At 27.2% G+C, this 121,896-nt stretch overlaps 20 protein-coding genes across 20 annotated transcripts; 7 read left to right on the top strand and 13 right to left on the bottom strand.

Annotated features, from left to right (window-relative positions):
* Positions 1-4,401: 4,401 nt before the first annotated feature.
* On the bottom strand, positions 4,402-5,929 carry OCT59_009792 (uncharacterized protein; the record flags this gene model as incomplete). Its single annotated transcript, XM_066132607.1, has 2 exons — positions 5,646-5,929; positions 4,402-5,581 (listed from the first exon to the last, which is right to left on the bottom strand). The coding sequence occupies exons 1-2, from the start codon at positions 5,897-5,899 to the stop codon at positions 4,402-4,404; spliced, it is 1,434 nt and encodes a 477-aa protein (XP_066000234.1). The 5' UTR covers positions 5,900-5,929.
* Positions 5,930-8,138: 2,209 nt separating this feature from the next.
* Positions 8,139-8,390, top strand: OCT59_009791 (uncharacterized protein; the record flags this gene model as incomplete). Its single annotated transcript, XM_066132606.1, has 1 exon — positions 8,139-8,390. The coding sequence occupies one exon, from the start codon at positions 8,139-8,141 to the stop codon at positions 8,388-8,390; it is 252 nt and encodes an 83-aa protein (XP_066000233.1).
* Positions 8,391-9,420: 1,030 nt separating this feature from the next.
* OCT59_009790 (uncharacterized protein) lies at positions 9,421-10,936 on the bottom strand (the record flags this gene model as incomplete). Its single annotated transcript, XM_066132605.1, has 4 exons — positions 9,421-9,761; positions 9,842-10,302; positions 10,480-10,611; positions 10,683-10,936. The coding sequence occupies 4 exons, from the start codon at positions 10,934-10,936 to the stop codon at positions 9,421-9,423; spliced, it is 1,188 nt and encodes a 395-aa protein (XP_066000232.1).
* A 2,945-nt stretch (positions 10,937-13,881) lies between these two features.
* On the bottom strand, positions 13,882-14,790 carry OCT59_009789 (uncharacterized protein; the record flags this gene model as incomplete). Its single annotated transcript, XM_066132604.1, has 4 exons — positions 13,882-14,119; positions 14,191-14,301; positions 14,411-14,487; positions 14,560-14,790. The coding sequence occupies 4 exons, from the start codon at positions 14,788-14,790 to the stop codon at positions 13,882-13,884; spliced, it is 657 nt and encodes a 218-aa protein (XP_066000231.1).
* Positions 14,791-18,170: 3,380 nt separating this feature from the next.
* On the bottom strand, positions 18,171-20,798 carry OCT59_009788 (uncharacterized protein; the record flags this gene model as incomplete). The annotated part of the gene is made up of 6 exons (XM_066132603.1): positions 20,194-20,798; positions 19,804-20,117; positions 19,555-19,735; positions 19,403-19,468; positions 18,385-19,338; positions 18,171-18,292 (listed from the first exon to the last, which is right to left on the bottom strand). The coding sequence occupies exons 1-6, from the start codon at positions 20,732-20,734 to the stop codon at positions 18,171-18,173; spliced, it is 2,178 nt and encodes a 725-aa protein (XP_066000230.1). The 5' UTR covers positions 20,735-20,798.
* An 8,672-nt stretch (positions 20,799-29,470) lies between these two features.
* OCT59_009787 (uncharacterized protein) lies at positions 29,471-31,075 on the top strand (the record flags this gene model as incomplete). The annotated part of the gene is made up of 1 exon (XM_066132602.1): positions 29,471-31,075. The coding sequence occupies one exon, from the start codon at positions 29,471-29,473 to the stop codon at positions 31,073-31,075; it is 1,605 nt and encodes a 534-aa protein (XP_066000229.1).
* Positions 31,076-34,389: 3,314 nt separating this feature from the next.
* Positions 34,390-37,228, bottom strand: OCT59_009786 (uncharacterized protein; the record flags this gene model as incomplete). Its single annotated transcript, XM_025327897.1, has 8 exons — positions 34,390-34,526; positions 34,601-35,503; positions 35,590-35,655; positions 35,730-35,910; positions 35,974-36,335; positions 36,418-36,483; positions 36,548-36,658; positions 36,736-37,228. The coding sequence occupies 8 exons, from the start codon at positions 37,226-37,228 to the stop codon at positions 34,390-34,392; spliced, it is 2,319 nt and encodes a 772-aa protein (XP_025169018.1).
* A 683-nt stretch (positions 37,229-37,911) lies between these two features.
* On the bottom strand, positions 37,912-39,281 carry OCT59_009785 (uncharacterized protein; the record flags this gene model as incomplete). The annotated part of the gene is made up of 6 exons (XM_066132600.1): positions 37,912-38,014; positions 38,193-38,509; positions 38,575-38,688; positions 38,783-38,874; positions 38,956-38,984; positions 39,052-39,281. 6 exons carry the CDS (start codon positions 39,279-39,281, stop codon positions 37,912-37,914), a joined length of 885 nt encoding a protein of 294 aa, XP_066000228.1.
* Positions 39,282-40,375: 1,094 nt separating this feature from the next.
* OCT59_009784 (uncharacterized protein) lies at positions 40,376-41,338 on the bottom strand (the record flags this gene model as incomplete). Its single annotated transcript, XM_025327895.1, has 4 exons — positions 40,376-40,491; positions 40,554-40,990; positions 41,071-41,207; positions 41,273-41,338. The coding sequence occupies 4 exons, from the start codon at positions 41,336-41,338 to the stop codon at positions 40,376-40,378; spliced, it is 756 nt and encodes a 251-aa protein (XP_025169016.1).
* Positions 41,339-43,065: 1,727 nt separating this feature from the next.
* On the top strand, positions 43,066-44,706 carry OCT59_009783 (uncharacterized protein; the record flags this gene model as incomplete). Its single annotated transcript, XM_025327894.1, has 1 exon — positions 43,066-44,706. The coding sequence occupies one exon, from the start codon at positions 43,066-43,068 to the stop codon at positions 44,704-44,706; it is 1,641 nt and encodes a 546-aa protein (XP_025169015.1).
* Positions 44,707-48,064: 3,358 nt separating this feature from the next.
* On the bottom strand, positions 48,065-50,918 carry OCT59_009782 (uncharacterized protein). The gene is made up of 6 exons (XM_025321385.2): positions 50,295-50,918; positions 49,898-50,220; positions 49,645-49,822; positions 49,498-49,560; positions 48,437-49,426; positions 48,065-48,366 (listed from the first exon to the last, which is right to left on the bottom strand). The coding sequence occupies exons 1-6, from the start codon at positions 50,860-50,862 to the stop codon at positions 48,248-48,250; spliced, it is 2,241 nt and encodes a 746-aa protein (XP_025169014.2). The 5' UTR covers positions 50,863-50,918; the 3' UTR covers positions 48,065-48,247.
* A 1,190-nt stretch (positions 50,919-52,108) lies between these two features.
* On the bottom strand, positions 52,109-53,034 carry OCT59_009781 (uncharacterized protein; the record flags this gene model as incomplete). The annotated part of the gene is made up of 8 exons (XM_066132599.1): positions 52,109-52,119; positions 52,195-52,275; positions 52,346-52,381; positions 52,456-52,509; positions 52,577-52,645; positions 52,717-52,758; positions 52,846-52,857; positions 52,938-53,034. 8 exons carry the CDS (start codon positions 53,032-53,034, stop codon positions 52,109-52,111), a joined length of 402 nt encoding a protein of 133 aa, XP_066000227.1.
* An 11,963-nt stretch (positions 53,035-64,997) lies between these two features.
* OCT59_009780 (uncharacterized protein) lies at positions 64,998-66,973 on the top strand (the record flags this gene model as incomplete). Its single annotated transcript, XM_066132598.1, has 8 exons — positions 64,998-65,516; positions 65,575-65,670; positions 65,747-65,842; positions 65,910-65,994; positions 66,053-66,151; positions 66,221-66,589; positions 66,667-66,730; positions 66,796-66,973. The coding sequence occupies 8 exons, from the start codon at positions 64,998-65,000 to the stop codon at positions 66,971-66,973; spliced, it is 1,506 nt and encodes a 501-aa protein (XP_066000226.1).
* A 2,505-nt stretch (positions 66,974-69,478) lies between these two features.
* Positions 69,479-70,015, bottom strand: OCT59_009779 (uncharacterized protein; the record flags this gene model as incomplete). The annotated part of the gene is made up of 1 exon (XM_025329763.1): positions 69,479-70,015. The coding sequence occupies one exon, from the start codon at positions 70,013-70,015 to the stop codon at positions 69,479-69,481; it is 537 nt and encodes a 178-aa protein (XP_025164295.1).
* Positions 70,016-86,454: 16,439 nt separating this feature from the next.
* On the bottom strand, positions 86,455-88,027 carry OCT59_009778 (uncharacterized protein; the record flags this gene model as incomplete). The annotated part of the gene is made up of 2 exons (XM_066132597.1): positions 86,455-87,872; positions 87,973-88,027. 2 exons carry the CDS (start codon positions 88,025-88,027, stop codon positions 86,455-86,457), a joined length of 1,473 nt encoding a protein of 490 aa, XP_066000225.1.
* A 5,461-nt stretch (positions 88,028-93,488) lies between these two features.
* On the bottom strand, positions 93,489-95,962 carry OCT59_009777 (uncharacterized protein; the record flags this gene model as incomplete). Its single annotated transcript, XM_066132595.1, has 6 exons — positions 93,489-93,610; positions 93,686-94,630; positions 94,701-94,766; positions 94,843-94,939; positions 95,096-95,424; positions 95,500-95,962. The coding sequence occupies 6 exons, from the start codon at positions 95,960-95,962 to the stop codon at positions 93,489-93,491; spliced, it is 2,022 nt and encodes a 673-aa protein (XP_066000224.1).
* Positions 95,963-100,692: 4,730 nt separating this feature from the next.
* On the bottom strand, positions 100,693-103,143 carry OCT59_009776 (uncharacterized protein; the record flags this gene model as incomplete). Its single annotated transcript, XM_066132594.1, has 9 exons — positions 100,693-100,816; positions 100,910-100,942; positions 101,022-101,058; positions 101,396-101,423; positions 101,566-102,230; positions 102,304-102,363; positions 102,435-102,525; positions 102,609-102,942; positions 103,031-103,143. 9 exons carry the CDS (start codon positions 103,141-103,143, stop codon positions 100,693-100,695), a joined length of 1,485 nt encoding a protein of 494 aa, XP_066000223.1.
* A 4,058-nt stretch (positions 103,144-107,201) lies between these two features.
* OCT59_009775 (uncharacterized protein) lies at positions 107,202-109,267 on the top strand (the record flags this gene model as incomplete). Its single annotated transcript, XM_025330724.2, has 5 exons — positions 107,202-107,417; positions 107,491-107,812; positions 107,901-108,148; positions 108,220-108,249; positions 108,398-109,267. 5 exons carry the CDS (start codon positions 107,202-107,204, stop codon positions 109,265-109,267), a joined length of 1,686 nt encoding a protein of 561 aa, XP_025170153.2.
* Positions 109,268-111,617: 2,350 nt separating this feature from the next.
* Positions 111,618-112,675, top strand: OCT59_009774 (uncharacterized protein; the record flags this gene model as incomplete). The annotated part of the gene is made up of 9 exons (XM_066132593.1): positions 111,618-111,714; positions 111,793-111,804; positions 111,888-111,929; positions 112,006-112,038; positions 112,125-112,178; positions 112,271-112,315; positions 112,385-112,444; positions 112,512-112,580; positions 112,665-112,675. 9 exons carry the CDS (start codon positions 111,618-111,620, stop codon positions 112,673-112,675), a joined length of 423 nt encoding a protein of 140 aa, XP_066000222.1.
* A 7,783-nt stretch (positions 112,676-120,458) lies between these two features.
* On the top strand, positions 120,459-121,293 carry OCT59_009773 (uncharacterized protein; the record flags this gene model as incomplete). Its single annotated transcript, XM_066132592.1, has 4 exons — positions 120,459-120,612; positions 120,677-120,727; positions 120,804-120,863; positions 121,115-121,293. 4 exons carry the CDS (start codon positions 120,459-120,461, stop codon positions 121,291-121,293), a joined length of 444 nt encoding a protein of 147 aa, XP_066000221.1.
* Positions 121,294-121,896: the final 603 nt, after the last annotated feature.

Raw genomic sequence — 121,896 nt, 5'->3', positions numbered from 1 at the left:
AGTTATATCATGAAGAGACTGAAGTGGTACAAATTTTATTAATTTTTGAGTTTCTCTTTATTAAACCAACTTTTGTTATTTTTTTATTATAGGTTATGTATTTTTTTATTTTTGGAAAATAGAGAAATATTGACCAAACGACCAGAGACGTTTTAACAAAAGTTGAAATATTTTAGAAAAACGATAAAGAAAGTCCAAGCCTTTTTTTTTTGATAAAAAGAGTGTTTTTATTTAACTTTTATGAAGTAAATAAGATGTTATATGACCTTAAAGTTTTTGATGAAGAAAAATTTTCAACCTGCTGCGGGTGGCGAAGTAAAGATGATAGTCACATGGTGACCATAAATGAGAAAGTGATTAAATAGATAGTGGAACAGAAGTAGCAGATGTTGTGCACTTCACCTTGCAGATCATTAGATCAAGGATGATAAGAACGGAAAAATAATTAAAATAATTTAATATTCCAAAAAAAAATTTTTTATTATCAAGTTAAAGATTTTTATTTGTACTAGCTACGGGACTTTTTCTGGAAGGATGGTAATACTTATAGCTTCTAAAAATTATAAAACAAAACCACCGGGATTACTATATTAGTATGTGGCGTATGCAGTGCTTAATTATTAGTCTTCTACGTCTACGTAATTGAGAAGTGTGGCATTAGGATAGTTTCTTGATGATTTTTATTAAAGAGAGAAATTAAAAAAAAAAGATTTTAACATATCAAATTAGTAATTTATATAATGACGACTTCTTTTCTTCTTTCTTTTGTATGTAACGTTGATTTGCATGCATATCACAAATGTAGGTAGTACAAGTTGCTTTATGTAACATTCATTTTGGTTACACATTACTATTTTAATTTGTATAACTTCGAAGTTAAAACGCCGGTTTCAACCTTTTCTTTTTTTTTTTATTTAAAAAATTAATAAACATATTTGATAAAAGGATTTAAAGCCTTATAAAATATTTCATTATGTCATATACTAAAAATAAATTAATTAATAATGCACTTAATAGATCATATGCATTAACAGATTACAATATTCATAATGATATACACAAAAGACATGAATTTAAAAAACAAACAATTCTTGATGATGAATCACTTACGGAAAATGAAAAATCTGAAGCAATAAGAATATTAACTAAAACTTATGATCTTGCCAAACTTCTTTTTAATGAAGGAACAAAAAGAATTTGTGAAAATTGTAACCAAGAATGTTTAGCCATAACATTTTGTGAATATTGTGTTCGAAATTATTTAAAAGCAAAATTTTCAAATTGGACATCTGGAAATGTTATTATTGATAATTTAATACAAGAATGTCAAATGAAGACAATTGACCCAGGACTAATACCAGAATGGATTCCATATAATAATCTACAAAATATTTAATATCTAACAAAAGGTGGATTTTCAGAAATTTATACGGCAGGCTGGATTAATGGGCATTTTATTGAATGGGATTTTGAAGAGCAACAATTAAAAAGATATGGAGATTGTTATGTAGTTCTTAAAAAATTAGAAAATGTTGAAAATGCAAATCAAAATTGGATTGAAGAGGTTTGTAATCAAAATATTAAAAAGTTAACAAATAAATATTTTGTTTAAAATTTTTAATGGTTTATTTTATAGGCTAAATCACATTTAAATATAAGCAATAAATGGAGTGATATTGTCCAATGTTTTGGATTAACACAAAATCCATCAAAATGAAATTATATGCTTGTAATGAATGAGATGGATATAGATTTAAGAAAATATTTACAACAATATCATAATCAACTTACACGGAAAGGAAGAATTCAAATTATTACTGATATAACACTTGCACTTCAAAGAATTCATTATGAAAATGCAATTCATAGAGATTTGCATTCTGGAAATATATTATATAATCTTGGTAATACATTCCGTATTAGTGACCTTGGATTTTGTGGACCTGCAGATAAACCATTAAAAAGTATATATGGAAATCTACCTTATATTGCACCTGAGGTTATTATTGGAAGAGAACAGACTTTCAAATCTGATATTTATAGTATTGCAATGCTTATGTGGGAAATTTCATCTGGACAACCACCTTTTATTGATTGTGAACATGATTATGATCTTGCTATGAATATTGTTAATGGTATAAGACCAAAAATTGTACCAGGAACTCCTTTAGAATATAAAAATTTAATGAAACAATGTTGGGATGCTGATCCATCAAAAAGATTTGATATTGATACACTTGATAATAAAATGAGAGAAATTAATTTATTTTATCAAAGTAAATCAAATGAATCATTAATTCAACCAGAAGAAAATAATAATTTTGAAATGGAAAATTATACGAACAGTAGCAAAATATTTACAAGTAAACTTCATCAATTTGATAATCTTCCTGAACCAAGAAATGCAACAGAAGGTATTTATTGCTTTTTGTTAATTGTTTAAAGAGTATATTAATATATTTAATTAATAATGTTTATTTTTTTTTTAATTTAAACAATAATAGAAGAACAAGAAGGTATAAATTAAACAAATTCTTATATAATTTTTAATTTATAAAATTAATGATAACACGGTTAATTTTTTTATAGCATTTCATAGTAATAACTCATATGATTTTCATATTCCTAATAATAGTAAGGGCAATTATATTTATGTTAAATATTATATAATTAAGCGTTATTTATTGACTTATTTTGCTTTTTTAGTTGATGAATTTAACAAATTAAGTAGTAAGAAAAATAGTATTTCAAAAATAAGTAGCATATTTAATGGTAATTATATAATATATCTTTATTTTGAAATGAATGAATAACTTATATTTAAGATTATTTAGTTAGCAGCAAAAAGTTATCCAATATATTTAAAAGAAGCTCAAAAAATGGCAAGTAGTAAAATAATTTATAGTATATTAATTATATTATAATTTTATTAATAAATGATTTAATTTATTTAGATATTCAAAATAATTATAAGATTGAAGCAATGCAACAGCAAACAATGAATCGTCATATTAAAGATAATGGTGCGAAAAAACTCATATTTTTATAATACTTTATAATGTTTTTTCATTGATTTTTTAATTTTAATACATTATATATTTGGTAGATGAAGATGAAGCACATAACAATCCAAATCTTCATTCAGAAGAACAAGATGAATTGGAGCTTCCTGACAGTAAGAATTTATTTTTAAATGTTAAATTTTATTGACAAATTACAAAATTTGACAATATTTTTATCATAGCTATTTAGGTATACACATTATATAAAATAAATAACATTATTACGTCTGATTTTTTTTTATCATAATTACTTAATCACTATCGTTAAAGAAATCTAAACTATAATTATTCAAAGATAAAGTCCATCCTCCCGAATGTAAATAATTCAAAGTAGCCAAAATCATCCAAAGAGGTACTGGTGAAGGATTCCATATGGAATAATTTTGAGATCTATGTAGTACGAGGGATATAACTTGATGAGTTATTTTTTTAGGTTTCTTGGTTGTAATTTGTATAATTTGTTTATTATTATTTTTTTTTTATATTATTATATTATGAAGTATCAATTATGTAGTATAAACGTATTTTTATAAAATAAATTAAACATATTTTTAATATTTAAACATTTTACGCACGTACGCATGGCAATAAAAATTAGAAAATGGTGAAAAAAAGTTTGAAAGTTTGAAAAAAGTTTATTATTATTATAAAACATGTTGTAATACATATTAATTATCACACACTACTAATCATGCAGGTATGGCATCACGTACGTGAAACCACCTAAAATGCGCATTTTGCCCATCAACCTATAAACTTTATACAAGTTATATAAAAAAGAATTTGAGAAGGAATTTAATGTGTCAGTCTAGATGAGTCATTTTATCATAAATTTACATGAGAAAAAACATGAGAGTTACGTCATTCTAAATAACTTTTCATAAGATGAATATTTATGATATTCAGATCTCAAATGCATTGAAACTATAATATTTAAATATTATGTGACTTTTAGACAATTTTTTTTTACGTGTTATGGACTTTATTATGATTTCAGTTTATATTACAAAAATCAAAGTATTAGTTGAAAAATTAGCAAAAAGCATTTTACATGATCGGCAATTTATATCATGATCTCATAGTATACTCGAATCATGGTATAACGAATCGAAACTCATGACAGATTCGAATCACAAAATTCTATGGTCGAATATTCTAATTTACTTGATTTAAATGAACATTTGAATATCCTAATTTTAAACAGAATTTCTATTTAATAACTGAGAGTTGTTACGTAAATATAACAATAATTTATTTATTTCTTTGTTACAATATATGTATAAATACAGAATTTATTATATTTTTGTCTTAAATAAAATTCATCCTTTAAATACTACATTTATTTCTTTATTATTTGAAAAACTTCATAATCTTCTATAGTAAATTTACCTTCACTATTAGCTCTTATATTTTTTTCATAATGCCTTTTATAATACTCAGTGCAATTATAATCTTCCGATACACTTGAAGCACATATATTAATATCAAGACCAAAATATGGACCAGCTATAGATTCAAAAAATAACGCATATTCAGAATTTATTATTTTACTCAAAATTGCATCTTCAAAATTATTCTTATTTTTAAAAGAAAAAATAAAACTATCTTCGGCTTTACCCCAAGCCCAACCATAAGATTCCCATATTGATGGATTATACCCACCAATAATTTCTTCTGTTCCTTTTATTTTAATAAATGTAACGGTATTAGGTTTTTTATCACATAATTCATGAAACTTTTTAGGGGTAAATCCATCTCGGCTTCCTCTTAATAATAATTCAAATTTATATGGTAAATATTTTTCATTAAAATTGTTATTATTAATAACTATTTTATCTATCCATCTTGAAATAGTTGAAACAATACCAGAATTAACAATTAGTGAACAAATAACTTCAACGTTTTCATTAATTATTCTAGGAAGTTGAATGTTATGAGATGATACACTATCAGGATCTAAATAAAAGTTTAATAAATCTTCATAAAGTTGTTGATTTAGGAGTTTTTGATATGGACGAACTTTTTGTGAAAATTCTTTTGATGATAAACAAAATAATCTAACCAAAGGTAAAGAACTTTGTAGAGTACTTTTCATTGCTTTAAAATCATCATCAGACCAAGTTTTAGGATCTGGAATGAGAGTTGGATTTTTTGCAAGTCCCCATTTTAATACATATTCCCATACTTCAATCTCTTTCATTTGTAAATCATCTCTCTTAATAAGTGAAGTCAAAGATTTCTCAGAAAGTGAAGTAAAATTTAGCGATTTAAGTACTTTTTCGGGAGACCGAACCATTAAATTTGTACAAAATTCTTGAAGTTTTAATAAATTATTAGAATTGGAGCTAATTTGTTGAGCAAATTCAAAATGTTGTTCTAACCATTCGGATTTATTTTCAATTAAATATCCTTGTAAATAATCAACTAGTTCTTGAAGATTAAGCTTATCTGCAGTAGCCAAAACTTCAAGGTCTGATGTGTCTTTTTTATCCAATGAAAGAATACCACCATAAATATACCTATTATAAAAATAAAGTTATAATTTGATTATTAAAATTATGCATATCATAATATTTAACTTACTCTAATATAATTTGAAAGGTTTCCGGTGATGTATTTGATAATTTAATATGGACTAAACCGTTATCATTGTTCTTTTTGTTAGACTTTAATATTCGTCGTAAATATGGAGAACGGTAACACAAAATATTCATATGAGCACGAAATATTTTTACGTTAGGATCTTCACCAACTTCAATAGTGATATCATAGTATTCATCATCTTTTAATAATTCAATGTAATTTTGACTTAATTTCGAAAAAAATTGAGTAACCATTTTTCTTTTTTCTTTTTTTTTTAAAAAAAAAATATATAAAAAATAAAAATAAAAATAAAAATAAATAAAGTTTTATTTTATAACGTTTCAGGTAGTAGTACAATATACAATAGTAGTACAATTGTCTTCCGAAATAGGTATTTATTTTTTTTTATGAAAAAAATTCCCGCAGTATTTGAAGATCACAAATAAAGTGATAAAAAAAAAGTTTAGAATTTAATGATTTGTATCTTTCCATTAATTTAAACTTTTCCATATTAAAGTTAAAATCTGGAATGTTTGACCCTTTAACCGTTATATTTCTAGTTTTACAAGTAAAATTTCATATCTTTAGTTTTTACCTTTAACGAATTTTGCATGCAACATTTTGATAGGTGTAATGTTTATAAAAATGGTTCAAAAATAGTTATTAAAAATAATAATGCAGTTTTTTGATTTCTGATTCTTAACTATTCGATATAGAATAGCTAAATATTCACGAGTTGGCTTTTCTTGCTTCTCTTATTTTTTAGTTAATGCAATTATTCAATATCTTTCCAAATAATATAGTAGAATTTTCTAGAAAATCTGGAGATATGAATTTTTAATTAGGAAAATAAAAAGTTTTATTCAAAAGATTTATGGTAACATTAATCATGATTGTGGTGGAAAACCACGAACCTGAAAACATTAAAAGACAAATAATCAATCACGTTATATATATGAGATTTCTAGATATCTCGTTGCCGTTGCTTTTTTCTGCATTATGCAAACTTTATCTTCTATTTTAACTATTTTTATTAGGATCAAGATAAATATTTTTATTCCGTAGTAACTAAAAGAATTTTACATTTCGCTTTACACTAAAAGTAATGTGGATCATAATTTAATATTGTGATTTCATTCTACTAAAAATTAATGATATCATCGTTTTAATATTTCAATATATCAGTAAATAATAAAAAAAAAAATAAATAATGAAAGGATTTTATTGAAATCCTCGGAATTTTTTTGTTTTAATCTTTGAACTCAACTTTTTTTTGAGTGAAGAAAGAATAATTTTAATCTTTTAAGACAAAGATAAGTTATCATTTGATTATGTTTAATTTACGATTAACTTTTTTTTATTTTTCAATTTCTAAATATTTTCTTATTCAGTTAATTTTTGGTTGCGCCTAATTATAAATATTCCACTTAAATTAATAATTATTATAATGATTATAGAAAATAACAATAATTGATTGTCTTGAACTTGACGCATAACCTGTTTAATTTACTACAACATGGATAGTTTATTAAAAGTTAAAAGTTAATATTTGCATATTGAAAATAAGCCTTTAATCATCTTATTATAAATCAAAAATTTGTTTACTCATAATTCTAAATTCAATATAACAAAGCTTTTTACTTAAAATATAAATAATTTTCTTAGGCTAAAATTTGTTGTCTCAATTCTTTAAGTATGTTTAAAATTATTAATCAGATAAGTCATAATATTACTGTATTATGAATTATAATATTATACCAAATCTTTGTCTTTATTAAGGTAAAATCGAAGGATAGTTTAAAGTATAATTATATATTTATTTCATTATGATTTTATATAAATTCAGAACTATAATATTTTGTTATTAGATTTATCTTAAATACAATATATGTTTTGCGTCATATTTACTACATGATGATTACGGTTGTACAACAAACATTCTTGGCGTTTTTTCCCAATTAAAATTCATTTTTTCCTCTTGTTCTGACAAGTTTAATTGACCAAATTTTTCAAAGAAAAGTTCAACATTAAAATAATTAATAATGCCACCTCAAAATAAATTTGGACGATGTGAAAAATGTGACGAACAATATATAAGTAAAAATCATTCAAAATATAAATGGTGTAAACCATGTCAAGTGAATAATTTAAAATTATTTTATCAAATTGGACCAGTGAAAATGAAAAAATTGATGATATTATAATTGATAAAATAATTGAATGGATATATATATTAGTTATTTGATAGGGGTGTAAGAATATCACCGAACTGGTTCGCAGTTCGGTGATATTCTAACCCCATCAAATAACTGTGTTCGCAGTTCGATGATATTCTAACCCCTATCTAAAAACTGTGTTATTCTGCAGCCGCCAATGATCATCTTATAAATACGATAAACTATTGATTAAACAACGTCAAAAATATCAATAATAATTATGCAATAGTAGTTTATTTATAGCTTAATAAAAAGATTTCAGCATGATGAAAAAAGCATGATCCTATTTGGCTGTAGAATAACTTATGATAAATTTAATAATATTGAAGAAATAGGTGAAGGTTATTTCGTTAAATATTTAGCAATATGGAATGAAGGTCCATTATATTATGATTATAATAAATATGAATATCTAAGATTACAAAATAAAGAAGTTGCTTTGCTTGAGACACGAAATATTACTGATGAATCCTTAAAAAATGACCAAAATTTGACCAGAATTATAACCGGTTATGTACATGTCATGTGATTTATAATTTCGGTTGTAATTCTGGCCAAATTTTATAATTCCGGTCTAAATTATATTTTTTTTCATCGTTTTTTTGAAAATCACAAGGGAGAGGTATTTGATATAGAGGCCTTTATCGTTATAAAATATTAAAGAAAACAAGTTTTTTGTGCATGTTTAAAAAAATCTTACATTAAAATATTGCGTGCTAAATTCGTTAAAATCTCCTAACATCAGAAATTTAACGGCGACAAGAGTTTTTAAGAGAAATGTTCAGATTTTAACTTAGTAGGAAATGTAACCAAATTTTGATTTTTTTTATTTCTTACATTAGAAATACTATTTCTGCAGCTACCCTCGGATTACGTTAAAAAAAAAGTCATGATATTTCCGTTTTTTAGAATAAGGATTCTCGATTAACTTTATTGGAACAAGTATTGATTCTTCAATATTCAGAAAAAAATATATTTTCTTCGAAATTTAGGTAAAAAATAGCAAGTACTACACTATTCGTGATGTAATTTAACTTTTAATTATGATTCCTATTGTGAAGGTTTCATTGAGTGCTCTGTAAGAAATGTTTAATACATATCAGATATTGTTTTCCGTAAATGTAACATATTCACGATGTTAAGTTAAACAATGTTAAACAATGATGATATTCTTTATTTAATATTAAAGAAATAATACATTATTATAAAAAGACACTTTTTCATTTTATTAGTTAATAGAACTTTGTGTGAAATTATTGTTTCAACATGATTATATAAAAATCCTTTTTGATGAGTTAAGAAATAAATCATAGAAACTTGATTTTTCAACAAACTTGTATAAAAAGACCTTTATTTAATTATTTATAGTAGACATTTAGTATTATCTTAGTACGCTTTAAATATAAAATATTATACATTAATTTAACAAAAATAAACTAGTATAAGTTTGTTATGTTAAAAATAATTATTTATTTCTTTGTTAAAATGTTATAAATGACGTATAAATATTTTTATTATATTTTTTGCCTTAAATAAAATTCATTAATTAAACACTATATTTATTTCTTTGTTATTTTAAACACTTCATAATCTTCTATAGTAAATTTACCTTCACTATCTCTTATATTTTTTTCATAATGCCCCTTAAAATACTCTGTGAAATTATAATCTGCCAATACATTTGAAGCACATATATTAATATCACCACCAAAATGTGGACCAGCTGTAGGACCAAAACATAACGCAAATTTAGAATATATTATTTTACTCAAAATTGCATCTTTAAAATTATTCTTATTTTTAAAAGAAAAAATAAAACGTTCTTCGGCTTTACCCCAAACCCAATTAGCACAAGATTCCCAAATTGATGGATTATACCCACCAATAATTTCTTCTGTTCCTTTTATTTTAATAAATATAACAGTATTAGGTTTATTATCACATAATTCATGAAATTTTTTAGGGTAAATCCATTTCGACTTCCTCTTAATAATAATTCAAATTTATATGGTAAATATGATTCATTAAAATTGTTATTATTAATAGCAATTTTATCTATCCATCTTGAAATAGTTGAAATAATACCAGAATTAACAATTTGTGAACAAATAACTTCTTCGATGTTTTTATTAATTTTAATTTTTCTAGGAAGTTGAATGTTATGAGATGATACACTATCAGGATCTAAATAAAATAATAACATATCTTCATAAAGTTGTTGATTTAGAAGTTTTTGATATGGACGAACTTTTTGTGAAAATTCTTTTGGCGATAAACAATAAAATCTAACGAAAGGTAAACAATGTTGTAGAGTATTTTTCATTGTTTTAAAATCATCATCAGACCAAGTTTTAAGATCTGGAATGAGAGTTGGATTTTGTGCAAGTCCCCATTTTAATACATATTCCCATACTTCAATTTCTTTCATTTGTAAATCATCACTTTTAATAATCGAAATTAAAGATTTTTCAGGAAATGAAGTGAAATTTAATGATTTAAGAACTTTCTCGGGAGACTGAACCATTAAATTTGTACAAAATTCTTGAAGTCTCAATAAATTATTAGATTGTGAACTAATTTGTTGAGTAAATCCAAAATGTTGTTCCAACCATTCAGACCTATTTTCAATTAAATATCCTTGTAAATAATCAACCAGTTCTTGAAGACTAAGCTTATCTGCAGTAGCCAATACTTTAAGAAAGTCTGAAGTATCTTTTTCATCCAACGAAAGAATACCGCCATAAATATACCTATCACAAAAATAAATGTTATATTAATTTGAACATTCAAGGTCATGTCATATTATAATATATAAACTTACTCTAATATAATTTGAAAGATTTCCGGTGATGTATTTGGTAATTTGATATGAGATAAAATATTATCATTATTCTTTTTGTTTGAAGCTAAAGCTTGTCGCAAATATGGTGAACGATAGCATAAAATATTCATATGAGCACGAAATATTTTTACGTTAGGATCTTCGCCAACTTCAATGGTGACATCATAATATTCATCATCTTTTAATAATTCAATATAATTTTGACTTAATTTCGAAAAAAATTGCGCGATCATTTTTTTTAAAAAAAAAAAAAAAAATTTTCAGGCATGGTTTAAACTTAAATATTGATGTACGGTAGTACACAATTCATTACGTTCATTGCGTCACCTTGGCTTTACTAACGTTACTTCGGCACTTGATTGTAGATCACTATCTTGTGCAACGGAAAGTTTTAGAATATTGCGTAATATTTGTGAACTCCCAAAGTATATCAATCTGGATAATATGGTATCTAGTCAAAATATTCAATCAACTCAAGATACTGCAACCACCTCTTTTACCTCCACTTCTGATGTCTTTGAGCCCGGCTAACTGAAAAAATATCGCAAGTACTGGTGGAAAACCTCGAAAGCCAGGTGGGATGAGGCAACGTAAGTCATTTTATTATTTGTTTCAACAATTTGACTATCTTTATAAGCTAATTGTTGACTGTTGTTTATTGTCAAGTTTACCATATGAGCTTGCCACTAATTTTACAGAATTCGACATGAAGAAGTTGAATCAAGAATTCTCGAATTGTATTGGATGGATTGATACACCCGCTGAAAAAATTATTCTGCAATACTTCGACAATAACTGTCAAGGAATTAATAATAAAAATTATAAAAGACACAAAACATTAGTAAAACATTTGACTACTTAAATTAATGGTAACTGTCAATTATACAGAAAAAAATTTGAAAAGTTAGATGCCAACATACAATTCATAAAAAATAATATGTATTTCTTCCAGGGAACATTAACGGAAGAAGAACTCATCCGATTTTATCTAATAACTAAAAAGATTTTTATGTAACTATGTAAAGAATTGGGAATCTATCTAATTAAAAAAATTTTGTCATATTTAGATTACACTGTATAAATAATTTGAATTGTGTAACATTGATTTATCATATCATAATTAATTGACTACAATAACCAATCTTTAAACTAATACATTTCCGGTTAATTAAAAATTTAACTAGATTTTTTTTTATTCTGATGGATTAATACTAACAAAAAAAAAGTAATAATTTTTCTTCTTTTAGTTACCACGACTAACCATTTCTATAATAATAATTTTTATTTTTAGTCATTCTTTTTTTTTTAATTTTTGGAATTTTTTTTTTAACCCAAAAAATATTTTTTATTCTTTTTTTTGGTTTGGGTCAAGACTATAATCAGATTAGACTTTATATAGTTCAGTAGTTATATATTCACCTTAAATCTTTTTTTTTTAAAAAAAAATTTTTTTTTATTTGCTTCCATTTACTTATTTAATATTAAATAATTACAATAATCATGTATTTTTCCTAAAAAAAGATTTTTTAGAAAAAATGCAAAAATGCATCACATGGTTTCAGCTTTCTCAATAATTATGTATAATATCCGTATAAGATTAGATAACTTTTTAATGCAAAAAAAAATTTATTCGTGGCTTATGAGTTATGAAATGAAAAAAACTAATACTTTAAAACAAGGAGTATGATTAAAAATTTCTTCTAAAAAAGACTTACATCATTTATTCGTCTTCTCAATTGTTAATATTTCCTAATATAGAGATCAAAGATTTTATTTAATAATTTTATTAATCTGCTTATATATACTGACACAATTGCAATATGGATTAATAAAGTTAGTTCAATTATATAACAATTACAGTATTAATCCATTTATACATTAAATTTTATTAATATAATCTAATAAAGTTAGTTTTTTTTTTTTGCAAGAAACCAGCTGATCGGCGAAAGATAATCAAAAAAGTTAATATTTTTAGACTTTTTAGGATCTTTTCGACATAATGGTGTAGTTAGCCGAAAAACGGAGCCAAATTCCTGATTGCCGATCATCTGGAGCCAGTCCAGATCACGGCTAATTATTTGCCGGCTAACTACACCATAATTTGGATAAAATAATTTTAAAAAATTTTCATGAATGGCATTTTATTCGTTTCAGCTTCGGTCTGCAAGTACATAGATAAGCTCCTTTGGCTTCATTTCGGCTTTGAGAGGTAAAGCTTTTTTTAAAATTAACTTTGTAGAAACATTTTACTAACGTTTCTTTCATTATTTTTTTTTTTTTGTAGAAATTACCAGCCAGAACGAACTGGACTTTAAGGTGTGAACGAGCTGAAACTTTTTTTTATCTTTTTTTTTAATTTAAGAAACGTTTTAACGTTTCTTTTCATTATTTTTTTTTGTAAAGCGCCGGCCCGAATGAACCAGACTTTAAAGTAAGAAAGAGTTGGAATATTTTTTAATTTAAGAAATGTTTTAACATTTCTTTTCATTATTTTTTTTTGTAGGCGCTGGCTTGAACATGAAACTGGACTTTGGAAAGGGAGAAGGTTTTAAATTTAAGAAACAAACTAATGTTTCTTTTTCATTGCTTTTTGGTTCGAAATTTTTTTAAAAATTTGTTTATTTTGTTTTTTTTTTAATTTAATTTTTTTTTTGTAGGTGTCAGTTTTTTCGGCTTCGGGGCTTGGATCTGATAAGTTTCGATTCAAAATTTTGAAACATTTTTTTAATTTATTTTTTTTAATCTCTTTTTTTTTGTAGGTATTGGTTCTTTCAGTTTAGGACTTGGATATGTCATTCGAAACTTATCTGTAATAATATTTTTAATTTGTTTTTTTTCTATTAAAAAATTTTATATTTTTTTTGTAGGCATCCGGTTAATCATTTTTGCTGCACAAGCATGTGACTCTATCCAATCAAAATAAAGATAATCAAAGGTGGTTTCGTAAAATTTGAAAAGTGACGCTACAAGGTAGATTATGTATTTGCATTCACCAATATCCTGAGGCATTGTTGAATGAACGTCAAAGATATGGGAACTATTTATTTGTAAATAAGATTCAAAATGTTAGTACTTTCAGGAAACACTAATAGCACAAATATTAAAAGTACTTACAAATTGAGAAGAACCTTCTCACAGTATGACTTGAACAACACATTTTCAATATCTGACACATGTTCTAAAACTGCCTGCCTGAAATTATTCCCAGTTTTCTGTAAGTTATATCGATAAAAATTCCGAGAACAATGTTTTCCTTAAGAGTAGTGATTATATATCGTTCCAGGGCAGGCGTCCATACGGAAGGATTGTTATCACGTGAAGTGGACAACTCCCTAGCTAGTTCCTTGCCAATTTCCTTCATCAACTCCTCTGTTGTCATTCCAAATGCGCATATTATTGAGATTTCTTGGGAGTAACTTTACCAGAAAAAAATATACACTATTAGAACATTTCCCTGATATAGAGTAAGTAGAAAATCGGAACTTACTGTTGAAATTCTTCATTTCCCAATGGTCTCTTATTAGGTGTTGAAAGCAAATTCGTTAAATCCCGATGGACTTGGGTTGGAGTCCTTGGTGGTGCAAAGATCCATATGACTCTGGATAAGATTCCGTCCTCGTATCAATAGCTATTGAAGTCTACAGACAATAATAAAATGTGAATATCTAATTCAACAGATTTGGTGCATATACAGTATGTTAACTAACCTTAGCAGCATCATTGAATTCAAGAAAATTTTTCTTGGAATCAAAAATACTGCAACACGTTTGTATAGTTGCAGTACCTGCGCAGGACTGTTAAATCTATAAATATTGTGTTTGTATTATTCAATAATATAATAGCAACAGTACTGTACCTTTAACCATATGAGATAACTTTTACAATAAGATTTAATCGAAAGAAGAATACCAAAGTTCTGATTGATTTGATCTAAGCTCTCAGTGAAAAGTGAGAGAGCATGATCAAAATCAATCATCTCATTCTCAAGATTCTCATGAATATATTTAATGTAATTTTGAATACACCAGGTGGACGCGCTCTGTTTCATAAAGTATTCATGAACACTTGGTGTACCAGGTTTTACCATCTTGGCTGGTTCTGTTGTGTTCTGGTCGAGGTCCTTCTTGAACAACATGACGGGTCCAGCATTTAGCTGGATGGTATCTAATTAGACTTTATACCATGTATATTTTGTCTTTAAATATTATGATTTCCCGATTTCCAAAAAATAAATAAATAAATAAATAAATGTACCTGGTTTTACGAGATATATAAAGTGTGTGGTTGAAAAAAGACGCGGTTCACGTTCTACGATGAAATTCTCTTGTGATTGTGACAAAATTCTTAATAAAATTTTAACGTGAGAATTCAGAAGTGTTTTATTTTTATTTTACTGAAATAAAATCAGTATTTATATTGACAGGCTGGTGCATGATGTAATCAATGTTTATTTGATTATCTGATTATCTGAGGCACGTCAGCTGCAATCTGAGAAATCACGTGGACTTTTTTATGAATTTTGATAACAAATAAAATTATATAACTAAATTTATTGTTAAAATTTTATTTTTATTAAATAATAGATATTATTCAATAGTAATACAACTCTAATAAAATTTAATACATAGTAAATTAAAACAATACTAAAATTATTTGTAAATTTTGAACGTGTATTATTATGTAAAATTTTCCAATCGAAGCTAATTATTAGCATTTAAAAGTTAACTATTAGTAAATGTTGCCTAATAATAATGCGATTCTAATAATGTTCACTATGCTCCTCGAAGAGGTGGTTATCACCTAAAAAGAATTAATATCATTATAAAAATGTAGATACTTCCCGAATTCTGAATAATGTGACTATGTTCAAAGTCATTGAGAACGAAAAAATAACAAAATAAGTCAGAAAGATAAAAGAAAATGTAAAAATAAAGAATTTATAAGAAAAATAGTAAAAAGGTAATAAAAGATTAAAAATGCAAAAAAAAATGAAGAAAATAATTTTATAACTCACAAAAAAAGAATATTTGTAGAAAAATCAGTAACGTTAAATCATATGATGGGATATACAGTACTAGAAAAACGGTAACTATTAAAGTCCGTCATGTTTATTTACTCTAGATCCTTTTTTATTACAACATTAAACAAAAAAAATTGATTACAAATTATCAGTGTTACAAAAAAAAAGGAATATGATTGAAAAGATTTTTAACATATTGTTTAAATTTGAATGTTAAAAATTTCTTCAACGTGCTAATCCTAAAAATGTATGTTATTATGGAAAAACTTTGCAAAATCAAATAGTCTTAATCAAATATTATTTCAATAAATAAGATATTATTTTGTTGATTGTGTGGCATTAATAAATTACTTGATTATATACTTCCTGTTAAATAATTCCCTACACGTTCTTTCCCTCAAGACCAATAGCCGAAACAAATTAACCTTAAATAAAGTTTAAGCAAGTCAAGTAATTATTGTTAAAGAAAACTCAATTTAGCAAAAATATGTGGAAAACTAGAAAGTAATAATGGAGTGTTTTATAAAAATAAGGTAGGAAATAAAATTAAATGAAGGGGGAGAGTGTGAAACTAGACTATATTTAACAATAAAAATACGTGTGAAAGTGAAATCAATAAAATTTTTTAACTAAATGAGATAAGGAATAATATTACTGATTCAATTTTTTCACAAAATAAGGTAAGGAATGACATAAAATTTAGTTAAATATATTTAAAAATGGTTCTAATTGAATTTTTAAAGAATGGAATATGGAATCATTTCAAATTATATGGTTTATAATATATACAGGTGAAGAACATAATGGCGGCTAACTGAATTATTTATTTGTTGATGCTAATGAACTATATTTAATTTGTAGATATTAAATGATGAACATATTGTCTACATGGATATTACGATGGTTTTGCTTTAGTTTTTAGAAGCAAAGGTGGAAGGATGTACGTGCAAAGCATACTATGTATACCACTACTTTCCTTGTAGGCAGTGCAAGCAATCCACATATTATAATAGTAATATTAGCTATTATTGCTGTTATTAATTTAATCATAGTATACAAAATTTATTCGTTAGACGCGTAAAAAGTAATAAATTTCAATAGTTAACGCTGACAAAAAAAAAATATTTTTAATTTGAATTTTTTTAAATGGATCATAATATTCTATACTTGCTGATTCGCCGTAGCACGACTAGCGCGTCCACCAGTAGCTTTATTAAAGTCTGTTTATTGGGTTTATTGGGTCAATTCCATATGACAGATTAGCTCATAAAAGTCAAATGTAAATTCCATGTGATTTTTAAAAAATTTGCCCGCGAAATACTGTATATGAGAAAAATAACTATTCATATTAATCCACAACTTTACAACAAATAAGAATATTTTGCATACTAATTAATATATATAAAAATTTTACCTATCTTTACAAAGTAAAATTGTTCAATTTATGAAAGATAAATATAAACTCTAAACTGAGTTAATTAACCATTTAAAAGTATATATTATAAAATATAGGCTTAATTAAATCTATAATGACAATGAAGTAAATAAGACCCGACCTTTCAAATTTATACATAACTTTTTTATTTAACTATTAAAGTATATGAAATACAACATTTATTTTATCCTACTAACAAATATTTTGTTATTTTATTAACGAAAACTTCTTGCCATTGTAAACTTACTGTAATAAAGTTTTTGATCAGTGAAAATCCAGATAGCGAGAACGTTTGGGTAAAATTTTAAATTAAATTATTGTGTGATCTTATCTTTTTTTTTACAGTAGTACTGTATCAACTTATCATTTTATCGATCACTTACAATTAATTAACCATTTTTAAAAAGACAAAAATTTTCTTTTTTTAAAAAAAAAATAGTAATCGTTTAATGCTAAAGAAAAAAAGGGGGAAATAAAATTATATCATTAGTATTGGTAATCAAGAAAAAAAAGAGGATCGAAAAAAAACACAACCACCTACCGAAGTCTGTCGATATAGTAATATTTATGAAGTTTAAAATTATACGCGAATAATTAAATCAATTAATCAAAAGTCTCATACACACAAATCTCTGAAAATTTTCTTTTCCATTTAATCGAAAAGATACTAGTCCAAACTTGTTAAGTTAAATCATTTAAAAGGTTCAATCCAAATACCCAAATATTTGTACTTTGAAAATAATATTTACAGATTTTCCAACGCAAAATTTTTTTTTCATCGTATCACTAGAATAGATATGCAGAAAAGTGAATGTACAAGTTTTCGCCACCCTTTGTATATAACCATTCCGAAGTAATAAATTGTTCAATTTTTACGTGTGCTAACTGCAATATATTAAAGTATAGTTTTTTTTTTAAAATCAGAGTCGTTTCAAAGTTTTTTATTTAATATATATATAAACATTACAAAATTATACATGACATTTGAAATTTAAAAAACAAATTATTGAATCTATTGATAATAAAATGTAGTTACAAATTTTTGACCATTAAGTTCATTCCTTGCAAATGCAGTAATTTCATTTTGACCGAAAATAAGTCCAAAATCAATGCTTCTATTATCAAGATGAGTATCTAATAATGATTGTTAAAAAATTAAATAAGAAAAAACTTACAAATAATTAACCAATATTACCAATATTGTAAATAAGGTTTTTAAAACTTACCTGGAAGATCAGCGTTTAATACTCCAAGTAATTTCATTCCTGGTTCATCAATGTACATTGCAGAATCTTCATTTGTATAATAAACTTCAAATTTTATGTGTGCCTGGCCTGATTCGGGTTTAAAATTAAAAGAAAAGACCTGATCTGATGTAACTTCAGTGCCTCGTTTGACCAAAGAAATAAATTTAGAAATTTTTCCGTCAGAAGTTTTTCTATTAGGAGGGTCAGTATTTTTCCAATCCGAATTAAATTGAATTCCATAAGTATAATCAAGAACTCTTGAGGAGCTACTATTAGTATTATCTTCTAATTTATCCAAATTTGAACTTATAGATAACCCATAAATTACCGCTCCATGTGCAATTACAGTTGTAGGATTATAAGGGACTGAAATAGTATTCACTTTATGATGAAATTCTTGTTTAATTCTTTCTTGCAAATATTCGTTTTCACTGAATCCTCCAACTAAAAATATTCCTGAACAAGTTTCTTGACTATTTGAAATTTGTATATGTATCAAACGAATAATTCTATCAATCATAAGATCAACCAGTTTTTTTATATCATTATACTCAACAACATTAATAACCCAATCATTTTCTTCCATGATTTTTCTTATTTCTTTACTGACATATTGCTTCAAATATGGATAATCATTAACATTTAAGACATCATGATATTCTATGTTATCATCTGAGAAATATATTATCCTATGGCAGAAACTATTAACCAGTCCTTGAAATTCGTCATATTTAACCTCCATTAATAGGTCAATACCACGATTTCCAAGTTTTTCACGTAAAAATTTTATAAATTCCTCATTGATAAATGTACTTACACAGAAATCTCTGATGTATTCGGTAACTTTACCTAATTGCAATGGATTATTTCCAACCAATTTACAAGTAGACAAATCCACAGTACAACCACCATTGTCAACAATCATGAATGAGTCTGAAAAAAAACAAAGTTAAACCCCAATTAAAATAACTTTTAAACTGGTTAAACAATAACATACTTCTTGTAGTCAACAAATCATGCTCCTCTAATTCATTTTTCATACAATAAAGTGCTGCGGCTTCAGCTATAAATAAATATAAGATAAATAGAATTTCTTCACATTTAACGTGAAATATTGAAAAAGATGTTTAGCCTAAATTTTTTACTTACATTCTGTAATAAATTGCAACTTTTTCGAGCATTTATTTCTTATAAGGTTTGCATCATATACGCACTCTCTCATAATATCTTTGTCTTTTTCTGAAAATCCCATGGGAACAGTAAGAACTAATAATACATTTTCAAAGAAATCAATTCCTAACCAGTGATTTTGGACTTCTTTTTTAATATCCTTAAAATTTCAATCATGCAAGTAAATATGTGGTATGAATTTTAATAATAAAGAATTTTTTCTTGTACCTCACTAATTTTCCTAAAGAAATCTGTAATAGCCTTTTTATATTCAACTGGAAGTTTTGGTTTCAAATTATCTGGTGAATCGCCTAGGTATAATTTGAAAAATTCAATATAATAATCATAATTGTAGTCAAGAACTGTAGGGACTTGCATTTTTAGGTAATCTCTATTATTTGACCATGAATCATATGAATATATATATTCTTCATTAGAAACATGGCAACAAGCAAATCCAGAGTAAGTTGTTCCAAAATCTAACCCAACCACAGCTTGAATATTAGAGTTAAGTTCAAATTTTTCTGTATTTTCTTTTAAACCTGAAAAACGCATAAAATCAATTATGGTATTTAATTCCATATTTAATTGGCAATTAATAAAAAGTTGACAACATACTTTCGGAAAATCCATCACTATTATTATATATGAACGATTCCTTAGAGCTTTTTTGTTCATTATTCATACTTTCGGAAAAATTATCCCTATTATTATATAAGAACGATTTCTTAGAACTTTTTTGTTTATTATTTTCTTTATTTTGGTCAACAGAAGGAAAAGTTGTCGAATCGTTAGAATCATAATTTTGTTGTTCATTATTTTCTTCAACTTTAATATCATTCTCCTTAGTTTCATCCAATTCTGATAATCCCAGTTCATTTTGGAAATCTTGAGAAATCATTTCAAGTTCTTGTAATTGTAATAACTCTTCATTTCTTTGTTTTTCTAAATTTTGAACATGCTGTTGAAGTTTTTCAAATTCTTCATCTCTCTCTTGAAGTTTTTCAATTTGCTTATCCTTTTCTTGGAGTTTCTCTTTTAAAACTTGAATTTCTTGTTTAAGATTTTTATTTTCTTCCACTAAATTAGCACATTCATCTTTTGCTTTTTTAAAATCTGTCTTAAGTTTTAAAATTGTACCAGCAATTCCTGATGCCATTGATGTCGTTGTCCTCAAATTTTTTTTCTTTTCTTTTTTTTTGCGTATAGGGCGTAATGGCGCAACGCTCGACTGTGTACAGCTGATCAGTGATACATATACAATTATTGCATACGTTACACACGGCTTATTTTTTGCCGAAAACTCGGCTGACAATTTATAAAATTAAATGTATGTACGGCCAGATAATATTTTACGCATGTGATTTTCATGATTTTCACCACAAAAATTTCAGAAATTTTTGACAAAATAAAAAAATTTTTTTTTTTATAATAAACAAAAAATATATAACTTACAAAATTCCAAATTTCATACTTATTTTGAGTTATATAAAACGTAATAAATCTCATTATAACGACAATTAGAAAAAATTTATTAATGGCCCGTTATAACGAGCGGTACATTAATCATATTCATCATAGATTTTTATTCAATTTGATTAATTATTTTTCTTTTTTCCTTTTTTTTTTTTGAAAAAATGCAAAAAAAATATCATAATATGATTTCGCAAAACAAATTTAAAAATTTATATACCTCTGAATAATTTTATTATAATTGGTATAGACCAACGATGAACACCGATGAATAATAACTCATATCTTTTATTATTTCACATCTGTTACAAATATTCCAGAGTAAATTTATCTTGATTATTTCTTGCACAAGTGAATAACGAGTAATTCCGATCTCATTCTGATCATCAAAACACGCATGGAGACTTTTACCTTAAACAATCAATGTACCTTTTCTTTTAATGATGCAGAAATATTACAGATTCTACATACTAAGGTTATTCTATCAACATTAGTAATTGTATTTTCTAATGATGCTTCGTATTCAAAAAAAAAGTAATGCTAAATTTGTCAATAAATATTAAAGAAATATTTTATCCTATATTGTAAGAAAAACAAAAATTTAACTGTTTATCGTATTTAATAATTTTAGATTTAACGACTAAGTTCTAGAATACTCTCGCACTTAGATCTTGGACGTTCAACTTAACTAGGAAACTTAACAGTAGAGCATCGTCCATTTAGAGTTTCTTGAATTAATTTTCTTATTTGAGCTAAATAAATTTCAATAGTTTTTGTATAATATAATAATTGAGGCGGTAACTAAGGTAATTATTTCTTTCTTAAATTTGATATATATAACTTAAATAATTCAACTAGGCGTGGACGTTGTTCTTCTGTATCATCTGATACTTCACCAGATTCTTCCTCTGAAACTTAATTCTCCAAATGGTGATTTTTTTATGCCCTTCATCATATTGAAGTGCTATAGATGCTTTTGAGACACCTTCTTGTCCTGGCCTAATTACTGTATCATCAAAGAGTTGAATTTCATAAGAATTTTATTTTAGTTAATAATTGATTACGCCAATTAATATTTCCAGTTTTAAATTTGTAACGTCTGAGATGACGTTAAACTATTGGTTAATATGTTCTACAGGGCAGTTGATCGTGAGAATTTGATTTGATAGTATAATGTCATTTGTTTTTAATTGCTGGTAATTTTTCTATCAAAATTTGACTTTCTTTTCCATTTTACTTTGTTTTCTTGAAAATTTTGTTTCCATTGTTCTTGATTTCCTCATAAAATGTCAAAAAGTTGGGTTTACAATCTATTATTAAGAAACTATATTTACCATTTTCTATTAAGACTTTTTAAACCTTTAATATGAGATATTTTTTCTTATAACTTTTCTTATATTTTGTTCTATTATTAAAGATATTATTCAATTTCAGTAAATATTAATATGTTATTGTACGGGCGTGCTTAATAATGATCTGATGTGACGCTTCGCGTCACATACCCACCCGTACAATAACATACAATCATACAAAGTTTATTACTTGTAATTTCTAGTAACTTAATATCAAAATTTTCATTATTTATTGAAATTAATTTATTGACATAATTGTTATAATTCATGTGTTGACAAGTATATCGTTCAAGGAAGAAACATCATTAGATATTTTGTTATAGGGATTAAGAGTACAAAGCTTTAATAATAAAAGAGTGAAAGAAGTATTACACAAACTTGGATGTAACAATCATAATTTGTTCATGATACAGCTGATACAGCCATAATAAGATTTTTAATACTGTGCATATTTAGTAATTTTTTATTTTCTTTCATAAAATACTATATTAACATAATGAATATTCTTTATTTTCAATTTTATACTCAATATTTAAACGATATTTTATTTTTATTCTTTTTTATATTCTTGAGCATAAATATTAACTTAATTTACTTATTAATTAGGATTTAATTCAGAAATGCAACGGAAGATTGTTTCTGAACTTTTATTTCAAATTTGATTTAATTTTGCAAACTCTTGTTGCTTTTCATCAATAAAATAATATAAACTATAATAAAAAAAAATTTAAAGTTATAAACAGTTATGCAATAATCTATTTAATTTAAAATTTTGGAAAATGACTCGTGAATCGTGATACGTGCCTGTACTGACGTACATTTGCCACCAGTCATTGAACATTGTTTTCTTTAATCATATAATAAATTAATACAAAATAACTAAACTTATCCCGAGTTCTATGCTTGGTTCCTAAATATAAAATATACTAATGATAATATCAATAAAATAGAAGAATAAAATAACAAAATACTTCCTTCGTCCAAAAATTCATTTCTCATTATACTTTCTTAATTTATAATTCTGAACTTTGATAATTTCCCATACTTAATATTATTCTCGTATTTCAACTTTCATAATTCATTAATAAAACTTCAAAATCCTAATTATCATATCAAATTGTTATAATTCTCCCTACTTATCATTGTATTTCATAAATAAAATAATATAAAACGATAAAATAATTATTAAAAATTCACAATTTTTCAACTTACTAACATTTATTGATTATTTCCCATAAGTTATTAAAATATTACGCCTTTTCTAATTCCAAAAGTTACTCTTTTTATGTATTTTCAAATTCCCATGTAGTTCCATATCCAATATTACTCTTTTTGGACATTACGTATGCTTATTAATTTGATTACGAATTTTCTCATTTCTTTGTAAATTTTGTCTTGTAAATTTTTCACAAAGTTCAAATTTTCCCAAAATTAACTTCTTATTGTAATTTCTTATCATCATTATGTCACAGCCAACAAGTCACCAAATAATGTTACCCTTTTTATAAATTGTCACAAAATAAATTGCTTAGTAATGTAAAAAATCTTAATGTCATACTAATAAGAGTTTGTTTAGCAGGATTGAAAATAGTTTGTTTATTGATATTAGTAAATTTTGAAATTTTCATTTGACCTATACTGTATATATATTGTTTGGGTCTTTTTACAGTACTAATTCAATAATAGTGATAATTAGTTTTACTAATATTATACATTATTTTTTTTTCAAATCTTATTGGAATTTGGTTGTTTTGATTATTATTGTTTAGAATAATAAAAAATTTGAGTTTTTCAAAAAATTAATTAAATTAAAAATCAATTATCATTAAAAAAGAAGATAAGTCCAGTATCTATTGATTCAATTCAGTATACTTATATATGGATTTCCAATTGATTTTAAGAAGAAAAAATTTAATTGCTTTCTTTTATAAAAAAAAAAGTATTAGCATTAGTAATCAAAAATCAGAAATTCATAACCTCTATTATTATTTCTTATCCCACAATTTTTGACAAAAAAAAAAAATATAAATATAAATACCAGTTGATCGTAAGCATGAAAGAATTTATCTCTAATTGGATCACCATATACAAACTATAATTGGCTGATGATCACATGATTTTAGTTCAAAATGAATCATTTGCATAATTTTATTAGCAGCAGAAGTTAAACATAATTATTATAATAATATATAATGTTTTTATTTGAACTTTGAAAGTTATGACAAAAAAAATGGTATAATATTTTACATTATATACTATGACTTAATGTTAAAACTTAATCTATAAAAACAACCTTCACAAACTAAAAGATCTTTGAGATCTCCTCTCACAAAACAATAAAATAACAATAGGAGAAGGTCTTGAAAATTTGTATAGCAAAACAGGTTATTCTTTCCTAAACATAAAACTATTAACTTTCTATCCCATTATATATTGGTTTTATATGCTCTATAGCCAAATAGCTTCAAATACTGGATTCTACTGGATCCTACAATGAAAATGAAAGTAAAACATGCTAATGAAAGAATATGTAAAGTTTTGTCAATACTTACTTAGTAAAAAACTTATGTTACCATATAACTGATCATTTTTAATATATATTGTACTGTAAATTTAATATAAATAATTGTGTAACAATAAGGGTCAAATAGAATTTCGCTCATGCTTTGATTGTATGGGTGAATAACCCCACTCACCCCAAAAATAAATTTTTGAAAATAATTTTATAATTAAGCAATTATGATTTTACTGATTAGTAATGATTTTACTGATTAGTGACAAAATAATTAGTATAAATTAGTATAATGTAGACAAAATTTGCTGATCACTAATTAAATTTACAGAAATTAACCATTAGGAAACATGATCTTATATTTGTAAAAAGAAGGTGGCTGAAATACACAGTGAAATTTGATAAACTGGATTTGTCAGTTCCATCAAAAATATCTGGTTTATCAGGATATCCGGCATATTGAAAAAATTTTGATATATTGAAAATCATTATACTGAATTTTTTTAAAAATTCATGCTAATAAAACTAATATGCACTATATTTTAATTTTTCATCCTAGTTTAAATCACAGAAGCCATGAAAATGAATATAAAATGTTTTAATATATAACTTTGGCCGGAATTAAGATTTTTATAATTCCGGCCAAAATTAAGATTTATCGCATCACATTACTTAAATTTTATTGGTTAATTATCACGTGATCCAGTTTATCAATTATTTTTACTATAGCTAGTTAGAAAATTGATCCATTATAGTAAACTCTGATATATCAAACTATTTTAATATATGTGATTTAGTTCTAGCAAAAAAGTCCGGTTTAGACCCAAATCCAATTTATCAAAGATCTGGTTTATTAAATTTTACTGTGTATAACACTATAATCACACATTTTAATTGGAGTGCTTTTTTTTTTTATCACTTTATATTTATTTCAAAACTTTTTAATAGTCAATTATAAATTAAATTTTTTTTGTTTTGAAGTGCTATAATTTATATTTATTTAAAAATAATACAATAAAAATAATAAAATAAGCAAACTAACTAATTTTATATAAAAATGGATGATAATCATTTCATTAGTACTTAATAGGTACTTAATAATTACCTAAAATAAAATGATTAACCAATTATTGCGATTTTGTAATAATTGATTTACATTCCAGTTTGGCAATGATGCAATGCTTGTACTTGTGATTGATGCTTTTGCAACGTAATGTATTTTGCATAAATATTATTACTATATTTACTCATACTAATAAAGGTATTTAAAAGGCATTTAATAATAATAATAATAATAATAAAGATATTTATCTTTTCAATTAGGGAGAGTTTTGATATAGCAATGGACCAATATGTTGGTAAAGGTAAAGCATGTAACATGAATAATAATATAAATTAAAATTATTCAAAATTATTAAAACAAACTTGCAATATAATAAAACTAGCTTTGTGTGATACCAAAGAACCTGAAAGTAAATATAACATACAAAACAAAATTGAAATATTAAAATTTTTATATATAAATAATCAAATATAATTAAACTAAATTTCAAATATAACAAAACTAGTTTCCAGTAATATTGAAGAATTTGAAGAAAGTGGCACTGAAGAATTTGAAATTAGTAGTATTGAGACATTTGAAGAAAGTAACACCACGAAATCTAAAGGTGTATTAAGCTGAAATATTAAATTTTTATTTATAAATAATTCAAATACTATCTAGATTAACTATAATGAATTACTCATTATTTTTATTGTATTCCATATAATTAAATAATTTATTCAATAATTTGTAGTTGGTAAGTTATCAGTTATTTAAATCTTTAGTTCTTTACTTTATTTATTTTATATAACATTCAAATAACTAAATTCTTTATTTATATAACTATTTAATAATTGATTATATTACAGATAGTAAGTTATAATATATATATTATATTTATTTGTTTAATATATTTTACATAATTTAACTAATTATATTCTTACTTTAAATAACTAGATTGTAAGTAATATATATAATTTACAGTAAATACTTTTATATTATCTTTATATCTACTAATTAATAATTAATAATACTATAGGGTGTAAGTTATATGATATCTATATTTATATTATTTATATAATTTAAACTAATTAATTTCTTTATTTAAAAAAATATTTTATAGATGGTAAGTTATTTAATTAATTCTATTATTACTTATTGTTATAATATTTACATATAATTTAAACTAGTATTTTCTATTTTTAAACATTTTATTTTTTTTTAAATAATTGATTATTATTAACTTTTTTGTTGCTTTAATTAGTTTGACTCTCAATTAATCGACTTGGAAGTTTCTAATTCAATACGATTAAGAGGTACATTAAACATAATTTACCACCTATTTTTATACATTTAAAATATACAAAAATCATCTGAAAAATATTTTCTGAAATCTAAAGTTGGGCCAATACGTTAAACGAAGATTTTTGCCAAATAAATCATAAAAAAGTTATTATATTTGTTTTACATAATAAATCTTGGCCAAGTTTTTATGGGAATTATCAATACTGACCATAATTATTTTTGCAATAAATTCTAATTCACTAATTGATTTTGCATATTTCTGTAAATTAATCTAAAAACACTATTACTTAAACAAGTATTGCAACTACTAAGAATTTAATATCTGAAAAGTATCTTTCAAAATCAGGAATAAGTTGTATTTTGATTCCAAATTGTTGAGATGTTAATTTTGTATTTTTATTAATAAAAAGATTGTACAGTATATCTCACTTTTAATTTTAAAATCTTTATTAATAGGATAAATTATCAATTTTATTTAAATTAGTATATAATTTGACCGACACTGATTGCAAAGAATCAGAGTTCTTAATTGTTGAAAATACAATATGCCTAAATATACCCATAACAAAAATGTCTAATTTTGTAATTTCAGCTCTCATTTGAAATTTGCAATTTTAAAAGATTATCCTCATGATTTTTTTAATTAGAGATAGTCAGAAAGCCAAGAATTTGTTTGGTACTTTTAAAAGTTTGAAATTATAATAAAACTGTACCAATAATTGCATTTCGACTCCAGATCATGAGTACTAATATAAAGTTGCTCCGCCGATCCATCTCTAGCGAATTAACTTTTTATGGTTCTTTAAGAAAATTCCAAGCAAGATTTTTCTATAATGTTGGAACAACAATTATGCACAAAATTCTATTAGCATAAAGTACCTTTTTATTATAATTTATTTTTTTAATTTTAAATAAAGAATAACTTGATAAAATAAGAAAAAAAGCGCAAAATGTTAAATATAAGGTGCAAGTTACTAAAGTTTACTACAAATTTGAAGTACAAGGCGTTCAACATTGTGACGTTTCATCATGTTAGCCAAAATTATACTAATTATCATTTACCCAAAGTACGTAATTTATTTGTCATTAATGAAAGTATATAACGTAATAAATTAAAATAAGTATTAGTTAGTTTTAAAGTTTCAATGTTTTTCACACAAATAAGAATTTGATTATTAAATCTCTAAGATAATCTATATTTACGTAGTTAATTTAAAAAATTAATCTAATAATCAGAAGTAAAACCCCTCCCATCTTTAAAATCCAATTCCAAAGTCATCGGATGTCTACCTTTTCAATTATCAAAAAATAACTTGAAAGATTTCGGTTTAGATAAATTCCAAATTCTAAACTTAAATAAACTAGTTTTATAATTAATTTTACGGGCTTTGTAATTAATAAAATAAAAGTAAAAAAAAAAACAGTATACAATAACTTTCCTGACCAAAAAAAATATTTTACAAACTTGCATCATGAGTATATATATATGGTATTGGCAGGAACTGTACAAAATTAACAAAGAATGTAAGCGTTAAAAAGATTCAAATAAATCTAAATAAAGGTTTAAAAACTAAATAAAAACCATATATGTGTATAACTTGATTGTAGTAAAAATTGTTTAAAAATTTTTCATCCAATATTTGAATTAATAGGAAATTTGCTATCAGAATCTTGCGTTTCTACATTAAAAAGTCAAAGACGTGAAACTCTAACGACTTCAAACTTCGCAAGTGGCTTGACTATCTTTAAATTTTGTACGTCATACCACGTGATGAGACGACAATTGTAACGAAGGACTATATAAGATCACTTTTTATTAGAAAGTGAGTATTTCTTAATAAAATAAAAATTAAAAAAAAAATTTATTCAAGTTTAATGATCGTAAATATCCATAAAGTATTCAATAGTCAAGAATTATTCAAAATTATTATTTTATTTTTTGGTTTTTTTCCAATATTATATTTATTGAATTATCTTAAAAGGAGTATGTCAAATTCTTGATAGAAACTGAGACGGATTTGCGTAATCACATGTCAGCCGAACAGTGATGCACGTTTCGGCCATACTGCGCCTTATGTACCTTATTAGAAGTTACGTAATATAATATAATGTAACGTAACACATATTTATTCCATATAAAAAAAAATTTTTTTAAAAAATTAGGTTTATTATTTACCCTTATATCCATTATCTACAACTAAATTAAAAATTATGGCGTCAAGTCAACCATCTTTAAAACGAAGAAGTAGAAAACAAGATCAAGAATTTATTAGAAACCAAAGTAAAAATGAATATTCTTTAAATACAGTTAGTGATAATAACTGGCAATTATTTATGTGGTTCGCTTCCTTGGAAACAGTTGAGAATTATATTTGTTTATTTATTCTTGTTTGGGATACTATTCCAGTACGAAATAGTGCACAATATTCAAAACAATTAAAGGAAGAAACTGATAATTTAATTCAAATTATCAAGGAGTTAAATTTTTCAAAAGAAAACGATAAGAATTATTCCAAAATGTTAGATGATTACAAAGATTTTCGTTTTATAAGTGATCAAAATTTTAGACAAAATTTAGTTCATAATGTTTGGACGGAATTGGAGAACCATGGATTAAAGAATAATTCTTATGCTGTTTCGGACCAATTAAGCCGTTGTTCATTATTCCAAAAAAAAGAGTTAAGAGCGATGATTTTATCTAGGATAAAATCCTTTCAATCATTTTCAAGAAAAATAAAAGAAGCAATAGAATTACAACAAGCACCCCTTAATAATAAGATGAAAGATGAAAATCAAGAAATAATTTTAAGTGAAAATAAAAGTTTGGAAAATCAAATAGTCGGTTTAGTCGATAATAATTTACAAATTGGTAATTCAACAATTCTTGAAGATGAGTTACAAGGTACTCGAGATACTCAAGAACTCATGAAAAGAGAAAATGAGAATTTAAAAGTTCAAGTAAAAGAATTAATAAAAGAAAATTCGAAACAACAGGCAGCCCTTGATAATGTATCTTGGGATGATGATGAGTCACATAATTCAAAAAAATTAATTCAAGACATTACAGATTTACAAGATATGCTCAAAAATTTCACAATGGTTCAAGGAAGTGATTATAAGATAATTAACGGTGAGGCAAATGCTCTTTTTAAGTCTTTTAAATGCGAAGTAAATTGTCCTAGTTTGCGAGCAAGCCTTGTTTTAGGGTTTTTACTTCAAAGGACTGTAATTGTCAAAATTATAGTAGAAGCTGAAAAATATTTAAATGGCATGTTTGAAGGAAGTCGAGATGCGGCTCTTGAGAGAGATATTACAAATGCCACCGAAACCTTAATTAATCAGATAATATTATTTGAAAAGAATCGGAAGGGAGAAGATGATATCACTAAGATTACACCAACAAAAATTCGTCAGCAGGTTTATTCAGCTCTTAGTTGTCGTGGCTTTCCAAGTGATCACTCTTTAATCACAACCACAGCAAGTAAATTGTTGCATAAGATGAATAGAGTTAGACAAATTGTAGATGAAGAAATTAAAAGTGAAATGGATGATTTGGCTATTCAAATAACTCATAAAGTTATTAATATTTTTTATTTTAGTTTTAAAACACAAGCTTCTGTACCAACCTATAAATTTTTCGAAGCTGGTCAAGCCTTGGAACCGCATCTCATGCAAGGAGCTTTTGGAAATGATGAATCTGAAAAATCGGAAGTGGAAGTTTGCGGATTTCCTTGCATCGGCATATTTACTGGTGATAAATTGAGTGATAAAATTTTTATAAAAGCGCAAATTATTCCAAGATCGAAGCGTTTATAATTATCGTCATCATAGGAAGTAAAATTTTCGATAACCATAATTGCAATTAAAGGGGGTTATGGAATGAACCTGAAACAGAAGTAGTAATATTTATAGATTTTCTAAGCAAGTTTCACATATATAATTATTTTGAGAAATCGCTTATCATTAGTAAATACTGTATTTTATTATTTTGTAAATATTATATTTATTTATAAATTATTGATTTTTTTCTTTATATATATGAAATAAAAAAAAATTAGCGAAATGTAAAGTAGATTGTTGATCTTCAAATATATAAATAGATGTAAAATATCATCGTCTTTTTCATCATGTAAATCAATTAATAACTTAAGAAATGCTAAAATGTACCAAATTTAGATCCGAAGTTGAATATTGTAGTGATGAATGTCGCATAAAAGCTTAAGTACAAAATTTTACAACACCTTGTATACAATGTAACGATTTTCTAGACTTAAGTTGAGTCAATATTGTCGTTGGGTAAGACGTAGAAATGCAGCAAAGTATATAAAGTGCAAGGTATTTAAAAATATGTATATTTTTTTTCTCATTAAATATCGAATTTGATTCAGCATAATTAATATTTTGAACGATTTTAGAAAGATTTCGTTACAATGCTAAATGAATTCTTTATGGTGGTCTAAACAATGTCAGGAATCACACAAAATTGGATGAATTATGTTTAAAGTTGTACAAAAAAGATGGCTTATTCTAGAAAATATTTTGTGAAGATTGCGAAGAATGGGTAAATGAAAATGGTATGATTTTTTTTTGAATTGTCCCTTTTATGATCACTTGGTCAATTAATTATTCATTAATTAAAAACTGTATATATCATAATCAGTTTAAAAGTATTTCTAATCAATATATATCTTCTTGGAAATGCAAAAATAAACATACTGTATATAAAATATTTTCTGAAAAACAAATTATATCACACTATAATAATTATCGAGATTATATTGAGAATCAAGTCCAAATACTTTTTTAAAATAATTCATACATTGTATATATGTGTATTATATATATGTGTACATTATACATTTAAATTTAATTTATAGTACCTTAGTGATATAAAATTTAAGGTGTGAACACTAATTCTTATACTACTGCTTTAGATCTCATGAATTTCAGATTTCTTTCATAACTAAAACGTTTGTCAAACCAATTATAAATACTATTCTAATCGAAAACTTATTTATATAAAAATTATCTTATGTCCGAATATGAAATAAAAATTATTTATATACAGTAGTAAAATTTAAAATCAAAAGTATCCATATGTTCTTGTCTATTGGCAATAATTTCATATTGACCAAAGGTTAGTCCGAAATTAATACTTCTACTATATATCTAAGAAAATTCATCGGGATATATCAATTATCGGTATATAAACTATGAGGTTAGACTGTAAGCATTAATTATTTTCATCATTAATTTATTCTAATTTGATTAATCATTTTTTTTTTTTTGAAAAAAATGAAAAGTATGTTCCCAAATAAATTTTAAAATACATAACAAATTTATAAATCTATACACTTCTTTTTTTATCGTTGATATATACCAACGATTTCGAGAATGAACACAGATGAAGAATAACCCATATCTTTTTTACTAATCTACATCTGACCATCAGAACACGTAAAAAAAAGTATAGAGAATTGTGCACAAATAATCGATGTACCATTTCTTTCAATTATGCAGAAATACTGCACACTAATAAAAAATGTGGGATTGTCGCCTTATAAAATTCTGGAATTAATAGTCCTAAAAAGTGACGTATATAAATTTTGTGATGGGCGGTTTTAATTAAACGCCATCAACGTTAGTAATTGTATTTTTCTAATGATGCGTCGTAAATAGTTAATTAATTTATATATTTTTTTTTTGACAAAACATATATTACTGTAGGATAAAATATGTCTCTTAATTTTTTTTGATAAGGTTCTAGAATATTCTCATGCTTAGAATTTGAACGTTCGACTTACAATTGTTTGAAGGTTGTGTAAAATGTGATTCATTAAAAACTCGCCAAGGAATCATTATATACAATTTGGTAGTGAAATTACCTACTCATCATAAATTCAAAAATAAAATTAATTATCCGAAAATAAATGAAAAAAGAATTATTATTTTGGTTTTGACTTAAAGTTCAGAACTAATTACTGATTAAAATGAGTTTATATTGATATTTGTTAATTTCTTTTAATACATGAGAATTCAATAATGGGTCGATATGTTAAATTTATAAAAAACGAAATTTCTTGGCAATAGAACCTAACCATTGGTAACTGGTAAGCTATAATCTTTTAAAATCCAAACCATCATCATTAAGTAGTTCTTTCGTTAAAATCTTAGCAAATAAATAGAACAATAATTTAGAATATTAAATCATATGAACGTAAAATATTCTTATATTCATTATTATTTTACCAACTTCAATGATAAATAAATATTATCAGTATTCTTTGTTTAGTAATCCAGTGAGTTTTGACAAAACATTTAGTAAATTTTAATATTACACGTTTTTGGATTCTTTTTTTTTAAAAAAAATCTATTGATCTTGATTTTTATTATTTAATATTTTGTATTTATGTATAAATATGTTATTATTTTTAATTTTTTTTTCTTTCTATTTGTAACTAATTATAGACTAATAATAATAAAAAAATTATTAAACATATTAAATATTTATTGCTATTATACCCAAATCTTTCAAAAACAAAATCTTATTTACGCCAGTTCATGTACAGCGACATAGATTAGTTGGTAAAGGTAAGTGATGAAAAGTAAGAAGAGAAGAAAAAGGTAAGGGTAAGTAAATGAAGAGTAAAAGATAAAAAAAAAGGGTCTTTATCTATTATAAAATTACTTTGTATATATAATGTAATGAGTAAACCATTATAATATTTAATTAATGGTTAAAGTTCAAGGGTTACAAGTTCTATATTCACTTAATAAAATGGATTAGTTATACTGTTTGTTATAGGTAATCACGAGTTGTGGGCTATTGAAATTTTATAATTAATAATTGATTTTTTTTCAAAAATCAAAAAATAAGATTATAATGTGCAAAATTTAATTTTAGACATTTTTAATATTTCTGACATTTCTAAATATGGTATGAAACATTTGATAAAGATTTGCAACAAAAATATGCATGTTGAAATTGTTGAATGGTTGCAAAAGGAAAATGCAGATGCTTTATTATTATAAAATCATAATTATTTAGGATTAACTTTTTTTTAAACTAATTTCATTTTTCATATAAAAGTAGTATATTTTTAATCAGTACTATATATTTTCTTGTAAAATCAAAAATCATCATCTATTGGATAGTAAAATTTAGTTACAAATTTTTGTCCATTAAGTTTATTTCTCGCAAATACAGTTATTTCTTTTGAATTGAAGGTTAATCCAAAATCAATGCTTCTATCATCAAGATGCACATCTAATGAAAAATATATATATTAATCGTATTAGTTATTTATGACATTCCCAAAAATTATAATAAAAATAATTTACCTGGAAGGTCGACATTTAATACTCCAAGTAGTTTCTCTGATTCATCAATTTGAGATTTGTCTTTGTCTGTATAATGAACACTAAATTTTACATGAGATTGACCTGGTTCAGGTTTATAGTTAGAAGAATAAGTCTGACCAAATGTAATTTCAGTGTCTTTGTTAACCAAAGAAATTTTACTATTTAGTTCGACATCTTTTGTCCAATTCGAGATAACATGAATTACATAAGTATATTTAAGTACTTTTGTAAAACTATTACTAATATTATTTTCATTATTTTTTAATTTACGTAATCCATAAATTACTGCTCCATCTGCGATTGCACACATAGGTTGATCAGGAATTGAAATAATTTGTACCATATTATGAAATTCTTTTTTAATCCTATTTTGTAAATAAATATTTCTACTGAATCCTCCAACTAAGAACATTGCTGAGCAAGTTTTTTGATTGTTTGAAAGTTGTATATGTATCAAACGGATAATTCTATTAATTATATTATCAAACATTTTTTTCAGGTCATTGTATTTAATGGTAATGTACCAGCTATTTTTTTCCATGATTTCTCTTGTTTCTTTAGTGACATATTGTAAAAGACATGGCGCAAACGAATAGATATTTAGCCTACTATCTATCATATTTTCTCCAGTAAAAGATTCTTTCGTCATATTCCAGCATGATTTAATCAAATTACGAAATTCATTATTTTTAGCTTCTATTAATAGATTTATGGCACGAGTTCCAAGTTTTTCACGTAAAAATTTAACAAATTCTTCATCAATAAATTTACTTCCACAGAAATCTCTAATACGTCCAGTCAATTGAAGCTGATTATCTTTAATCAAATTGAAAGTAGATAAATCTACAGTAAAACCACCGCAGTCAACAATCATGAATGAACCTAAAAATTTATGTATAAAAATATATATGTGTTGAAGTAATTTTTTTTTTAAAAAAAAAATTGTTTAAGTGATCAAACCTACTTACTTTCTGCAGTTAACAAATTACTTTCCTGTAATTCATTTTTCATACAATAAATTGCCGCAGCCTCAGCTGTAAATATAAATACACAAAAAGTAAATAATTTAATTTCATTATTAAAGAGAAATTCTGAATTTTATACCTACATTCTGTAACAAATTGTAGATTTTGTGAGATTTCATTTTGAATAAGATTTGCATCAAATAAACATTTCTTCATAATTTCTTTGTCTTTTTCTGTATACTCATCAGGAATAGTAACAACTAATAGTGCATTTTCAGGTAATTTGGTTCCCACCCAGCGGTATGCAACTTCTTGTTTGATATACTGAATAAATTTTCATTCATGTAAGTAAATAATTTTAATAAAAAGATTTACATTTAGACTCACCATTCCTAATTCCCTTAAGTAATCTGAAATAATCTTTTCATAATTAAATGGAAGTTTTGGTTTTAAATTATCTGGTGAGTCGCCTAGGTATGATTTGAAGAGTTCAACAACTCTGTTTCGTCCGTTGTTGAAATATGGTAATCTAACCCATTTAAGACTTTCATCATAACAAAAAGCTGTATTGATCTTCATTTTCTGGTTTAATCCAGAATATGAAAAATATTCTGACCATGAATCATAATAACACATATTTTCTTCATTAGAAACACTACAAGAAGAGAATCCAGAAGAAATTGTTCCAAAGTCTAATCCAACTACAACTTGAATATTAGTATTATTGTAAAGTTCAGATTTTGCATAATCTGAAAAATATATAAAAAATTAATCATATTATTAAATTTAGCCAAATTGTTAAACTTCAAAATTCTTACTGTATACACATACCTTTATTTGAAGAACTTAAGTATTCAGAGGAATTTTCAATATCTTCAATACTTTCTTTTACATCACCTAAAGTTAATAATATAATTAAATTTAACCAAATTATTAAACTTCAAAATTCTTAATTACGTACCTTCATTTGAAGTTCTTGAAAAGTTTTCAAAGTAATTTTCGGTATCTTCAGTATCTTCAATACTTTCAATATTTGGAAAGACATCAATGTAAGATTCAGATTCTGAAGGATCTAAAAATAATATATTCAAATTATTAATTATTTAATTATTTATCAAATAATATAATTTCAAAAATTTCATTACTTACTTTCATTTAATAAATTTTCAGATAATATTTCAGTATCTTCAAAATTATCACTAATTAATGGACTATCGAAGTTATGATTCTCAAAATGATCAAAAAAATTTACAATATCTTCGTAATTTTCTTTATTTTGTACCATTTTATTTTGTTGTTCTAAATTTTGAACTTTTTGTTGAATTTTTTCAATTTGATCTTTTACTTCTCTTACTTCTAAAATTTGAACACGTTCTTGAAGTCTTTCAATTTGATCTTTTACTTCTCTTACTTCTAAAATTAGAACACGTTCTTGAAGTCTTACAATTTGGTCTTTTAAATTTAAGTGAAGATTTTGATTAAGTTGAAGATCTTGTTTTTTAAAATTGTCAAGATTCTCATTATATTTGGATAGGTTATCATTTAATTTGGATAAGTTATCATTTAATTTGGGTAAATTATCATTAAATTTTCTAATAATTTCGAGTTTGTTAAATTCGTCAAGAACAATATTATCAGCCATATTTTTTATAATATGATAAAATTTTTTGAAAAAGATTTTTGAAAGTAAAATAAAATTTTTGAAAGTAAAGTAATCTCTATACAATGTCAGTATATCTTTTTATAATTTTTAATCTATACATGTCATAATGATGTATCTTATCTTTGCTTATATATATCATTATTATCAGGTAATAATTCAGTATGTGACACCTTTCATATGTGATGACTCATGTTAAGTTATGATTATCTCAAATATATCGCATCCATGATTAGTTTAATAATAACACATGATGTATGCATGAAATTCATCAATTCCCGTTGTATTACCCTGATTCATTTTAAAAATTAATATAGTTCACTTTATTTTTTTTTAAATTAACATTTATGGTTACACCACGTGCCCCAAGAGGAACGCTTAAAGCGAGGCCTTAGGCACGTAGTGACCATACTCCCAGCCCGACGACACAGTAGTGTGTACCATCATCAAGTAATATCATGAATTATACATGTTTTGTTGTACTTTGAATATATTTAACTGTCCAAATTTCTTCCACTTTACTTTCAGGTAGTAAGCAATAGCACACATTAGTGTAAATTTTTTACATATCTATATTTTAGTAATGAGGAGAAGAGTGTATATATTATAAGAGTCACATATACGTATTAAAAGAAGAGATAGAAATTATAAAAAACATTACTGTTCTACATATTATCAAATATTTCTTGTTGAATATCATGTAAATCGATAACATCATTATTCGTAATGGGGTATGGTGGAAGTGGTGGATTTTGACGAGGACAGCCTCTGTACATACAACGTGGTGAAATATTCAAAGTACACATTCCCGGACTAGAGCATCCGTTATATGGTTGATTTCCTCCATCAATAGTTCCAAATTAAACCTAAAAAATGAATACATAAAATGATATAATAATTGAACCAAACAGGAATCATCATCTGTCATAAATATATTAATTCTTACTGTTTGAACTGGTAGGTAATCTCCACGTGCATTTTGAGGGCTTCTTCTATGACAGAATTTATAGCACTGTCAGAATACACAGGATAATTATTAGGCGAATGAAATAAATGAAATGACATCAAAAAATAATACTGAACTGTTAAACAGCGTAAAGGAATTCCATTTTGATCCCTTCTTGAATTCCAATTCCACAGTTTTAATATAATGACATCTTCTACACGGTTTGGAGCCAACCAGAATTGAGTGGTCTTACGGATTATGCTTGGGAGACTTTGTGTATTAGCGATTTCAACAATGACAGTTGGCCAAGGATTACCCTATAAACCATTATAAATTAGGATTGATCTTTGTATATTCAATAAAATAATTCAAGAAACAATACCTGAGCATCACACGAGTTTGCAGCCGGTTTAGGAAGTTGTTTTGGTGTATATGAAGCATCCGATTGTTTACTAAATAAATCCCCTGGATCTACATCCTGGAGTAGAAGAACAAGCTGAATACAACAGAGTTAGATTTAATATAAAAATATATCTTCACAAACGAAACACTGAATTACAGTACATACTTGTTGATCCAGTATTACTAACTTGGTTTTGACGTGGTACATTTGATAAAGCATTTAAAAATTGTCTAGTAAATTCACCATGAGCAACCTCGTGATCACGATTTGGCAACTCGACTATGACCACAGTTCCATCTCGATATTCCCAGAATTTTGATGCATTCGCGCGTTCACATTTTTTTTTGAACTTTTCTTAACTTACATCCTCCACAAGGATAAGAGGGAGTCTAATAAAATGGAACAAATTCTAGCATGAACAGTAAGAATCGCACTTATGTAGTGTTATGACATTACCTAGTATTTTCGCCAATAATTTTGTAATTTCCATCGATCCACCATTTTTTCTCTCTTTCATCAGCTTTGTCGATAATGACTTCTTCCACATTAGCTTCGATGATTTCAATGCACTCCCGAAGTGCAAACTCATCCGCATCTTGATAATCTTGATCAGATAAAGAAGTCACTGAGCTTCTACGAGAACTTTGAGAAGAAACAGTAATAGTCTCGAATTCTGTTGTAAACATTTTTAGAGAATCAAAGGTATAGTAGATAGTTAACTAGCTATTATTGCTGATCTAAACGTGTTTTTATATATAATTAGTTCCTTTATTTGTTTTAACTGAAAAAAATGAGACAAGAGAAAGAAGGGAACTCGTGGTCATATAAATACTGGCCTATTATGACGAAATGTGGTGTGATCATCTGAAATATGAATGATCTGTACGACATATGAGTGAACGGATATTACTAGCTTCACCGAATGTAAACAATACAAACTTTCAGTGGGACTTCACTATAATTTATTTTTTAAACTGCATGTCTCGATTGTCTTATATACTGACGGCCATTTTATTTTAGCCATGATTGGACAAATGAAACAGTGTAGAAATACAATCAATTATTTTGCTTAATTTTTGTATAACTCCGAATAAAATTATGGTCAAAAAAATAATAGTAAATCGCAAAAGCATTTATTATTTGAGTTCTCAATAAGATCCAATTCTCGATGATTTGGAATGACTATGTTGGGATTCTTGTAACACCACATATCTTAAAACAATCAAATTCTTTTCGCAAAGTTCTTTTTTGATCTAATCACACACCTTACGTTAAGGAAAAGTTGGCCAGATTTAACGAACATTAATAACGGCATAACGGCTAGAGTTAATAGTTAATACCTATTTTAAAGGGGCGTCCTTAACGTACAGTGGGGATGTACAATTTTAACGTACAAACTGGCCTGAATTTAGGAGTTATGCACTTGCACGTGATAGCGTTAACGTTAATTCCGGCCAAAAAATTATATAAATACATTTTTATTCTAAGATAAATATGAAATATAATATTAATAATTAAAAAAAAAAGAACAAATAGTGTAGTACATCAATTGCTTTTGAAATTCTTCTTGTGAAAATACTTTATATGTTGCTCATGCTTAAATTTTATTGGTTTGATTAATGTTGATCATCGCGTGATAATAACATGAAAACTGAAAACCAGATTTCCTGTGATGACGTATGAAATCAGGGGTCACACTAAATTGAAAACAGCGATAAAACAAACCGTAAAACTACAATTATGGCTAAAGGGGTGAAAATATAATGAAAAGCACCAAGAATCAAAAAAGTATGCCCTTCTTTTTCTTTTTTTTTCCTTTGTTAGTTTTGGTTTTCTTATGGGTTTCCTCAATTTTCAGGGGTTTTTGATCTTCTTTAACTCCACGAATAATGCCATCTGGAAGAGAAAAGAAAGTTACGTAAAATCATGGTAAACACAACCAAGACTTGTATACATACAATACTCGACTTCAAAAATAGTCCCAGCTTCATCAACATTCCACGCCAATTCGCCAGTCCATGGCTTCGTTACTGCCTCATCTAAAGTATCTCCAAGTGGCCACAATACGCCAGTCATTGTATCTAATATAAAAAGACGACCATAGCAATTTAGGAAAATTATTCCATGCTCACGCACTCCAATGAGTATAATATGATTGAAACCATACTCTTGAACTTCATTAACATAATCTTCAAGATTTGATCCCGGTTTAATACAATTAAGATTTGATACTTCGCAAGGCCCATGGTTAATATAAGATGCAAAAAGATTATGTTCATATTCATTTGCAATCACTTCAATTACCATTGGTGAACTGTTGCAGCTCCTACAAGATTCATTTAGTCCGCCACCTTCTGCTGGCATTTTATGCATGGGTTCCAGACTTCCGCCTTTTCTAACGTGAAAGTGAGGGTATACAAATCGACATGATCCCCATTTAGCCCTGTAGTGCTTCCCAATGCACTAATTCTGCACAATTCCCCCAGGGCCATGTGCAAGCTTCTGATTCTTGTTGCATTAGGACAGTATTCACTCGTTTCATTATTTTCATATTTTTCACCCTCGATTCTACAACCATATCTTTCGTTTCCTTCAACATGGTTGATAGAGCACTGTATAAATTAGGTTGGTTAAAAAACGAATTTTTTTTCTCTCCCTAACTGTCTATATAAATTACCTCAACGGTTTTAGGAAATCCTTCACAAGTTGTCTTATCTATTTTTTGGGAGGGTTGTTCAGCCATGTAGAAAAACTTATTATTGGTGCAAAAACATGTAGTGGCACAACACTAGCAAATCGGTTGTTGGTGCTATTTACTTTCTTTTCCTAGAAATCATAAAAAATGTTGTTAAATGTTGTAAAATATTCTGTTAGTTTTTTACATTAAGAGGAGAGAAATATTTTGTTAATTAAGACGAGTTATTATACAGAAAAAAAATTTATAATTACAATCAAATAATTCGAATCAATTAACTTATCATGCAGTAAAAAAATTTGATGACATTAGTACGCTTTTTATAGGCAAGGCTTCTGAGCACAGAGTAAAAAAAATTTAATGGTTTCACTTGTTAAGTTCCGTAGCAGCCCGTTATAATGACATCTTGATAATCGAAATAAAAACTTGATAAATCACGAATTTTTCGTCTTTATAAAGTTCATGTGAATTTTACTCAAGATTATAAATAATTAATATATAATGACTGCGACACAAAATTCTGATCCGGTGTCTTTTATAACTAAAATAGTTCATGTGAAACTGAAACATCTAAAATGCACAGAAAATTTCTTTGACGACCAAATTAAACATTTATTTTGTTAAAAAATCCTATCCCCGATGTGGGAAAACTTTATTAATATGTTTTTCGAATAAGAAAATGAAAAACGGATGAGATATTACTACTAGGGATGTAAAATTACCGTATTTTATAAAATTTATTGTTATATTACGGTAATTTTCTATAAGTTACGTTACATTAGGCGACATAAAGTTAAAAAATTGGTTCTCATATCCCGGCCGGGTCACCAGAGCGGGAATCTTTAAATTATTATTTTTTTTTCGTTAACCAATCAAATTGGTCTAAACTATATCACATGATAAATTAAATTTGTACGCATATCTGATAAATCGTAACACTATCTGCAATGTAAATGCCTAACATTTAACGAATAATAAAAAAAAAAGAATTTAAAAAAAACTACAATTAAACATGAGAAATAAACTTGTAATTAACTTGATATGTAAAATCTATCTATGACTTTTATTGAATTAACTATATTAATATAAATGTACATATGAAATCTTCCGTATTACATGATCGGATGAAAAAAAAATTTATTCTAAAAAAAAATAAAAAGCCGTGCGGCCGGGTTAAATTAAAGCAAATTTTGATATGAGAACCAATTTTTTAACTTTATATCGCCTTATGTTATTGTAACATAAAATTTTTTTTTTATCAAAATCTGAAGAAACAATAAATCCCAATAAAAAAATGATATAAATATAAATACTGTAATTCTGAATGAACAAAAATGCGACAAAGATTGCAGGAATATGTTAAAACTTGTATGATAAGATCATAAAAAAAGTTGCAGTAGGTTGAATCCGAAACTGTAAAACATGATAATAAGCTACTTTTTATTTGTTAATGTTTGTTATAAATTATAAACTTGGCCAAGATTAAGGTAATACTGACTGAATTGGTAAACATATCAATACATATCAATGTAATGTTACATTCAGTCCGTGAAACTTACAGTGTAAGTTACGTAACGTAACGTAACGTAACTATTAGCATCCCTATATATGACTCATGGATTCGTAAAGTTACGCTCTAAAGTTCACATATATAGTGACATATGTAAGTTTGTGCGACAAACGGAATTTCCCGCTCCGAAAATTCATATAATAAATTTGATGTAACTTTTAGTAATTTCTGCATCCCTTTTCTTTCTTCTCCCTTTTCATTTAACATGGCATGTTCAAAATTTTTTTCAGGAGATTTGCCAGAATTATTAAACGAAGTCATACAATATTTTCATTATGATTATAAAACATTACATTCATGCATATTAGTTAATAGATTATGGTGTCGTCTAGCAATTCCATTATTATGGGAAGATCCATTTTCAATTAAATTACCTAAAAATCATCATTTTATTGAAATTTATTTGCATAATTTAAGTGATGATGATAAAACAAGATTAAATGAATATGTAATCCATAATAACTTATTTCCTAATACAAATACTTTTTTTAATTATCCTAAATTTATTCAACGTTTAAATACACATAATGTTTATTATTCTATTAAAAAGTGGGCATCTACAATTGAAGAGGAACATTCCAGCTATTCACCTTCACAAATACCAAATTTTACAAAACTTATTTTTAAGTCATTATTTCTTATATTCATTAAAAATGAAGTAAATTTGCATAGTTTTAAAGTTATGGTTGATTATGAAGAATTTGAATATTTTGATGCGGCTGTTGAATTAATTTTACAAAATCCGAATTTCGTTCATAATATTAAAAATTTAACACTTGAATTTGATGAAATAACTGATAATGTAAGAAAATTTTTAGGATTTCTCAGCTCTAATTGTAATTCGATTTCATCATTTTATTTTATATTTTCATTTAAATATCATGAATATCCAAAAATTGAAGAAAATTTATCACAAATGATTAAGTTTCAAGAAAATCTTAAAAAGATTTTATTTCATCATAGTATTCCCCCTTTATATCTATTATTATCATTAAAAAATTCTAATTGTTCAAACACATTAAATACAATTATATTTCGTAATACTAACTTTAAAAATATAAATTTTTTAAGTGAAGTATTTAATCAATTGAATGTTTTAGAATCAATTCATATTATTTATTGTTTATCTTTAGATTCTAAATTTATTCAACAAATTAATAATATTACAAAACCATTTAAATTAAAATCTTTATTTTTGTGTCAAATGGATGAATTATTATTAGAATCGTTAATACAAAAATCTGGAAATTATTTAGAAAATTTTGGAATTAACAACTGTGAAATCCGACAATTAATACAATCACTTAAATTATATTGTAACAATATTAAATTATTATATTTTTCTATGGGACCAAATAATCAGAATATTAATTTAATATTGGATTTAATTAAAAATATGAGACAAAAACTTAATTATCTTATGATTGATTCCTTTGATTTCACTAATATTAATAAAAATATTGAAATTAGTTCAATTATATTAAAAAATTTAGGACAAATTCTTCCTTTTAAATTAGAATATTTGAATTTATGTCTTACAATTAATGAAAGTGATTTAGAAATATTCTTAAAAAATTCCCAAAATACTTTTATCAAAAAATTGTTAATTAAAGTAAAGTATGACAAGAATTATGGAAGTCAAGATATTTTACCCTATATAAAAGAATATATAATGAAAAAGAAAAGAGTTAAATATTTAGCTATTTTAGAATCTTTTCAATTTCGTGGTGAAGATTTGTTTATTTTGAAAGATAAAGCAAAGGAATTTCAATTACATGATATTCAAGTTCTGAATTATCATGATTTGGTTATTAATATTTATGATTTTATAAATAAAACTTATTAGTTATTGAGATTAATTCAAATATTGAAATTTTACTCTTAAGAATTTAAAATTCGTTTCCTTTATTAAAATATAACAACTTGAAATTTTTTAATATTAAGAAATAAGCATAATTGTCCGAAGCGTATGCGTAGGACACTCTCCAAACCATACATGTGTTGTTGTCTGTCCGCACACGTGTATGACCAATAAAATCTTAGGGTCAGGTGTAACCTTAAATTTGTTTGCGTATATAACACTTTTTATTTATGTCCCCTGATTTAAAATTTCTTAAAAATTTTTATGCCCCACAGTCCCTGATTTAAAATTTCTTAATATTTCTTAAAAGTTTTTTACGCCATTCAAAAAATAAATAAATTTTTTAATTTCTTATAATTTTTACATGCTTTTTGTGGTTTTTAATTTGTATTTTTTTTTAAAAAAATAAAATTATAATAAAAATAAATAAAAAATAAAAAAATAAAACAATTGATTTCATAAATAACACTAAATTATTGATATCGTTGTGTTGTTGATTTCTTACATTTTATAGTTTATAGTTTAAATTTATGAGCATGTGATTTATGGCGCTTTGGATGCATCAACGGTTACCGTTTCCTAGTAATATTTAAAAAATTTATTTATAATTAGAAAATATATAATCAAAAGAGTCTTTTAATAAGATTAAGTTTTCAACTACCTAGTGTAACCACGAAAAACGTCCCGAAATGGCTGGATTAAATGTGACGCACATTTGATTTTTCCTACTAAAAAATTTCTTCCCTAGCTTATTTTAATAACGAAACATTAGTATAAGCATCTAATTTAATATACTGTACCATATTTGTCATTTCGAGAATATTATAATCAACTAAAAGTTTCTTGGCTCTTCCTTTCGAAACTATTCAAAAAATATTATTTAGTTTTTTGATTAAAATGGGTTTTTTTGACATTCAAAACCCTAATTCAATTTATAAACTTCCTTTGGGCATATATAAAATATATTATACAACAAGATCAATTTTTTTTAAAACATTTACAGTAAGGTTTAAGTTACAAAAGGTGAACGTCATGAAATAAATTTAATGACCTGGCTGAAATTTTCAGATGGGACATCCGAATTGACCTGTTCACCGTATTTTCTCTTTTAGTCAACATCTAATTTCCTATTTTATTTTTAATTTTTTTTTTCGGAAAATCAACATCTTAGAAATGTTTCAATTATTATGATCGATGTGGCAATCATTTTATTATCATCATTTTTTGTACAGTGATTTTCTTAAAAAAAATCTTAATCTTAAAATATTGTAAAACTTGTTACAAGCAACTAATTTTGAAAAGAATGTTAATGTAAAAAATAAAAATAGTACACCCTTAAATCATCATTATATTACTTTAATAAAATCCCATTTTCTTTTTTTTTTTAATTTGTTTTATCAAATAAATTTTTAGCGACATAATGATCTTAATCATAATTTAAATGATGACCTATTTATATTACGAAATCTAATAGTCACGAAATTAGCCAGTATTATGGACCGACATCAAGAATTAGTGAAAAAAATTCCTATTTATAACCTGTATGAGCATGTGATTCTGTGAACATGTGATTTTGTTACATAGTAGCTCCTTTTTCGCTATATATGGCGCAATCTTAATATTGATCCATTCGCAACTTTCGCGTATTGTAATTAAACGTCTACATTACTGAGAATATAAAATTGTATTTTTTTAAAAAATAAAAAAATTTGGTTTGTTTCTTTAGATGAATATTATTAAAAATATAAAAATGGCTATTATGATAATCTCACATTATTATGGAGCTAAATGTATTAAAAAACTAAAAATTTGCAGAAAATATGAATCCTCTATCTATGGTAAAAAAATTTGCCAACTTGGTATCTAGGAAATTGAATAATGAAACTCTTAAAGATATATTATCCGAATTATACTTACATCACCAAATGTGCAATAATATCATTTTATCTAATAAAATTTCAATTGAATTATTTGAAACAATTTTAATTAATACTATCAGAAAGCACTTTCTCTTCAAGAAAAAACAAAAATTTGTTGATAATATTTGAATTGTTCACTAAATTAGTTGATGCTGAAAATTTTTTAAAAAGTGATTAATATGGAAGAGTCATATAAATAACACTTATTACTGTATTTTACAATAATTATCATTGTAAATTATTTTGTTTATTTTTTTAAATGCAAATTAAATAAAATTTATTATTTAAATTATTATTTCATAATACCTTAATAAAATAATAATTTTAATTTGATTAATTGTTCTATTTTACTTATAATTAACATTTACAAAATTCATTGGTGGTAACATAGGAATAAAGATTAGGAAAGTTAATTTAGGCTGAATTATTTTTACCTATAATGTTGATGTTGGAGTTGCCTAGGATTATATGTTTAACCAACGAATGAAATAACCGAGTTCAACTATCTAGAGGTTGGAACCGGTTAAGCTTAACCGGTTAATTAACCGGTTAAAACGGTTAACCGGTTAAAACATTTGTTAACCGGTTAAAAAACAATTCTTAACCGGTTAAATTAACCGGTTAAAATGCTAAAAATATTTGTAATTCTGGCCATAATTCACAGTGCCGGCCAGAATTATAAATCACGGGACTTCGGATAAAAGTTTAGCCACCAGTTAAAAGGGCGTCCTTAACGTACAGTAGGGGTGTACAATATTAACGTACAAACTGGCCCGAGTTTAGGAGTTATGCACTTGCACGTGATAGAGTTAACGTTAACTCCGGCCAGTTCGTACATTAATATCGTACACCCACTGTACATTAAGGAATCCCCCAGTTAAAATACCAACGGACCAGGTGGTGGAATTTTTTGTGTTATATAAAATTCATAATGCGGGCCGAAATTCATAGTGCCGGCCAGACAATTTTGGTCTGAATTTCGTCTTTCAGCTAGAGTTTCGTTTCGATAGTTAGAGTTTTGGTCTGGCCTAATTTTGGCCGGGATTAAAAATATATTTGATACTAATCCTGGCCGAATTTTAATGCTGACTAGGATTGAGTTTTAACCGGTTAAAGGTTTGGTTAACCGGTTATTAACCGGTTAAGACTTTTTGGACCGGTTCCAACCTCTACAACTATCATAGCTACATTTAGTCACGGTCAAAATCACGTGAATTACATGTCTTAATGATTACGCTGGGGAAATAAAATTATTAATAAAATTATTGCATCAGATGTAGATTAATACTTTGACATACGTCACTTGTCACATAAAATTGAGTTATAATTAACCATTAAAAATTACCAGTCTTAATAAAATTTTATTATCAAAATGCATAATTCAAAATATCAAATTAACACTCCATTAAATGGTAAAATTAGTTACCAGTCTTACTAAAATTTTATTATCAACCAAATTTATCATAAAAAATGCATAATACAAAATAACAAGTAAAAATTACAAGATTTTTAAGTAAATTTTACAATAAACAATTTCACATTATAGTCAAGTACGTAAGTATTAAATTTTCATAATATGTGTAATATTGTTAAATTCTTTTGATCTATTAATAATTAAATTTAATTTCAAATCTTTGTCCATTGAGTTTATTACTTGTAAATGCAGTAATCTTATTTGGACCAAAAGATAATCCAAAGTTAATGCTTCTGTTGTCAAGATTTGCATCTAATAATAAAGATTTAATTGTATTAATTATCCATTTCCATTAAAAAAAATTATGGTTTCTAAAACTTACCAGGAAGATCAGCGTTTAATACTCCAAGTAATTCCATTCCTGGTTCATCAAAATATATTACAGATTCTTCGTTTACACAATAAACTTCAAATTTTGCATGTGTTTGACCTGATTCAGGTTTAAAATTAAAAGTGAAGGTCTGATCTGGTGAAACCTTAGTGCCTCGTTCGACCAAAGAAATAAATTTAGAAATTTTTCCATCAGAAGTCTTCCTACTATCTTCCTTCCAATTTGAGGCAAATTTAAAACCATAAGTATGTTTAAGAATAGTTGAAGTAATATTTTTATTTCCTAATTTATTTGAATTTATAAGTGATAGTCCATAATCCATCGCTCCACGTGAAATTGCAGTTGATGGATGTTCAGTAGTTGAAATAATTTTCACGGTATGACGGAATTCTTGTTTAATTCTTCTTTGCAAATATTTATTCTCACTGAAACCTCCAACTAAAAATATTGCTGAGCAAGTTTCTTTATTATTTGAAAGTTGGATGTGTATTAAACGAATAATTCTATCAATAACAGTATCAAACATTTTTTTTATGTCATTATATTTAATATCAATCAACCAGTTAATTTCTTCCATAATTTCTCTTGTTTTTTTACTGGCATTCTGCAGTAAAGATGGAAAACTTTCCTCAACATCTAGCGTATAATAAAATTCCTTATTATCTGCCGCAAAAGTCTTCTTTATATGTTGACAGATATTATAAATAATGAGCGGTCCTGATTGACAGAGAAAATCTGTTCTTGATAATATTAATAGTGGATCAATCCCATATTTTTCATGTAAAAATGTAATTAATTCTTTATCAATCAATATACTTCCACAGAAATCTCTAACGCGAGTGGTAATTTCGCTTAATTGTAATGGATTATTCTCAACCAACTTTTGAGTAATTTCGCTTAATTGTAATGGATTGTTTTCAACAAACTCGTGAGTAGTTATATCAATAGTACTTTCGCCGCAGTCGACGATAATAAATGGCTCTATAATATTTAAATGACAATTAATTAAATAATTCTTTTAAAGTAGTTTAAATAAATAATTACAATCTTACCTCCTGTAGATAAGTTATATTTCTGTAATTCATTTTTTATACAATAAATTGCTGCAGCCTCAGCTGTAATAAAAAGATAAAAAAATAAATAAAAAAAAATGAATTTGAATAATTATTAATTTTCTTTTTTTTTTTCTTGAAACTTACATTCTGTAATAAATTGTATCTTTTCCGAAGATTTATTTCTAACGAGTTTTGCATCATGTACACGTTCTCTCATAATAGCTTCGTCTTTTTCTAAATACTCCATAGAAACAGTAAGAACCAATAATACATTTTCAAAGTATTTAATATTTGGATAACTTGCAATTGTATTTTTTATATCCTTAGAGATTTCAATTAAATAAGTAAATAATTTAATTAATATTAACGTTACGATAATTCAGATAAGACACATTACCTTTCCAATATTTCTAAGCGGATCATTGATATGTAGATAAGAATTTGATTGTGAATTACTATCCGATAAGTTACCCAAATGTAATTTATATAATTCAACAATTTTGAGATAATTACTAAATTGAGTATCGCAACATAACGTTTTATATGCATTTTGCTTATGGATTATATTGTTTTGCTTATACGAATAACTTTGGAATATTCCTATTCCTTGATTTCCAACATTATGAAAAGAGCGTGCGTAGGAAGATGATCCAAAATCCAACCCAACCACGACTTGAATATCGGAATAAATCCCGGATTTTTCTGTATCTTTTCCTAAACCTTAAAAATTGCATAAACAAAATTATTTTAATGTTTAATCAAATTGATAATTTTGAAATTCATTATTTACTTACTTAATGAGTATATAGAGGAATTATCACTATTTATATTATTATTATTTAAAGATAAGATTATTTGATTATTATTAATATTATGATTTTTTTGTTCATGATTATCTTTTTTGATTAAAGAAGGTTCGCATTTTTCTTTATGTACTTTATTATCATCAACTTTATTTAAATTTTTTATTCCTAAACTATTTCGAATATGTTTAGAAATTATTTCAAGTTGTTTTAATTGTTGTAATTCTTCACTTTTTTGATTTTCTAAATCTTTAATATTTTGTTCAAGTTTTTCATATTGATTTTCACTTTTTTGAAGTTTTTCAAGTTGCTTGTCTTTTTCTTGAAGTTTTTCTTTTAAAATTTGAATTTCTTTTTGAAGGTTTTGATTTTCACTTTTTTGAAGTTTTTCAAGTTGTTTGTCTCTTTCTTGAAGTTTTTCTTTTAAAGTTTGAATTTCTTGTTGAATGTTTTGATTTTTTTGTTTAAGATTTTGATTTTCTTCTACTAGATGAGCACATTGTTCTTTTAAATCATTAAAATCTTCTATAAGTCTTGCAATAACTTCTGCTGTTGTCATTATTATTTTCAACTTTTTTCTTCTTTTTCGTATAATTAGTCAATCAAAAAATAATTAATTAATCAAAATCACATACTGTACATGTAACTTTCTTTTATAACAAAAAATGATTAAGTATGAAAAATGAGTAACATTGTATACCAAACATCATGTGATTCTTTTCTAACCTTTTTAGGGCATCTAAAAAAAAATAATGAAATAAAAATGATGTAAAATTTTATTATGTAAGAAATAAATTGTTTTAAATAATATTGTTCATATTATTCATATTATTCGAAAAAAAAGTATTATGTAATTCCAATAATATATTACACATCCACTACATTATTAATACATGGGAAGAAACCCTTGCTTTTAATTGTTTAATGAACAAATATAAAAGATTTTTTTTTTTCTTTTCGAACTTTCACACTTTCACAGATTTCATTGTGATGTTAATTTTGTCGGCTCGGGCATAGATCGTATTGAATTATAAACGATAATAAAATATTGTTCCCATGATTCAATTGATTCATTGTGTATTAAAAGTAATGTAACCATGAATAAATTTATGTTTTGAAACCTGTTGTCATCTGCTATGAAATATTACAAAAAGTGACGGTTCGTGTGCATTTCTACAAAGAATTTGCTGAAGTTGTGATGACACATGTTATTATATTATTGAGTCAAGTTGGTGTAAAATATCAACATGAAGTCGTCATAGTTGAGTGCATGAGTAATTGAGTAATGTATTCTCATTATGGAAAATACCATCATTTTGTGATGCTGAAAAATTTTATATCGCTATATAATTCCATTTAATTGGTATAGAACAAATTAATTTAGGGTTATTGTCAACCTAACCTGTTTATTATAAATAAAAATAAATTTTTAACATATAACATGTGCACAATATTTGTATTTTAAACGTCGCTTCTTGTCATACTTTCATGAGGCTAAAGATGACATTAGATTATTCTTTCAATAAATTCGTGTATAACGAATGAATAACGTGTCATGATTTTACAATGTTTATGACGAAAAGATACTTAATTTTCGCCTAAATCAATATACGGTATTAAGTATTTTTATAATTTGAATAAATTTATTAAAATTATTTAATTACAAACTAAGAATTTTGTAAAACATTTACTACTCTAGTCTTAGTGTTTAAATAATCCAAGATAAATAAATGATAATAATTTAAAATATAAAAAAAAATATTGTGTATATATATATATATGATTTGATTTATCACAAGTCAATTTTAAAATCCATCTAAAGATAAAAAAAATAACAAATTATAAATTAATTATTTGCTTTATTAAGAAATTTATTTTTTAAAAAACTTACCATCAGGAATTTCCAGTTCATCTTGTTCTTTTGAATGAAGATTTGGATTATTATATACTTCATCATCATCCGTAAGAGATACTGCAAGTAAATAGAATTAAAATAGGTTAAAATTGTTAATTGTTTGATATTACGTAAAATTTTCACCTACCATCGACATGTTGTTGAGTTATTTCTTTTTCATCATCTAAATTTTAAATAAAAGTCGTGTTTAATAAATGAAATTGTTATAGCAATTTTATTTGTTAGTAATTTACTTACTATCTGAGTTTATTTGCAACTTTTTAAATAATTTAGATAATTTTTTACAACTATCTAAAAATTAAGATATAGAATTAATATATAAATCAATCTCGATTTGATAATAATTAAAATATATTACCTCTAAAAATAGTAATTACTTTTGATGATTTGTTACTATTCTGCTCATTTGATTTATTAAAATCGTCAACTAAAATAAAAAATCAATTATTAAACATCATTATATGATAATTCAATGCTGTAATGTTAATATATACTTACTATTGTTAGGAATGTTAAAATCATACAATTTACTATGAAACACTATTATTGGATAAATTAAAGTATTTTAAAAACTAAATTATTATAATAATCAAAAAATGGTAGAAATTATTATTTATATGGTTATACCTTCTTGTTCTTCTATTATAATAAAAAAGATAACATTAATATTGTAATTTAAAATAAATACACTTCATTAATAAAATATTATACACTTATACCTTCTGTTGCATTTTTTGGTTCAGGTAGATTTCCAAAGTTGTGAATTTTACTTGTAAATGAACTGCTACTCGTATAATTTTCTTCTACTTTATTCATTTCTAAATTATCCATTTCCGATTTGAGTAATTCATCTGACATATTTTGATAATATAAACTAATTTTTTGTATTTTATTACAAAGTGTATTAACGTCAGGTCTTTTTAATGGATCAGCATCCCAACATTCTTTCATTAAATTTTTATATTCTAATGGAGTTCCTGGCACAATTTTTGGCCTTATACCGTTAATAATATTCATTGCAATATCATTTTCATGTTCATAATTTATAAATGGTGGTTGTCCAGATGAAATTTCCCACATAAGAATTGCAATACTATAAATATCAGATGCAAAAGTATATTCTCTTCCAACAATAACTTCGGGTGCTATGTAAGGTAGATTTCCATATATACTTGTTGAAGATTTATCAGCAGGTCCACAAAATCCAAGATCACCAATATACCAGTAATCATTATATTGTGAATATAATATATTTCCAGAATGTAAATCTCTATGCACTGCTTTCTCTTCATGAATATAATAAAGTGCAAGAGTTATTAAATCAATAATTTTCATTCTATCTTTCCATGTAAGTTGATTATGTTTTTGTTGTAAATATTTTCTTAAATCTATGTCCATTTTCGCCATTACAAGCATATAATTTCCATTTGATGGATTTTGCGTTAAACCATAACATCGAACAACATCTGCCCATTTATTACTTATAGTTAAATGTGATTTAGCCTAATAGACAATAAATTGTAAAAATACTAGCATTAATACAAAAATTGCACTAATTTTATAAAATATAGAATATAATTATACAAACCTCTTCAAACCAACTTTGATTTGCACTTTCAACATTTTCTAATTTTTTAAGCACTGTACTATAATTTTTATATCTCGTTAATTGTTTTTTCTCAGAATCCCATTCATAATACGCTCCACCAATCCAATTTGCTGTATAAATTTCAGAAAATCCACCTTTTGTTAAATATTTAATATTTTTTAAATTACTATATGGGATCCATTCAACTATATTCTCTGGTCCAAGTGATTCCATTTGACATTTCTGTATTAAATTATCAATAACATCATTTTCAGATGTCCAATTTGAAAAATCTTCTTTTAAATAATTTTGAACACAATATTCACAATATAATGTAGCTAAACATTCTAGGTTACAATTTTCACAAATTCTTCTTGCACCATCATTATCTATAACTTTATCTCGATCATAACTTTTAGTTATTATTCTTATTGCATAAGTTTTTTCATCATTTGTAAGAATTTTATCAGCAAGGACTGTTTGTTTGTAAAATTCAAATTGTTTGTGTATATCATTGTGAATACTAATATCACATAATGTAAATGCCCTAGTATTTGTTGCATTAATTAATTCATATCGAAGAGTGGACATAATGTAATCAATAAGAAAGAATGAATAAATGAATTATTTTAAGTTCGTTCATTTGAACTCCGTGATAAATTAGTAAAATGCAAAGTTGATCAAACTTCATGTTGTGTCCACATAAATTTTGTGTAGTATTTTACGCCAGTTTTATGTTTCATAACAAAAAAAGTAACTAGTTTTTTTTTATATTTAGTATGATAATTTAAAAATTAATAAATTACTTATTTAATTTTTATTTTTATTTTTATATATATATTTTTTTTTCAGCGAATACGATTTATATTTAACAAATTTGATTGTCATATTAAATGAATAGATATGTATCCTTGATTATATTGATTAATATTAAATAAATTGATAAACAAAAATTAATGATTGTTATTATAGATTATTAATTTACTTAAAAATCAATATATAAACATGATTGATAAAAAGTCAATTTTCTTTAGTTATTTTCAATTGAATTTATTTTTAATAAACAACGTGGTGAATAATGAACATTCAATTTATTATTTCTACTAAAAAAATAATAACTAAGCAAAGAATTTCTGTAGAATTATAATTACTTTTTTTAAAGAATCGCAAATATAGGTTTGGAATAAAATATATGGTTTTAATAAAAAGATATGTCATGGGTTTTCATGTTACACGATTCAAATTATTTATATGGAGACTATTCTAAACTTCTTTCGTGTCACGCGAACGATTTCGCGCGCAGCATCTATTTTCGTTAATGATCAGCAACTTCTAGTTCTAGACTTCTAGCCAATCAAATTCAGAGCTTGTTTGTCAGACAGAATTTTAATCGGCTAGAGATTGATCAAATTATGGAAATAATTTTACGCAGGGAGGTGGGGTTGCACTACCCAGCGTAACCTGAAAAAAATGTCACGAAATGGCCGGCATTACGCAACTACATGGTACGGATAGTGCTAAACAAATTTCTTAGTCCCCCAGATACTTATGAAAAATGGAAACCAGGAAGGGTGTGACGGCCGTGATGCCGGTGATGAAAATATCACGTGATTTTTCGTGACATCAGTTACGCTGAGAAAATCGGGTTGCCCATTGCCCCCATTCACCCCAGTCGCGCCATCCCATTATTATATGGTGAATTTGCCGATCGTTAATCACGTGATATCATAAATTTCGTTTAACTTACCTAGAAAAAATGGTAGCCGGATAGGTTTGCTGGTTACACGTGATTCGGAAACTGATTTCCGGTTACATTAATTACAAATTGATTATAAATCAATTTTTTACCTTTTTACTTTTTCATCAATATCTCGTCAGACACGTCACTATAAACCCTTTTCTTATTTTTCTAATTTCACTAATGTCAAACCAAGAAAATAGAACTTGTAAAGGATGTCATGTTCGTCAAAGCAATGAAAATTTTCTAAATGATAAAGGTGTTGCTTTAAAAAAATGTTTGCACTGCCGAGATAAACTTAAAATTGCTCGTTTAAAAAAAATGCTGAACAATCTGACGCAATAATTAATTATTCAGATATTACTGAAACTATATACAACCATTTAATTTCTCTAAATGATACTAATGAACTTTATTTCAGAAAAAGATGAGTCAAATAAAGAAAACCTTGAAATTGAAGTTAACAATCATGTAATAACACTTATTTCGGAAGGTGATGGCTATTCATGGGTTTATCGGAATAAAAATCAAAAAAAAGACTCTCTTCATATATTATATTATTGCAATTGTCGAATTGAGCTTGGAAAATGGCAAGTAAAGCATCCTATATTAGATAAACAAAGAGACACATCTACCTATTTAGAACGGTACCATTGTGAGGGAACAATAAATATAGAGATCTTATCAAAACTGGACTTAATCAAAGTTAAATATTCTCATAAAATGTTACATCCACGACTAAGGCATGTTAATACTACGTATGAAATTAAAAGATTTATCCAGGATAATCTTAATTGTCCTGTTTCAGAAATTTGGCGCCAAATTCGAGAAAATCAAATTATTGGACATGAAAACATAACAGTTCAACAGACCTATTATTGGTGGTCTATTCAATCTCGTAAGGCATACTGCTGTGACACCAATCCTTTATTATCAGCAAAATGTTTGCTAGAAGAGTTTAACCAAGAAATTATAGTAAATAATCTTAATACTTCTGCGCCCGCTCTTGGATTTTTAACAGAATTGTTTTACAAATTGATTTACTATAATTTTGAAGCAATTGAAATCGATGCAACTTATGGTACCAATAATTTGGCATGGGAATTATATGCTATTATGGGTGTTATAGATGGTACTGGATTTCCTCTTAGCTATCTTATAATTTCAGTTGGAAAAAATCGAAATATAACAGGGATTCTTACTCAGTGGATGCAAGCTTTAAAAGAACGAAACCTGAGAAACTTTCCTTTTATTTTAACTGATAAAGATTTCTCAGAAATCAATGCAGCACAAACAGTATGGCCTGAAGCACGTTTACAATTATGTGTTTGGCATTTAAGACGGGCTATTAAGCAACGTTTATCATCTAATAAAATTGGTACATATTATTCTTATAATCCAAAAGTTGCACATGAAGAATGTTCATCAATTGATCCTAGTTGGGGAATTATTAATAATTCAAATTTGGTATTTTGCCCTTTAAAGTTACGAAAAACTGTAATTAGCATCGTTGAAAATCATTCAAATCGTCATATGTTGTTACTGAAACATGATGGCACCTTTATTACAAATGCAGACGAAATTTGGAAAGAGTGTGTTAAAGAAATGATAGAATTTTGTAAAGAAAATGAATTACTTCAATTATGGGTTTACTTGTGGAGAGAATGGTATTCAAAAGAAAAGTGGAATTTATGGGCAAGAGCGGCTAATAAAAACATTAGCCATATTAAAACTACAATGATTGTCACATTGGCGACATATTAAACATGATCACTTATACAAATTTCACAAGCCCAGAGTTGATCATTTATGTTTTATTCTTGTTAAAAAAGTAATCAGCCAACAATTATATCGAATTCAATTATTTCAACAAGGTCGCCATTCAGTACCATGGCGGAAAGAGTTTAAAAAAGAATGGAAGCAACATGAAAAAAAAACTACACAATTAAATGGCAAATATTTTACAGATTCAACAAAATGGATATGTGCATGTCCTGCATATATTCAAAGCCGTTTTTTTTTTGTGTAAACATCTAGTTAATTCTGTTCAAAAAGTTGATGCAATATTCTTCAAAAAAGTAAGTGACAATTTGACGGCCTGAATGAAAAATTATTTCTTGGGATATTGAAAATCAAGAATGGAAAGGGTTCCCATATATAAAAAACCAGTCCAATCCTTCAGTTAATGGATATTTAGCTTGGGTTAAAAAGCAAAAGAATCCACTCTATCAATTAAAATATGAACAAGATAAAAATTAATTTGCATTTATTTTTGTATTTGTTAAATAATTTATCATTTTTCATTTAATTTATTTTATACCAAAGAAAAATTATTTCGTTGAATTTTTATCATCATTATTAAACATTACAGAAACAGGTTAAATAGCGGCTTTGTAGCCACTACACATCTACTATATATATATTAAAAAGTAGTAGGTGTACCGCTATTTTATAGTAAATATAGTGTAGTGATGCAGTACTTCCATAGTTAGTATATAGAAAATTAGTATAAATGTAAATTTACCATAATGTAAACATATAGTAGCGATGTAACAAATTAACATAAATGTATGGTAATTATAAGTTCTAATAAAAGTAATTGTGCAGTAAATACAACTTTTATTTGTAGTAATTATGTAGTAAAATATAGTACATTTGCAGTAAGTATAGTACATTTGTGGTAAACATATAGTACATTTATGGTAAATATATAGTACATTTGCATTAAATATATACTCAATTGTAGCAATTAAATAATTTTATCCTCAAATATAAGTAGTTCCGAGCGATAGCTCTTCCAATAAATCACATGATGTGTTTTTACGACATACCAAAAAAATTATGAATTAAACACTGACAACATTAAGCAAACCTTCAAGGATAAATCGCGCTTCAATCCTTTATGTTTCGAATTTTCAAATCGAAAATCGAAACTTACCATATCAGCATATCCAAGTCCCAAAGTCGAAAACCGATATCTACAAAAAAAAGAGAGAAATTAATGTCCTAAAAAATAAAAGAAAAAGAACGGTTAGTACTGTTCATATAATAAAAAAATAAAAAAAAAACTCCAAAAAATTCGTACTTACGAATCTTTGAAGTTTCTGTATTTCGGAAGCCCACCAGAGAGCCGAACCTATAAAAAAAAAGAATAAAAACGGTTAGTACCGTTCATATAATAAAAAAATAAAAAAAAAACTCCAAAAAATTCGTACTTACGAATCTTTGGAGTTTCTATATTTCGGAAGCTCACCCGAGAGCCGAACCTAAAAAAGAAGAAAGAACGGTTATTAGTAACCGTTCATTAATAAAATTAAAAAAAAAACAAAAAAAAAACCAAGATTCGTACTTACTTACGAATCTTGGTTTTCCGTTCTTTGGAACTCGTAAGCCTTCCCGAACCTATAAAAAAAATACAAGAACGGTTAGTAAACCGTTCGTAATAATACAAAAATACAAAAATAAAAAAAAGTAAAGATTCCTTACGAATCTTTGGGGTTTTCCATTCTTCGTAACTCGGAAGCCAACCTGAACCTAAAATAATAAAGAAAAAAAACGGTTATTAGTAACCGTTCATTAATATCACAAAAAAAAATAAAAGAATAAAACCAAGATTCGTACTTACGAATCTTGGCTTTTTCCGTTCTTCGGAACTCGAAAGCCCACGATCCTAAAAAAAGAAGAAAAGAACGGTTATTAGTAACCGCTCATAATATTAAAAAAAAAATAAAAAAAAAACCAAGATGAATCTTGGCTTTTTTCCATCCTTCGGAAGTTCATCCCCTTTCGTTTTCCCCTTTCGTTTTCCCTTTCTTTTTCGTTTTCCTTTTCCTTATCATTTTTACCCTATCCCTTTCGTTTTCCCCTTTCCCTCTCATTTTTCGCTTTCTTTCGTTTTTCGCTTCTCCTTTTGTTTCTTTTCCCTTTCATTTTTCGCTTCCCCTCTCGTTTTCACTTCCCCTTTCATTTTCACTTTCCCTTTCGTTTTCTCTTGCCCTTTATTTCCTGCGAAACCTATATGGAAAACAAGAACGGTTAGTAAACCGTTCATAATATTAAAAAAACTACTACGAAGAAGATTACACCATCATTTGATACACTCAACTTTCGGTATAATAACCATATTCCATATATCCGTTATTTGTTTTTCTGTTACATTCTTTTGCTTCATTATTCTCGTTGCGTCATTTATTATTTCTTTTATTTTTTTCACATAAATACCTGCAAGTAAAAGAAAGAAAAGAAACGTTAAAATATTTCTAAAATAAAAAAAAAACTGACTTCCCCTCCCATTTACCTTATTATCCAAAGTCCGGTGTGTAGTTTTGACCGGTATTCTGGGAAGGGAAAGATGAAGCCACACTAAAATTTTAAAAAAAAATAAAAAAAAAAATTTTTTTTTTCCGCGCCTATAGAGCCAAAGGACGAGGAAAGGAAGGAATAAAAGTTTAAAACAGAATGCATAAGATTCTTTTTTAAACTTTTGATATGCGTAACGGCCATAACGCGTGATGTAGATATTCGACCAGCATGAACTGGCAGTTTTATTGTTAATATCACGTGATAAATGATATACAATTGATCGTACAATTGGAGAATACAGTATGTATGATCTTAAAAATTTTTTTTAGTTAAAATTTTTTTTCCAATATAGATGCAATTAAAAGTCTAATATAATATTTTATTTATATATTGTACAAAACAATTTACAATGAAATTAATAAAATTATACTTTAAAAATAAAATATTGAATATTACGTGATCAATTCATTACTATTTACTACTGCCAGTTTGATCTTAAAAATTTAAACTAAACTTTTTTAAGCAACTCCCTTTATTCGCCCTTTCTCATTCCTTTGTTTTATCCTTCTTCCCTTCCTTCATTCTTATAAAAAAAATTTTTTTTTATTTATTTTTTTTACGGTTTTTAACTGTCATATTTTTATTTATAAAAAAATAAACCATTTTTCTTCCTTTATCCTTTCCTCCTCTCGTATTTATCGTATTTATTTAAAAAAGCCCATGAAAAAAAAATTTCAAATTCTATAATGAAACGCTATAACATTTCAATTTTTTCTTCTTTTGCTAGGTGTATTTCATTTTCTGGGTGTACATTTTGTAAGTTTTCAAAAAAAATTTTTTCTTTAATTTATTTTAATAAATGGTCACCACTAACAGTTCATTTTTTCCTTTTTTTTTTAGACAAACTTTTGAGTCTTTGGATGCGTTGGAATTCAGTACTAGGCAAGGGTTTTTTTATTATCTTTTTTATTTATAGTCATAGTATTAAGGCTAATGGAATTTTTATCTTTTTTTTTAGACAGGTCTGGATGCGTAAATCTCAGTAAAATTCAGAAAATTTTTTTTAGACAGGTCTAGAATGTGGATTTTGGTAGGAAATGGTGAAATTGAAAATTTTCTTAGATGAGTATAGAACATGGATTTCAAGATTTGAACATTTTCTAATGTTCATCTTTTCTTTTTCTTTCAGTAAACAGTCCTAGACGCGTGAATTTGTTATAAGAATTCTTTTAGAATGATCTGGACATAGAATTATGGTGAGAAATTAAATTTTTTTTTAAATTTTATTTATTCAAATTTTCTAATGTTACATCTTTTCTTTCTTTAGACAGGTCTGGACACGTGAATTTTGGGTTTTGGATTTTGAATTTTAACTTTGGATACGAGATTTTGGCAAGTAAATCAGATTTTTTTCTTTATTTTTTTTTAACAAACTTTGCTAACAGTTCGTTTCTTAGGCAATTTTTCAGATTTTTGGATGTGTGGGATAGATTTTGATAGGGAGGTTTTTTGTTAAATGATTTCTTTACGAAACATTTACTAACATTTTGTTTTTTTTTCTTTTTTATTTTAAGATTCGATGAGGTAGGTACCTTTGGAACATCGTAAAGTTATGTGAGAGTTGATTTAAGTCAAGTCAACCTGTTGATTGTATTGAAGATAAGTACTGTCATTCAAGATCAAGACCAAATTCAATAATCTATCTTTGACATATCAAGTATGACCAGGACCCAGAAATATATATAAAAGGGTCAGGTTTGAGTTTGCGTATTTTGAACTAAAAAAATCATGAAAATCTTTCCTTTTTTAGATGATTTTTGATAATTCCAGTCAGAATTTTATTTCCCATTATAGTAACCGACTGACATTATCATAATTCCGGCCCTGAAAAAATGCGTACAGCTCATAGTAAAAAATTTTTTTCATCACCTGACCCCTATATATATATTTCTGGGTCCTGTATGACCTGAGTAATGGTCTGACACATTAAGTGCATAGGATTTTGGTGAGAAATTGGCTGATTTGTTCTCTTAATGAAATGTTTTCTAACATTTTGTACTTTCTATATTTTTATATGGTTGTCTTTAGATTTCTTTGATGTGCAAGAATTTGCTATTCTTTGAACTATTTATTTTAATGAAACATTCATTAATGTTTCAATTTTTTTCTTTTTAGATGTGGGATAGGTAAGTTTCAAAAAAAAAAAATCAAACTTTAAAAAATTGATTTTAACTTTTTTTTTGTAGGAACTTCAGCTACAACTCTGAATGGCTGAATCGGGTAAGTTTTTGAAAATAATTTGAGACTCTTAAAAAATGTTCTTATTAACACTTTTCTGCAATTATATAGGTCCTGGCTTTGAAATTTTGAAACTTTATCTTCTGCAGGACTTCGTTCTTTTTTCTTAGCTTAAATTCAGATTTCAGATCAATCAGGTGATACTATAGATTCCCACCTTGTTATGGTTGTGTCACCAGGGGCGCTATGTCAACGGAAATTTAGTACGTTGATCGCTTAAAAATCCGCGGCTATCCAATTATAACAAGAGGAAAAGGAAGCCCTATAAAAATGATTTGTGTAATAAACAGGCTAATTCTGTCTACATTTGTGTATATTCTGTGTAAAAATTCCTCAATTTGTGTGGTAGTTATGTAATTCTTAACATTATTAAAAAAGTTCGATTTAGTAAACTGTATTAAAAATGTGTAATTTGTTCAATTTGTGTAAAAAATATGTAATTTCTATGTAATTGTAAAAAATGAATGATTTAGTAAACTGTGTTAAAAATGTGTAATTTGTTCAACTTGTGTAAAAAATATGTAATTTCTATGTAATTGTAAAAAATGAGTTATATTACGTTATAATAGTATTAGATTTAGTAAACTGTGTTAAAAATGTGTAATTTGTTCAACTTGTATAAAAAATATGTAATTTTTATATAAAAACTGAGTTATATTATTACATAATTGTATTATTTGCTTCTTTATCAACTATATAATATTTATTATCCACTTTAATAAATCCAACACATCGTTCAACTGCAATAACATCTATAAAATCATAACCTGCAAATTTAGTAAAATATTTTAAACCAACTGAATCTGTTGATACTGATGCAGTCCAATTGATATAAGCGAGCATAGATTTCTCATTATTGAACTCATACATAAGGTAATATTCTATATTACCATAAAAAGGCCTTTTTTCAAATACAGGTGTACGTCTTTGATTATTTGAATATATGTCAACTTCCAAGTAAACCTAAAAAATAAAATAGTTAAATATTAATCATCATTTATAACAACAATTTTTGAGTAATTACTTACCAATACTGAGTAGTTAACACGTGCCCAAGTTTCATTTCGTCGTATCCAATTTGATCCTATATAGTAACCATTTCTTGTATATATATGTAATATATATAAATTAATATCATACTTTCTAATTCCTGCAATTCCGAAACAATAGGAGCAAGAAAAGAATTGAAATCTTTTGGTTCTTTAGGACCTGGTATAATTGCACCCATTAAAAAGTTGTCTTTTTTAACTCGAATTTCTGGAGCAAGGTTTGCATTAATAAATAACAAAATCCAGCAATCATCTGACTTCTGTCTAAATATTTGATAACCATCAACTGAAGCTAATAATGCTACATCACGTTCATCCTGAAAATGTCCATTTTGTACCAGTTCTTTATAATGATCTCCATCAAAAACATCACCTATTTGAATATTACATTTATATAATTTTTGTGAAGTATAATTGGTTCTATAACGTAATTCTTTAGCACGATCATAATTTCTATATTGAATAGTAAGGCGTTCAATAAGTGAAAAATATGAATATTGTTTACATGGTTTTTTATGTTGAAATCGTTCAGATCCACATACTGGACATTTGGTTAATTTCCTATAACTTTCTGTATAAGCACAGCATGAATTAAGACACATATCTATCCAAATAGGTTCAATATGAACAATAGATTTCAATTGCTTTTTAACTGTATGTAAACTGATCGGATTACTATTAAATGCCATCATAGTTTCTTGAAATGCTTCATCTGTTAAATTGTGCTCAATTTTGACTTTCAGAAATCTTAGTGCTGATAATAAATTTTCAGAAATATCATATTCTATCCATAAATAAATAAATTAATTTAATAGATAATAAAGTTTTATTACATGTTAAAATAAGTTGATAATATACCTTGTTGTAAAATATCAGTCACTGAACTTGAATCACTTGAAACTTCATCATAAGACATCATACTACTTGAACTGCTTAATAATTCATCAGATGAATTTTCAAAAGAATTATCCAAATCATAAATTACATGATCATTTTCTGAAGTAGTACCACTAAAATGATAAAAATTTTATTTAATAAAGTAAATAAATTGCAGTTATAATAATTATATAACTTAAAAAACCTTAAAGAATCTTCTATTGGTATTTGTATTTCTGTACTATTATCGGTATTATATTCATTATCTTCTAGTATTGACATTTGTGTTTCTGTACTACTACTAGTATTGGCATCGTCACTTGTTAATTCTGAATTAAGTGGCTTTGAATATTGATACCGATTTGCACGTTCAGTTTTCATATGTCTAGAACGAGTGTTTCTACTGACCCAAGCACCACCATAACCATTTTCAGCACATAAAGAACATCGACAATAAACTTGATTTGTATGATTATCAGATATCTCCATAATAATACTACTTTTTTTGGACTATTTATTCAAATTATTAATTATTAAAATTGTAACTTATAAAAAAGGTTTATATAAGATATTAAAGAATTGTAAATTTAAAGTTACATTGAAAAAAAAATTTATATGATTAATATTTTTTTTAATTAAGTATTTCATATATTAGAATTTGTTTGAACTTGATGTGATTTTATAATTATATAATAATTCATATACTATACTAAATTTGTCAAACAAACTATAAAATAGCTTATACTTTATACTATACTAAATTTGTCAAACAATATATTTACGAAAGTATAATATTAACTATAAAATAGCTTATACTTTATACTATATTAAATTTGTCAAACAATATATTTACGAAAATATATTTATTTTTCTTTCAAAATCTCTTAACAACTGAAATAAATACTTTTATTTTTTTTATTTTTAAAATATGGGAAAATACAAAAAACCTGCTATACAAAATAAAAAGAAACTTGTTGATGAAATAAGTGATCCTGAAATGGCTTATATGAAACGTCAACTAGAAATATTAAAAGCTGATAATGAACGGTTGCGAAAAGAACGACTTAAAAATGACCAAAACTCCAGTAAAACTTTAGCTTTAACTGTAGCAAGCATTGGTAAAAATTCTAAAGCTAAACATATTAATAACCATAAAAAATCAAATAAGGAGATTAGTGACTCTGAAACTAATATTTCAAATAATCAAAAAGTATACAAATATAACAAAACACGTAAAATTATTAATGTTTCAGAAAATTCTGAGACAGATGAGTTGACTTATAAGCAAATATTAAAGAAGCGCAAACATCGCAAAAACAAACAAGCAAATAAAGTAACAACTATATCTAGTGATTCTGAAACAAATAATGAACAAATATTATTAAAAAAATATAAAAAGAAAATAAATGATAATGAAAGTGATATTGAAGATATGTCAATTTCTCAAGTAAGGGTTTTTTTTTAATTTATAATTGCAAATATTAAACTAAACATTTTTTTTAAAGAAAACGAAGACACCAATTGCAAAACCAACTAATTTGAAATGGTATGATCTGCCAAAGCTATTGTCACTTGATAATAAAGTTTATGCATCGTATAGAGTAAGTTTAAGATATTATTTAATTATATCCAAATATTCTATGATGCATTGTTATAATATTATCATTATTATTTGAGAGTGCTATGCGTGAATTTATAGCAGAAAAATGGAATGGAAATACTCCAGAATATCGCAAGATAAGTATGACTAAAAAACGCTATTTGGTTGAAAAGGTATATCAGTTTAATGATATTATAATTGACATAACAATAACAATTAAGTAATAACAAATTATTTTAGTACAAATCAAATAATCCAGATTTTCCATTATCAATTGGTGATTGGGCTATTCAAATGATGATGCGTCGTGCTATTAATCAACAGCGTATGTTGATTAAACATAATTTTTTAAAGTTTATTACTTATTTATTTTATATTTTTAGGTAAAGTAGAAAGAAAAGTTACAAAGAATGTTAAGCATTCTCGTGTTATGAAAAGTAAAGTGATGGTAGCTAAGACTAATAAATCTAATAAAATTCATGGTATGTATATAATATATATTATTTGATTATTATTTATTAATTTATATATTAAATCTCCATTTAATTAAGATTCAGTATCAGAAGATGCCGATGCTACCAATGATGAAGATGCCAATATTAACAGTGATAATACTAATGATGATGATGTTGTTGACAATGATGAAGATGCCAATACTAATAATGATGAAGATGCCAATACTAATAATGATGAAGATGCCAATACTAACAATGATGAAGATTCCGATACTAATAATGATGAAGATGCCGATACTAATAATGATGAAGATGCAGATACTAATAATGATGAAGATGCCAATATTAACAATGGTGAAGATGCTGGTAATGTTGAAGACACTGATACTACTAATTATGAAGATGCAAATAGTGTAAACGATAATAAAAATACTAATTCAAATACTAATGACAATAAATGTAAAGGTAAGGTTTTATAATTTTATATTTTAAAAGTATGATTGCCGACCTGAATTAATTTTCTCCATTAAAAAAATAAAAAGACGATTCAAGATCCATTAATAAAAAATTGGATACCAAAAAGTCTAGAAGAATTTTAAAAATGCGGTATGTAAAAGATTATATAATAGTAAATTTTATAGAAATTTTATTAACTAATAATAATTTTATAGACAAGATATAGTTAATTCTAATAATTCCGAAATTCAAAAAAGTAAATATGGACGAAAGGTTAATAATAGCAAAAGGAGTATGCAAGAAGCAGATCAAGGCGAGGATACGCAAGAAAATCAAAAATCTAATAGACGATCTAAAAGAATAGCCAACAAGTTAGCTAATAGTAATACTTAATAAAAATACAGATTCAATATAAAATTGATATAATTATCACACATTTCATTATGTATAATAATAGTATAAATACAACGCAGATTTAATATAAAAATAACATAATTATTGCACATTTTATTATATATAATAATAACATAAATATAACACAGATTTAATACAAAATTAACATAATTATTCTGCATTTTTTATTAACACAAATTGGTGCATTTTCAGACATTTATAAGACAAAATATTATACATAATTTTGATACAAATTTAACACATTTTTTTTTTATAGGGAAGAAGATTGTTGGCATAAATCATCTTCAACATCATTCTACATGTCAGATTATAGTATATATGATAGAATTATTTTTAGAATTTAGACATAGACAATGTATTTGATGTATTTGTAAATTGTAATGTAATTTTATTATTAAAATTGCACAATAAATTTTACGATGAATTTATAGGTATTTTTTAATATGATCATATAATTTTTTCAAATTATTAGATTAATAATACATTATAATAAAAAATTAAAGAAATACTGCATTATAAAAATTTATCAAAAATTCATTAAATTCTTTATAGCATCTATATAGCTGATGTGAAGTAATGAGAAAGAAACTATATAGTCAAAACAAAAAATTGCCGCTAGCACTTGATCATATAGTCATGTGACAGTAACATGCAAGCGGTGCTAAAGTCGCCAAATCATAAGTTTCAGCAATGAAAATCATTATTTTTCATTTATTTCATTAAAAACAATTATTTTCTAATATTATTATTATATTAATAGTTATTTAATTATCTCCAGAAGATTCTTATTATAGGACAGCTATTCGTGCCAATAATCCTTTTTAAAAAGTGCTGCACGAAGGGCATTTTCTCCAATTTGGCCTGTACGTCAACATCCAATTTATCGCCTGATAGAAAATCGCAGACGAAGAATTATTGATAAAGTCTCATCCAAATATACGAGATTCTGGTATAATTGTAGAAAAAATAGTGTAGTTTCAAGATCATGCTTGTTTAATCGACGCCATGCAATTATGGAATATCAAACATATCGGGTTTATCTAAAAAAGCTTGATCTTCTTAATCGATCCAATGAGTACAAAACCAGTTTTGAAAGTCTAGATAGAGAGTTTAAATTAAGCGATCAGTTGAAAAATTTTAGTTATTTGGCAAAAGAAAATCACGAAAAGAATATATTATTGAAGTGTTTTACACTCCAGTTCCTCCATTTCGGCCATTCCAATAATAACTCAGCCAGAATCAATGACCCAAGAAAATGAATCAAAAATGACAAGAATGGAAATTTTATGAAATAAAATATCTTTAGAACAAGCTAGTGAAAGTGATTGCTATAAGTAGCGTGAAATAGCGTCTAAAAAGCGAAATGAACTGTTAAATATATTGCGGGAGGTACTAAATTTGCAAAGTGAAATGATATGCTTGATAATGTTTAAAATAAAGAAAAAATTATAGATTAATCGTATAATGGAATAATAAAAAATAGTTATTTTATTAAAAATTTAACGTTAATTAGTAAGCTAATTAGAACATCGGCACGTGAGGTCACGTGCTTAATTTAGTAGTTTCACAATACTTTATATAAAGTATTGTGAAACTATGATTTGCGTATTTTGCCGATCGATCCGATGATCCGTAAGCGTTTTTTCTCTTTAGATGGTGGGAACTTGGCTGCGGAGATTTTCCACTAGTAAAAAAATCTCTTGAATAATTGAAATATGTATAAAATAAATAAACTAAGAAAATTATTATTGTAAAAATACTAATAACCACTTTTATTTATACTTAATAATATGATACATTTTTTATTTTGATCGAAATAGCAAAATAATTTTGGTTACATATTTTTTGATTTAAATATTATAAAGAAATATTGGTTTCTTTCATTATAATTTAGAATTTCATTTCAACCTAGTATTTCTCTAAAAATAAGTGATACGGTATGTATTGCTTATCCATTTATTTTATATTTACTTGAATTTATTGACTAGTATACGTACGAAAAGGTTAAAGTTCCAATTTTATATGGAATATGGATATCGTATGGTATATTGAAGTGGCGTTAACACTGTAAATATTGCAAACAATAATTTATCATGTTGATTAGCATCATATACAGTCCCCGATAAATCGTCATTTTACGTTGAACTTTTCATCCTAATTTTTAAGCGAATTAATTGTCATTAGTTCCTCTAACTTTACGTATACTTTGCATATAATACGTAAATTTTTTTATTTAAAAAAAAAATATTTTTTTTATTTCAGATTAAATATCAACAGTTCAACACAAAATTTATATAATTAATAAATATAATAAAATAAACACGTTCGCTCAAAAAAAAAAATATATATATAATAAATAAATAAAATTATTACTTTTAACATTTGAATTATTTTCGAAATAAATAAAAAATAACCCCCGAAAAAAAAAACAGAAAAAAAGTGGAAAGAATCACTTTAGCTTATCTAACAACTAATCGAATTTCCTTAGTAAGAATTCTGAAATTCTGTATCTTGAGTATTATCAGAAACAGTTCTGCTTACTGAATTTGAAGCTGCATTATAAGCATTATAATCTGAATGTACTTGAGAAGTAGGTTGAATTGTAGTATCAATAAATTGTTGTTGAGCATAATTTTGTTGATAAACGGGTTGTTGGACTTGTTGCTGAATCAGTTGTCGAATCAAAGATTGAATATCATAATGATGTGGAAGCTGATGGTCAGGAATACGAGATAAATTAATGTTATTATTCAAAAGTCGCGCATTTTCTAATGGATGTAGTTCAGTATATGTAACGTAATAAATGCGTGTATCATTTTGTAAAGGAAAGTAAAATTCAAATGTATCGTTTTGAAGTGTGGGAGTCAAAGTATTAATAATGAAGGTATTAGGTATTCCTGAGTTGTTAATGGAAGTTTGTTGGTCATTGTTATTATTATTATGCAAAGGTGTGGAGCTATTTACAGTTTGATACGTTGATAAGTCAGAATAATCTTGAGATGTTTGGTTATTCGAATCCATTTTTCTTAAATAAATTTTTTAAATTTTATTTATTTTTTATTTTTGATATTTTATCAAGAGATTATATATACCAGGAAACAAGAATAAGAAAATAAGCCTAAGCTGATATAAAAGAGAGAATTTCACACCGGGGAGGGGAGGGTTTAAATAGTTAATGCAGTTGCACAAGAACAAGAACTTTTGTGCGTTCTTACGGATCGGCAAATACGCATCAACCAATTAATTTTTTTCATGTCGATCTCAATGTACGGATCAATTACATAATTTCTAATATAGGACAATTGAATAATGACCAACAAAAATAATTTTTTTAATTTAAAAACTAGCAGTAGCCCGTTGCTTCGCATTGGGTTGTATAAATTGATTGATCGTCATTTTTGATCACCCGTTTATCAAATTTAGATCTTTTGCTAAAGAAAGTGACTAAATTAATTTTGATGGAAAAAAGGGTTACAGTATGTGATATATCAGTTATAACTTTAAATGTAAAATGTAAAATTTAAATAATTTCTGGAAGTCTTGGCAATTAATGTATAATTTGACGCAGTTAAAATTTTTAATTTATGTTATTTTAATTTTGGGAGAAAATTGCAAAGGTATAATTCCGGCCAGAATTATACAAATTTCCTTTTCCTGCACATTAGTAATTAGAATGAATTTGCCGATCAAGTATCAGGCGCAAACACATTAATAGATCATATTAAATGTTACACAACATTAGTAATTAATATTTGTATAATCAGGTGTAGAGGCGCAGATGAATAACAATTCAAAGATTATTTATATAAGCTAATCTAAACGTTAGTCACACAAACATAATTATATAGATGATTAAAATCACATCACAATTTCCCTATTATTAAGGTCTGCTTGGGATTAATACAGAAGATTTATTATTGTACGTTATTTTAAAGACAAGATATTAAATGTAACATAATTTATATCAGATTGCTTTATCTCTTATTAGCACAAAGTTTAGTAAAAGAGAATTGTTCCAATACATTTTCAGAAAATATACAGGCGGAACTACTGTGGAAGGAAGTTAATAAACTAATATATAAAAAGAAATGTGAACAATAACGCGCAAAAATTTAGATTATCACTTCGGATATAGATACGGATAAAGACTGATTTTGATGAAAATTATGTTTACAAAGTTCAATATCCTTTTTTATAATAAATTTTATCTCATTTTTGGTATGGGAGTAATTCGTTAAATATTTTGCCGTATGATTATGAACATTCATTGTAAGAAAGAACATAGTAGCACAAAAAATAGGAGATGCTTACTAACCTTATTTGGAGAATAATTCAATCTAACATACCAACTCTTCATTGAGTGGTCCAATCATTTAATTCGATATTTTTATTATTATTCCGAACATAGTGAACACAGTAAATTTACTATGTGTCGACTGGGTTCATTAATAAATTTACAGGACGGGAAAAAATTATTAGTAATTTTTGTGTTTAAATATTTAACCTCAATTAGCCATAGAACAAAAAGGCGTAATCGAATATATAATTATGTACTCTAAATTAAGAAATCACATACGGTATATGATCGTTTCTTTTATTTCAAAGGGCTGAAGAAATCATATGTCGAGCGAACGGAAAACAATGCTCATCATTGATCTACCGTTAACAATTGTTTTCACCGCTGTATTACCGCTGTATTAAATATGAAATATATATTTTATATTTTCTTTTTTAAATCTGATTAAAAAAATTATATTTTATCTTGGCTCAAGAAGTAAATTAAGCCTGAATTAAAAACTTTAAGAATAAAATCTTTGTTATGATTATATCGGTATAACGGAATTCTTTATATGTCGTGTCGAAGATCCGCTATAAATATCGTTTTACGATCATTATAAAAATTTACCGACTATTTGTCATAAATACCGTATATTATTTAAAATGCCAGATAAAATTATTTTCAGTAAATATATACTTTAAATACTGTATGTCTCTTAAATATGATTTAAATTTTATCATGATTAATTAAAGGAGCGGAAACAGTAAAAGACAAAGCTATAATAATATTGAAGAAGAAAATTTAGTAATTTAACATCCCTATAAAAAATGGAAACTTAAAAAGAAATTTTTTAATAAATCTGAAGAATACATATATTTACGTGGATATCAATATACAAAAACAACAGATATTTACTCATTTGGAATTAATAAATTCCTTACGATGATATTCCTTATGATGAATTTTTAGTAAAGGACAGAGATTTCTAAAGATGTACCAAAATTATTTGCAGACTAGATTATAAGATGTTGGGTTGCTAAAATAGAAAAAAGTACATTATGGAAATAGCATAATGAAATAAAAATAATAAAAATAGTGAAAATAATCAAAATATTAAATTTATTTTCAAATAAATGAATAAAAAAATTTAATAACAGGTCAAATGAAGATAGGTCCAAACATATATAGTATAAATACATTGCTAGATGCTTAATGAATGAAATTTCAATATGATTATTGCGTAAAGATAACATCAATAGTTGTGTAATAAATGTAATAAATTAAATTTTATTAATTTACATACTGATCACGGTACAAATAATATATAACTATATGTATCAATAAAATAAGTATATATATATGGCAAGCCGAGCTGGACTAAACTATCAGGCATTGGGCGGTGAAAAATCAAGCATGGATTGACAAAATGTTACACCGTGCCTGACATTTTACCTGTTCATGCTTGATATTCATCTGTCCGTGCTTGATATTTATCTGTACGTGTTTGATATTTTTATCTGTTCATGCTTGATGTTTATCTATCACGTGCTTGATGTTTTATCTGTACGTGTGTTACTATCGATTTGCGTCGGGGTCACGTGATAGTAACAGAAATTTGTGTTACGTTTATCGTAAAATAAAATGAAATAAAGTATATATGTAAAATTAAGAGTTATATGTATGATTTTAAAGTGTATATTTATTCAATGTAAATAATAACTTAAAATAATCAAGCAATACAATAAATAAATGCTAATACATAATAAATTTCATAAATAATATCAGAATAAAATATTGCTGCCTCTGCCGGCGATCTGCAATATTACCGAATAAACTATACTAAAATTTAACACTAAATAAACCTTAATTATCCCCTATCCCCCACTGTTCGCCCGCTCTATATATATTATTCGAAATTCGGTATAAATTATACTATGTATAAGTTAAACTTCGTATAAATTATACCAAGTATAAATTACACTTAGTATAAACTATACAAAGTATAAGTTACACCATTACACTGCAGATCGCTGCTAATTTCTTGAACTTTCCATGTGGCGCAGATCTGCGTAACATCAGCCCCCCTAGAAAGGGTGAGCTCCTGCGAGCCCTGTATTAAGATCAGGGTTTCGGCTTCACGCAACTGGCGAGCAATCGGTAGTAATTGACCATAAAATTCGTCTTCCTCCATCTGGTCAAGGTGATGTGGTCGTATATAGGTTACTGCATACAAATTAGCCAATCCTCTCGCCTGGAACAATTCGTATACACGCTTAGCCGTCTTCTTAAATTCACTAGCGCCTTTATTGGTGCTGAATAACTCTCTTATTCGCCGGGCATCCTTCTTCCGCCATCCTCGTAGAGTTAGAACTTCCCTAAATAATAAAAGGTCTCTATTCTATGTAATGTTTTTCGCCTATGGAAGGAGGGTTGTTGCGTTAAATGTAATAATGTTTCTAATCGTTGTTCATCATCCTGTCCTACATAATCCGGTACAGGAATAGTTGTCACTCCTTCCTTTCGCAAATCCTCCACACATTTTTCCAAAACAGTTGCACAGTTCCCAATAAAATCGTATAGATGAATTTCCTGTATTCCAAAATTATTACTGAAAAGGATCCGGTCGGAATCAATCGTAAGAACATCATTAGGTCGCCTTTCATGAAACCAATGTTATAGAAAAATCTTTAATTGCTGGATAGTTTCCTTAGAATATGTCTCCATTTTTACGTCAAAATGACTTCATTCTGGCGTCCCTTTTATATTTTCCTATTTTTCTGGAAAATTGTAGAAGATTCATGTCGTATCCTGCATTGTTTGATTACCTAATCGTCGCTGTTCACTCTCCTTTCAAAATATGGAAGGAGATGATTTGCGTTTACTAATTTCTTACGTAAGCGACCATCCATTGTCCGCAGCTTATAGGTTCCATTCGGTCCTATATCGTGTATGTAGTAGGGTCCGTTCCACTTCGGATCCAATTTCCTGGCCTTAAAATTCTGAAGTAGCACTTTATCGCCGATTTGGTACCGATGTGGGTGAACTTTCTTCCCATATTGCTCAACTTGTTTTTCTTGGGATCGGTAAATATTTTGCTGCGCCTTGCGATGATCTTCTTCCAGTGGTCCAATTATCTGATATAGTCGCTTAAAATATGTTGCTGTAAGGTCTTCAACTTGTTCGGAACTATCAGGTTGACTAGAGATTTGTAATTCAATCGGTATAGTAGCCTCTCTCCCATACATCAAATAGAAAGGCTCGTAACGGGTCGTGTTCTGTCGCATGGTGCGATAGGCAAACAAGGCGGATGGGAGGTAGACGTCCCAATCCTGCTGATATTGGTCAGAATACTTGGCCAAAAGTTCGCACAAGGTCCGATTGAACCTTTCGACCAACCCGTTCGTCTGTGGATGGTAAGCAGTGGATAACCGATGTTTTACTCCCAGCCGATTACATAACGAATCCAGAAGTTCATTAACGAAATGAGTTCCTTGGTCGGTTAGGAGTTCCTTCGGGCAACCATGCCGACAAATGATATCGTCATAAAAAAACGGAACCACCGAAGCGGCCTTAGCGTCTGGAAGGGCACGAGCTTCCGGCCACTTCGTTAAGTATTCAGTGGCCACGACGATATACTGATTTCCGGTTCGCGTTATTGGTAACGGTCCCACAATATCCATTCCGATTCGATCGAAGGGTCTTCTTACCTTGATGGGATGTAACGGTTCCGATTTTATTGGCGATTTCCGTTTTTGACATATTTCACAGGTCTGCACATATTGTTTAATATCGTCTCCCATCTGCGGCCAATAGTACCTTTCACTAATGGTCCGATAGGTTTCGTTAAATCCAAAGTGTCCGGCTAACGAATCACTATGGAAATTATATAAAATCGGTTCCACCTCGCTAGGTCGAAGGACCCGTAAAGGTCTTTGAGGATTCCGATTATTTTTCTTGTATAAAATTCCGTTAATAGAACAATAGTGTCGAGCTTTGCTTTTGAAACTACGGATTTGTGTGGAATCCATCGTTTCCGGTAGAACGAGATCATTCAGATATTGTAATAGTTGGTAATATAGCGTAATATCCATGGTTGGGTTAGATCAAGCCGTAATCCGATAAGAGGTGTCGTCCAGAAATACAATCCTGGTAAAATTTTACGATTTCATCAATTCCTAATGTATTCGCGATAGACTGTCGACGTTCGTATGTTTCTTGCCGGCGCGGTGGATAATCTTGAAATCGTAGGGTTGGAGTTTCATGACCCAGCGGGCCAATCTTCCGGTAGGAGTTGCCGAGTTAAAAAGATAACACAATGCCGAATGATCCGTTATAAGAGTAAATCGCTTTCCATGTACGTAAGGGTGGAAGTGTCCAACGGCTCACACAACCGCTAAACACTCAAGTTCGGTAGCCGAATAATTCCTTTCGGCTTTGCTCAATGTCCTACTTGCATATGCGATGACTCGCTCGAATTCGTCTTCGTCCTTCTGAGCGAGGATAGCGCCCAATCCCAAAGTTGAAGCATCCGTCAATAAGATGAATTCTTCGTCAAACTTCGGGTATGCGAGAATAGGCGCTTGAACTAAATGCGTCTTCAATAAGTCAAATGACTGTTGTTGCGCCTCAGTCCATACAAAAGGACTGTCCTTTCTTAATAGCTTATTTAAGGGATTTGCGATCTTTGAGAAATCTTTGATAAATCGTCGATAATAAGACGCTAATCCCAAAAATCCACGCAATTGGGTGACGTTCCGAGGTATCGGAAAGTTTTCCACCTTTTCGATTTTCGTGGGATCGGTGCGTATTCCTTTGGAACTGATCACATATCCCAGAAACGATAGTTCTCTTTTTACGAAATAACATTTCTCGGGATTCAGTTTCAATCCGGCGTTCTTAAGTCGGTCGAATACATTCCTTAAATGTTCCAGATGTTTTTCGAACGTTGTTGAATATACGTTCAAATCGTCAAGGTACACCACCACGAAATCCCATAGTATCCCCTCCAATATCCCGTTCATCAATCGCTGGAAGGTTGCCGGTGCATTACACAAGCCGAACGGCATCACCAGGAATTGATAGGTACCATACTGGGTGATGAAAGCCGTTTTCTCTCTGTCCTTGGGATCAACTTCGACTTGCCAGTAGCCGCTGGCTAAGTCCAACGAAGTGTACCACGATACATGTCCTAAGGCGTCGAGCATATCGTCTATTCGTGGTAATGGATAAGAATCCTTTTTTGTGACTTGATTCAACTGACGATAGTCCACGCAGAATCGCATTTTCCCATTCTTTTTCCGAACCAAAACAACAGGAGATGCCCATGCGCTTTTGGATTTTTCGATGAGCCCTTGCTTCAGCATCTTTTGGATTTCTTCAACTATGAATTGTTGTTCAGTTCGGGACGTTCGGTACCACCGTTGTCGAATCGGTTTAGCATCTCCGGTGTTGATCGAGTGATACACTAAATCTGTCCGACCCAATTCCGCAGTTGTCCAAGCAAACAAATCCCGATACTGTTCAATCAACTTCTGAAATTCATTCCGTTGAGTTTCGGTTAGTTCTCCAATATTCGGTAGCTTTGATTCTCCCGCAAAGATATCGGTAATTTCATTATGTAAAAAGGGTAACGCAACACTCCGTTCCCTTATCTTTCCGATTTCTTGCCTCCCACAATAATAACATCCGATGGCCTGTTGCTCATGCAGAATCGCATCAACATCCTTCGGTGTAAATTCGACCGATTCGAGGTCTCGTGATCGTTGTTCCTTTGTAGGCGGTTCATTCTCTTCAGGCGTAACTATACTCATCGTGGTGACGATTTGTTCCGGGACGTTTTTCACTGCCGTATATAAAGTAAAATCATTTCGGCAGGTTTTACATCCTCTTGCTTTACCACATAGGCAAAGACTTTTGCCTTCATTTCCACAAATTTCTTTTCGAGCTTTTTCCGATTGGAACTTTCCGTCTAAATATCGGTAATAATTCCAATGGTAGAAGTTTCTTTGCAAATAAAACCCTTGATTGATGAGAACTAGATCCCCACTCGTCGTACTATTTTCTTTTTTCAGTCCGGACGATCTACGTTGCTTTAAAGTATCCGTACTGTCGCTTTCAAACTGATAGCAACAATAAACCTTTTCTTCTAATTCTTCCTCTTCGTATTCATCATCGGACTCTTCCTCCTCATCTCCATCATCATAGTCCTCTTCCTCTTCACTTTCAACTATCCTCGCCTCTTCCTCTTTTTGTTTTATCATTCGTTCGTGCGGCATCATCCGATATTCAACAGGGATTTCCACTTCTCAGCCTTGCCAAGTGAACAACAACGTCGATGCCTTATAGTTTAACTGGGCTTGCACTTTCGATAGCCAATCGTTACCTACTATGGCACTATAAGATTCGGTATCGATTACTACCACGTTGATAGGAACAGTAACGCCACCAACGGTTATCGGAAAATCCAGCACTTCACCCAATGGCCGTTTCTTTTCCCCGTTGACGTTTATCATCACAATAGCAGATGGTCGGTCTATCGCAATTCCCAAGTCATTCAACAGCTGACAGGTAACAATACTACCAGCTGCTCCTGTATCGACAATTAATGGGATTCTTTTCCCTTTTATCATGGCGTCGCAATACATTGCTGTCGTATTTTGTACGTCCTGATGAGCGAATTTAGCGCTTCTAGTCATTGGTTTCCGTAAACTTTTTCCAACGTCACTTCAGAGCTTTGGTGATATCTGAAATAGCTGTCCGAAGGTAATGTTCGCTCGTTGCTGTTGTAAATCGGCAACTATGTTGTACGGTGGTATGTGAGCAGCTATCGACGGCTGAACCTTCGGTGTTTTCTTTTTCCGCACCGTAGCCTTCTTCTTTTTAATTTCGGTAGCCTGTTCTTTCGCATCGACGGTCATCAGCTCTCCTTCGCCAACATTATTAGTCATTTGGATAGGAATCGGTATTGGTGCATACTGAGGATCTTCGCGAGCATTTTCCTCTTCGATTATTTCTTTATTCGGATATGGAGTACTTCGAGTCTTTGGTCTATTCCTTTGAGCAGGGTAGGCTTGGAACAAGGTTACATACGAGGGATTTTGAACGGGTTTCGCACCTTCACCCTCCAAAGGTGCACCTCCTAGTTTAAAGGCGCCGATTGTCCTTGCCCTCCCAATTGCTTCAACAGTCCTTGGAGCAAATTGGGATCAATATTTCCGGTTTGGTTGAAACCAGCCTTACCACCGGTAGTATTCTCCTTCTTTGGACATCGTCTGCTAATATGTCCAGGTTCCCCGCACGAGTAACATACTATTGGTGGTCTATCTGGAACCGATAGTTCTGGTCTCGCAGCAGGTGGTTTCCGATAACTACCAGACGGACGATTATCAATTTTCTTCTCAATTTCGGAAACTTGTTGCGCCAACACGGTAACTAATTTCGTCAATTCAGCCATCTCAGATTTGCCGGTTTGCGCATAATTCATTATCCGGGGTCTTCCAGAATTCATCGTCAATTCGCAGGCCTTTGCTCGATTAATGGCGTCGGTCAACGTTTGATCTCCAAAAGGTTTCACCGCCATGTATAATTCTGGCAACAAGCCAGACACGAACTTCCGGGCTTGTACATTATCCGGGTATGCAAATACCGGCGTGTTGATTCGCTGGTATAATTCCCTGATTGCTGACGCATATTGATCGACCGTTTCGCTCGGTTGTTGTTGCCGTTGGTCCAACTCGGTGGACCACATTTCAACCAATGCAGGTGTTCGGAATTGCTGCTTGAACACATGTTCAAATGTGTTATTATTCGCTGCTCCTCCCCACGCGTTTATAGTGTTGTTGACAACCGTTTGCCACCATACTGCGGCCGTTCCTTTCAGATAGGCGGGCACGACTTGCAATTTGCGTGCTGCATTCCATCCGTTTGCTGCGCATGCGTTATTGAACTCGTTTAACCATGTAATCGGGTCTTGGTTTCCGCCATAAAATGTCGGAACTGGTGCCGCTTGTACTTCCCAATTCAGCATTGCATTATTGTTAGCTGTTACCGCTGCGTTTAAATTATTTAACGCATTATTCACATTTTGCATATTATTTCCGCCAACTCCTAACGCATTTGTCAAATTATTCAAGGCGTTAAGGAGCTGGTTAGCATTAGGCATTCCTCCGGCCATAGCCACCATGTCTGGTTCTTCTGGTTCGTTGAATAAATTTTCTAAATATAATTCTTCGTCGGTATAGAGTAAACCAGGATCTGGTGCTTGAAATAGGAAATCTAAGTGAAGGTCTTCGTCAGTATAAAGTAATCCGGCTTCTTCTTCTTTAAATAAATTATTAAGGTAAAGATCTTCGTTGATATATAGTAGCCCAGGCTCCGGTCCTATTAGATCAAAGTTGATCTCTAAATCAGAATAGTTGGATGATCCAGTTGATAATTGTACAACAAGGGATTCTGAAGAATCGGTTAATACTTCGGATAATTCAAGTTCTTCAGTTTCACTAGTTACTTCCAGCAGCTCTCCGTAAAAATCCTTCTCAAAATTATCGGTAAGGATACAAGCGTTGTATATCTCTTGCCTTAGATTGGTGTAAGGGCGAGGTATATCGGTATATCTTACAGTGAAAACCAGTGAATAGATAGCTTCCCAAAGATCCCGAATGGTAGGTGCGTCCGATAAATCCTCTAGTGCTTGTTGAGTATTACTGGTATAACTTCCAGTAGGATTTTCGGTTGAATACCAGTCCCAAAAGTTAACGAATTGTGGAGTATTGGGTCCAGGTGGGTAACAATATGGACAGGAAAGATCACGATGATAATACTGAACTTGGATTATATTATTGTTTAAACGTGTATGCCAACGATCGTGTATAGTATTCTGTTGAAAGAATAGGTTATAATCTATCATACAACAATCGGGTGGGTATCAGGTTTCTGGCAGAAGGCACCAAATTGTTACTATCGATTTGCGTCGGGGTCACGTGATAGTAACAGAAATTCGTGTTACGTTTATCGTAAAATAAAATGAAATAAAGTATATATGTAAAATTAAGAGTTATATGTATGATTTTAAAGTGTATATTTATTCAATGTAAATAATAACTTAAAATAATCAAGCAATACAATAAATAAATGCTAATACATAATAAATTTCATAAATAATATCAGAATAAAATATTGCTGCCTCTGCCGGCGATCTGCAATATTACCGAATAAACTATACTAAAATTTAACACTAAATAAACCTTAATTATCCCCTATCCCCCACTGTTCGCCCGCTCTATATATATTATTCGAAATTCGGTATAAATTATACTATGTATAAGTTAAACTTCGTATAAATTATACCAAGTATAAATTACACTTAGTATAAACTATACAAAGTATAAGTTACACCGTTACACTGCGGATCGCTGCTAATTTCTTGAACTTTCCATGTGGCGCAGATCCGCGTAACACGTGCTTGATGTTTTATCTGTACCGTGCTTGATGTTTATCTGTACGTGCTTGATATTTATCTGTACGTGCTTGATATTTATCTGTACGTGCTTGATGGTTTTATCTGTACATGCTTGATGGTTTTATCTGACCATGCTTGACATTTTTATCCATCCGTGCTTTATGTTTTTATCCATCTGTGCTTGATATTTTTGTCCGTCTGTGCTTGATGTTTTTGTCCAACTGTGTTTGATTTAATCCAACTATGTTCGATAATTTTATCTTTGTCAAAAATTAGTTTCTTTGTCAGCACAGGGTTGATATATTGTCGGTCACATGTTTTTAAGTTTAGCGTAGTTTTAAAAAAAATTTTTTTTTTTTATTGGCTTTTTTTTATAAACAAATTTTGTAGAGAATTTTTATTTTTAATATAGGCAAAGGCTTTGTTCGGTAGAATTTCTTTGGGAATTTTTTAATAAGATTTTTTTTGATAAAAAATTTCGTTAGAAAATTTTTTTCATTGATAGGGACATTTCTGAGTTTTTTTTTTGATGATAATTTCGGAGAATTTTTTTTAATAAGATTTTTTTTTGACATATACTTAATTTGTTGAAACAATTTTTTTTTTTAACAGGAGAGATTTTTTTTTTTTTGATAGAGAATTAATTGAGAATTTTTTTTTTTTGTAGAAAATTATTTGAAGAATTTTTTTTAATAGGGAAGATTTTTTTTTTGATAGATAATTTCGTTACTAGAAAATTTTTTTAACAAGTGAGATTTTTTTTTGATAGAGAATTTCGTTAAGAATTTTTTTTTAATAGGAGGGAGTTTTCCTTGATAAAGAATTCTTTTGGGAATTTTTTTTAATAGTATTTTTGACGGAGAATTTTATTAGAGAATTTTTTTTTTTTTTTGATAGAAATTTCATCATAGAATTTTTTTTTTAATAGGTAAGATTTTTTTTTTTTTTGATAGGATCATTTCGTTAATAATTTTTTTAACAGGAGATTTTTTTTTTTGATAGAAAATTTCGGTAAAGAATTTTTTTTTTTAATAGGGAAAATGTATTTTTTGATGGAAGATTTTCGTTAGAAATTTTTCTTAATCAGGGATATTTTTTTTGATTGAGAATTTCATTAGAGATTTGTTGGTTGAAAAGCCTTTTTATTTTTTTGATGGAGAATTTTGTTAGAAGTCTCAATAGAAAATTTTATTGAAAATAGTTTTTTTTTAATAAGGGTATCGAGAATTTTGGCTTGAAATTTTTTTTTTTAATAAAGAATTTCATTAGAGATCTTTTTTTTTATAAAAAATTGATTGAAAATTTACTGGAAAATTTTTTATTAAATTTTACAATTTTAATAAATTTTTACTCCTCTTCATCTTCCCATCACTTCTTTTAATCTTCCATCTCTCCTTTTCGTCTCCCATCACTCCTTTTTGTCTCCCATCGCTTCTTTTCATCTCTCATCACTCCTCTTCGTCTCCTATCACTCCTTTTCGTCTCCCATCACTCTTTTTCGTCTCCCATCGCTCCCTTTCGTCTCCTATCACTTCTCTTAATCTTCTCATTACTTCTTTTCGTCACTCATCACTCCTCTTAATCTTCCCATCACTTCTTTTCGTCACTCATCACTCCTCTTAATCTTCTCATCACTTCTTTTCGTCTCCCATCACTCCTTTTTATCTCCCATCACTCCTCTTCATCACCCATCACTCCTCTTTGTCTCCCATTACTTCTTTTCGTCTCCCATCACTCCTCTTCGTCTTTCATCACTTCTTTTTGTCTCCCATCACTCCTCTTAATCTTCCCATCACTTCTTTTTTTTTATCTCCCATCACTCCTCTTTGTCACCCATCACTTCTTTTCGTCTTCCATCACTCCTTTTCATCTCTCATCATGTCCTATTTCTCCTTTTGGTTCCTATCACTTCTCATTACTCTTTTTTACTCCCTTTCATCTTCTATTACTTTCCATTACTCCATTGTTATTTTATTTTTTTTCCTTGATCATTGTAATTTACTTATCTTTTTTATTTATTGTTATTGTTTCTTTTATTTGTACATTTCAATAAAAATAAATATGGTGATTTTATTCTTTAAAATCGTAAATGTGACTTAAATTTTAATATTTGTAAATAAGATTTCATTAAATAAGATTATTTTGAATAAATATGTTTGCAAAAAAAATTTTTAAAAAAATATCTTTTTAATAATAACCGATCAAAAATTAGATACATATTTGAAAAAAAAACCCAGGCGATGATCGCCCAGGCGACATTTAGCAATCCCAATTTTTATTTATATATATTAAAAGTATTTAAAATAGTAGATTTTCAAAAATGTGTTTATGCCAATTAATGATAAAAAGAAGAAACACTGCAAACAAATTTCTGCTATATACTTTTCTTAAAGTTAACATTATTAACTTTTTAATTTATGTCGGCTCATGCGGAGCTTTACTAGTATATAAAATTTGCTTAATTTACTATGCTACTTAGGATTCTATCATAGTTTTTTTTAATTTTATCTTAATCTTATTAATGTAATTTAGTGTTTTTTTAATTTTATAAAAAAAGATCTCTAATGAAATTCTTTATTAAAAAAAAAAATTTCAAGCCAAAATTCTCGATACCCTTATTAAAAAAAACTATTTTCAATAAAATTTTCTATTGAGACTTCTAACAAAATTCTCCATCAAAAAAATAAAAAACTTTTCAACCAACAATTCTCTAATGAAATTCTCAATCAAAAAAAAATATCCCTGATTAAGAAAAATTTCTAACGAAAATCTTCCATCAAAAATACATTTTCCCTATTAAAAAAAAAATTCTTTACCGAAATTTTCTATCAAAAAAAAAAAATCTCCTGTTAAAAAAATTATTAACGAAATGATCTATCAAAAAAAAAAATCTTACCTATTAAAAAAAAATTCTATGATGAAATTTCTATCAAAAAAAAAAAAAATTCTCTAACAAAATTCTCCGTCAAAAATACTATTAAAAAAAATTCCCAAAAGAATTCTTTATCAAGGAAAACTCCCTCCTATTAAAAAAAAATTCTTAACGAAATTCTCTATCAAAAAAAAATCTCACTTGTTAAAAAAATTTTCTAGTAACGAAATTATCTATCAAAAAAAAAATCTTCCCTATTAAAAAAATTCTTCAAATAATTTTCTGCAAAAAAAAAAGAAATTCTCAATTAATTCTCTATCAAAAAAAAAAAAAATTTCTCCTGTTACAAAAAATTGTTAAGTATATGTCAAAAAAAAAATCTTATCAAAAAAAAAATTCTCCAATAAAATTTCTATCAAATAAAAATTTTTAACGAAATTATCATCAAAAAAAAAATTTTCTAACGAAATTTTTTATCAAAAAAATCTTATTAAAAAAATTCCCAAAGAAATTCTATCAAACTAAGCCTTTGCCTATATTAAAAATAAAATTCTCTACAAAATTTGTTTATAAAAAAAAGCCAATAAAAAAAAAAAAATTTTTTTAAAACTACGCTAAACTTAAAACATGTGACCAACAATATATCAACCCTGTGCTGACAAAGAAACTAATTTTTGACAAAGATAAAATTATCAAGCATAGTTGGATTAAATCAAACACAGTTGGACAAAAACATCAAGCACAGACGGACAAAAATATCAAGCACAGATGGATAAAAACATAAAGCATGGACGGATAAAAATGTCAAGCATGGTCGGATAAAACCATCAAGCACGTACAGATAAAACCATCAAGCACGTACAGATAAATATCAAGCACGTACAGATAAACATCAAACACGTACAGATAAAACATCAAGCACGTACAGACAACATCAAGCATGTACAGATAAACATCAAGCATGAACAGATAAAAATATCAAGCACGTGATAGATAAACATCAAGCATGAACAGATAAAAATATCAAGCACATACAGATAAATATCAAGCACGGGACAGATGAAAATCAAGCATAAACAGGTAAAATGTCAGTCACGGAGTGACATTTTGTCTAGCCATGCTTGATATTTATCGCGCAATGTCTGATAATTTTGTCCAACTCGGCTTGCCATATATATAACGGTCAAAATATACATCATACTTAATCGGTTATCACATTATTAAACGTAACAATTAGGATCAGCATTATATCACAATTCACAAAGGAAAGTGATTGTGATTTGTGACAAAGGACATATAGATCATATAATATAATGGAGATCGGAATGATGTACATTGTGACAATGACAATTGAGAATTTAAGATTGTAAGAATTTATTAAAAATATTGAAAAAGAAATTAACTCAGCCCGAAATATCTAAATTGAGTAAAGACGACATCGTTTGGATCGAGTAACTTAAAAGTTATAATTTTGGAATTAAAAGTGGGCGTAGTAATTCAAGAAGCATATGGGGAAATTATCGATAAATATTAGTAATTTGGAAAATTAGAATTATTTTATCAAGGATTTTATTGTTCCGATATTATTCTAATGATGGATTAAGAAGAATGATATTATTTCTTTAAGGGAGACTATCGAAGTTTGATTTTAGGATTAATAGTTGAATATTGAAGATTATTTTTTGTTACTAAAACTTTATTATTTAATATTTATTTCGTTATATTATTTATTTTGTTTAACCAAGCGAGAACTCGGGATAATATTTATTTTATTGTATTTTGATATTATTAGTAAAGAATCATTTAGTGTAGCTAGTGGTGGCAACGTGATTTTTCACGGGTACTAGGCTTACAATACTACGCCAGATGTTGAGTGAAATCACTGCGCCGATGAGTCACATGTTAACGATCACGATTTTCACAGCGATCAAAAGATCAAGAATGGTAATAATAAATCCGATTTGGCTTTGTACATCTATAAAGCCGGAAAAAATGATTAACATCGTGATGATGTTCTTCTAGAATCAAGCCGAGAAATAAATCATCATATCTTGTTAATACTTTTCAGAATATACTCGTTTGATTGATTGCCGATATTAATGATGAGAATAAAAGTAAGTTTGAATGTTTCGCTTTATTATTTGCCTATAATTTGCACAAGGCAGATAAAAGGATTTACTAATTGCCTCACCTTCTTTTTATATGATTTCCAGCGGCCCAAGAATCGAATTTGGAATAAATCTTTGGGGAATTATGATGGCATCACGGAAAATCAGAGATCAACGGATTCGCTACAAGACATAATAAAAATCTTGATCGCCAATCATATGGGAATCATGTCCCTTGGATCATCAAAGTGGTCTTTTTTGTTATCATTATTACACGGGAAAGTTCGAGAATATTACGCGTCTAAAAAATGTTAGATACAAAGTTCGATAATATATCTTTCGAAAGAAGAGCAGCCAGTTCATGAAAGATAGACTGAAATTGTTCATATGAACAAAAGTTGTATTAGTAACATTGTTTAGAAAATGAAAGAGAAGTCGTAATGATTTTGAATTAATAATAATAAGTATATTACAAGTATAAATATAAAGTATTCAACATAACCAAAATAAGTATAGTCAATTAATAAGTACAATAATTTATTTATTTAATTACAAATTATAGCGCTTTGGACATGATTATAATACAAAATAAAAAAATGGTAAATATAGATACATTTTAAGAAGAAAAGAAAATTGATAGTTCTATAATGGTTAAAGATCAAAACTATTAATATTATTAATGAGAATAACTATTTATTTTTCTCTCTATGTGAGGTTCTCTTATTAGATTACTATCAAAAAATTTTAATATTTGTCCTTTTTGTCATCTTTTTTGTCATCGTATCCGTATTCGTCGTCGTACTTATCCTTTCCATCGTAGCTGTCGGGGTAGGAATCGTAGCTGTCCTTCTCATCCTTGTAATCTTTTTCATCAGCTACTGCACTACGTCTGTAATATTTTTCTTTTTTGTCCTTTTTGTCATCTTTTTTGTCATCATATCCGTATTCGTCATCGTACTTATCCTTTCCATCGTAGCTGTCGGGGTAGGAATCGTAGCTGTCTTTCTCATCCTTGTAATCTTTTTCATTGGCTACTGCGCTACGTCTGTAATATTTTTCTTTTTTGTCATCCTTCTTTTTGTCATCTTTTTTGTCATCGTATCCGTATTCGTCATCGTACTTATCCTTTCCATCGTAGCTGTCGGGGTAGGAATCGTAGCTGTCTTTCTCATCCTTGTAATCTTTTTCATTGGCTACTGCGCTACGTCTGTAATATTTTTCTTTTTTGTCATCCTTCTTTTTGTCATCTTTTTTGTCATCGTATCCGTATTCGTCATCGTACTTATCCTTTCCATCGTAGCTGTCGGGGTAGGAATCGTAGCTGTCCTTCTCATCCTTGTAATCTTTTTCATTGGCTACTGCGCTACGTCTGTAATATTTTTCTTTTTTGTCATCCTTCTTTTTGTCATCTTTTTTGTCATCGTATCCGTATTCGTCATCGTACTTATCCTTTCCATCGTAGCTGTCGGGGTAGGAATCGTAGCTGTCCTTCTCATCCTTGTAATCTTTTTCATCAGCTACTGCACTACGTCTGTAATATTTTTCTTTTTTGTCCTTTTTGTCATCTTTTTTGTCATCATATCCGTATTCGTCATCGTACTTATCCTTTCCATCGTAGCTGTCGGGGTAGGAATCGTAGCTGTCTTTCTCATCCTTGTAATCTTTTTCATCAGCTACTGCACTACGTCTGTAATATTTTTCTTTTTTGTCCTTTTTGTCATCTTTTTTGTCATCATATCCGTATTCGTCATCGTACTTATCCTTTCCATCGTAGCTGTCGGGGTAGGAATCGTAGCTGTCTTTCTCATCCTTGTAATCTTTTTCATTGGCTACTGCGCTACGTCTGTAATATTTTTCTTTTTTGTCATCCTTCTTTTTGTCATCTTTTTTGTCATCATATCCGTATTCGTCATCGTACTTATCCTTTCCATCGTAGCTGTCGGGGTAGGAATCGTAGCTGTCCTTCTCATCCTTGTAATCTTTTTCATTGGCTACTGCGCTACGTCTGTAATATTTTTCTTTTTTGTCATCCTTCTTTTTGTCATCGTATCCGTATTCGTCATCGTACTTATCCTTCTTATCATCATCATAATAATATGTAGAAGGTGCGTCACGTTTATTATTCAATTCAACATCAGAAATAGGAGTGGGAGCAGCATTAACTAATAATTTTTTTGAAAAAAAAAAAAATTTAGTAAAATTAATTTTATTTATTTACATAATAATTTAATATTCAAGTTTTCTATTATTATTATTATTTACCATTAAGAGCCGAAACTCCCAAAGCCGTTAAACAAACAAGAGTTGTGAATTTCATTTTTTTTTTATATTAAATTAGATCCTTTTATTTTTTGATCTCGATCTTTTTAATTATTTCAGATCGAACTGAAGAAATTTTTGAAGGGAAAAAACGAGTGTTTATATAATTTTTTGAAAATCAAAAAAGATTCTTAAAAAAGTTCGTATATTTTAATTTTTTGGAGTGAATAATTCCTTCAAATAGAAATCTCATAGTTATTATTCAATCAACTTTTTTTATCTAAGATTTGATTGAAATTGTATTAAAAAGGAACGTAAAAGGAAAATTCATAGCTATTATGATATAATAAAATAATATATTTATTAATAGGTCATTTTTCACCAAAAATCCTTTAAATCCTTTTTGGTGGAAATGAAAAACAAAAAAAAAAAATTAATTAATTCATATTATCAGAGATATTATACGAAATATATTTTTAGCTTTTCATACTTTTCTTATGAAGAATGGTAATTTCATAGATACTGTATCATAGGATATAAAAATAAAAAAAAGATTAAATGTTTATCATTTTTTTTTATCAGTTTAACTTAAAGTAGAAATAATGATAGTAAATGATAGTCATGCAGGCAACGATCGACAAATCTTTTCAGCCTCTCAGCCCTTAACAATTTTGTGTAATTCTGGCTGGTATTATCAAAAAAAGGAAAAGTTTACGCCAAATAAATTCTTGAAATTCTTGATTAATATAAAAAGTTATTTCATAAATAATCATGAACACAATATCAGATATTCGTGCATGAATATGAGGAAAAAAAAAAAAATTTATTATTTTTTTTAACGGGAATTCATTGAAAAATTTAAAATTTTAAGTGTACAATACAGTGTATGGCTATTTTAAACTTTATTTTTAAAAATTAATAGAAATGTTATTAATAATTTAATATTTATTAATACAGTATAACCATAATGAGTAACTACAAAATTTTAATAATCATACAAAATTATACATACTTTCACACATGTAGTAAAAACGATAATTATTTTTATGATTTATCATTTATGATTAATTTTTAATTTTTAATTTTTATAATTTTTTACAAAAAAATTAAAATCCAAATAATTTTACGAACGAACTTCACCCAACTTCACCTAAATGTCACGACATATAAGAAATCGTCTATGAGGCCGGACACATTAAATGGTACGTATATTATAGTTTGCCGGATGGACGTATGAATAAGTGCGCACTGTAGACTGCAGCCACTGCAGGGTTCACGCCTCGCATGATACATGCTTGGTGTATCCAAGGTTACAGCTGAAATCTTCCGGATGGTAAAACTGTTATGGTCAGGAATCGTTGTAAAGTTTACCACTCCAGTTGTATAGGTTTGGTAGATTTTCAACGATGACATACATACAGTATGTATACTGGTGGCTGCAGACACTTATGAATGTTTGTTAATTATAGGTGCTGATCTCAAACTGGAATTTTATTCGTTTATTGATCGTAAATATAGGGCTCCGTTTACTCGTTTAGTATTAAAGATAGAGCTTAGCGCAGAGAAGAATATTTAATAGGATAATGATAATTTATAATTAGTAAATTAAATAAAATCAAAAAAATTTCACTTTATTATTTTTAATAACGAGTAAATAAAAATATACACAAATATAAAAAATTAAGTGGCTTTTCAAAATTACAAATAAAATTTTAAATTACAAAGATTCTTTTTTATAAGTTATTATGAACTAATAAATTTTAAAAATAATAGCACCAGGCTATTTTGTAATGAATATTAACTACATCATTAGGTATAATTTTCGGTTAAAATTGATCTCCATTTGACATGTAATTAATAATCGAAGTCGTCCTCAAAAAGAATTTTCCGTTTACATTATAGAACATGAGTTTGTAGGATTACCGGGTTTTTCTGTTACTTCGGAAGTAACAATAACAATTGGTTTAGAGGTAATAGTAGTTGGATTCATTTTTGATTAGATTTACTTGAGAAAGAAATTTTGAGAATTTAATATTTTTTTGATTAATTTGAAATTTGATTAGTTGATTTTTTTTTTCGTTCTTTTGTTCTTTGAACTTTTTTTTCTTTTTGATAAGATTTTACAAGACGAAGTCCGAAGTGTATTTATAATAAATCGAACAAACAAATTTTTAGGTGTTCAAAATATCTATTATCATCGTAAAAAATTAGAATTTTACATAATTTACATTGTTTTATCATTATGTATTATTATTTCCTTTACTGTGCATCATATTGTGTTTGTTTTGATATTCTCCCTTAATGTTTCAAATTTTAAACCATTATTCTGGCCAAATCGGGTCGGGTAAAAGATTGGTATAAATCGATTGTTACTTATATAGTAACAATATTCATGCGTTACCATCAGCCATATCCCAATAAGTAAATTGACCGCACAAATTAATATTCTTGGTTAGAATAATATTTTATTCGTGCATAATTTGAAACTAAATATTTTTTTACCACGAAACAGTCGAAACACGTCTCTGCATGATAACGATAATATCTTTATTTGTAATATATTAAATTAAACTAAAACAAACGAAATTCAAAAACAATTATTATATATTATAATAATATATTCGATATATTCAATAAACCTTTTTGTTAATTGATATTCTGACGCTATGTAAAAGTGAAAATCATAATATTTCTTGTTAATACAATATTTATTTGAGATAGCGTGCAATAAAAATGAAAATGTAATTTCCATCGGACGAGTTATTCCAGCAGTAAGAGTTTTTCTCAATCATTTCATTAAAAAAATGGACAAATAAATAATAACTAAATAATAATATTATTTCGAGATAATAACGATGAAAAATTAATATTAAAAAATAAATACAGTATTAGTAGTCATCAGAAATAATTTATAATAAGTTCAACAAAATTGAATAAATTTTATTAACTAGATATTCGAGAATACCTAAAATTTTAAATTTTACAAGATTCTTTCAAAAAGTAATCCTTGAAAAATTTAAATTAAAAGTGTAGTCGATTTATTTTATAAACGTTAGCGCTACAATGAAGATTTAAAGTTGTGGAACCATCTTCCTATTTGGATTAGTATCAGTGTTTAACATTATCAAGCATTGATTTATTGGATTAATGTTACTTCAGAAGCAACAATGATAACTGGCTTGACAACGATGATTGTTCGATTAATTTTGATTGTTGTTTGAACATTTTTAAAAATGGTTAGACTTAATTTATAATAATTATTCGATTATTGTTAATCTTAAATTCTTAACAATAATTCTTATCATCTAGAGCTTATTTCTCATATTTCTCTTAGTGTTTCAAGCGTAATATTAACCATTTTTAGAATTTGACAACCATTTTTTAAAATGTCGTGCACAATTGGTCGATTGGTACATGATATTATTGAATGGTTTAAATTGATGTCGATCAAATAAGCCAGTGACAAAAAAAATTTCAAAAAACGTGTAATGTATGAAAATCATAGAACACTTTTTTTTTTTTTTATGTTAAAAACCTTATCACGTTCTCAAAAGGTTGACGCGTGATTGCTAATGTACCTTATATAAGGTTTTTAGCACAAAAAGCAGAGACTGGAATTGTCGTCAGCTTAAAAGTGTCACTTACGTGGCACAGTCTGAGCCTGTCAATGGCCTCAATCGAAAACAGCACGGACAGTATATATTAGGCCTGTTCAATTATGATCGTCCATTAACCAATCCTATCATGTGATCAAAATCTAAATTGAGTACTTACATGGGCTTATTGAACGGTTAACCTTGGTCACCTTATTTTTCGTATAATAAAATATTTTTCTTTTTTAAAATGGCAAATAAGCAATACCATAAAGGTATATTAAACTTTTTGAGGGCGCGTATCAAAACTTCACTAGACACCAGACACGTTAAAAAAAAAAGTGATCAAAATGATACCACAATTTTGTTGTTCGGAAAGTTCGGATCGTTGATCAGGTCACACAATTTCATCAGCCAATAATTATCAATTCAAAATCCCGAACGAGGGAACGCAAACTGTTCGCATAATCAATTTATTTATATCACGTGACATGTACAAATCTATTGGACAGATCTTAAAATGCTTAGAAATAAACGGTCCCACGCCGCGCTTCGGATAATAATAAATGAATGTCACTTTAAAATCACTGACTACCGGTATGATAATTGGATAAATTAGTGTTGTAGCAATATAATGTCGAATACGCAATATTTGTAATACTCCGGCGTGAACACCAATAACAAATTGTGTTCAGTTAAATTCTGAACGACAATAAAGCGTATATTTTTTTTATTTTATTTTTATAAGAATTTTCTTGTAATTGTGTATCGTAAAATTATTAAATTTATGATTACATATTTTTCATTTTTTTAGTACCATTATTTGGATTATTATATTGATGAAGTTTATTTTTATTCGTTTTACACAGGCAATCTCGATAAATCGGATCTGTTGGTTCCAGAAAAATATCCGATATATCAAGACATCCGATATATCGAAAAAATCTCACTAAACCGGATTTATATAAAATTATACGAAAAATCCGAAATATTAGGATATCACGTGATTTTTCGTTCAAAATTTTAAAATTCGAAAACGAGCGAAAGATATCCGATATATCAAAAAATCTTCTTATACCGGATTTTATATAAAAATTATGTTAGGATCCAGCATATCAAGATATACAGGAAAATAAAGCTATTCCCAAACTTTGATTAAAATATTTAAAAAAAATGGTAAAATTGTATGCAATATTTGTAAAGAATTTCGGTATAAAATGATTAATTTTAATTCTAATCAAAATTAACCATTTCAACCGGAATTAAGCATTTATTTTTAAATTACAATAATATAAAGGTATGCTAAAATAAAAAGGATACATTAACACCAAATTTGGAAAAATTCGATATATCAAGATTTTTTTTGATATAACTGATATAGAATCAAATCTGACTTATGAAATATCGGTATATCGCGATTGTTTTACAGCTGTTTTCATAAGACCTGGGACAAACTAAATTTTTGAACCCGATCCGCCGATCCGCCGATCCGATATTTTAGCTGGGCACGTATCCTGATTTGATAGTTTGATTTGCAAAACAAATAACTGAACCGGATCGGTGGGTCGGCGGTCGGGTTCAAAAATTTATTTTGTCCCAGGTCTTATGAAAACAGCTGTAATATGACAGATTTGGTTCTGGGAGAAAAATCCGAAATAATACAGTACAATCCGGTTTATCGAAGATCCGATTTATCGTGATCGCCTGTGTATAATCTTTTACATGTACGCTGATTATAATAGTCATCAATAATAAATAATTACCCAATAATTAAGAGAGTAATATAAAGTATTTTTATATAAAGGAAATTTACCAAGTTTTCATTTAATCATTAATACTTATAATAGGAATTAGAGACTTTAAATTACATTTTATTTGAATATAAAATTATATTTTAAAATCCTTTTGACTTCATTCATTTATGGTTTATTGATAACAAAATTTAGTTACAAATTTTTGTCCATTGAGTTCATTCCTTGTAAATGCAGTGATTTTATTCGGATCAAAAGTTAATCCAAAGTTAATGCTTCTATTGTCAAGATGTGCATCTAATTATAATAATTAAATTATATTATTAATAGTTAACCATTTCAATTAAAAGAAGTATGATATTTAAAGTTTACCTGGAAGATCAACATTTAATACTCCAAGTAGTTTCATTCCCGGTTCATCAATGTATGTTGCAGATTTTTCATTTGTGTAGTAAACTTCAAATTTTGCGTGTGTTTGACCCGATTCGGGCTTAAAATTAAAAGTAAAGTCCTGATCTGATGTAACCTCAGTGCCTCGTTTGACCAAAGAAATAAATTTAGAAATTTTTCTATCAGAAGTCTTTCTATTAGGAGGGTCATCATCTTTCCAATCTGAGGTAAATTGAATGCCATAAGTGTATTTGAGAATACTTGAAGAAATATCGTTATTTCCTAATTTATTTAAATTTGGATTTAAAAGTAAAAGTCCATAATCCGCCGCTCCACGTGAAATTGCATCTAAAGGTGAAATAATTTTCACAGCATGATGAAATTCTTGTTCAATTCTTCTTCGTAAATATTTATTTCCACTGAATCCTCCAACTAAAAACATTGCTGAGCAAGTTTCTTTGTTATTTAAAAGTTGTATGTGTATTAAACGAATAATTCTATCTATAATAGGATCGAACAATTTTTTTATGTCATTATATTCAATGTCGATCAACCAGTTATTTGCTTCCATGATTTTTTTTGTTTCTTCACTGACATATTGCAATAAATCTGGGATTTTTTCTTCAACATCTAATGTATAACTAAATTTTGTATTATCATCTCCTGCAAAAGATTTCTTTACGCGCTGACAGAATTCAAAAACAATGTATCGAAATTTATTATAATGACTTTTCTTTAATAGATCTATGGCACGTGTCTCAAATTTTTCATTTAATAACTTAATAAATTCATCATCAATAAATGTACTTCCACAAAAATCTCTAATGAGTTCGGTAACCTCACTTAATTGTAATGGATTATTTCCTACTATCTTATGAGTAGTTATATCTATAGTACTACCACCACAGTCAATAATAATAAACGTCCCTAAAAAATTATATGAAAATTAATAGAATAATTCTTTAAAAAATATTCAAATAAATAATTACAATCTTACTTCCTATGGATAACAAGTTATAATTCGGTAATTCATTTTCCATGCAATAAATTGCTGCAGCTTCAGCTGTAAATAAGAAACAAAATAATTAAAAAAAAAAAATGAATTTGACGATTATTAAAATTTTTTTTCTAAAACTTACATTCTGTAATGAATTGTAACTTTTCTGAAGATTTACTTTTAATGAGTTTTGCATTGTATATACATTCCCTCATAATATCTGTCTTCTTCTGAATATTCTGCAGGAACAGTAAAAACTAATAATACATCTTCGAAGTAATTAGCTTCTGGCATGCGTCTTGCAACTTCACTTTTAATATCCTTAAAAATTTCATTCAAGCAAGTAAATAATTTAAAATAATAATATAGTTTGTTACTTGGAATTTAATCCATACCTTTCTAATCTCTTTAAGATAATCGGCAATGGCTCTTTTATATTCGATTGGAAGTTTTGGTTTTAAATTATCTGGCAAGCTGCCCAAGTGTAATTTAAATAATTCAACAATATTGAATCTGGGACATTTATTAATATATCCGCAAGCTACCACTTCACTGTAGTCGTAATTATACACAAGAATTGTATCTTTTTGCCGTGACAACCAACCAGAAGATTCTTTAGTAACAATGTTAATGAAGAATGCAGAGGAAGTTGTTCCAAAGTCCAACCCAACAACGAGTTTAATATCGGAATAAAGCTTGGATTTTTCTGTATCTATATCTATACCTTAAAAATGCACAAATCATTTTAGTTTCATATTTAATCGAATTGATAATTTTAAAGTTTACTGTTACGACGTACTTTCATTAAAAGAACTTAATGATCCAGAAAAAATTTCGAGATTAATTATTGGTGGTTTATTCATAATTTCTTTTTTTCGTTCATCATATTTATTAGTTAAAAACATTTTTTTTTCAGTAATTTTAATGTCATTTTTTTTAGCTTTATCTGAACCAAGTATTCCCAGATTATTTTGTAAATTTTGAGAGATTATTTCAAGTTGTTGGAGTTGTTGAAGTTCGTCACTTTTTTGTTTTTCTAAATTTTTGACATGTTGTTCAAGTTTTTCATATTGTTTATTTCTTTCTTGAAATTTTTCAAGTTGTTTATCTTTCTCTTGAAGATTTTCTTTTAAAATTTGATTTTCTTGTTGAAGATTTTGATTTTGTTGTTTAAGATTTTGATTTTCTTCTACTAAATGAACGCATTTTTCGTTTAAATTATTAAAATCTGTTATAAGTCTTCCAATAACTTCTGATGACATGTCTTTAATTTTTTCTAAAGTGATTGCAAGAGTTTTTATAAGTACATACAACAATATTAATAAACTTTTTTTATAACGACAATGATTAGTATGAAAATTGAGTATGATCGCTTATAATAAATTCGTGTAACATGAACTATTAATTATCGTGTGATCCTTGGAATCTAAAAAACTGTGTAAATTCTGTATAAAAATATAGTGTTAAAATAAAAGATGTACTTTTAAACTTTTTTTTTCATAAATTCCATATTTCTAAATTTCTTAATCTAACAATATGCTCACAATATTACCCACCATGAGATCTACCACAACAATTTCTAGACTTAATACGTTATTAATTAATACATAGGAGAAATCATTTTCTTTTCATATTGTACTGATTGTTTAATAAATAATAAAAAAATATTTCACTTTTAAACATAAAAAGAATAAAAAAAATAATTGATAAACTCAAATAATATTTTTTTATTGTATCGTTCATACCAGATACAGAGCCGGGTCTAAATGATCAGCAAGAATGGCAAATTACATCATAATGACAAACTTCATCATTCAATCATGTATTAATAATAATGCGATCATGAATAAATTTGTTTCGAACGGTGAATTATAAAATCCCTAATAGAAATATTAAGCGATCGTTAATAATATAGGAATAAAAGAATACATTTGTTTATCTTATATATATATATGAAAGTTGATAAGGAATTAGAAAGATTGAAAGGAATGGATTATCACCTAATGGAACTTCTTCAAAAAATACTACAAAAGTAGGTGGTAAATTACCAAAAAAGGTTCTATTGTGGAATGATTTCTTTGATATGCATAACATTTTTTTATTTTGGATTCATAAAGTTACCATTAAATATTTCAACTATTTCAATTATTTCGTTCGCATAATTTACGAGTCGTCACGTGTTTAATAGATTAAGCATTCTGATTGGTTTATGCAATGCGAACAGACATTATACGACTGGCGCTGCCGCCTCGACTATAATTTTATGTTAATTAGCAACTTAATAAATTAAATCAACTATTATAATAAATCTTGCAGAAAATTAGTTTTATTTATTTATTTTTTATTATTATTATTGTATTTCTTATACTAACGATAAACGATTCTTCATAATAATTTTCATATTTTTTTTATATAACATAAAAATGAACGTATTTAAGAGAGTTTAAAAGGTATTAATATATATACAAATAAACTTATTTTATTTATTTTATTTTATTTTTATATCTCGGAGTAAAATCAGTGTCAGTAATGACTACATAAAAACATTATACATGAATCGAAAAATAGTACTATAAGAAACTGAACAACCAAGTCGTCCTAAGACCACTTTACTCAGGTGGAAAAATAAAGAACCCAATAGCCGATAATTCCCTCCGGGAATTAAAGGCTCGCACCCGAAAAGAAAAAGAAAAAGATATAAAATTAAGAATTATGGTTAATAAAATATGATAAGAAACTATGATAAGAAAAAGAATCCAAAATATTATAATCATCAAATAAAAGTAAATTTTTATAATTAAACCAATAGCAGAAGGGGGATTTGGTGTTATTTATAAAGCAATTTGGTTAAATAAAACTCCTGTTGCCATAAAAAGATTTCAAAAATCGTAGGATATTAGCAAACACTTTTTAAATGAGGTAATTAATTATATAATATTTAATTTAATTATTGTACATTTTATCGCTAAATTGAATTTATAACTTTTAGCTCCATCGATGCTATGATTCAGTCTTTATTGTTAAATATTATGGTATTACGCAAGACCCTGTAATAAAAGACTACATGTTAATAATGGAATATGCGAAAGGCGGAAATTTACATAGTAATACCTTACGTCGCACCGGAAATATTTCAAGATGCTATATTTTCAAAAGAGTCCGACATATATAGCTTGGGTATGATTATGTGGGAATTAACAACAGGTTGTAAGCCTTTTTCTAGTCGAACATGATGCTGGACCTTTTTTCAAATTATTGATGGTAAAGACCTGAAATCACAATTGATACTCCTGAGTGTTTCGCTAATTTAATGAAAAGTCGTTGGGATTCCGATCTCTTAAAGAGACCTTCCATAGCAGAAATTAAAGAAATCATTGATGGTTGAAAAGCGTAACGAAACTGAAATAATATTTAGTAACGCTACGCTGAGGAACAACGAACAGGATTAATACAATTGAAACAACTTGGACCAATGAAAAACAACATCCTGGCGCTATTTATACTAGTAGGCCTATAAAATCTCATATTTCTCAAGTTTCATCTTTTAATTCGTCATCGACTATTTCGAATCAAGGTATGTATTTATATTTTAAAAATTAATTAATGATATAGTATTATTTATTTGAATAGTTTAATAATAGATAAAATTTTTATTCTTTACAGTATACACTTCGGAAATACTCAAAGGTATTGAAATGAACTTATTTAATACATTTAATACAGAAAAAAAGATTGTTATCTAACTTCTATTAACAAACTCAGATAAACCATTTTTAAATCTTCAAGGTCTTCGTCTAATCAAATCATCATCTGGTATGTACAGTACTATTACTTAAAAAGTTTCCTTGATTTTATATTAAGTTTATCTTTCTATCTTATAGGATATATTTCAAACGATTTAGATTTTTGATATAGAAATAAATACTCAAAGGTAATGAAATGAAACTTATTTGATACAAACAAAATAAATTATCTAACTTTTGATTATAATAAACTTAGACTAACCACGTTTGTCGACAATCTGCTTAAAACAAGTCTAAATATCACATGAACTCCCTCAGATAATATATTGGATGAAGAGTGCTTCATTTTAATTAACTATCCGTGTCTCTTCATAGTGTCCTTTTCGGAGAACATTAACGATTTGCTCGATGTTATTAATCCGATCAAGAATTCCCTGCGATACAATTGTGTAGTTATAATATATTCTTACGTAACAAATGGATCTACTTAGTTATTTATATTATTTATATGACTTCAGACTCTGATTACTTGCGGAATTTCAATTAGTTCATCAATCGCATCAATCAGTAATGATAAAATAAAATAAATTGCGTATTACAAATCCCGTTTACAAAGATAAATACTCCTCTTTTCTATAAAAATTTAAATAAAAAAATAATTTTAATAAAAATGTCAAGAAATAATGAAGGTACACATCTGTTGTTATTCTCTTTATGGTGATATTAAGATGAACTTGATGAGTTCTTGATACTCCATCATGAGGTTTTCGTACTCCTTCGTGAGGCTTTTAATACTCCTTCGTGAGGTTTTTGATACTCTCTTTGTAAATTCCTAATGCTGTTAAAAAGTTCTTTGAATTGCACCTGTTGTAAGATCTACCAATTCTGGATGAGGAATCAGTTATGTTCCTCTCTTACAATAGTTAAAGAAGCTTTTGCAGTATTGGGTTTTTTCAGCCATCAGTTATCTTAATTATCACCTGAAGATCATATCAAATTACGCAACTACTTTTTTTTATATGAATTTTGCATACTAACAGTTTTTTTTTTCTTCCTTAAAGATCTTTTGCCTAAGTTTATAGAACGCAAGTGTTGTAACAATCCTGAGACTTACATCAAGTTTGATGGGAACTTGATAGAAGTCAGTTACCTAACTATGGAGAAGTGGATGAAAAATCAGGGTTTTGAGTGTTTACATGTAGTTAAAAGACTACATAAAAGGTAAATTTCAAACTTTTTTAAATAAAAATAAGATTAATCTTACAAAGTAATATTTTAAAAATTAGTGCTGAGTTTGTTCATTATTATGCGAGAAATGATGCGGATGAATTTTTTAACAAAGTTAAAAACCAAGAATTTTAAAATCACAGTCACTAATAGTATCCGTACTTTTAAATTTATGGAATTACAAGTAAGAAATTGTCACATAGAATTTATTTTTTATAAAAATTATAAATTTAAAAAAAAAATTTTGTTTAGGAGGAACATAATCAAGTAATTAATAATAACGAAAAATGTAATAAATATAAATCATGCTATTATCGAAGAAACGTAAGTATAATTAATATTGTTTTTATCATTGCTTGTGATTGTAAAAAAAATTAATTTTATTGTATTTTTAGACAAATTTAAAATAATCCTGGTAACTTCAGGACTGGAGAAAAGCTCACTTAAATTATATAGTTACAAAAGGATATAAAAATTGAAGGAGAAATACCTTCAATTGAAGGTATTTTTATCAAGAATAATTTACCTTTTGGTAAATTTGTCATTACCCTAACACTACCCGATAAGTAAGTGTTATTATATTTTATGTTTTTATAAAGTATTTTAAATTAATATTAAGTATTTTCGTTTTATGAATTCTTTGCAGATTGATAAACAAAGGATTTCAGTGCGTGTCGAAAAAGGATATACATTCATTATTTTAAAACAAATTAATAATTTTTAATGAGTTAAATTTTTCTTAATTTTATGTATATATTTCTTTTAGTATATCTTTTTAGCTGGAGGTTTTTTTTTTATTTTAAAAATAATAATAATAAATAAATAATTCTTCACAATTCGATTCTGTAAATTATGAAGAAAATAATAAAAGTTTAAAGTACAACGTAACTTATAATTTAAAATGTGCTTAATCAAAAAGTGATGATGGAATATTTGATGAATAGCACAGAAATAGAATGGAATATAAACTATTTAAGCAATAAATTTAAGTTCGCTTTCATTAGTTTAGAATTTGTTTGAGATCAGGACGATGATATCTTGTATGACTTCTTTAATAATAGTATTCCGTTTTTCTTGTAATAAAATTCAACTGAGTATACTACGCACTTGAGGCTTCCATATAAATCGAATTTTCTTACATTATTTCTATTGTTGGAAGATCAATTAGTTAATTTAATGTGAAACACATTTGAATCCGATATGTAAATTACTCCTGGTATTAATTTTTTTATAACTTACCGGTCCAAATGACGTCTAAAAAAAGTCCGGAACCTACAAAAAGAAGAAAGTGGAAGGTTAGTATACGCCTATACGCCTTCTATTTAAAAAATATAATTTTTTTTTAACTTACCAGTCCGAAATGACGTCTAAAAAAGGTCCGGAACCTACTGTACAAAAAAAAAAAGAAAAAAGGAGGTAATACAGTCAATACGAATATGGTCTACATTCTACAATAACTATTTAATCAATTTACAAATATTGATTGTGTATCAGACTATGAAAAAAAAAAAATTTTTTTTTGCATTTGTGTAATGAATGAAATATGCGCGAATAAAAATAAAAATAACATGAAAATAAAAAAATACAGTTTAGGCATAATATATAATTACTAAGAAATTAATTTGATTATACAACTTAATATAATCCTCCTTATTATCTCAATTCGCAATTTTCCAATTTTCCACAACTCTTCTACGACCTTCAGTTGTTTAATTTACAACTTACCATACTGATGCACTCGTGATGAAATTGCCTTTATTTGTTCAGATCATCTAGCATCAATTCATATTGTATATATAGATTTACGAATTTTAGTAAAATCATTAGTTAATAAATTTACAACCATCACTAATATTAAACTCTCTTAACGCGCTCATACCATAAATACGATGAACAGAAGTAGCCTCATCTGACAAGTCGTGAATAGGTTTAACGTTTAATCCATATGTTATAGCACCTCTAACAACTGCTACTGTTGGAAATTCCGGCACGGAAATAATCGGAACTTGATCTATAAAGGCTTCTCTTACTCTACTCAAAAGATAAGGTGATTCACTAAATTCACCTACTAAAAATATTGCACGGCATCGTTTCTTAGCATCATTTAATTGATCATCAATCAATTTTATGACTCTATCTACAACTGGATCAAACATCACTTTCACTGATTCAAAGTCGAGTTTCACAATCCAACCTGCTTCTTCCATTTGTTCTTTATTTCCTCCCGAAACATATTGCATTAAACTAGGACAATATTGTTGTAACTTAAGCTTTAATGTCCTAAACTTTTTAGGATCCTCGTTAAATTTAAATTTAATCCGAGAACAAAAAAATTGTTGAACCAAATGCTGTAATTGTCCATATTCATATTTTTTTAATTTTCCTAATGCTCCAAATCCAACTTTACGTCCAATAAAGTGTAAAAACTCCTTATCTACAGACTTGCTACCACATGGATTGCCTACACGTTTAGTAATCTCATCTAATTTGTTGTTTTGAGGAAATTTTCGTAATATAATATCGACTGTGTCATCACCACAATCCGCAACTAGGAAAGAATCTTTATTTTTAAAGAAGTTTATAAGTAATCTATAAGAAATAATTATTAAAAAATATATATATATATATATTACCTCCAGAATGAAGATTATGATCTTTAACAACACTTAGACAATGTAAAACAACTGCTTCCTCTATGATGACAAAGAGAAGGTTAGTTAAACGCTAATTCGATGACATTAAAATAATAAATTATTATACACACGTTCAGTAATAAATTCGAGGTTGGCAGAATTTAATGTAGTTAAGAAACCAGCATTATATACACATTCGCGCATGGCTTTCATATAATGGGGCTTTAATTGATATTAATGAATTTAATTTATTAATTATGTAAAATAAATAAATAATAACTAATACCCTATCATGTACGACATACCGATTCAGAAGGAATGGTTAGAATCAAACCAACTTGCTGCGGAAAACTAATTGCCGGCCACTTTCTTTCTAGTGTACTTTTAATCAATATCTGCATTTGAGTTAAATAATCTTCGATTGCTTTCTTGTAATTTAATTGTGGAGGCATCCAAGGTAGTTCCTTTTTTCTTAAATTAAGTAGATGTAATTTAAACAATTTAATTGGATGAGAACGCTCTTCTGAATTATCAACCATATAATCAGGTAACGCCGAGTTACCCCAACTTATAACTTGAGTATAAGATTCATTATATTTAAGTACTGTAGGAGTTTTATAACAACCCTCACGTCCTGGCCTTTTAATTAATTACTTATTTTACTAAAAACGTTCGTGTCATAGTTTTCAAAAAGAAAAAAAGAAAAAAAGAAAAATATTTAATTTACCAACTAGAGTTTATTATGATATTTTCCGGATTTTCTTTAGACACATAGGCGAAACTCGAATAAGTCGTTCCGAAATCTATAGCAACAAGAATTTTAATTTCTTGTAGATCCATTATTCATCCAATTTTGACTTTAAAATTAGATTAAAATATCATATGATATTATTGCATAAAGGAAATTTTTTTTTTGAACTTTTGATGGAAACGGCATAACGATATATATATATATAAAACATTGTCGCACAAGCTTGTGCTACATGATAAGTGTTCACATCGCACGACATAATCGGCAATTTGGTAAAGAAAAAACGTAATGTTATTGGACCCAGATGAATTTGCATGTGATTGGTTTGATGAAGTTTCTGATTGGCCAGCCACGCTCAGCTGACTGACTGGCAATTGTGGTGAAATCATTTTGCAGGCTTCTTCGATGATATTAAGTCTCGTAGATATGATTTTCAGCGTCTCCGTGGCGTAGCCCGCATCACATGAATTAATTATTCGGTAAGTTTATTATAAATTCGGCATATATTCTACAGAGTTCCGTAGCATTTATTTTTGTATCATGTGCGAAGAAATCATTGGCGGTTTTAGTGACACGTGCGGAAAGATCATCCGCGATTTTTTGCTTGAGAAAATGCCACATGGAAGCGATTCTACAAAAAAATCAGACAAATTGAATAAACAAACCCTAACCGAAAAACTAAATTGAACAGGCTAATTATTTCTTAGATTCAGTTTGCAAAAGGGGTTTGTTTCATTTCATTTATTCATATTCATTTTATTACTAAGTGTTCTTTTTTTTTTAAGTTCCATTTTTTAATATAGGTTTGATGGTTTTTTTCTTTCTTTAGATTTTGCCAATTTTTTTTATAAATGGGAGTTGAATTAAATAAGCCAAATTCAGTTAATGTATCCTCGGAGGGATACATTATTGGTGAACCCGTATCGATGATAAAATGCATAAATTTGATCTTTTTCTTGATGCAAACAGTCGCAGTGCAAATAAAACGTAAAAATCGACCGTAGATAATTCCTTTTATATTGCCTTCGTGTTCCTCTGAGTCCGATACTTTAAGTTCATTGTGAAGATCTTGCGTATTGATGTCCATTATCGGAACATCATAACAGATAACAAGTCATAAGAAACGCATTTTTAAAGGACACGGTATGTAGATAAAAGAGAAATAGCGAAAGTACAGCTAAGTTAAGAAGAATGCGTATAACGATGTAAATGATGTATGATGTAATTGCAGGGAATGATCAGCACTGCGTATTTCCTTTTTAGTATTTAGTAATATCCAACGCAAATAAGAAAGATACTGTATGATGGATTGTGGTTTATTAACATCACGAAGACATCATCTCCGTATTTCAATTTACCACTTGTTTCTGGTGAGTTTTACTAGAGTCAATATTGTTAATTGATTTCTGACTCTGCATATTCTATTTATTTTTATTTTTAGATTCCACGTGAACAAAATCATCTGCATATTCTACAAAATTTTCAATTTTACCCAACAATCAATGTCTGAAATCACGTGCCGGCAACCATTTTTTCCGCGCGACGCTATATTATTACAGATATGAGATATGAATTTTGAGCGACAAGAAAATTTATTTTACCATTTTTTTAAAAAATAATACAATGTAATTACTATGATATATTTATTACTTCTGTGTATAATAAAATTTTTGGAAACATCTATTAAATAGGAATTTATTAAAGTTGCAACATTTTCGAAGTTTTACACAAAAACTTCAAAAAAAAAATTGTGCTTCCCGTGGAAAGACCGTTCTACGCTTAAAGAAAAAATCAACAAAGTTCAAAATTTTACATATATATATATATATATTGATGATATTATTTATTCTTTCATGCAGCTTTATAATTTTATATAAATTATATTAATTTCCAAAGTTTATTATCTAAATATGAACATTTGACACCTCTGAAACATATTACTCGCTTAAGACCTACAAAAAACAACGACGAGAAGTTAATAACGTTTCTTTAAAAAAATTTTGAGTTTCATTCGTGTAGTTAAACCCGAAATTTTAATTTCTTAAAAGAATCAGAACCGACCCTAGTTTGATACCTCTCTTAGAAACTTACTGATCCAATTAGTCATCCGAGGAAGTCGATACCTAAAGTAAAAAAAGAACAATTATTCTTCAATAAAAGTAAAAAAAAAAAATTTTTTTTAGATTCACTTCAAAATAAGTTCTGATTTAATTTTCAATTTCAGTCACGTTATCGGTTTCATTCTCTAAATAAAATAGAAAATAAGGTTTTTTTAATGGCAATCTTAAAGATGGGTTCATTAAATTGCGCGGGGTTTAATAAAGTAAAGGTGAAATTTGATAATGGATGAACCCCAGAAAGTACATAAGGGTGGATTGTTTAATTGCATTAAAGGAGTGTACTAGTGTTACTTTTTTGATTTTATAGGCCACCGGACTCTTAGAGAACTTGGAGTGTCTTACATAATTAAGAAAATTTACCCGGGTTACCCAAAGTGGATCAACATTATACTTATTTATTTACTTAAGGTTCAATACCCTTTGATAAACTAATTACGAATAAACCATCATTGATATTTATTGTTAATTTCTTCTTTTAGAATTTCTTTTTAATTTTCCTTTTTAATTTCTCCGATATTTTCAGGTAAATACATGAGATATTCTGTATGGCAGTATTAAATAAATGACTTGATGTTGATCATTTTGACCCTGACGTTGACGACCTTGCCTTGACTTTACTACTTCGTGTTGGATACTGATAAGAATTATTCATTTCTTCATTAATTAAAATTGCGAAGGAAATGGATAGGTGGTACTGGAAATTTCTTTTCGTATACATCATATTTGCATGTATTTGAAATTATGTCCCGAAAGATTTTTTCGATACGTCTTTTTCCCTTACTATATGACGAACTAAGGATCAACACTTCAGTATTGCATGTTAACATTAATCATTTTTTAAATATAAATTTATTTCTCTTATTATATTACCTTTAAAATTGTGATATCATAATTCATGATCCATCAAAAATTTTCCTCTAATAGCTTAGTTATATTAGCTTGGCTGATAATAATTTGAGCACTTCCGCTGCAATACTGTCCTTATTATCGGAACCCCCTTAGATTTCCTTATTAAATCACATGAAACTAGCTATGTTAGGTCATGGCGAAAATCGTCACAGATTTTTTATCGGGATCGTCTGAAAATCCACAGAGTCCCGATAATCTAATGTCTTGACAGTCAATCCTATCGGATGATTTTGAGATTAGTTAATTTTTAATGCAATTGTTTTCCAATTTATTAAAATAAAATTCATTTTAATAAGATCCGTTACTGCGCCACATTTTTTAAATTACATGCTTTATTGAAAAATTTAATTTAATTTAATTTTTTTTTTTTTTAAAAAAAAAAGCTTCGGGATTTTGATTGTCAAGTTTTGTTCCAACCGGCATTTAGGTTAATCCGGATCTTTGATGTCGAGATTTGTCAACATTATAGACTATCAATTTTAATAATTGACCAGAGATTTTGTTTCAAATTCTTTTTTTTATCTCATTAGAATATAAATATAAATTTCTTATTAATTTTTAATTTTCAAATTTCGAATATATAATATTTATTTGAATTTTGATATCTAAATAAGACTTGTAATTAATATTTTTAAAAATTTTATCCTATCAATTACATCAATTATCTCGTAGATATTTCACAATAAAGAAAAAATAAAAAAAAATTACGAAACATGAATACTGCTTCACATAGTTAGTTCTGATATCCAGTAATAATGTATTTTTCATGTATGATTCAAAATTTATACTTAAAAATAATGTAGAGTAACATTTTAAACATTATATATACAACTTCTCGTTATAACGGTTGACCATGCGTAGTGAAAATCATCTGCTTTTTAGTTGGTTTAGGTATATCTAAATCCCGATTGAAACGGGGAAACAATCGATCCTCGGAATAATTACTAAACCGTATACCGTTACACGAATATACAAATAAATTCAATTTCCTAATATAGATCTGATCTTCCTTTGTTATGTGATTGGTTTATCCGGTTCAATAATTTTACCTTGATAAAATAATAAATAGAGAGACTTCAGAGTAATTGTATCAATCAAATCAATTAAATTAATTCAAAATGTATAAAAGAAATTTTACTTTCTTATTATCATTATTCTTATTAAATATAATCTTTCATGTCAATGTTATTACAGCGAAACAAGATTATGTTCCTACAAATTTTGATTTAAATCACTTTCCTAAAAATATTTTGGTCGGTTCTAATACTGGTGGGAGAAGTCATCTTAAACCAATGTTAGATATTGCCGCTATATTAAGTGAAAGAGGTCATAATGTGAGTATTAAAAAAATATATGATCTTCAAAATCCGTCCCTTTATCTCATTATATTTTGTCCTTTATACGTAGGTAATATTATTAACAAGAGGAAATTATACGCCATCGTCAGAATATCCAACTATTAAACAAATTTCATTGGGGCCTACGATCAATATTAAAGATATTAAAGATCTCAAACAACTTGTAAACAAAAAATTTGATTTTACAGCATTGTCAAAATCACTTGAATTTAACGTAAAATTATACGAGAGCACATTCGAAAAATTTAAAGATGCTGCAATTGATAATAATATTGACTTATTTATTTGCTATGCTATAATAAATGATGCTTGCTTAGATGTCGCTCATACTTTAAAGAAACCTGCTGTTGGATTATTGTCTTTTCTTAATTGTAATTATATATATATATTTTTTTAAAAAAATATAAAAATAAAAAATAAAAAATTAAATTAAAATTAACCTTTTTTTTTTTTTTTTAGTAATGGACAGTAAACCGTATAAGTCTGATCCAATATATAACTGTAATATTTCATTGGAGAATGAATCATTCATGGAAAGATTTAAGTGTACGGTAATACAACCTCTTCGTATGCTTAGTATAATGTATCCTATATTAAATCAATTAAATGATTTAAGAAATCAACTGGGTGCCGAACCCGTTTTTGTGTCTTCGAAAAGATTAGCTCAATCTTCTCTAATTTTTATTGATACTTTCTTTGGTTTTGAGGTAAAGTAAAATCAAAAAAATTTTCTTTTATTAAATTTATTTTAAATTCTGACTTACTTTTTTCGTTTAAGTTACCGCAATCTTTACCACCAAACATTCAGGTAATTATTATTTTTTTTTTATTACAAATAATGTCATTATAACGTGGGCCAAATTTTCATAATGGGGCCTGAGTTAGGAAGAGTGAGTTAAAAATATGGTATATTACAATTTTATAATAAAATTTCCTTCTATACTTCAAATTAATAGGAAATTGGGCCAATAATGTCGAATGAATACCCTCCACTTACGCCTGAACTCTCCGATTTTATAAATGGACACGAACGAGTTTTGTATGTAGCCTTTGGAGGTCGCTTTTTCACAACAGTTGAGAATAACAATAAAATTTTACAATCCCTTATTGAAGTCATTAATAATAATATGGTTGATGGTGTAATTTGGGCATTATCTCAGACATCAAAGGATGATTTCTCTCCTACATTCAACCTAAATGATGGTTCACAAGCTCAAACTTCTTCAATTCTAAATAACAAACATCCTCATATACACATTACAAGTTTTGCTCCACAATTTGCTGTACTCAATCATACCAATACGAAATTATTCTTTAGTCATGGAGGTGCAGGAAGTACTCACGAATCCCTTTTTACTGGTACTCCCATGTTAGTATTACCTATTGGTGGTGATCAGATGGGTAATGCCGATAAATTAAAATCAATTGGTATAGCGTTATCATTAGATAAATTTGCTTTAGAAGTTAATGATATTATAAATAAGATGAATATTTTGTTAAATGATGAGGATGTAAAGAAAAATGTAGAAAGAATGAAATATTTAGCAAAAATTAATAGTAAAAGAAAATATAGAGCTGCGGATTTAATTGAATACGTTTTACTTCGTAATGATCTTAATAAAGGTTCCGATCAAGAATTAAAGGAATTTATTCCTGCTGATACAAGAATGGGATTTATAAGAGGAAATAATTATGATGTTTATGTAACTATATTATTTATCATACTTGGAATTATTGGATTGATTTTAAGGATTACATTTAAATTAATTACGTTCATTATATGGATAATTTTTCCTTATTCGGATCAAAAATCAAAAAGAGATTAATTTTTTAAAAAATTTTCTTAAATATTATTATCATTATTTTTTTTTAATATACTTTATGTATTATTATCATTATCAATTTTTTTTTTTTTTTTTTTAAGAATAAAATGTCTTGATTGACGACGACTTTAATAAAATCAGCTGATCCAGCAATAATTAAAATCACGTGATACGTTCGATGGTTATTTTTCAAAAAATTTATAGTTTAGCAAGTAAAATATTTTGAGACAGAAAAAACTCTTTCACAAAAATATTGGAAGAATTTTTTTTATAAAAGCACCATGACGTTTGGACGTTTATTTTCATATAAATATAACAAAAAAAAACGTTCGTTTTCTAATAAACTTGAAAGAGTTTTTACCAGAAATGAAAATAATACAACATAAAAAAGCCAAGTAAAATTATTGGAATATAATTACTTCATTCTTTAATATATTTAGTATTTTTTTTTTATCATATCTGTTATTTTATTTTTGTAAATTTAATTTAAACTTCATCTATATTAACAAAAAAATATGTCTGACGTTTAGACTTTAGAATAGTCTCCATATAAATAATTTGGATTATGTAGACTGACCCATGACATACCCATTACACTAAAAATAAATATTGATTTTTTTAAGTAAGATACTACAAATTAATAGTCCATTGAATAACAATTGTTTATCAAATTATTTGAATATTAATAAAAGGATACTATTTATTTATTAAGTGTGACAATCAAATTTATTTTTATTTTTATTTTTTTTCGGCCGAATATAATTTGTGTTTAACAAAAAAAAAGTAAAATTATTGATCATACTAAATATGTAAATGGTAAATGGTTAGTAATATTTTTCTTTTTTTGGTTATGAGGCGTAAAATATTATGCCTCAAGGTCACAAAATTTATGTGGGACATGAAATTTGATCAACAATTTGCATTTTACTAATTTATCAAGTGAATGAACTTAAAATAATTCATTCATTCTTTCTTTCTTATTGATTACATTATGTCCACCCTTCGATATGAATTAATTTATGCAACAACTAGTAGAGCAACATCATTAACAGATAATAGTATTTACAATGATATACACAAACGTTTTGAATTTAAAAAACAAACAGTCCTTGCTGATAAAATTCTTACAAATGATGAAAAAACTTTTGCAATAAGATGGTTAACTAAAAATTATGATCGAGATAAAGTTAATCGTAATTCAGGAACAAAAAGAATCTGTGAAAATTGTAACCAAGAATGTTTAGCCACATTATATTGTGAATATTGTGTTCGAAATTATTTAAAAGAAGATTTTTCAAATTGGACATCTGGAAATGATGATATTGATAATTTAATACAGAAATGTCAATTGGAAACAATTAGACCAAATGTAATAGTTGAATGGATCCCATATAGTAATTTAGAAAATATTAAATATTTAACAAAAGGTGGATTTTCTGAAATTTATACAGCACGTTGGATTGACGGACGATATTATGAATGGGATTCTGAAATAAAACAATTAACGAGACATGGAAATCGTGGTATAGTGCTTAAAAAATTAGAAAATGTTGAAAGTGCAAATCAAAGTTGGTTTGAAGAGGTTTGTATTATTGTATTTATATTTTATAAAATTGTTGTAATTTTTGTATTAGCACTAGTATTTTTACAAATTATTGTCTTTTAGGCTAAATCGCATTTAACTATAAGTAATAAAATGGCGGAGGTTGTTCAATGTTGTGGTTTAACACAAAATCCATCAAATGGAAATTATATGCTTGTAATGATGAAAATGGATATAGATTTAAGAAAATATTTACAACAAAATCATAATCAACTTACATGGAAAGATAGAATGAAAATTATTTATGAAATAACTCTTGCACTTTATTGGATTCATAAAGAGAAAGCAGTGCATAGAGATTTACATTCTGGAAATATATTATATTCTGTATTTAATAACACTTGGCGTGTTAGTGATCTTGGATTTTGTGGACCTGCTGATAAATCTTCAACAAGTATATATGGAAATCTTCCTTATATAGCACCTGAAGTTATTGTTGGAAGAGAATATACTTTTGCATCTGATATTTATAGTATTGCAATTCTTATGTGGGAAATTTCATCTGGACAACCACCATTTATAAATTATGAACATGAAAATGATATTGTAATGAATATTATTAACGGTATAAGGCCAAAAATTATGCCAGGAACTCCATTAGAATATAAAAATTTAATGAAAGAATGTTGGGATGCTGATCCATTAAAAAGACCTGATGCTTATGCACTTGTGAAAAAAGTGGAAAAAATTAATTTATATTATCAAAATATGTCAGATGAATTATTCAAATCAGAAATGGATAATTTAGAAATGAATAAAGTAGAAGAAAATTATACAAGTAGCAGTTTATTTACAAGTAAAATTCACAACTTTGGAAATCTACCTGAACCAAGAAATGCAACAGAAGGTATAAGTGTAGAATATTTTATTAATGAATATATTTATTTTAAAATACATTATTAATGTTATCTTTTTATCATAATAGAAGAACAAGAAGGTATAACTGTATAATTAATGATTTCTATCATTTTTGGTTACTATAATAATTTAATTTTAATTACTTTATTTTACTGCTAATAGTGTTTCATAGTAAATTGTATGATTTTAACATTCCTAACAATAGTAAGTACTGTATTCATTAACATTACCATTATTTTATAATGACATAGGTTTATAATTGAATTATATTTGTTTTTAGTTAACGATTTTAATGGATCAAATAAGCAGTATAGTAAGAAATTAATAAGTATAATTAAAGTGACTTATTTGAAACAATAAGTTAAATATTAAAATCTATTTTTACATTCTTAATTTTAGGTGATAGTGAAAAATTACCCAAAGAATTTATAAAGTTGCAAATAAATTCCAATAGTAAGTAAATAAGTGAAATAAAGAATATTCATTGTATCAGTTTCATTTATTAAATAACGTGACTTTTATTTTAAAATAATATGACAAAAAAGAAATAATTCAACAACAAATGAAAAGGAAAGATATTGATATTGATGGTAAGCAAAAAAAATAAAAATTATTTTGTCAATATATTTATTTAATGTAGTTTTAATTTAAAAATTTAGATGATGAAAAAGAAATAATTCAACAAAAAATGAAAAGACAAAATATTGGTGATATTGATGGTATGCGAATTTTTAATTTAATTTTATATTATTTTTTAATTTAATTATTTACTACTATTTCTTATAGATGATGAAGAAGTATATAATAATCCAAACTTTCATTCAAAAGAACAAGATGAACTGGAAATTCCTGATGGTAAGCTCTTAAAATAAAGTAGAAATGATAAGTTTCTTTATAATGTGAATAATTAATTTATAATTAATCTATTTTTATCTTTAGATGGATTTTAAATTGTCCTTTGATAAATCAAATCAACAATATTTTTTTTTTAATTTTAAATTATCATCACTTATTTATCTTGGATTATTTAAACACTAAGACTAGAGTAGTAAATGTTTTACAAAATTCTTAGTTTGTAATTTAAATAATTTAATAAATTTATTCAAATTATTTGTATAAATGCCGTACTATATTGATTTAATGAATTAGTATACCATTTAAATTATTCAAATTATTTAATGTTGTTCTATTATAATAAGAAAAATTTAACATTTCGATGGTAGTAGCTAAATTTTAGATTTGAGTATTCAATAAAATTTATTTTTTCAAAAAAAATAAATAAATAAATAAATATTAATAAGCAATGCTTTTAGAGTTATTGAACGTCCTCTAATCTTATTACAAATTATTACAATTTATTTGCGATACCACAGCCATAAAAAAAATTCTGGAACACACATTTTCAATACCTTTGGTAGCATTTCGCTTCATAAAATTTTTGTTTAAGTTTGGACATAATATTACTGACGGCAAGAATTGCGAGAGAAAATCTACATATCATTCGGCTTTATCCTTGCGTATTATACAAAAACATGGCTTTATAACTTAAAGTGATTTATTTGTAAGTCATAAATAAAGTGAATATGAAATTAAAAACACAGAGTATAGTTATTGCTTTCAATGGGAAAATAAGTACGGGAAAGACTTTTAAGCAAGAAATTTGCATGTTATTTAGTAAACATTTTTTTCTATTTGTATAATGATATTTTTCATGATTGATATTGCAGAAAAATTAAGTGTTAAAAAAATGTTAAAAAGTTTGAAAGCAAAAATTCTTTATTGTATTTTTTCATAAAATAATACATGAGAATAAAAAATGTAATAATGTTAAAGGTTATTGTTAGAGCATTTGAATATATAAAACGGATAATGTAATAACGTAATTTTACATATCCGAGTTTTTGAAGTTTTTGGTATTTTGGTAATAGCTTAATTTATGGCTTAAGTGGCTTATACAAAATCACGCGTCTGAATAACTAATCATTGTCACATTGTCATCTAACATGAATCACGCGACTCGCTCGACATCAACATAATAAATACGCGCTTTAAATTCCTAACTTTTCTCAGTATATTATTCTCCTTTCTTGAAAATAAAAATACAAAATAAATGAAATGGCAAAGTTATATAGCGATATACTTCATTATATTTTTCAGAAATTAAATAATGATGGAAGTTATTTACTTTCTTGTTTATTGGTTAATAAACAATGGTATGAACTCGTCATCCCAACTTTATGGAAATGTCCATTAAATTATTTTGAAATCAATAATGATCATTAATTAGTAAATTATTAATTATTATTCTAACATATTTATCAGAAAATAAAACCAACTTTTAATCTTTCATAATATCAGTATCATCTTAAAGGATGAACACAATAATAAAAACTTTCATTTAATTATGTTAGATTTTGTAAACATATTTGCGTTAATTTTTTTATTAAATCAAGAAATTTATGGAGGTTTTTTTAAGTATCTTTCAAATAGTTTTATTAGAAATTTATAAACTTTTTGTTAATGAATGTTCAAATATAAGATACTTGAATTTAGGGGAAGTAAGACATCCAATATATCAATTCCCTGGAGCGGAGATTTGTTTATTAAATCTGAATGAAGTTGATTGTAAATCATGTTTAGAAACATCATTATTTTATGGAATAGCACATATATGTAAATTAATAGAAAAGATTTATATGGAATTTAAATATGACAACATTGGACTTGCTAAACTAATTATAACGCAAAAACGAATTAAATATAAAGGTAGCCCTATAAAAAAAGAAAATTCGGAATTTGTCCTGAAAAGTATGGAAAATGTCCGGAAATTTTCCGTGCGTCCGGAAAACATTCGGAAACGGTCACGTTTTGGAACATTTTCCGGACGCACAAATTCCAGACATTTTCTTGACACTCCAGAATTTGTCCGGAATTTGTCCAGAATCGAGCGTCCGGAAAATGTTCCAAAACATGACCGTTTCCGAATGTTTTCCGGACGCACGGAAAATTTCCGGACATTTTCCATACTTTTCAGGACAAATTCCGAATTTTCTTTTTTTATAGGGTAGAAGAGATTACAAATGAAGAACGTGAAAAAGATGATATCATTAAGGCTTTGGAAGAACATGCAGATTCAATAATTTATCTAAATTTATCAATGCAAAAAACTTTTTCATATCTTTTATTCCCAAAGTTTGTAAATTTACAAACTTTATAAAAGAATGTATGTATGTAGAAAGTGAAATGATTGAGAAGAATTTAACAGCTGCGATATATCCTAAACTTCAAATACTTGAACTTGAATAAATGTCAATTCATATAGCAATAAAGATTACCCAAAATACAGTAGGAAATCTTTGGAAAGTTAAAATTATAACCCTCAAAATCACTCATTCTAGAGAATATGTTCAGGCAATCTATAAAAATTGTCCATACATAAAATATGCTTCAATATTTTAAATAATCAGAACTTGGATGAATTGGAAATTTTTTTTCACCAAATGTCAACACTTGGAAGCAATAGATGTAATTGTAATAAAAGGAGATGACAAATTAAAAAGTTGTAAATTTTTAGATTTGTTGTTAAAATCGGGCACCAAATAGTTTATACAAAGTTCATATTGATTATGGATATTTTTTTATAAAATCCTTGAAAAATTTTTTTAATAATGGGAAAGGTAAAAAAAGTTTGCATCTATATGGTCATACAAGTAATTGGAGTTCAATAAATACAATATGAAAGGAGTAGATTATAGAGGTTTTTGGGATGATGATAATTCAACGGATATTATATGGAATGATAAATAAATTCTTTATAATGAAAAGGTCTTTTAATTAAACCTGTATACTTTGCGTGAGAATTACTCGAAATATTTTGCCACATCATGTGGGATTGCTTACTTGTATTTGAAATTCAATAATAATTTTTTTTTTAAAAAAAATAACTGTATATCAAACAAATGTTTCATTGTAACGTTAGTAGTAAATCCTAAAATATTTGATCTTTTGTGCACATATTATCGTTAATTTTATCGTGACAATAATTAAAGGTATGTATTCAATTGTTCAGCCTCCCAAGTAAAGAGTTTTATTCTAAGCTTTAAACATACGGTAAAATTATTGAAAAATAGTAACAGATAACGTTCTAAATTCAAAGAGCTTTAAAAAAAAAGACTAACGTCACATTCTGAGACGTGATTTGCTGTGTTACCAACAATCCAGTATACTAAGATTAATTGAATTATAGTATACAAGACCATATTTTAATAATTTTTAATACATCTTAAATAAAATTATGCAATTTATTTTCTTCAAATGTACGGCTATTTCAACTGAATTAACTGAATTAATTACCAATGAATCTATATCAACTAGATTAAAAATATTTAATCTTGTGATTCTATCTACAAATAAAAAAATAGTTCAATATGACAACAATTGACATTTAGTAGTGGACTGAACGATACATAAATACATAATGAATGGGAATTGCAAAATTATCATGTTATTATGAATTTTGTATTTCAATAGGAATACTAATTTATCTCTCCATAACAGGTTGTTAAAATTACTCGAAAGAACACTTCTCAAATTTCCTTGATCTGCTAATCGTATAATCATCATAAATTCTTTAGTTTGTCTGTCTTTAGTTATTCCATGAAATTTTAAATAAGAATTGTTATTTTGATCTGAGTAAAAATTCCAAAGTATTTTAATCTATAAAGATTTAAAAGCCAATAAGTTGTAACAATAAATTTTTATATTTAAGAATCACTTAACAGTAAAGAAGTGTAAATATATCTCATTTAAATATATAGCTGAAATATTTTGAGATTCATTTAATTTTTTAAAAACTACTTTTATGGGTTCAGGTTCTTTTTTTTTCCAACTTCCATCATTTTGTTTAATATATTTTGCATTACCATCAATCCATATTGCAGAATGTACTTATTATGGGCTAATTTTGTTGAGCTAAATGATTTTATGTCAGGTGGATAACAAAAATTATTTACAGTAACAACCCATCAGGCTCAAGATACGTGAAATTTAAAAATTGTATGATAGTTTCTCTTAATTTTTTTTTTTACAAATTTTATTTCTCTCACGTTATTAAACCATTCAGATTTCTACGGTTAAGACTTCCGATTAAAAAAAAATTCTCTAAAAAAAATCCAGTGAAAAATAAAACGAAAAAAAAAAAGAATAAAAAAATTTTAGTTAAGTTAACCGAAAGAAACAATAATAATAAAAAGAGGGATAAAAAAAATTAATAAAAAAAAGACTAAAAAAGTAGTTTCAGTCTTTACGGTAAAAAGTAAAAACCGAAAAATAAAAAAAATTATTATTATAGAAATGGTTAGTCATGGTAACTAACTAAACTGGGAGCGGAAATGACCGCAAATAAAATGAAATTAATAAGAAAAATTATACTTTTTTTGTTAGTATTAATCCATCAGAATGAAAAAAAATCCAGTTAAAATTTTAATTTATTAGTTTAAAGATCGGTTATCGTAGTCAGGAAAGTCAATCAAATTTCTTAATTATGATACATGAAATAGATCGGACGCAAGAATATCGCACTTTTCAATGTTACACAATTCAAATTATTTATACAGGGTCTAAATATGAAAAAAGCTATCGTAAATATTATGATTGTTATTGCTTTATAGAATATTGGTATAACAGAAAAAATTAAAAAAAAAACTAATTATAAGCATTTTCTTTTTTTTTGACGATTCTTTGTTGAAAATTTAAAATTAAAAATAAAATTTAATAATAATAATAATCTTTTCACTCCATAATGCATGTCGACTTGTTTTCTCATTAATAATCAATATTCATTCTCATTCAATAAAAAGACAACTAAGAATAACTGCAAAAGAAGAAACTCAAGGCTCAAGCATTGGTGCGGGTTATTTAAAAATTTATACATTGTATATTGATTATCAAGAGAATGAACGTATCAAATTGTATTTTAGAAAGTGAGTGAGACAACAAACATTGAGAAATAGGAACAATTTATAAAATTATTACATTTTGCTAAAAATATATTATAATATTCTAGGCGTAACCCGTCGCATTGCGCCGAATGCGCCGGGGATGATACTGCCCATCAAATAAGAAAGTAATAATAACACACTTATATTTTATTTGCCATGCAGTGTGAATAAGTCTAGTTTTTCACTATTATTATGATGAGATTAGTAGGAAATAAATGTAATAAATTACACAATTTACATGATTATAAAATAACAATGAAATTGTGTGCAAGTGTTATACAGTATATGAAATATTAATATAAAATGCAAATTTTATTTATCATATGAAACAAATGTTGCAGTACTGTTAAATTTACAAATTCATTACAAAAACAATTTTATATAAGTTGTTTATTGTTATATTGTTACAAAAAAAAATCTTTTTTTTTTATCTTAAAAAATTGCATTGTGGCATTAAAAAAATACATCCTAGAAAAAAAAATATCTCACTAATTTTAATATGAAAAAAAAATTCTAATTATAACGATCTATTGTTAAATAAATAAGTAATTATCATTGAGCTTAATACAAAAAAATAATGTTATTAATAATAAGAATTGGAAAAAAAGGAATCAGATCCAAACCCTAAATGGAGAAATAAATCAAATAATGTATTTGGGAAAAAAAATTCGGTTTGAAAGAAAAAAAACCAAACCAAAAAAGGAAAAGGGAAAAAAATTTTTCTGATTGGAAAAGAAGCCAACCGGAATAATAAAAAAAAAAATTTGAAAAAATAAAAATGAAAAAAAAAGTTGTGGGGAGGAACAAAGGTTGAAAAAAAAAACCGAAAAAAAAACCGAAAAGGAAAAAGAAAAAGGATAAAGAAAGAAATTGGTTTAAAAAAAAAATAAGTACTGAAAAAAAATCCGAAAAAAAAGGACAATAATTCGGTCCAAAAAGACTGAAAAAAAAATCAAAAAAAAATCAATAATATGGTCTAAAAAAAGACCGAAAAAATAATATAAAAAAAATCGTCTTAAAAGACCGAAACAATAGGATTATTTAATAATAATAATTTAAATGTGAAAAGAATGAAAAAAAAAACAAAAAAGAAAGAGGAAAAAACGAAAAAAATTTTAAAAAAGAAAAAAAAGGAAAAGAGAAAGGTGTTTCGAAAGAGAAAAGAGAAAATTTGAAAAAAAAAGAAAGAACCATTTGTAAAATATAAAGAAATCAAAAAAAGGGGGAACCGAAAAAATTTAGGTCGGTTGGATAAAAACCGATTAAAATTTCATTAATTAATTTATACAGGCTAATCTAAATGTTAGTTACACAAATCACCATTTTTTTTTAATTATATAGATTGTACTTATTAATAATAGAAATAACTTCAATAGTTTTGGAGTAAATAAAGATCAGTTAATTTAGAAATACTTCTAATAAATAATTTTTTCATCCAATGCAACGAGAAAATAGCAACGAAGCAGGTAAATTTATACCAAATTGCTCGCGCATTTCAATCTAAATAATATATTTTTTCATCGAATTTATTCATCGAATTTCCAAATTCAGAAAATTCAAAGTTTATTTTTTTTTTATCTACTGTATATTTTCTTTCGTTTTATAATTTTTGTATTATACCATTACTGTATTATAATTAATTTAAATTTCAGAATTAATTTTTAAAGTAATATCAACATTCATTTGTATATAAAACACCTTTATCCTTGAATTAATTAATGTAAAGGATTAAATTACATTGATTTACTGGTAATTATCGTTTTTTTAGATTGATTTTATTTTATTTTTTCTTTTTCGTTATAAAATTGCTACGAATCACCGGCGGTGATCATCACCGGTATCACGTGATTTTTAAAATTTTGGCCGGAATTAGGTGATCTACATAAAAATATCCTTTTTTGGAATCTTGTGTAACGCATTTTCTCATTTTTGATGAGAAACAAAATTGCCTTTTTTGGATTGTGTAACGTTACTCAAACTCCATAAAAGGAAATTTATATGTCAATTCCTTAATTCCGGCCAAATTTTATAAAATCACGTGACACCGGTGATGATCACCGCCGGTGATAAATAGCAAACTCCTTTTCGTTATTGTAAAGACAATAAAAAGATGAATTCTTAAGTCGTAATATAAATCTAGATTTCCTAATAAGATTACTACTCAATTTTACAGGCTGAAAGCATTTTATAATATTTAATTTGTTTAGCTGAAGCAGCAGCGGTTTACTGTATGAAGAAAAAGGAATATCATATTGGCGTTGGATGTAAGAAAAAGTATATTTATATTTTCTAATTTAAATTTACAAATTAAACAAATAGTTTGTTATTCATAGCATTATTTATGATCGTCGACTGCGGTGGTGGACTGATGATTTGATGACACGTAAGCTTTTGAAAGGTGATAAGTGAAGGGGATTTCTGTGGAAGAAGCTTTGTAGACGATGAATTTCTTAAATTTATTGGTGAAAAAGTTGGAGAATCAGCTCTTAAATTAGTCAGGAAAAACAATTATAACCAATTACAATATATGGTACAGGATTTTTGTAGACGCGTCAAAACCTAATTTACTGGACAAGAATCACATGCCAAACTCACGAATTCGATTTAGTATCTTTTTTTATTTATATAAAGATTTTTATCGAAAAATTGGTACAACAGTGTTAAATTTATTTTGTTAAAAATAGAATTGTGTTCTATTTTAAAACAATGCGTTAAAGGAGAAAAATATGACGAAATGGAAAATATGGAATGGATAATTGAATTAATGTTTGATGACATTAAATTAATGTTTAATCCTGTCATAGAAAGGATTATCTCTTTAATTCATAAACAACTTGATAAATCTCATGAAAATGGTTATGATATTTGTGCTATGATGTTCTTAGTTGGTGGTTTCAGCGAATCAAAATATTTGCAGGCAAGAATTAAAAAAGGATTTGGGGATAACTAAAGTACCAAATATATCTGTTCCTATACAACCTGTCACCGCAGTTGTAAGAGGAGGTAAAGTATAAAAGTTTTGAACAAAAGTTAATGGTGTTTACACTGCTTATACTAAAGATTCTTTTCACAAATTTAGCCGTTCAATTTGGATTGGAAAAGGAAATTATAAAAACTCGTGTATTAAAGTGGACATATGGTAAATTTTATTCTTTACAATTAAATTGATGGGTATATACTCTTTTAATATTAACAATAATTTTAAATATTTATAAGGGACCGACGTTGCAAAAAAATAGGAACAAGGAGATCCGATTAAACGAAAACGTTCAGATGGAAGGGTTCTTAAATTTAGTAGATTAGCAAAACGTGGTGACCAAGTGGCTGTTAATGAGAAAATTGTAAAAACTTATTACCCACTTAATATAGTGTAAAAAAAACTGGGATTAGATATATATGTTACAAGAAAAGATAATGCAACATATTGTGATGAACCAGGTGTTGAATTACTTGATAGTTGGTGCGTTGATATACCCAATGCATCAAAGGAAAATAGGGCCTACGAATACACTTTGACTTTTGGAAAGGTTGAAATTGAAGCTATTGCTCAGGCCAAAACTGGTTCTTGACTGATTGGATAATTGAAGATTTTCAACCATTATATGTAGTTCAAAGTCCATCATTTCGTAAACTTATTTGTGAATTAGAACCTTCCTTTATAATACCAGATGAAAAGGGAGTTAAAAAAATCATTTATAATGCTTATAATTCTATGTTACCAACACTAATTGAAAAAATCAATGTAGAAGCAAAAAACGTATCATTAACTACTGATATGTAGACTGCAAAGAATGGACAGGGATACATTGGTATAACTTGCTCATACATTGATTCCAAATTTAACCTTTATGAGGTTACCTTAACTGTTAATTATGTTCGGTATCCTCATACTTCTCAACATATAATTGAAAGCTTGGAAGAAACATTAGATGAATGGAAATTACGTGAAAAGACTTTTACAATTACGACCGACAATGCTGCCAACATGAAGAAGGCCATCTCAGATATGGATGGAATTGAGTGGCAAGGATGCACTGCGCATACCCTCCAGCTTGTAATTGGAAAAGGGTTGGTTCCGGTAAAAAAACTAATTGTACGAGTAAAAAGATTAATTGATTTTTTTATGCGTCCAAAACAATCTAAACGTTTGGAAGATATTCAAAAAAAAATAT

This window comes from Rhizophagus irregularis, chromosome 18, assembly GCF_026210795.1.
Source record: "Rhizophagus irregularis chromosome 18, complete sequence".
Classification (NCBI taxonomy): Eukaryota; Fungi; Glomeromycota; class Glomeromycetes; order Glomerales; family Glomeraceae; genus Rhizophagus; species Rhizophagus irregularis.
The sequence above is the reverse complement of the archived record's forward strand: the minus strand, read 5'-3'. Positions and strand labels throughout refer to the sequence as shown.

Excerpts from the sequence above, each read along its gene's own strand:
- OCT59_009782 (XM_025321385.2), bottom strand. The coding sequence starts at position 50,862 with ATGACAACAGCAGAAGTTATTGCAAGACTTATAGAAGATTTTAATGAT. Across the intron at positions 49,561-49,644 it reads GATACAATTTATTACAGAAT|CTGAGGCTGCAGCAATTTAT; the intron begins GTAAGTTTCAAG and ends TTTTTATTACAG. Across the intron at positions 48,367-48,436 it reads ATTAAACGCTGATCTTCCTG|ATGCAAATCTTGACAACAGA; the intron begins GTAAGTTTTAGA and ends CTTTATTATTAG.